Source organism: Pristiophorus japonicus, chromosome 11, assembly GCF_044704955.1.
Source record: "Pristiophorus japonicus isolate sPriJap1 chromosome 11, sPriJap1.hap1, whole genome shotgun sequence".
NCBI lineage: Eukaryota > Metazoa > Chordata > Chondrichthyes > Pristiophoridae > Pristiophorus > Pristiophorus japonicus.
Genome location: NC_091987.1, coordinates 126,403,136 through 126,547,314, shown reverse-complemented (window position 1 = coordinate 126,547,314; position 144,179 = coordinate 126,403,136). Strand labels below are relative to the sequence as shown.

The 144,179-nt window shown below is 46.9% G+C and overlaps 2 protein-coding genes and 1 non-coding gene across 3 annotated transcripts; 2 read left to right on the top strand and 1 right to left on the bottom strand.

Moving 5' to 3' along the window:
* Nucleotides 1-72,475: 72,475 nt before the first annotated feature.
* Nucleotides 72,476-73,294, bottom strand: dleu7 (deleted in lymphocytic leukemia 7). The gene is made up of 2 exons (XM_070893054.1): nucleotides 72,950-73,294; nucleotides 72,476-72,682 (listed from the first exon to the last, which is right to left on the bottom strand). The coding sequence occupies exons 1-2, from the start codon at nucleotides 73,292-73,294 to the stop codon at nucleotides 72,476-72,478; spliced, it is 552 nt and encodes a 183-aa protein (XP_070749155.1).
* A 4,766-nt stretch (nucleotides 73,295-78,060) lies between these two features.
* Nucleotides 78,061-136,844, top strand: rnaseh2b (ribonuclease H2, subunit B). Its single transcript, XM_070894009.1, has 11 exons — nucleotides 78,061-78,241; nucleotides 85,355-85,430; nucleotides 90,189-90,292; nucleotides 92,117-92,193; nucleotides 97,263-97,380; nucleotides 98,670-98,734; nucleotides 100,490-100,589; nucleotides 117,469-117,550; nucleotides 121,087-121,135; nucleotides 125,110-125,187; nucleotides 136,502-136,844. Exons 1-11 carry the CDS (start codon nucleotides 78,178-78,180, stop codon nucleotides 136,613-136,615), a joined length of 927 nt encoding a protein of 308 aa, XP_070750110.1. The 5' UTR covers nucleotides 78,061-78,177; the 3' UTR covers nucleotides 136,616-136,844.
* Nucleotides 99,462-99,658, top strand: LOC139276608 (U2 spliceosomal RNA). The gene has a single exon (XR_011595955.1). It is a non-coding gene; the product is annotated as a U2 spliceosomal RNA (small nuclear RNA).
* Nucleotides 136,845-144,179: the final 7,335 nt, after the last annotated feature.

Below are 144,179 nucleotides of genomic sequence, written 5' to 3'. Positions count from 1 at the left end.
ACAGCACACATCCCAGTATAGTGATGATGAAGGCCGTCGCCAGGTCCCATGTATGGTGGCCAGGAATTGATTCTGAGCTGGAACCATTCGTGAATCAGTCCAACACTTGCATGCAGCTCAGCAAAGCACCAGCAGAATCGCCGCTGAGTCTGTGGTCGTGGCCATCCAAACCTTGGTCCAGGATCCATGTAGATTTTGCAGGTCCCTTCCTGTGCAAGATGTTTTTAGTGGTGGTGGACGCTTATTCGAATTGGATAGAATGCATAATCATGCCATCCAGTACGTCCACGGCAAGCATAGAGAATCTCAATGTCATTTTCGCGACACATGGTCTGCCTGACATAGTGGTGAGCGACAATGGGTCGTGCTTCACCAGTCAGGAGTTTCAGGAGTTTGTGAAACTTGATGGCATAAAACATGTAAGGTCAGCACCGTTCAAGCCTGCGTCCAACGGGCAAGCTGAACGCGCAGCACAAATTATTAAGCAAAGAATCAGGAGAGTAACCCAAGGGTCACTGCAGACCCGCTTGTCCTGCATACTGCTGAGTTACAGGACAGGACCCCATACACTCACATGGGTCTCGCCTGCTGAACTCATGATGAAAAGAGGTCTTAAGACCAAGCTATCTCTGGTACACCCGGATTAAATAATCATATTGAATACAGAAGACAAAGTCAACAAGGGTACCATGATCACGCAACTGTGTCACAAGAGAATTCTGGTAATGATCCTGTATATGTGTTGAACTATGGTCAGGGTCCCAAATGGATCGCTGGTATGGTCATGGCCAAGAAGGGCAACAGAGTATTCGTTATTAAGCTCAAGAATGGGCAAACTTGCAGGAAACACATGGCTCAGACAAAGCTGAGACACACAGACGAGCCAGAACAGTCGGACGAAGAAACCATCGACGACCAACCAACCTACCAGCAGTCTTCAGAGGACTCAAGGGTCATCAGTGAACCTGGAATTTCCATCACGGACCTGTTCATGGACTTGCAATTCCTGACATGGCCACTGCCATCCCCAACAAGTCAGTCATCCAGCCATCAGCCACAACAGACCTCGCACACTCACCCAAGGCTGGAATCGAACTGAGACGGTCAACCCGGAAGTGCAAAGCACCGGACCGTCTCAACCTGTGAAAGACTGTGATAAGATCTCAGAGGGGGGCATTGTCATGTATGTACATTCTGTTTGTAGCCACCAGATGGTGTCATTGCTGGAGGCCACTGAGCAGCACGCACATGTTGCTGCTCAGGTATAAAAGGCCAGCCATTTTGAGAGTCAGGCACTTTGGGCCTAAATAAAGCAGAGCCAAGGTTGTACCTTGCTTCGTTAAACAGTACTCAGTTTGAACCTTTATTACATACTTAACAGGAAGCTTTCATGATTATTTATCTGGTGCCTGTCAACAAATGACCAGATTTATTGAATTCAGTTTTACAACTTAATTGTCTTGAAATCTCCAGGAATTAGATATTAATCTCCTGGACACTACGACAAGCAACCCAGGAGAAAAATCTAAGGGCATTAAAAACAATTGCTTTTTTTTTCATTTTCCTTGAACACTTAGTTATAAAAATATTTAAGAAATCCTGTTTGACCGATAGTCAGGAATCGTCCAATCGAGAAACAAAGAGTCTGTTCGCTTTCCAATTGGCGTGGGAAGGTGGAGCGTCGCGAGAATGGACATGTTGGCCGACCTATGGTGAGACTGGGGGGGGTGGGGTGGTTGCTGGCAGGAGGTCATGCGATGAAACCTCCTGCAATATGTCCAATGAGAGTCAGCAATGCTAGCCCAGTATCATAGTCGCTTGGCTATTGCATCCCCTGCCACATGTTACTGGGCCAGAGGAAGGGGAAGTCATGTTTGACAAATTTGCTGGAGTTCTTCGAGGATGCAACAAACAGGATGGATAAAGGAGAACCAGTGGATGTGGTGTATTTGGACTTCCAGAAGGCATTTGACAAGATGCAACATAAAAGGTTACTGCATAAGATAAAAGTTCACGGAGTTGGAGGTAATATATTAGCTTGGATAGAGGATTGGCTAACTAACAGAAAACAAAGAGTCGGGATAAGTGGTTCATTCTCTGGTTGGCAACCAGTAGCTAGTGGGGTGCCGCGGGGATCAGTGCTGGGACCCCAACTATTTACAATTTATATTAACGACTTGGAAGAAGGGACTGAGTGTAACGTAGCCAAGTTTGCTGACGATACAAAGATGGGAGGAAAAGCAATGTGTGAGGAGGACACAAAAAATCTGCAAAAGGACATAGACAGGCTAAGTGAGTGGGCAAAAATTTGGCAGATGGAGTATAATGTTGGAAAGTGTGAGGTCATGCACTTTGGCAGAAGAAAATCAAAGAGCAAGTTATTATTTAAATGGAGAAAGATTGCAAAGTGCCGCAGTACAGCGGGACCTGGGGGTACTTGTGCATGAAACACAAAAGGATAGTATGCAGGTACAGCAAGTGATCAGGAAGGCCAATGGTATTTTGGCCTTTATTGCAAAGGGGATGGAGTATAAAAGCAGGGAAGTCTTGCTACAGCTGTATACGGTATTGGTGAGGCCACACCTGGGAAACTGCGTGCAGTTTTGGTTTCAATATTTACGAAAGGATATACTTGCTTTGGAGGCAGTTCAGAGAAGGTTCACTAGGTTGATTCCGACGATGAGGGGGTTGACTAATGAGGAAAGTGGAGCTGAGTCCACGGCCAGATCAGCCATGATCTTGTTGAATGGCGGAGCAGGCTCGAGGGGCTAGATGGCCTACTCCTGTTCCTAATTCTTATGTTCTTATGTTTTTATGTTCTTATTAATGTTGGGGAAGTCCAGACCAGGAGTCACAGTCTAAGGATAAGGGGTAAGCCATTTAGGACCGAGATGAGGAGAAACTTCGTCACCCAGAGAGTGGTGAACCTGTGGAATTCTCTACCACAGAAAGTTGTTGAGGCCAATTCACATAATATATTCAAAAAGGAGTTAGATGTAGTCCTTACTACTAGGGGGATCAAGGGGTATGGCGAGAAAGCAGGAAGGGGGTACTGAAGTTGCATGTTCTGCCATGAACTCATTGAATGGCGGTGCAGGCTCGAAGGGCCGAATGGCTTACTCCTGCACATATTTTCTATGTTTCTATGTTTCTATGAAAGGTTGAGTAGGTTGGGCCTCTACTCATTGGAATTCAGAAGAATGAGAGGCGATCTTATCGAAACGTATAAGATTATGAGGGGGCTTGACAAGGTGGATGCAGAGAGGATGTTTCCACTGATGGGGGATACTCAAACTAGAGGGCATGATCTTAGAATAAGGGGCCGCCCATTTAAAACAGAGATGAGGAGAAATTTCTTCTCTCAGAGGGTTGTAAATCTGTGGAATTCGCTGCCTCAGAGAACTGTGGAAGCTGGGATATTGAATAAATTTAAGACAGAAATAGACAGTTTCTTAACTGATAAGGGGATAAGGGGTTATGGGGAGCGGGCGGGGAAGTGGAGCTGAGTCCATGATCAGATCAGCCATGATTTTATTGAATGGCGGAGCAGGCTCAAGGGGCCATGTGGCCTACTCCTGCTCCTATTTCTTATGTTCTTATTGTTATGCATAGAGAAAGAGTCAGACCGAACACTGTGAGCTCAAAGTTAAGTGTGACCTTAGTCTTTTATTGCAGGTTTCCAGAGTGCCTCTCCAACCTGTGAGGCCTCCTTAAATACCTGTGCTCCCAAGGGATTATGGGATCCCTTGGGACTCCATGGGATGAACCCTCTGGTGGCTGTACAGAGTAAATACAAGTTTGCATATGTAACAACACTCCACCCCCCCCCTCCCCCCCCCCCCCCCCCACAAATTCAATAGTGATTCAATCTGGGGCCCTTCTTGCCCTGGTTGATCGTCTCGGTGTGAAAGCTGGTATTGTTGAATCATTTGTTGGTCCCTCGCTGGGCTGCTGTGTAGCTGGCCTTGCTGAGCTGCTTGGTGTGTTGAGTCCTGCTGGGCTGCTGTGGATGATGGGTTCTGCTTCGTGGTCAACCGTGGTGTTGGTTGCCACTGGTGTGTATGTTGGAGGATCAAAAAAGGTAGGGTCTAAGGTGGATTGCTCAGGATAGTCCGTGAATCTGAGTTTGATTTGGTCCAAGTGTTTCCGGTGAATGAGTCCATTTGAAAGTTTGACCCGAAACACCCTGCTCCCCTCTTGGGCCACGACAGTGCCGGGAAGCCACTTGGGACCTTGTCCATAATTCAATACAGATACAGGATAATTGATTTCAATCTCACGTGACAATTTGCACTATCATGGTATGCACTTTGTTGAAGCTGCCTGCTCTCTACCTGTTCATGTAGATCAGGGTAAACTAACAAAAGCCTTGTCTTAAGTGCTTTTTTCATGAGCAGTTCAGCAGGTGGGATCCCAGTGAGCGAATGCGGTAGCTAAGCAGGACTCGGGATAGGTGAGTCTGAAGTGAGCCTTCAGTTATCCTTTTCAAGCCTTGCTTGATGGTTTGCACTGCTCTCTCTGCCTGACCATTGGAAGCTGGTTTAAATGGGGCAGATGTGACATGTTTGATCCCGTTACAGGTCATGACTTCTTTGAACTTAGCACTGGTAAAACATGGCCCGTTGTCGCTCACCAGGACATCGGGTAAGTCGTGAGTGGCAAACATGGCCCGCAGGCTTTCAGTGGTGGCAGCGGACGTGCTAGCCGACATTATCTCACATTCAATCCACTTGGAATACGCGTCTACAACCACAAGGAACATTTTACCCAAGAACGGGCCTTCATAGTCGCATGTACCCTAGACCACGGTTTGGAGGGCCAAGATCATAAACTTAGCGGCGCCTCCCTGGGTACATTGCTTAACTGCGAGCATGTATTACATCTGTGAACACAGGATTCTAAGTCCACATCGATACTGGGCTACCACACGTGGGACCTGGCTATCGCTTTCATCATTAAGATACTGGGTGGGTACTGTGGAGGTCATTGATGAAGGTGTCTCTGCCCTTCTTGTGGAACACTACTCGATTGTCCCACAGAAGGCAGTCTGCTTGTATAGACATTTCATCTTTGCGCCGCTGGAACGGCTTAATCTCTTCCTGCATTTCCACTGGGACACTGGACCAGCTCCCGTGAAGCACACAGCTTTTGACTAGAGATAATAAGGGGTCCTGGCTTGTCCAGGTTTTAATCTGCCGGGCAATGACGGGTGATCGCTCACTCTCAGATGCTTGAATAATCATGGCTAGATCTGTGGGCTGTGCCATTTCCACCCCCATGGCGGGCAATGGCAGCCTGCTGAGAGCATCGGCGCAGTTTTCTGTGCCTGGCCTGTGGCAGATGGCGTAGTTATATGCGGACAATGTGAGCACCAATTTCTGGATGCGGGCCGATGCATTGGTATTTATCCCTTTACTCCCGGAAAACAGGGATATAAGTGGCTTATGGTCAGTTTCCATTTCGAATTTTAGACCAAACAGGTATTGATGCATTTTCTTTACCCCATAGACACACGCTAATGCTTCTTTCTCAATCATGCTGTAGGCTCTGTCAGCCTTAGACAGACTCCTGGATGCATAAGCAACCGATTGCAGTTTCCCGAAATCATTAGCTTGTTGCAATACACACCCGACGCCATATGATGACGCATCACATGCTAGTACCAAACGTTTACATGGATCATACAACACAAGCAATTTGTTTGAGCATAACTATTTTCTCGCTTTTACAAAGGCTTTTTCTTGGCTTTTGCCCCAAATCCATTCGTCCCCTTTTCGTAGTAAGACATGCAATGATTCTAGCAATGTGCTAAGACCCGGTAAGAAGATACCAAAGTAGTTCAGGAGTCCCAGAAACAACCGCAGCTTCGTCACGTTCTGTGGTCTTGATGCATTCTTGATTGCCTCCATCTTCGCGTTGGTGGGCCTGATGCCGTCTGCCGCAATCCTCCTTCCCAAGAACTCCACTTCAGGCGGCAGGAAAATGCACTTTGAGCATTTTAACCTGAGCCTCACGTGGTTGTGTCGACTAAGAACCTCCTGCAGGTTCTGCAGATGCTCAACTGTGTTCCGACCAGTTACCAAGATGTCATCCTCGAAGACCACGGTGTGCTGGACCGACTTCAGTAAGCTTTCCATGTTTCTCTGGAATATCGCCGCCACTGATCGGATTCCAAACGGGCATCTGTTATAAACAAAAAGACCTTTGTGCGTGTTGAAGCAGGTGAGGGCCTTCGATGATTCCTCCAGTTCCTGCGTCATGCAGGTTGAAGTCAGATCCAGCTTCGTGAACGTCTTTCCTCCCGCCAGTGTAGCAAAGAGGTGGTCGGCCTTTGGTAAGTGGGTATTGGTCCTGCAGGGAGAAACGATTGATAGTTACTTTGTAATCGCCACAGATTCTGATGGTGCCGTCTCCCTTGAGGACAGGAACGATCGGACTGGCCCACTCGTTGAACTCGATCAGTGAAATGATGCCCTCTCTTTGTAGCCAGCCAAGCTCGAACTCTACCCTTTCTTTCATCATGTACAGTACTGCTCTCGCCTTGTGATGGATGGATCACACCCCCGGAATTAGGTGGATCTGTACTTTTGCTCCTTGGAATTTCCTGATGCCTGGTTCGAACAGCGAAGGAAATCTGTTTAAGACCTGGGCACACGAAGTGTCGTCAGCAGGCGATAGCGCTCGGACGTCGTTCCAGTTCCAGTGTATCTTTCCCAGCCAGCTCCTGCCGAGCAGCGTGGGACCATCTCCCGGTACCACCCAGAGTGGTAGCTTGTGCAGCGCTCCATCATAGGAGACCTTTACAGTAGCACTGCCGATTACAGGAATCAATTATTTTGTGTAAGTTCTTAGTTTCGTGCAAACTGGAGTTAAGACTGGCCTTGAGGCCTTGTTGCACCACAATCTTTCGAAAATCTTTTTGCCCATAATGGACTGGCTCGCGCCCGTGTCCAGCTCCATTGACACCGGGAGTCCATTTAGTTCAACATTCAGCATTATCAGAGGACAATTCGTGATGAATGTTTGCACCCCATGTACCTCTGCCTCCTCGGTCTGAGGCTCTGGTTCATCGTGATTCGCCGTGGATCTGTCCTCCTCTGCAACATGGTGGTTTGCAGATTTAACAGGATTAGCAGCTCGCCTGCACACTTGATGGAGATGTCCCATTGTTCAACAGCCCTTGCAAACGTGCCCTTTGAATCGGCATGAATGGAAATGATGATCACTCCCACAGCGCTAACAAGATGTTAATGGCCTTGCATTCATCACCCATGATGGTGGATTCTGAGACATCTGCGGACATGCAGTTGCAGGTATATGTGAGGCCTGCCTTGTACGTTATGATTCAAAAACAACATCACTTTGTTCACAGTACCTGTAGCAGCACTTGTGTGCTAAGAGATTTGCTTCGTATTGTCACTGGTGGCAATGAACGCCTGGGCTATCGCTATGGCCTTACTCAAGGTTGGGGTCTCTACAGTCAAAAGTTTGCGAAGTATGGTTTCGTGGCCAATGCCAAGTACTAAAAAGTCTCTGAGCATGTGCTCCAAATGTCCTTCAAATTCGCAATGTCCTCAAGGCGTCTTAGCTCGCCGACATAACTCGCCACTTCCTGGCCTTCAGACCTTTTGTAGGTGTAGAACCGGTACCTCACCATCAGAATGCTTTCCTTCGGGTTCAAATGCTCTCGGACCAGTGTGCACAAATCATCGTATGATTTCTCCGTTGGTTACGCTGGAGTGAGCAGATTCTACATGAGGCCATACATTGGTGCTCCACAGACGGTGAGGAGGGTCGTCCTTCATTTGGCAGCATTCTCTTCTCCATGTAGCTCGTTGGCCACGAAGTATTGGTCGAGTGGCTTCACAAACATTTCCCAATCATCTCCCTCTGAGAATTTCTCCAGGATGCCCACTGTTCGCTGCATCTTTGGGTTCGCTATCTCATTGCCAGTTGTTATGTATGGAGAAAGAGTCAGACTGAACACTGTGAGCTCAAAGTAAAGTGTGAACTTAGTCTTTTATTGCAGGTCTCCAGAGTGCCTCTCCAACCTGTGAAGCTTCCTTAAATACCTGTGCTCCCAAGGGATTATGGGATCCCTTGGGACTCCAAGGGATGAGCCCTCTGGTGGCTGTACAAAGTAAATCCAAGTTTACATATATAACACTTATGTTCTAGGAAAGATGTGCCATGGCTGAACTACAAGCATCTGATGCTGTGGGCCTGCAATTTCCCAACCTATGCTGCCCGCGAGCAATTGCTGGAAGCAGGTGATTGCAGAATCAACTCTAATACACGCTACCAGCATGGGAACCTCTGCACTGGTGTCACGTAAAGACAGAAGTTTACCCCTCCACGATTATCAAAGTGCTCAACACTAAACTTATGTAGAGTAAATCCAGAATGAATGCCCGACCTGGCTCTGATGTGAAGCTTAGAGAGGCCTCGTTCTGCTTCAATCCAGAATCAGGCCTGACTCAGGATTTGGCTTCTACACTATAGGTGTGGTGTGTAAATGCGGACACACATAGCTGAGTGAAGCTCGTAAAATGAGTAGAATATTTCCCTCAAAGAATAAGAAGCCAGACAGTAAACCGAATATCTTATCCAACCTATATTCACAGAATAAATATATCACACGTGTTGAAGTCATTGTGACAGACTTGGAGATTTGGGTCTGCATTTTATGTGGTTTTAAATAGTCATGTTAATACTGAATTTCAAATATAAAATGGCTTTGGCCAGCTGTGCCTGTGGTAGGATCCCTTTGTTCTGTTGCTGAATTACAAACGCATTTCATCTGACTCACTGAGAGAGAACTTCCTTTGATCTAATGGGAACTGTCACTTGTATCCCTCTTGGGGCAATAGGGCAGACGTTAAATATAATCCCCTCTTTGATCAGGTATGGAGAAGCATTACTACTGGGAAAGTGCAAGGACTCATTTCCTGAACCATCGGTGCAGTGTTTGCTGTGACGCGTGTTAGTTTAGGACAGATCTTCAAAGGATCTGCTTTTACATCAAAAACAAATAGCTGTATAATCCAGGGACAGTCCCGTGGCCTCCAGTGATCTAAGCCAACTTGGTCTGGTAGCGTGTTATCTTCTGCCCTCGGTGGTGATGAACATGGTGGGCATCCAACGCATTCTCCGGCGATTCGGGATTCGTTGTTAAACCTGAGCAAGCTAACCCATACATAGCAGTCAGTAAAGATGCAGGCCTCGGCTCAATCTAATTATCCAAACTGCTGCCAAACCATAATAAACAAGCACAAAAGTTGGGAAAAGGCTACATTTGCACAGTCACCTCCATAAAATATAGAATAATGAAGCATTGGCTAGTTGACAATTTACAACACATTGCACTGACTATAATTGACATCTAACTTTGTTACGTTTGTGGGATATAAATGATATTCCATGGTCCCTTTGTCTGTATCTTCTAGAAATATCTTAGCATCTAATGCGCTCATGAGGACGATCTTGATAACATCATTGAGCAATATTCTATATTGGAGTTACCAGCCTACCCAGAGAGGCAGTGCAAGTCAAGGATATTATAAATTGCATGACGATAATAGTTAAGCTTTCTGCCAGACAGGACTATTGAGGGATATGAGAGATAAAGTGGGTGGGAGGTCCGTAACCTTTGAGACTGGCCTGATAGGCTTGTGCAGGCCTATGTTCCTAAGGACATTTGGACATATTAGGAGTGGGGGAAAGGAACATAGGAACAGGAGTAGGCCATTCAGCCCCTCAAGGGTGTTCCATCATTCAATGAGATCATGGCTGATCTGTGACCTAACTCCATATACCCACCTTTGCCCAATATCCCTAATACCTTTCGTTCACAAAAATCTATCAATCTCAGATTTAAAATTAATGCAGTTTCTGGAAGAGAGTTCCAAACGTCTACCACCCTTTGCTTGTAGAAGCATTTCCTAACTTCACTCCTGAAAGGTCTGGCTCTAACTTTAACAGAAGTAGGCTATTCAGGCCTCAAGCCTGCTTTACCATTTAATTAGATCATAACTGGTTTGTACCTCAACTCCATTAACCAGCCTTTGCTCAATATCTAGATACCATTATCCAATAAAAATCTAACTATCTCAGTCTTGAAAGCACTAATTGACCCAGCATACACAGCCTTTTGAAGGAACGAATTCCAGATTAGAGCCACTTAGAAGGGAAATCAGAAGCTTTCAAGACTGAGATCGATAGATTGCTATTGGATAAGGGTATCATAAGAACATAAGAAATGGAGCAGGAGTAGGCCATTTGGCTCCTTGAGCCTGCTCCGCCATTCAAGAAGATTATGGCCGATCTGATCATGGACTTGGCTCCACTTCCCTGCCCGCTCCCATAACCCTTTACTCCCGTATCGCTCAAAAATCTGTCTATCTCCACCTTAAATATATTCAATGATCCAGCCTCCACAGCTCTCTGGGGCAGAGAATTCCACAGATTTATAACCCACTGAGAGAAGAAATTCCTTCTCATCTCAGTTTTAAATGGGCGCCCCTTATTCTGAGACTATGCACCCTAGTTTTAGTTTCCCCTATTAGTGGAAACATCCTCTCTGCATCCACTTTGTGGAGCCCCCTCATTGTCTTGTATGTTTCGATAAGATCAGCTCTCATTCTGCTGAACTCCAATGAGTATATGCCCAACCTACTCAACCTATCTTCATAAGTCAACCCCCTCATCTCCGGAATCAACCTAGTGAACCTTCTCTGAACAGCCTCCAATGCAAGTATGTCCTTCCATAAATACGGAGACCAAAACTGTACGCAGTACTCTAGGTGTGGCCTCACCAATACCCTGTACAGTTGTAGCAGGACTTCTCTGATTTTATACTCTATCCCCCTTGCAATAAAGGCCAACATTCCATTGGCCTTCCTGATTACTTGCTGTACCTGCATACTAACTTTTTGTGCTTCATACACAAGAATCCCCAGGTCCCTCTGTATTGCAGCACTTTGCAATTTATCTACATTTAAATTAGAATTTGCTTTTCTATTTTTTCTGCCAAAGTGGATAACCTCACATTTTCCTACATTCTACTCCATCTGCCAAATTTGTGCCCATTCACTTTGCCTGTCTATATCCCTTTGCAGATTTCTTGTGTCCTCCTCACAATTTGCTCTCCCACCCATCTTTGTATCATCAGCAAACTTGACTACATTACACTCGGTCCCTTCATCCAAATCATTAATATAGATTGTAAACAGTTGAGGCCCCAACACCAATCCCTGAGGCACCCCACTAGTTACTGTTTGCCAACTGGAAAATGACCCGTTTATCGCGACTCTCTGTTGTCTGTTAGTTAGCCAATCCTCTATCCATGCTAATATATTACCCCCAACCCTGTGAACTTTTATCTTGTGCAGCAACCTTTTATGTGGCACCTTATCGAATGCCTTCTGGAAATCCAAATACACCACATCCACTGGTTCCGCCTTTATCCACCTTGCTCGTTACATCCTCAAAGAACTCCAGTAAATTTGTCAAACATGATTTCCCTTTCATAAAGCCATGCTGACTCTACTTGATTGATTAATTGATCCAAATGTCCTGCTACTGCTTCCTTAATAATGGACTTCAGCATTTTCCGAATGACAGATGTTAGGCTAACCGGTCTATAGTTTCCTGCTTTCTTTCTGCCTCCTGTTTAAAATAGGGGTGTTACATTTGCAGTTTTCCAATCCGCTGGGATCTCCCCAGAATCCAGGGAATTTTGGTAGATTACAACCAATGTATCCACTATCTCTGCAGCCACTTCTTTTAGGACCCGACGATGTAAGCCATCAGGTCCAGGGGACTTGTCCACCTTTAGTCCCATTATTTTACTATTTCTTTAGTGATAGTGATGGTATTAAGTTCCTCCTTCCTTATAGCCCCTTTATTATCCACTATTGGGATGTTTTTAGTGCCTTCTACCGTGAAGACCGATACAAAATATTTATTCAAAGTCTCTGCCATTTCCCTGTTCCGCATTATTAATTCCCCAGTCTCAACCTCCAGGAGACCAACATTAACTTTAGCCAATCTTTTCTTTTTTTATGTACCTGTAGAAACTCTTACTATCTGTTTTTATATTTTGTGCTTGTTTACTTTCATAATCTATCTTCCCTCTCTTTATTTTTTTTTTAGTTGTTCTTTGCTGGCTTTTAAAAGTTTCCCAATCCTCTGGCCTCCCACTAGTCTTGGCCACATTGTATAGCCTTGTTTTCAATTTGATACAATCCATTATTTCCTTAGTTAGCCATGGATGGTTATCTCTTCTCTTAGTCTTTCCTTCTCATTGGGATATATTTTTGTTGCGAGTTATGAAATAGCTCCTTAAATGTCTGCCACTGCTCATCAACCATCCCACACGTTAATCTATTCTCCCAGTCCACTTTAGCCAACTCTGCCCTTATACACCCGCACTCTCCTTTATTTAAGGGAGGGATATGGAGCAAAGGCGGGTAAATGGAGTTGAGGTACAGATCAGCCATGATCTAATTGGATGGCAGAACAAGCCCGAATGGCTGATTGGCCTACCCCTGTTCCTAATGTTCCTGTGTTCCTCTGCACACTCACAGCAGGAACAATTTCCTGTCCAGAGCAGGACTCTGGAAAGTGGTAACATTTTTTTTAAGTCCAAAATAGTGTCTTGCATTATAACAACTGAAAGTGCCTTTTTATTGCTCTGCCTCAAAGTATAATGATGCTTTAAATAATAATAATAACTTTTATTTATATCGCGCCTTTAACGTAGTTAAACCTTCGGTACGTGTACACTGCAAAGGAAGGACAGGGGGTATCCCGATTTTACACAGCGGGCCGCTTTCATTGCTCCATTCAATCTATAACATGCTTGAGCCAATTTGTGTTCGCACCATTAAAAGAATACTCATTAATATTTTCATGTGCAGTTTAAGGCAGGGTTCAGATAGGACAATGGTCTCATAGGGGCTGCAGAAGAATGAGGATAGGTGATTGAAACAGCCCAGTTACTGATTGTTTTAAAACAAATTGGGAGCCACCAATGCAAAAAGTCAATGTATAATGTTAATTATGGAAGAACTCCACAAGCCTGAGTACTGTGAGCTAAAACTGATGTGATCTTAGTCTCTTTAATACAACTCCAGAGTGCCGAACCAGCATGGCAGACAACCTTTTATATATACTCCCTTGCACGAGGTGTGCAGGTGACCCTTGGGCCTCCAACAGTTGCGCCCTCTGGTGGCAAGTCTTACACAGTTATAATGTTTACATACATAACATCACTTCCCCCAAAGTCTTTGATACAAATTATTTACAAGTTGAGACGATCCGGGCCCTACGCTCCCTGGTTGATCTTCTGAGTTCAACTCTGGCATGGGTGAGTTGGTCGGACCATTGCTGCACTGGGCGTGGCTGGTCTGACAGGACTGTTGGGAATGGTGGGTCCATCCTCTTGATTGACAGCGAGGTCGATTGCTGGCTGGGTGTGTGTTGGTGGATCGATGATGGTGATATCCTCTTCGGGTTGTTCCTGGCTGTTGGCGAACTGCAGTTTGGTCTAATCCAAATACTTTCTGCACATTTGTCCATTCAATGGTTTGATTATAAACACTCTATTCCCCTCCTTGGCCAAGATAGTGCCTGCGACCCATTTAGGACCATGACCGTACTTAAGGACAAACACAGGGTCATTAACATCAATGTCACGTGATACAGCCGCGCGGTCGTGGTACATGTTTTGCCGGTGACGCCGGGTTTCCACATGATCATTTCGATCCGGGTGGACTAGAGAGAGCCTGGTTTTGAGTGCTCCCTTCATTAACAATTCTGCAGGGGGAACCCCAGTGAGCGAGTGGGGTCACGTCTGGTAGCTGAGCAGAACCCGAGATAAGCGGGTCTGCAAGGAGCCTTCCGTCCCACGTTTCAAGCTCTGCTTGATAGTTTGGACTGCCCGTTCCGCTTGACCATTGGATGCAGCTTAAACAGGGCAGACCTGACATGCTTGATGCCATTGCAGGTCATAAACTCATTGAATTGCGAGCTGGTGAAACACGATCCATTGTCACTGACAAGGACGTCGGGCAAGCCATGGGTGGCGAACATAGCCTGGAGGCTTTCAATGGTGGCAGTGGATGTGCTGAATGACATGATTACGCATCCAATCCATTTAGAATAAGCGTCCACTACAACTAAAAACATCTTTACGAGAAAGGGACCAGCAAAATCTACGTAGGTCCTGGACCACGGTTTGGAGGGCCATGCCCACAGACTCAATGGAGCCTCGAATTGTGAGCACATGTTGCACTGGTGTACATAGAAACATAGAAAATAGGTGCAGGAGTAGGCCATTTGACCCTTCGAGCCTGCACCACCATTCAATATGATCATGGCTGATCATGCACTTCAGTACCGCATTCCTGCTTTCTCTCCATATCCCTTGATCCCTTTAGCCATAAGGGCCACATCTAACCCCCTTTTCAATATATCTAACGAACTGGCCTCAACAACTTTCTGTGGTAGAGAATTCCACATGCTCACAACACTCTGAGTGAAGAAGTTTCTCCTCATCTCGGTCCTAAATGGCTTACCCCTTATCCTTAGACTGTGACCCTTGGTTCTGGACTTCCCCAACATCGGGAACATTCTTCCTGCATCTAACCTGTCCAATCGGTCAGAATTTTATATGTTTCTATGGGATCCCCTCTCATTCTTCTATATTGAATATAAGCCTAGTCGATCCAGTCTTTCTTCATATGTCAGTCCAGTCATCCCGGTGATCAGTCTGGTGAACCTTCGCTGCACTCCCGCAATAGCAAGAATGTCCTTCCTCAGATTAGGAGACCAAAACTGTGCACAATATTCAAGGTGTGACCTCACCAAGGCCCTGTACAACTGTAGTAAGACCTCCCTGCTCCTATACTCAAATCCTCTTGCTATGAAGGCCAACATGCCATTTACCTTCTTCACTGCCTGCTGTACCTGTATACCAACTTTCAATGACTGATGTACCATGACACCCAGGTCTCGTTGCACCTCCCTTTTCCTAATCTGTCACCATTCAGATAATAATCTGCCTTCCTGTTTTTACCACCAAAGTGGATAACCTCACATTTATCTACATTATACCACATTTGCCATGTATTTGCCCACTCACCTAACCTGTCCAAGTCACCCTGCAGCCCCTTAGCATCTTCCTCACAGCTCACACTGCCACCCAGCTTAGTGTCATCTGCAAACTTGGAGATATTGCATTCAATTCCTTCGTCTAAATCATTAATGTATATTGTAAATAGCTGGGGTCCCAGCACTGAACCTTGCGGTACCCCACAAGTCACTGCCTGCCATTTTGAAAAGGACCCGTTTATTCCTATCTTTGCTTCCTGTCTGCCAACCAGTTCTCTATCCACGTCAATACATTACCCCCATACCATGTGCTTTAATTTTGCACAATAATCTCTTGTGTGGGACCTTGTCAAAAGCATTTTGAAAGTCTAAATACACCACATCCACTGGCTCCCCCTTGTCCACTCTACTAGTTACATCCTCAAAAAATTCTAGAAGATTTGTCAAGCATGATTTCCCTTTCATAAATCCATGCTGACTTGGACCGATCCTGTCACTGCTTTCAAAATGTGCTGCTATTACATCTTTAATAATTGATTTCAACAATTTCCCCATCACCAATGTCAGGCTGACCGGTCTATAATTCCCTGTTTTCTCTTTCCCTCCTTTTTTAAAAAGTGGGGTTACATTAGCTACCCTCCAGTCCATAGAAACTGATCCAGAGTCTATGGAATGTTGAAAAATGACCACCAATGCATCCACTATTTCTAGGACCACTTCCTTAAGTACTCTGGGATGCAGACTATCAAGCCCTGGGGATTTATTGGCCTTCAATCCCATCAATTTTCCTAACACAATTTGCTGACTACGAAGGATTTCCTTTCTGATACGTCCTGACTACACAGTATAAATGCACACGAGGCCCATGCTTGAGAGAAGGTCAGTCTGTGACCTGTCCTTTATTCCTTAGCACTCAAGTGATGAAGGTGGGTGGAGCTTCCCCTTTTATACCTGAAGGTCCAGGTTAGGAGTGTCTCCCACGTAGTGGTCAGTGTTCTCACAGTGTACAACTTAGGTCAGTTTATACATGGGTTACAATGCTGGTTGAATACATGACATCACCTCCCCCCCCAAAGTCTTATTGGGATCACAGGTTAAGTCTCTTTGGTGGTTTACGCTCCCTTGTAGAGCGCCTGATTTGGGGCTCCGGTTGTTGGGCGCTGGCCTGAGTGTCTGCTGTTTGCAGTGCCTCAGGCCTGTCCGGACTGCCCACAGTGACTGGACTCTCCTCCCTTCGGTTCCGGTGTTCGGTCACCTGTGGTGGAGTGAACTCTATATCGTGTTCTTTCTCTGCTTCTTCTATGGGGTTGCTGAACCTCCTTTTTGTTTGATCCACATGTTTGCGGAAGATTTGTCCATTGGTAAGTTTAACTACCAGAATCCTATTTCCCTCTTTGGCAACCACAGTGCCTGCGAGCTATTTGGGCCCTGCAGCGTAGTTGAGGACAAAAACAGGATCATTTACATCAATACATCGCGCCCTCGCATTCCTGTCATGGTAGTGATATTGTGACTGGCGCCTGCTCTCGACAATTTCTTTCATGGTGGGGTGTATAAGGGATAATCGGGTTTTGAGTATCCTTTTCATTAGTAGCTCTGCGGGTGGAACCCCTGTGAGCGAGTGTGGTCGGGACCTATAGGACAACAAGAGGCGTGATAAGTGGGTTTGTAGGGAACCCCCTTGGAATCTGAGCATCCCCTGTTTGATTATCTGCACTGCTCGTTCTGCCTGGCCATTTGAGGCCGGCTTGAACGGTGCCGTTCTAACATGGTTAATTCCATTGCCTGCCATGAAGTCCTGGAATTCAGTGCTTGTGAAGCACGGGCCATTGTCGCTGACCAAGATGTCCGGTAGACCGTGGGCGGCGAACATTGCCCGTAGACTTTCTACCGTGGCAGAGGATGTGCTTGAATTTAAAATGTCACACTCGATCCATTTGGAGTAGGCGTCTACTACAACCAAAAACATTTTCCCCATGAAAGGACCTGCGTAGTCCACATGGATGCGTGACCAAGGCTTGGCGGGCCATGGCCAGGGGCTAAGGGGGGCTTCCCTGGGCGCATGGCCCAGCTGGGCACACGTGTTGCACCTGCGAACACAAAGTTCCAGATCTGCTTCTATCCCTGGCTACCAAACGTGTGACCTGGCAATTGCCTTCATCGTGACAATGCCCGGGTGCCCATTGTGGAGTTCTCTGATGAACACCTCTCTGCCCATCTGGGACATGACTACGCGGTTTCCCCACAGTAGGCAATCAGCCTGAATCGAGAGTTCATCCTTGCGCCTGTGAAATGGTTTAAATTTCTCAGGGCATGCCCTGTACGTGGCTGCCCAGTCCCCATTCAGGACACATTTCTTGACTAGAGACAATAGCGGGTCTCTATTTGTCCAGACTTTAATCTGACGGGCTGTCACGGGTGAGCCTTCGCTTCCGAAAGCTTCAACAGCCATGACCATCTCAGCACCATGCTCGGTAGCCCCCTCAGTGGTGGCTAGTGGGAGCCTGCTGAGTGCATCAGCGCAGTTTTCGGTGCCCGATCTGTGCCGAATTGTGTAGTCATAGGCAGCTAACGTGAGTGCCCACCTCTGTATGTGGGCCGATGCGTTTGCATTTATGGCCTTGTTGTCGGCCAAAAGGGATGTTCGGGGTTTGTGATCTGTCTCCAGCACAAATTTCCTGCCAAACAGGTACTGGTGCATCTTCTTTACCGCATATACACATGCGAGCGCCTCCTTTTCTACCATCCCGTAGTCCCTTTCTGCCTGGGACAGACTCCTGGAGGCATAAGCTACCGGCTGTAACTGACCCTTGGCATTGACATGCTGCAACACACACCCGACACCATAGGACGACGCATCGCACGTTAACACAAGTTTCTTACATGGATCGTATAGCGTTAACAGATTGTTGGAACATAACAAATTGCGTGCTCTATTAAAAGCCCTTTCCTGGCTGTCCCCCCAGACCCATTCGCGACCTTTGCGTAGGAGCACGTGTAGCGGCTCTAGCAGCGTGCTCAATTTGGGAAGAAAGTTACCAAAATAGTTCAGGAGCCCCAGGAACGAACGCAGCTCCGTCGTGTTACGGGGTCTGGGTGCTCTCTGGATCGCTTCCGTCTTGGATGCAGCAGGGCTGATCCCATCTGCTGCTACCCTCATCCCCAGGAATTCTACCTCTGGAGCTAGGAAGACACACTTCGCCTTTTTCAGTCGCAGACCTACCCGGTCCAGTCTGTGTAGCACCTCCTCCAGGTTGTGGAGGTGTTCTTCAGTATCGTAACCCGTAATGAGGATGTCGTCCTAAAAAACCACCGTCCCTGGAATCGACTTGAGGAGGCTTTCCATATTTCGTTGGAAGATCGCGGCGGCCGAGCGAATCCCGAACGGACATTTGTTGTACTCAAACAACCCCTTGTGTGTTGTGATGGTGGTCAGCTTCTTCGACTCACTCGCCAGCTCCTGGGTCATGTAAGCTGAGGTCAGGTCCAATTTTGAAAAAAGTTTGCCACCGGATAGTGTCGCAAAGAGGTCCTCCGCTCTCAGTAGCGGGTACTGGTCTTGGAGTGACACCCGATTGATGGTGGCCTTGTAATCGCCACATATCCTGACCAACCCATCCGCCTTGAGCACCGGCACAATCGGGCTCGCCCAGTCGCCCAGTCACTGAATTCGACTGGTGAGATGATGCCTTCCCTCAACAGGCAGTCCAATTCGCCTTCTATCTTTTCCCGCATCACGTACGACACCGCTCTGGCCTTGTGGTGTACTGGTCTGGCGTCCGGGTTTATGTGAATCACTACCTTGGCCCCCATGAAAGTGCCAATGCCGGGTTTGTCCAGTCAAATTTGTCCAGGACCTGTGAGCATGATACTCGCTCCACAGAGGAAATTGCATTGACATCGCCCCATTTCCAGTTCATGACAGCAAGCCAACTCCTCCCCAGTAGTGCGGGACCGTCCCCTGGGACAATCCAGAGTGGCAACCTGTTGTCCGAATCTTTGTGGGTCACGACTACCGTGGCGCTGCCTAGCACCGGAATGATCTGCTTTGTGTAAGTCCGTAGCTGTGCGTCAATCGGCGATAATTTTGGCCTCCTGGCCTTGGATGCCCACAACTTTTCGAACTGTTTGATACCCATCAGGGACTGGCTGGCACCCGTGTCTAACTCCATTGATACTGGGATGCCATTGAGGAGCACTTTCATCATTATCGGTGGCGTCCTGGTGTATGAACTGTATATGTGCTCCACATGAACTCGCTGAACTTCAGCTTCCAGCGATTTCCCCCAGTGTCCATTTCTGCAATTTCTGCAGGTATTTTGCTCATCTCTGCAAACTCCGGCTGAATGAATGCCTCCACGCCTCCAGCATGAGTTGCGGTTTGAAACAAAAGGTCCCTTGCCAGTCGATCGTCCCTGACTGCCCCTGTTATTGCCCTTGAGTGCACCATTAACAGGTGTTGATGGCCCCATTACTGGCCGCATTGTCCCTTGCAATGGCGCGAATCGCTGTTCAGCTTGCCATTGTCTCTGTCGAACTCCCCCTCTGGGTTCGACTACATGTTGGGGCATGCCCGACTGCCCTTGTCTGCCTGGAGAACTGTGTGCTGCTTTAACAATGTTGAATCTCTGTCCCAACCATTCCTTAACACAGTACCTCTCGTCTGTTCTGCTAGTGGCCATGCTCGCGTGGTTTAAATCCCAGTTTCTTGTCGCCATTGATACGTCCTTACTACACAGTATAAATGCACACGAGGCCCATGCTTGAGAGAAGGTCAGTCTGTGACCTGTCCTTTATTCCTTAGCACTCAAGCGATGAAGGTGTGTGGAGCTTCCCCTTTTATACCTGATGTCCAGGTTAGGAGTGTCTCCCACCTAGTGGTCAGTGTTCTCACGGTGTACAACTTAGGTTAGTTTATACATGGGTTACAATGCTGGTTGAATACATGACACTTTCGTTCCTCCTTCTCGCTAGACCCTCGGTCCCCTAGTATTTCCGGAAGGTTATTTGTGTCTTCCTTAGTGAAGACCAAACCAAAGTATTTGTTCAATTGGTCTGCCATTTCTTTGTTCCCGATTATAAATTCGCCTGATTCTGACTGTAAGGGACCCACATTTGTACGCATGACTCTACGTCCGAGTCAATGCTGGGCCACCAAACATGCGACCTGGCTATAGCCTTCATCATGACTATGCTTGGGTGGGTATTGTGTAGGTCGTGTATAAACGTTTCCCTGCCTTTTTTTGGCAAAACCACGCGATTACCCCATACGAGACAATCCGACTGGATGGACATTTCATCATCGGTGAAACGGCTTAATTTCATCTTGCATTTCCCCAGGAAAGTCCGACCAGCTCCCATTGAACACGCAACTTTTTACAAGTGATAGCACAGGATCCTGGCTGGTCCCTCCCGCTTTCAAAAGCATCTATGACCAGAAGCAAGTCTGCGGGCTGCGCCATTTCCACCCCGGTAGTGGGCAATGGTCGCTGACTGAGGGCATCAGAACAGGTCTCCGTGCCTGGTCTATGAAGGATAACATAGTCTTAGGCGGATAATGTTAGTGCCCATCTTTGGATGCGGGACGAAGCATTGGTGTTTATACCTTTGCTTTCTGAAAACAGCGAAATGAGCGATTTGTGGTCGGTTTCAAGCTAAAACCGAAGTCCAAATAGGTATTCGTGCATTTTCTTAACCCCATATACACATGCTAACGCCTCTTTCTCGACAATACTGTAGGCTTTTTCAGCCTTAGACAGACTTCTAGACGCGAATGCAACCGGTTGAAGTTTGCCCGATACATTGGTTTGCTGTAACACACAGCCGACCCCGTACGAAGATACATCACAAGCTAGCACTAATCGTTTACATGGATCATACAGTACAAGTAACTTATTAGAATAAAGTAGGTTTCTGGCCTTCTCAAAGGCTGTCTCTTGAGATTTATCCCAAACCCAGTCGTCATCCTTATATAGCAATATATGCAACAGTTCCAGCAAAGTGCTTAACTCGGGTAGAAAGTTACCAAAATAGTTGAGGAGTCCTAGGAACGAACGCAGCTCCGTCACATTCTGTGGTCTGGGTGCATTCTTGATGGCCTCTGTCTTTGAGTCAGTGGGTCTGATACTGTCAGCCGCAATCTTTCTCCCCAAAAATTCGACCTCTGGCGCCAGGAAAACACACTTGGAGCGTTTCAGCCTGAGTCCCACTCTGTCTAGGCGACTTAGAACCTCTTCCAGGTTGTGCAGGTGTTCGGTGGTGTCATGACTGGTGATCAGGATGTCGTCTTGAAACACAACGGTGCGCGGAACCGATTTCAGCAGACTCTCCATGTTCTTCTGGAAGATGACAGCAGCCGAGCGAATCCCAAAAGGGCACCTGTGGTATATAAACAGTCCTTTGTACGTGTTGATGCATGTCAATCTTTTCGAAGATTCAGCCAGCTCCTGTGTCATATAGGCGGAAGTTAGGTCCAACTTGGTGAACGACATTCCACCACCCCCCCCCCCCCCCCGCTAACATTGCGAACTGGTCATCCGCCTTGGGTAGCGGGTACTGGTCTTGTAACGAGACTCGGTTGATCGTTATCTTGTAGTCTCCGCAGATTCTGACCGTGCCATCGCTTTTCAACACCGGAACAATCGGACTGGCCCACTCGTTGAACTCGAACTCGATATGATTCCCCATCATTGAATTATGTCCAGTTCGATCTCGACTTTCTCCCTCATCATATATGGAACCGCTCGAGCCTTGTGATGAACAGGCTTTGCATCGGGGATTAGATGGATCTGCACCTTGGCGCCTGTGAAGTTGCCGATGCCTGGTTCAAATAGCGACGGAAACTTGCTCAGCACTTGGGTGCATGAGGCATCATCCACTGAAGATAATGCTTTGATGTCGTCCCAGTTCCATCGAATCTTTCCCAGCCAGCTTCTACTGAATAGCGTTGGGCCATTGCCTGGTACAATCCACAGTGATAAATCATGCACAACCTCATCGTACGATACCTTAACTGCCTCACTGCCAATGACTGGTATGAGCTCTTTGGTGTAGGTGCGCACTTTGTCTGAATCAGGCTTAGTTTGGGCCTTTGTGCCTCGTTGCCCCACACTTTCTCAAAAGCCTTCTGGCTCATAATTAACTGACTCACCCTCGTGTCCAACTCCATTGATACCAGAATACCGTTCAATTTGACTTTCAGCATGATAGGAGGGCTCTTGCTGGTGAAGGTTTGTACCCCATACACTTCTTCCTCGGGTTGAGTTGCCTCTCTTGTTTGTTCTGCGTGATCAGCGCCGGATCGATCATCCTCTGCCACATGGTATGTCGCAGCACTCTTGCACATTTGCTGGAGATGCCCCATTATTTTGCAGCCTTTGCACACGTAGTGCTTGATTCGACATTGATGGGCTCGATGATTACCCCCGCAGCGCCAACATGGTGCTAATGGATTTGCATTCACGCCCGATGGCGGACTCTGAGTCATCCTAGGTCTTACAGCTGCAGACCTGTAGGCCCTGCCTTATGCAGTTCTGCCTGCTAGCGACATTATTTTATGCACAGTACTTGCCGGTGAGCTTCGATGCTGGGAAGATATCTGTTTGGTATTATCACTCGTGGATATGAATGCCTGGGCTATCGTGATGGTCTTGCTCAGGTCTAGGGATTCGGCGGACAGCAGCTTGCAAAGAATAACCTCGTGGCCGATGCCAAGCACAAAAATGTCCTTCAGCATTTCCCCCAAAAATCCAGCAAATTCACAAGTTCCCGCAAGTGATATCAGGTCGGCGACATAACTCGCCATGTCCTGGCCCTCGGAGCGGCGGTGCGTGTAAAAGCGATACCTGGCCATTAAGACGCTCTCCTTCGGCTTGAGGTGGTTCCGAACCAGCATACACAACTCTGTAAATGTCTTCTCGGCTGGCTTCTCCGGTGCTAGCAGATTCTTTTTGAGGCCGTATATTGTGGACCCACGTTTGATCGCTTTATCGTCCCCATCCAGCTCATTGGCTACGAAGTACTGGTCGAGACGCTCAACGAAGGCTTCCCAATCATCACCCTCTACAAATCTCTCTAAAATACCAATGGCAGCCATGAGTGCGTGAAAGTTTGTAATCTGTTACTCGTCGCCAATTGTTAAGTATGGAAGAACTCCACAAGGCTGAGTACTGTGAGCTAAAACTGATGTGACCTTAGTCTCTTTAATAAAACTCCAGAGTGCCTTAGCAGCATGGCAGACAACCTTTTATACTCCCTTGCATGAGGTGTGCAGGTGACCCTTGGGCCTCCAACAGTTGCGCCCTCTGGTGGCAAGTCTTACACAGTTATAATGTTTACATACATAACATATAACATTTAAAAATCAGATTTCTCTGCACCATGCACAGGATTTTCCACTTGTATTTGTGGCGCGATTTGTCCAATGCTGTTTATGTTGGCTAATTCTCCATGAATTTTTCAGCATGCAGGAAGTGAGACTCTGAGTTGGCCGTGAGATGGAGGCGTGATGCCGAGGGTCAGATCTTGGGGCAGGATTTTTCCCGCTACACCCCGTTTTCAGTCCAACTAAATTTCTGGTCCTGGTCGGAGGGGCCACCTGGGTGCACATGTATATGAGATGGATGGCTTAGGATGAGGATGTAATCATTTCCAACCCTACAGGACTTCGGAGGCAAAATTGGTCTTGTGTGGTCGAGAATAATGGACAATAGTGAATCAGCTGCCTGTTTTATACCTTGCCAGATTTACCTTTCTATTGAAGCCACTAAAGAAGAAAATTTGGCGGGGTGTAAAATGGCCGCCAATTTGCCATTGCCATTTTGCTCCACCGGCCAAGACAAATTTCACCCGCACAATTTTTGCCAGTGTAACATAGAGCAGATAAAATTGGCATGGCGTTGTTATGAGCTCATGACTGAGCAGAATGTGATCCATCTAAAGGTGCTCACTACCTGGATAACTTTTGCCCTTATCTCAGGTTTGCCCGCATTTCTTTTCTCTTTTGATTTGGTGAGATACTAAACTGCTAGAATGATGGTGCCACCAGCACATGTTTGGCCCCCACCCACAAGAGATAACGCGGAGCAGAGCGGGGTTCCCAATAGGGAAGGAGAAGGAGAAGAGCAGGGAACCAATGAGGTTGAGGCCAATCTTAATATTATACCCACAGTGCGTCTATAGGCCCCAGAGCGCTTATACGGGACTGAGTGAGAAGTTGGGACTATGTCATCTTGGAATCACAATGGAAGCCCTCTAGAAACTATGCCACCTTCTTCATGATGGCCTGCAGCCCAGATCAAGAAACCGACCAACTCTGCCACTGGCTGTTGAAGGGAGCACAGCTCTAAACTTTTAAGCCACCTGCTCATTTCAAACGGCAAGTGAGTACTTCTGGAACATCACCCAAGGTGCCAGCTGGCCCTGCAAATGTCAGGTCACCATGGAGCCCATGCCCAGGGGCCTCAGCCAGGTATGGGGAACACATCTGTGGCCCAGTGTAAAAATGGAGCTCCTGTAAAACACATCATAACACAGAAACGCTGCATGCAGTCTCTCCACCAGAATATTCGAGCAGTTAAAAATTCTATCAGAGGGGAGTAAGGCAGAGTTTGCGTTTTAATGGATCAGGAGGTTTGCAGTGTGTTGTTTATGTATTATATAAGCATCCACCCTGTACACTCAATGTACAGTTACATAACACTACTGGATGTACCACTATGCTTGTACCACCAGAAGGTGCAACTGGTGGAGACTGAGGGGTCACCTGTACACTGCAGGTAACCATGTATAGAAACATAGAAACATAGAAACATAGAAAATAGGTGCAGGAGCAGGACATTCGGCCCTTCTAGCCTGCACCGCCATTCAATGAGTTCATGGCTGAACATGGAACCTCAGTACCCCATTCCCGCTTTCTCGCCATACCCCTTGATCCCCCGAGTAGTAAGGACTACATCCAACTCCTTTTTGAATATATTTAGTGAATTGGCCTCAACAACTTTCTGTGGTAGAGAATTCCACAGGTTCACCACTCTCTGGGTGAAGAAGTTCCTCCTCATCTCCGTCCTAAATGGCTTCCCTCTTATCCTTAGACTGTGACCCTGGATCTGGACTTCCCCAACATTACGAACATTCTTCCTGCATCTAACCTGTCTAAACCCATCAGAATTTTAAACGTTTCTATGAGGTCCCCTCTCATTCTTCTGAACTCCAGTGAATACAAGCCCAGTTGATCCAGTCTTTCTTGATAGGTCAGTCCCGCCATCCCGGGAATCAGTCTGGTGAACCTTCGCTGCACTCCCTCAATAGCAAGAATGTCCTTCCTCAGGTTAGGAGACCAAAACTGTACACAATACTCCAGGTGTGGCCTCACCAAAGCCCTGTACAACTGTAGCAACACCTCCCTGCCCCTGTACTCAAATCCCCTCGCTATGAAGGCCAACATGCCATTTGCTTTCTTAACCGCCTGCTGTACCTGCATGCCAACCTTCAATGACTGATGTACCATGACACCCAGGTCTTGTTGCACCTCCCCTTTTCCTAATCTGTCACCATTCAGATAATAGCCTGTCTCTCTGTTTTTACCACCAAAGTGGATAACCTCACATTTATCCACATTATACTTCATCTGCCATGCATTTGCCCACTCATCTAACCTATCCAAGTCGCTCTGCAGCCTCATAGCATCCTCCTCACAGCTCACACTGCCACCTAACTTAGTGTCATCCGCAAATTTGGAGATACTACATTTAATCCCCTCGTCTAAATCATTAATGTACAGTGTAAACAGCTGGGGCCCCAGCACAGAACCTTGCGGTACCCCACTAGTCACTGCCTGCCATTCTGAAAAGTACCCATTTACTCCTACTCTTTGCTTCCTGTCTGACAACCAGTTCTCAATCCATGTCAGCACACAACCCCCAATCCCATGTGCTTTAACTTTGCACATTAATCTCTTGTGTGGGACCTTGTCGAAAGCCTTCTGAAAGTCCAAATATACCACATCAACTGGTTCTCCCTTGTCCACTCTACTGGAAACATCCTCAAAAAATTCTAGAAGATTTGTCAAGCATGATTTCCCTTTCACAAATCCATGCTGACTTGGACCTATCATGTCACCTCTTTCCAAATGCGCTGCTATGACATCCTTAATAATTGATTCCATCATCTTACCCACTACCGATGTCAGGCTGACCGGTCTATAATTCCCTGTTTTCTCTCTCTCTCCTTTTTTTAAAAGTGGGGTTACATTGGCTACCCTCCACTTGATAGGAACTGATCCAGAGTCAATGGAATGTTGGAAAATGACTGTCAATGCATCCACTATTTCCAAGGCCACCTCCTTAAGTACTCTGGGATGCAGTTCATCAGGCCCTGGGGATTTATCGGCCTTCAATCCCATTAATTTCCCCAACTCAATTTCCCGACTAATAAGGATTTCCCTCAGTTCCTCCTCCTTACTAGACCCTCTGACCCCTCTTATATCCGGAAGGTTGTTTGTGTCCTCCTTAGTGAATACCGAACCAAAGTACTTGTTCAATTGGTCCGCCATTTCTTTGTTCCCAGTTATGACTTCCCCTGATTCTGACTGCAGGGGACCTACGTTTGTTTTTACTTACCTTTTTCTCTTTACATATCTATAGAAACTTTTGCAATCCATCTTAATGTTCGCTGCAAGCTTCTTCTCGTACTCCATTTTCCCTTTGTCCTCCTCTGCTGAGTTCTAAATTTCTCCCAGTCTCCGGGTTCACTGCTATTTCTGGCCAATTTGTATGCCACTTCCTTGGCTTTAATACTATCCCTGATTTCCCTTGATAGCCACGGTTGAGCCACCTTCCCTTTTTTATTTTTACGACAGACAGGAATGTACAATTGTTGTAGTTCATCCATGCGGTCTCTAAATGTCTGCCATTGCCAATCCACAGTCAACCCCTTAAGTATAATTCACCAATCTATCCTAGCCAATTCACACCTCATACCTTCAAAGTTACCCTTCTTTAAGTTCTGGACCTTGGTCTCTGAATTAACTGTTTCATTCTCCATCCTAATGCAGAATTCCACCATATTATGGTCACTCTTCCCCAAGGGGCCTCGCACAACGGGATTGCTAATTAATCCTCTCACATTACACAACACCCAGTCTAAGATGGCCTCCCCCCTAGTTGGTTCCTCGACATATTGGACTAGAAAACCATCCCTTATGCACTCCAGGAAATCCTCCTCCACTGTATTGCTTCCAGCTTGGTTAGCCCAATCTATGTGCATATTAAAGTCACCCATTATAACTGCTGCACCTTTATTGCATGCACCCCTAATTTCCTGTTTGATGCCCTCCCCAACATCACTACTTGTTTGGAGGTCTGTACACAGCTCCCACTAACGTTTTTTGCCCTTTGGTGTTCTGCAGCTCTACCCATATAGATTCCACATCATCCAAGCTAATGTCCATTCTAACTATTGCATTAATCTCCTCTTTAACCAGCAATGCTACCCCACCTCCTTTTACTTTTATTCTATCCTTCCTGAATGTTGAATACCTTTGGATGTTGAGTTCTCAGCCCTGATCATCCTGGAGCCACGTCTCCGTAATCCCAATCACATCATATTTGTTAACATCTATTTGCACAGTTAATTCATCCACCTTATTACGGATACTCCTTGCATTAAGACACAAAGCCTTCAGGCTTGTTTTTTAAACACCCTTTGTCCTTTTAGAATTTTGCTGTAAAGTGGCCCTTTTTGTTTTTTGTCTTGGGTTTCTCTGCCCTCCACTTTTCCTCATCTCCTTTCTGTCTTTTGCTTTTGTCTCCTTTTTGTTTCCCTCTATCTCCCTGCATTGGCTCCCATCCCCCTGCCATATTAGTTTAACTCCTCCCCAACAGCACTAGCAAACACTCCCCCTCGGACATTGGTTCTGGTCCTGCCCAGGTGCAGACCGTCCGGTTTGTACTGGTCCCACCTCCCCCAGAACCGGTTCCAATGCCCCAGGAATTTGAATCCCTCCCTGCTGCACCACTGTTCAAGCCACGTATTCATCTGCGCTATCCTGCGATTCTTACTCTGACTAGCACGTGGCACTGGTAGCAATCCTGAGATTACTACTTTTGAGGTCCTACTTTTTAATTTAGCTCCTAGCTCCTTAAATTCGTTTCGTAGGACCTCATCCCTTTTTTTACCTATGTCGTTGGTACCAACGTGCACCACGACAACTGGCTGTTCTCCTTCCATTTTTAGAATGTCCTGCACCCGCTCCGAGACATCCTTGACCCTTGCACCAGGGAGGCAACATACCATCCTGGAGTCTTGGTTGCACACGCAGAAACGCCTATCTATTCCCCTTACAATCGAATCCCCTATCACTATCGCTCTCCCACTCTTTTTCCCGCCCTCCTGTGCAACAGAGCCAGCCACGGTGCCATGAATCTGGCCGCTGCTGCCCTCCCCTGATGAGTCATCCCCCCCAACACCACTCAAAGCAGTGTATCTGTTTTGCAGGGGGATGACCACAGGGGACCCCTGCGCCACCCCTCTTGCACTATTCCTGCTGGTCTTCCATTCCCTATCTGGCTGTGGACCCTTCACCTGCGGTAAGACCAACTCGCTACACGTGCTACTCACGTCATTCTCAGCATCGTGGATGCTCCAGAGTGAATCCACCCTCAGTTCCAACTCCGCAACGCGGTCCGTCAGGAGCTGGAGGCGGACACACTTCCCGCACACGTAGTCGTCAGGGACACTGGAGTCGTCCCTGAGTTCCCACATGGTACAAGAGGAGCATAACACGTGACCGAGCTGTCCTGTCATGACTTAACCCTTAGATAGGCAACAACACTGCTAAAGTTTACTCACTGTTATAGAAGAGAAAAAAGATAAACTACTCACCAATCACCAGCCAATCACCCACCCCCTTGGCTGTGACGTCACCCTTCTGTTTCTTTCCACTTCTTTTTTGTCTTCTCCCTGTAGCTGCACAAGCCTCGCCTCACCAACCCCGGACTCGCGCTGCTCCAACTGCCGCCGCCTCACTTTCCCGCTGGGCCTTTTATAGGCCTCACCAACCCCGGACTCGCGCTGCTCCAACTGCCGCCGCCTCACTCTCCCGCTGGGCCTTTTATAGGCCTCACCAACCCCGGACTCGCGCTGCTCCAACTGCCGCCGCCTCACTTTCCCGCTGGGCCTTTTATAGGCCTCACCAACCCCGGACTCGCGCTGCTCCAACTGCCGCCGCCTCACTCTCCCGCTGGGCCTTTTATAGGCCTCACCAACCCCGGACTCGCGTTGCTCCAACTCCAACTCCAACTGTATAAAAGGGAGCTCACCTTACTGTACCCTCACTCAGGAGCTGCAATAAATGGACAAAGGTCACAACAGTTCAAGTACGATACCTTACCTCGTGGAGTCATTACTAGCGTGCTTATAGACACAATAACTGCCGACGAGATGACAAATTTCCACGTGAAAAATGGCTAATCCTTGGCATCTTTCAACAATTCGCCGATGGGGAAGATTGGGATGCCTTTGTGGAAAGGCTCGAACACTTTTTCATGCGAACGACCTGGCGGGAGACACACCGCCCTCGCTGGCTGATAAACGCAGAGCCGATAAACGTGGCTGGCTCTGCTGCACAGGAGGGCAGGAAAAAGAGTGGGAGAGCGACAGTGATAGGGGATTCAATTGTAAGGGGAATAGATAGGCATTTCTGCGGCCGCAACCGAGACTCCAGGATGGTATGTTGCCTCCCTGGTGCAAGGGTCAAGGTTGTCTCAGAGCGGGTGCAGGACATTCTGAAAAGGGAGGGTGAACAGCCAGTTGTCGTGGTGCACATTGGTACCAACGATATAGGTAAAAAAAAGGATGAGGTCCTACGAGATGAATTTAAGGAGCTAGGAGCTAAATGAAAACGTAGGACCTCAAAAGTAGTAATCTCAGGATTGCTACCAGTGCCACGTGCTAGTCAGAGTAGGAATCGCAGGATAGCTCAGATGAACACGTGGCTTGAGCAGTGGTGCAGCAGGGAGGGATTCAAATTCCTGGGGCATTGGAACCGGTTCTGGGAGAAGTGGGACCAGTACAAAGCAGACGGTCTGCACCTAGGCAGGACCGGAACCAATGTCCTAGGGGGAGTGTTTGCTAGTGCTGTTGGGGAGGAGTTAAACTAATGTGGCAGGGGGATGGGAACCAATGCAGGGAGACAGAGGGAAACAAAAAGGAGACAAAAGCAAAAGACAGAAAGGAGATGAGTAAAAGTGGAGGGCAGAGAAACCCAAGACAGAAAACAAAAAGGGCCATTGAATGTAAAGGGGCTGCAGGAGGGGTCAAAACTAAAAATCATGGATTAAAAACTAGTATTAAAACACTCTACCTAAACGCACGCAGCATTTGAAATAAAGTAAATGAGTTGACGGCACAAATCATTACAAATGGGTATGATTTGGTGGCCATTACAGAAACGTGGTTGCAGGGTGGCCAAGACTGGGAATTAAACATACAGGGGTATCTGACGATTCGGAAAGATAGACAAGAAGGGAAAGGAGGTGGGGTAGCTCTGTTAATAAAGGATGATATCAGGGCAGTTGTGAGAGACGATATTGGCTCTAATGAACAAAATGTTGAATCATTGTGGGTGGAGATTAGAGATAGTAAGGGGAAAAAGTCACTGGTGGGCATAGTTTATAGGCCCCCAAATAATAACTTCACGGTGGGGCGGGCAATAATCAAGGAAATAATGGAGGCAAGTGAAAAAGGAACGGCAGTAATCATGGGGGATTTTAACCTACATATCGATTGGTCAAATCAAATCGCACGGGGTAGCCTGGAGGACGAATTCATAGAATGCATACGGGATTGTTTCTTAGAACAGTATGTTACAGAACCTACAAGGGAGCAAGCTATCTTAGATCTGGTCCTCTGTAATGAGACAGGAATAATAAACGATCTCCTAGTAAAAGATCCTCTCGGAATGAGTGATCACAGTATGGTTGAATTTGTAATACAGATTGAGGGTGAGGAAGTAGTGTCTCAAATGAGCATACTATGCTTAAACAAAGGAGACTACAGTGGGATGAGGGCAGAGTTGGCTAAAGTAGACTGGAAACACAGACTAAATGGTGGCACAATTGAGGAACAGTGGAGGACTTTTAAGGAGCTCTTTCATAGTGCTCAACAAAAATATATTCCAATGAAAAAGAAGGGCGGTAAGAGAAGGGATAACCAGCCGTGGATAACCAGGGAAATTAAGGAGAGTATCAAATTAAAAACCAATGCGTATAAGGTGGCCAAGGTTAGTGGGAAAATAGAAGATTGGGAAAATTTTAAACGACAGCAAAGAATGACTAAGAAAGCAATAAAGAAAGGAAAGATAGATTACAAAGGTAAACTTGCGCAAAACATAAAAACGGATAGTAAAAGCTTTTTCAGATATATAAAACGGAAAAGAGTGACTAAAGTAAATGTTGGTCCCTTAGAAGATGAGAAGAGGGATTTAATAATGGGAAATGTGGAAATGGCTGAGACCCTAAACAATTATTTTGCTTCGGTCTTCACAGTGGAAGACACAGAAACCATGCCAGAAATTGCTGGTCACAGGAATGTGGGAAGGGAGGACCTTGAGACAATCACTATCACTAGGGGGGTAGTGCTGGACAGGCTAATGAGACTCAAGGTAGACAAGTCCCCTGGTCCTGATGAAATGCATCCCAGGGTATTAAAAGAGATGGCGGAAGTTATAGCAGATGCATTCATTATAATCTACCAAAATTCTCTGGACTCTGAGGGGGTACCAGCAGATTGGAAAGCAGCTAATGTAACGCCTCTGTTTAAAAAAGGGGGCAGACAAAAGGCCGGTTAGTTTAACATCTGTAGTGGGGAAAATGCTTGAAACTATCATTAAGGAAGAAATAGCGGGACATCGAGATAGGAATAGTGCAATCAAGCAGACGCAGCATGGATTCATGAAGGGGAAATCATGTTTAACTAATTTACTGGAATTCTTTGAGGATATAACGAGCATGGTGGATAGAGGTGTACCGATGGATGTGGTGTATTTAGATTTTCAAAAGGCATTCGATAAGGTGCCACACAAAAGGTTACTGCAAAAGATAAAGGTACGCGGGGTCAGTGGAAATGTATTAGCATGGATAGAGAATTGGCTGGCTAACAGAAAGTAGAGAGTCGGGATAAATGGGTCCTTTTCGGGTTGGAAATCGGTGGTTAGTGGTGTGCCACAGGGATCGGTGCTGGGACCACAACTGTTTACAATATACATAGATGACCTGGAAGAGGAGACAGAGTGTAGTGTAACAAAATTTGCAGATGACACACAGATTAGTGGGAAAGCGGGTGGTGTAGAGGACACAGAGAGGCTGCAAAGAGATTTAGATAGGTTAAGCGAATGGGCTAAGGTTTGGCAGATGGAATACAATGTCGGAAAGTGTGAGGTCTTCCACCTTGGGGAAAAAAAACAAAAAAAGGGAATACTATTTGAATGGGGAGAAATTACAACATGCTGCGGTGCAGAGGGACCTGGGGGTCCTTGTGCATGAAACTCTTTTAGAGTCTACCTGCAAAACATAAACATTAAACTGTGCCACCCGACCTGGGTGACACACCAGACATTTACAAGGCCCTTTTTTTCTTTTTTTTTTTTTTTTTGTGTTTTTCTTTTTTTTTTTTGGGCACTAAAATCACAATTTTTTCCGGTGCCCCCTATAAAAGGGAAGGGGACACTAAAAACACCGGCAATTAAAACAAATGAAACTTTAAAACGTAAAATCAAATTAAAATTTGGTTGCCGGGCGTGATGATGCACTCCAGTCCCTCCGGTGCCCACCTCTCGCGGAAGGCCGCGAGCGTACCGGTGGACACTGCGTGCTCCATCTCCAAGGACACCCTGGACCGGATGTAAGAGCGGAAGAGAGGCAGGCAGTCAGGTTGAACGACCCCCTCGACCGCCCGCTGCCTGGACCGGCTGATGACACCCTTGGCCGTGCCCAGGAGCAGTCCTACGAGGAGGCCTTCGGACCTACCCGCTCCCCTCCACACAGGATGTCCAAAGATCAGGAGAGTGGGACTGAAGTGCAGCCAGAATTTCAGGAGCAGCCCCTTCAAATAATAAAACAGGGGCTGCAACCTTGTGCATTCCATAAAAACATGGAACACGGACTCTTCCAGACCGCAGAAATTGCAGGCGGCCTGGGAGTCCGTGAACCGGCTTAAAAATTTGTTGCACGGCACTGCTCCGTGCACCACCCTCCAGGCCAAGTCCCCGATGAATAGTGGGAGGACCCCTGCGTAGAGTGCCCTCCATCGGGGACCCCCGCCTCCTCCGGACGGCAAGATGGTACGCCATGGCGTGTCCGGACGGCCGGCGAGGATGGCAAAGTTGAGGGTGTGCAGGAGCAGCCCGTACAGGAAACCCCTCCGCGCGGAACTGAAAGGCACGGAGGGGATTTCCCCGAGGCGGCTCAAGTTGTGAGGCGCCGGCCCCCGAGGGAGGTTCCGGGGTTTGGCGCTGATGAGGAATTCCATCCGGACGGGGGTCAATTCGGACGGGATCTCCCCACGTGCTTGAGCCTCCTCGATGCACCTAACGGAGTCAGGGCCCAGAACTGTTTTTAGCGACTCGATGGCATCGGCCGCGTGGCGGAAGTTGGCAGAATTTAGGTGCCGCGCCAGCGTGTCTGGCGCCATCCAGCCCGCTCCTCCGCCATCGAGCAGGTCCCTGACCCTGGTCACCTCACCAGCCACAGCCCTCTCTTCCGACCGCCACATAAAACCTCGGCCGTGGAGGTACGGATTCCCGAGCAGCGGTTCCTGCAGGATGGCCGCCACTCCAGCCGGTGGAGAGCTGCGCTTGGTGGAGACTTTGTTCCAGACCCTGATGAGTTCCCTGTAAAAGACAGGCAGCTCCCGGAGGACGGTCCTGGCACCCCCCAAGTTCACAAACAGGAGCTGCGTGTCATAATTGAGGTCGCGCTGCTGGCGGAAGAAATACCTCGCCAGAGCGCACCACCTAGGAGGGGGCTCGACGTAAAGGTATCTCTGCAGGGTCTGAAGACGGAAAGTCGCGAGCTGGGCGCTGACGCACACCAACGACTGACCGCCCTCCTCAAGCGGGAGACTCAAGACCGCGGCAGAGAGTCAGTGCTTCCTGTTGTTCCAGAAGAAGTCCACCAGCTTCTTCTGTATCTTGGCGACAAACGCAGGGGGAGGGGTCAAAGTGACCAGCCGGTACCACAACATTGCGGCCACCAGCTGGTTTATGACTAGCGCTCGACCCCTGTAGGACAGCACTCGGAGCAGTCCTGTCCAGCGCCCTAGGCGAGCGGCGACCTTGGCCTCCAGCTCCTGCCAGTTCGCCGGCCAGGCTCCCTCGTCGGGGCTAAGGTAGACTCCCAGATAGAGGAGATGGGTCGTGCTCCAGGCAAAAGGCCTGAGCTCCTCCGGCAGGGAGTCCACCCGCCACTGACCCACCAGGAGTCCGGAACATTTCTCCCAGTTGATCCTGGCGGAGGACGCGGCCGAGTAAATCTCCTGGCACTCACGCATCCTCCGCAGGTCAGCGGGATCCTCTACCGCGAGGAGCACGTCATCGGCGTAAGCCGAGAGGACGACCTCCACGCCCGGCCCTTGCAGAGCCAGTCCCGTCAACCTCGTCCGCAAGAGGCGCAGGAAAGGCTCCACGCAAACGGCGTATAACTGGCCGGACATGGGGCATCCCTGGCGCACCCCTCTCCTAAAGCGAAGGGGCGCCGTCAAGGACCCGTTAACCTTAATCAGACACTCTGCGGCGGCGTACAAAAGTCGGATCCGGGCGACGAAATGCGTCCCGAACCCGAAAGCGCGCAGAGTTCCGAGCAGATAGTCGTGATCCACCCTGTCGAACGCCTTCTCTTGGTCGAGGGATAGGAAGGCGACCGACAGACCAGCCTCCTGGGAACAATGGATGAGGTCCCGGACCAGATGGATGTTATCGTGGATTGTCCGGCCCGGGACCGTGTAGGACTGGTCGGGGTGGATCATGTGGTCCAGCACGGCACCAAGGCGAGCAGACATCGCCCTGGCGAAGATTTTGTAGTCCGTGCTGAGGAGGGAGACCGGGCGCCAGTTCTTAAGGAGGCGGAGATCGCCCTTCTTAGGCAGCAGGACGATGACTGCCCTGCGCCAAGAGAGGGGCATCTCCCCGGTCGCCAGACTTTCCCCCAGAACCCGCGCGTAGTCGCTCCCCAGGACGTCCCAGAACGCCCTGTGGAACTCCACGGTCAGCCCGTCCAGCCCCGGGGATTTTCCCCTCGAGAGCCGGGCGAGGGCACCGGTCAGCTCCGCCAGGCTTAGCGGAGCTTCCAGATTTTCGGCGCCCTCCGGGCTGACCTTCGGCAGGTCCTCCCACAAAACTCTACACGCTTCCTCGCTGGACGGATCCGGAGAGAACAGAGCCCCGTAATATTCACGGGCCCTGTTGTTGACGCCCTCCGGATCCGAGACGAGAGAGCCGTCGTCGGCCAGCAGCGTCAAGAGCTGCTTACGGACACTCTGCCTTTTTTCCAGCGAGTAGAAGAAGGGGGAGCCGCGGTCCAGATCCCGCAGGAACCGGATCCGCGACCTCACGAACGCGCCTCGGGACCCGACGAGCTGCAGGTCCTTCAGCGCGGCCTTCTTCTCCTTGTGCATGAATCCCCAAAAGTTAGTTTGCAGGTGAAGCAGGTAATCAGGAAGGCAAATGGAATGTTGGCCTTCATTGCAAGAGGGATGGAGTACAAAAGCAGGGAGGTCCTTCTGCAACTGTATAGGGTATTGGTGAGACCGCACCTGGAGTACTGCATGCAGTTTTGGTCGCCTTACTTAAGGAAGGATATACTGGCTTTGGAGGGGGTACAGAGACGATTCACTAGGCTGATTCCGGAGATGAGGGGGTTACCTTATGATGATAGATTGATTAGACTGGGTCTTTACTCGTTGGAGTTCAGAAGGATGAGGGGTGATCTTATAGAAACATTTAAAATAATGAAAGGGATAGACAAGATAGAGGCAGAGAGGTTGTTTCCACTGGTCGGGGAGACTAGAACTAGGGGGCATAGCCTCAAAATACAGGGGAGACAATTTAAAAACCAAGTTGAGAAGGAATTTCTTCTCCCAGAGGGTTGTGAATCTGTGGAATTCTCTGCCCAAGGAAGCAGTTGAGGCTAGCTCATTGAATGTTTTCAAGTCACAGATAGATAGATTTTTAACCAATAAGGGAATTAAGGGTTACGGGGAGCGGGCGGGTAAGTGGAGCTGAGTCCACGGCTAGATCAGCCATGATCTTGTTGAATGGCGGAGCAGGCTCGAGGGGCTAGATGGCCTACTCCTGTTCCTAATTCTTATGTTCTTATGTTCATCCTGCTCAGCAGTTGTGGACCCACTGTCTATGGCCTCGTCAGGGACTTGCTAGCCCCAGAGAAGACAACAACCAAAATGTATGCGGAGCTCGAAACGATGATACAGGAACAGCTCAAATCTAAAGAGAGCATCCTCACAGCCAGACATCGGTTCTACACCCACCGGCGGCCCGAAGGCCAAGAAATCGCAAAAATATGCTGCAGACCTCAGGCGATTGGCTGCACTGTGTGATTTTGGTGACCACCTCACCAAAGTGCTGCAGGACATCTTCGTTATTGGAATCGGCCACGAGGGCCTTCTCCACAGGCTGCTGTCTGCGGATACCACAGTCACCCTGCAGAAGGCAATTAACATGAGCCAGGCGTTCATGGTCTCGCTCTGCGATTCCAAGCAGATGACCCACCCCAGGACTCTAACCCGGCAAATACTGTGAACCGACTGCCGCCTTTTAGAAGCAAGGCTGCTGCAAGCAGTCTCTCTCGGGATAGAGAGAACAGAACCTCGAGTTCCGCAACCCTTAGTCCGCCACATGGGGCCAACCAGCCAGCCCCATGCTGGCGCTGTGGAGGAAATCACAGGGCCCACCAGTGCCGCTATAAAGACTATACTTGCAAAGGCTGTAACACGAAGGGCCACCTACAGCGAATGTGCAAGAGAAATTGTACTCACCGAGTCGATGAAGAATTGGCTGATCATCCGGACTCCAGCGACAATGAAAAGAGAGTCCATGAGGCAGCTAGCCCCACGATGAGATGTACAGAGTGTTTACCTGCACCACCGAGAGCTCTCCATTGAAAATGGAAGTCGAAATCAACGATGTTCCAGTCACGATGGAGGTGGGCACAGGAGCGAGCCAATTGCTGATGAATCCGGCGTCCTTTGAGAAACTCTGGGACAATCTAATCGAACGACCTAAAATGATTCTGATCCAAGTAAAGCTGCTCACCTATACAAACGACCATCCCAGTTATTGGCAGCATGGATGTCCATGTGTTCCATGACGGCACGCTGCACAAGTTACCGTTGTGGATCGTTGCTGGTGATGGTCCAACGCTGCTAGGAAGAAGATGGATGAAGCAAATCTGTTGGAGCTGGGAAAACCTCCAGCCTCCGGCGATCAACGTCCTATGCGGCCCCGAATTTGGATCCAGCACAACACCTGAGAAACCAGCCACTCAACTCGACTGCGAGGAGATGTCACAGACCGCTCAACCCAACGGCGAGATGATCCAGCCCAAACAACCCGACCTCACCTTCCAGGCTCCAGTGGCAGGACTCTGGAGGAAGAAAATCAGCGTAGAAGGCAACTTCCCTGCTTCCATGGCAGAACCTGGGGAAAAAAGTATCACCGCAGCCTACCTCGTGGAGAAAAAGAAGATGGCGCCCGAACCATGAGGTGAAGCGCCTGAAGTAAAGATGGCGGCAGCTAGACCACGGGGCGCAGCGTTGAGGGAACAACACGTGATGCCGAGCAGCAAACCGGATTGGGGTAAAGATTGCATGGCCCTCTTAAAGGAGACCGGCAACCCATCACAATTAAAGGAACAGTTCCACTCTTCATACAGCGATGCTGGTGATACTCATGTAACCGATGTAATTGACAAATGCAGGTATGTAAATGTAACTAACCATGTTAAGTCGAGTGATCATGGTCGGAACCAATGTATTATGACAGTAAATGAAGTAATGTTGTGCAATGCCAGGTTCTACATGTACACTGACAAAAACAAGTGCAACCTCCCATCGGAAGCACTCAGGTCCAGCGAGCTACCCGATCATGTAGCCTCTGGGACCAATGTGATGCCCCAGGGAGCATGGCCACACACAGAGGGAGCATACCCACTGCAGGACCAGCGATCAGCGGACGGCAAAGGCACCACTACTGGTACCCTGCCCCTGATCGGCTCTACCTCTCTGGCCACCAGTGGTCAGTACCGGGAGCAAGAGGCTAGCACCATCCAGCTTTCCCAACGGGACCAGGGATAACCAGGCTCCCACTATCGCTGAAGGGTAGCAGGAGACACTGCAGCCCTCAAAGGAGGACAGGGAGGCCACACACTCCTGTGGCTCTGCCCACCACTAGGCAATGGCAAAGGACCTGAGACTCAGCCAGAAGAGCGATCTAAGCCCATCCAGCTGGCAGGGGGCACAGCAGCCCCATCAAACAACCCGGACACAGTCCGGTCACTCTGAAACTAGCATCCTCACCCATCTGCACCTACACAACCCAGGGGCAAGACTGTGATACCATGTATGTACCTTACCTGAAAAATTTACTTGTTCCACTACTGCTAAGCCCAAACAGTGATGTAATTAATCCTATGTTTTTTTTGTTCTTTCTTTCTGTACATGTATACACATGCAGGTGTTGAGCCACACACATGGTCGATGTATGGGAGGGGGGGGCGGTGGGGGGAATGGATGTATGAAGCCATGGACACACATGGATCACATCCAGAACCCACTCAACCCCTACTGCAACCTCAAACCGTCCACTGCTGACCATTTCCCAATGTTGTGGCAATAAGGACTTGGGGGTCAACAGGGAGAGAGCCAAGCCAAAGCATAAACAAGGTGCAAAGGCTTTGAGCACTCAAGTCTAGGGCCAGAGCACATAGTGCAAAGGCCAATGGCACAAGACATAGAAACATAGAAACATAGAAAATAGGTACAGGAGTAGACCATTCGGCCCTTTGAGCCTGCACCACCATTCAATAAGATCATGGCTGATCATTCACCTCAGTACCCCTTTCCTGCTTTCTCTCCATACCCCTTGATCCCTTTAGCCATAAGGGCCATGTCTAACTCCCTCTTGAATATATCCAATGAACTGGCATCAACAACTCTCTGAGGTAGGGAATTCCACAGGTTTACAACTCTCTGAGTGAAGAAGTTTCTCCTCATCTCAGTCCTAAATGGCTTATCCCTTAACCTTAGACTGTATCCTCTGGTTCTGGACTGCCCCAACATCAGGAAAATTCTTCCTGCATCTAATCTGTCCAGTCCCGTCAGAATTTTATATGTTTCTATGAGATCCCCTCTCATCCTTCTAAACTCCAGTGAATACAGGCCCAGTCGATCCAGTCTCTCCTCATATGTCAGTTCTGCCATCCCAGGAATCAGTCTGGTGAACCTTCGCTGCACTCCCTCAATAGCAAGAATGTCCTTCCTCAGATTAGGAGACCAAAACTGAACGCAATATTCCAGGTGAGGCCTCACTAAGACCCTGTGCAACTGCAATAAGACCTCCCTGCTAATGTACTCAAATTCCCTAGCTATGAAAGCCAACATACCATTTGCCTTCTTCACTGCCTGCTGTACCTGCATGCCAACTTTCAATGACTGATGTACCATGACACCCAGGGCTCGTTGCACCTCCCCTTTTCCTAATCTGCCGCCATTCTGATAATATTTTGCCTTCGTGTTTTTGCCCCCAAAGTGGATGACCTCACATTTATCCACATTATACTGCATCTGCCATGCGTTTGCCCACTCACCTAACCTGTCCAAATCATCCTGCAGCCCCTTAGCGTCCTCCTCACAGTTCACACCGCCACACAGCTTAGTAACATCTGCAAACTTGGAGATATTACACATAATTCCTTCATCTAAATCATTAATGTATATTTTAAATAGCTGGGGTCCCAGCACTGAGCCCTGCAGCACCCCACTAGTCACTGCCTGCAATTCTGAAAAGGACCCACTTATCCCGACTCTCTGCTTCCTGTCTGCCAACCAGTTCTCTATCCACATCAGTACATTACCCCCAAAAACATGTGCTTTAATTTTACACATCAATCTCTTGTGTGGGACCTTGTCAAAAGCCTTTTGAAAGTCCAAATACACCACATCCACTGGTTCTCCCTTATCAACTCTACCAGTTACATCCTCAAAAAATTCTAGGTTTGTCAAGCATGATTTCCCTTTCATAAATCCATTCTGACTTGGACCGATCCTGTCACTGTTTTCCAAATGTGCTGCGATTTCATCTTTAATAATTGATTCCAACATTTTCCCCACTACTGATGTCAGGCTAACCGGTCTATTATTACGGTTTTCTCTCTCGCTCCTTTCTTTAAAAGTGCTGTTACATTAGCTACCCTCCAGTCCATAGGAACTGATCCAGAGTTGATAAACTGTTGGAAAATGATCACCAATGCATCCACTATTTCTAGGACTACTTCATTAAGTACTCTGGGATGCAGACTATCTGGCCCCCCGGGGATTTATTGGCCTTCAATCCCATCAGTTTCCCTAACACAATTTCCCGCCTAATAAGGATTTCCTTCAGTTCCTCCTTCTCACTAGACCCTCGGATTCCTAGTATTTCCGGAAGATTATTTGTGTCTTCCTTCGTGAAGACAGAACCAAAGTATTTGTTTAACTGGTCTGCCATTTCTTTGTTCCCCATTATAAATTCACCTGAATCCGACTGCAAGGGACCTACGTTTGTCTTTACTAATCTTTTTCTCTTCACATATCTATAGAAGCTTTTGCAGTCAGTTTTTATGTTCCCGGCAAGCTTCTTCTCGTACTCTATTTCCCCCCGCTTAATTAAACCCTTTGTCCTCCTCTGCTGAATTCTAAATTTCTCCCAGTCCTCAGGTTTGTTGCTTTTTCTGGCCAATTTATATGCCTCTTCCTTGGATTTCACACTATCCTTAACTTCCCTTGTTAGCCTTGGTTGAGCCACCTTCTCCGTTTTATTTTTACGCCAGACAGGGATGTACAATTGTTGAAGTTCATCCACGTGATTCATCCATGGGGAGTTCATGAGGTGGAGACATAGGGGAGAGTGATGTTGTGTATGTATAATATAATTATACACCCTGTACACTCAATGTACAGTTACATAAGACTACTGGATGTACCTTTACACTGTATGCATTACGCTTGTACCACCAGAGGGTGCAACTGGTGGAGACCTAGGGGTCACCTGTACACGACAGGTGTAAAAGGGAGCTCACCATGCTATACCTTCACTCAGAAGTTGTAATAAATGGACTAAGGTCACAATAGTTCAAGTACAATACTTTGCCCCGTGGAGTCATTACTGGAGTGTTTACAGACACAATACACTTGGTCCAAAAATTTTAATCCTGCTGTGTTTGCAGTGACTCCTGGGCTATTCAATACAATCATTTGCTCATTTCACCAAAGTTTGAGGGCAGTAGATGGCCTCACATTGCACTGCAGGCTCCCACTGTGAACCAATTGCGTACAATGCAAAGCAAACTGTTAAATAGTTCCCAAGCAGACCGTTGAACTTCCCAAGAGTTTCAATGACATCCTTTCAAAGTTCCTTAATGTGAGTAGAATGTCAGCTCCTTGCTAAAATTAAGTATGTAACTCACGTTGGAATGTCAGTGAAATATTGTTTTTATTTGGTTACAAGATGTGGGCCACATGGGCAAAGCCAACATTTAAAACCCATCCCTAATTGCCCTCAGAAAGTGGTGGTTAGTTTCCGCTTGAACCTCAGCGGTCCTTGTGGTGATGGTGCTCCCACAATGGAAATGGGCCTCCATATTACCTGATTGTGTTGGCTCCATGTTGCTGTCAGTGGATGTTTTTCTTCGTAGTGCAACAGCTTCATGAGACTGTGCTATCGCTTAGAGTTTAGAAATTTAAATTCAGTTTAAAAGAAATCAGGAAATAAAAAGCTTGACCATGAAGCTGTCGGAATAAACCCAACTGATTGACTAATGTCCTTTAGGGAAGGAAATCTGCCTTCCTTACCCGGTCAGGACTATATGTGACTCCAGTCCCACACCAATGACCTCTGAATTGCCCTCGAGAGTCACTCAGTTGTATCAACACCACTACAAAGAATAACAAGAAGTGGACTGCAGCGGCTCAAGAAGGCCCACCCCCACCTTCTCAGGGCAACAAGGGATGGGCAATAAATGTCGGCCTTGCCAGCAACGCCCACATCCCAAGAATTATTTTTTTTTAATATAAATATATGAATTTACATCACTAGTTTTAATTCGACATAGTGGGGGTAATTTTAACTTTGGCAGATGGTGTAAAACAGGTGATATGGAATTAGCTCCCTTGTCATACATCAGGGCTGATCTTCATTCCATTGAAGGTATGGTGTATAATGGGTGAACAAATCGCCCGTAGTTAAAATTACCCCCGGAGAGCAGAACATGCTTGTCTAGACTTGGGAAGGTTCTTTCCCATGTTGCAAGCAGCAACAAATAGATATCTTTAATGATCAGATTCTACAAACTTGAAAGGATATTGCTTTTCATGATATTCAGAAGGCTGTGGGGGGCACCTACTGGCCTGTTTTAGTAATGCTCCAAACTTGCCAAGACCAGACAACAAAAACTGCAGCAAAACCCAGTTTCCTGTCTCCGCCTCTACCTCAGAGCATCTACTCCTCAAACCCTCATTCATGCCTTTGTTATCTCCAGACTCGACTGTTCTTATGCTCCCTTGACCAGCCTTTCATCTTCCACCCTCCGTAAACTTCAGCTCATTCAAAACTCTGCTGCTCGTGTCCTAACTCGCACCAAGTTCACCCATCACCCCTGTGCTCGCTGACCGACAGCAATACCTCGATTTAAAAATTCTCATCCTTATGCTCAAATCCATCTGTGGCTTTTCCACGCCTCATCTCTATACCCTCCTCCAGCCCTACAAACCTCCGAGATCTCTGCGTTCCTCCAATTCTGGCCTCTTGTGCATCCCCAACTTCCTTCACTCCACCATTGGTGGCCATGCCTTCTGCTGCCAAGGTCCTAAGCTATGGTATTTGTAATGTCATTACACACTACTATAAATTCACGCGAGGCACATTCTGCAGACAAGGTCACTCTGTGACCTGAATCTTTATTCACAGGACCAAGAAGTGATGACCCTGCGTGGGACCTCCCTTTATATACCTGGATGACCAGGTGAGGAGTGTCTCCCACAAGTTCACCCCCTGTGGTCAAGGTGTGCATTTGCAGTGTTGTTATAAAGGTTACAGTTACATGAAGGTTACATACATGACATCACCTCCCCCACCACCCCCCCCCCCACACAACGTCTTTGGGTCAAAGATTAAGTCTTTCAGGCGGTCGACGCTCTCTCATGGAACGCCGCAGTTGGGGCTCTGGTTGTTGAGCCTTGGCATGCGTCTCTGTCACCTGTGGTGATTCCGGCTTGTCTGGGCTGGCCACAGGGACTGTGCATGCTGCTGAATGTTTTTGTTGCTCCTTCACTGGTGGTGGTGTGGGCAGCATCTCATGATTTTCCTCAGGTTCCTCAGTGTCCATGCTGAATCTTTTTTTACTTGGTCCAGATGCATATCTGTCCATTGTTAAGTCTGACCACTATGACCCTATTCCCCTCTTTGCCAATTACAGCACCCTCAAGCCACTTGGGCCCCAAAGCGTGATTAAGAACACATACAGGGTCATCGATTTCTATACATCTCCCCTTTAAGTTACGGTCATGGCACTCATTTTGGGACTGGCGCTTGCCCTCAACAATGTCTGACAGGACAGGATGAATGAGGGGCAGCCGAGTTTTAAGGGTACGTTTCATGAGTAGTTCCGCGGGCGGGACTCCCGTGAGCGAATGCAGTCGGGAACTGTAGGCCAGCAGGAGGCGCGATAGGCGGCATTGAAGGGAGGGTCCTTGAATTTGGAGCATGCCCTGTTTTATGATTTGGATCGCACGTTCCGCCCGGCCATTGGAAGCCGGCTTGAACGGTGTCGTCCTGACATGTTTGATGCCATTACCCGACATGAACTCCTGGAATTCATAGCTAGTGAAACACGGGCCGTTGTCGCTAACCAGGATGTCCGGCAAGCCGTGGTTCGCAAAGACTGCACGCAGACTCTCCACAGTGGTGGATCTCGTGCACGAATTCAATATGATGCACTCGATCCATTTCGAGTACACATCAACAACAATGATGAACATTTTTCCCATGAACGGGCCCACGTAGTCTACGTGAATACGTGACCATGGCCTGGTGGGCCAGGGCCACGGGCTGAATGGGGCCTCCCTGGGGGCATTGCCCAGCTGGGCACACGTTATGCACCTGCGAACACAGTGTTCCAGGTCTGAGTCAATTCCCGGCCACCATACATGTGACCGGGCAATGGCCCTTCATTAGCACGATGCCTGGGTGCTTGCTGTGGAGTTCCCTGATGAATGCTTCCCTTCCCTTCTGGGGCATGACCACCTGGCTGCCCCATAGTAGGCAGTCGGCTTGGAAGGAGAGTTCATCCATCCGTCTGTGAAATGGTCTGATCTCCTCGGGGCATGCTCCGTGTGCGGGCGTCCAATCCCCAGTCAGGACACATTTCTTAGTCAAGGATAGGAGGGGATCTCTGTTGGTCCAGATTTTGATTTGGTGGGCTGTGATGGGGGAGCCTGTGCTGTCAAAGGCTTCAATGGCCATGGCCCTCTCAGCGCTTTGCTCCGCTGCCCCCTTAGTGGTGGCTAGTGGAGGCCTGCTGAGCGCGTCAGCGCAATTTTCGGTGCCTGGCCGGTGCCGTATGGTGTAGTCATACGCAGCCAGCGTGAGAGCCCATTGCTGTATGCGAGCTGACGCATTGGCATTGACAGTTTTGCTGTCTGACAACAGGAATGTTAACGGCTTGTGGTCCATTTCTAACTCGAACCTTCTGCCAAAAAGGTACTGGTGCATCTTTTTCACCCCATAGACACATGCGAGTGCTTCCTTTTCAATCATCCCATATCCCCTGCTTGGGAGAGCAACCTGGAGGCATAAGCCACAGGTTGGAGTTGGCCCTCATCATTACTCTGCTACAACACGCACCCAACCTCATAGGATGATGCATCACATGTCAAAACCAATTTCTTACAAGGGTTGTACAGGGTCAACAGCTTATTAGAACAAAGCAGGTTCCGCGCCCGATTGAAAGCCCATTCCTGACAGTCCCCTCAAAACCAATCGCAACCTTTATGCAGGAGCACGTGTAGCGGCTCCAACAATGTGCTTAAGTTCGTCAGAAAGTTCCCGAAATAGTTCAAGAGTCCCAGAAAATGAACGCAACTCCGATGTGTTGCCAGGCCTGGGCGCACGATGGATCGCCTCCGTTTTGGATTCGGTAGGCCGGATCCCGTATGCGGCAACCCTCCTGCCCAAAAACTCGATCTCTGGGGCCAAAAACACACACTTGGACTTCTTTAGTCGCAAGCCTACCCGGTCCAGTCGGCGTAGCACCTCCTCCAGGTTGTGGAGGTGTTCCTCGGTGTCTCGACCCGTGATTACGATGTCATCTTGGAATACAATTGTTCCAGGGATGGATTTGAGCAAGTTTTCCATGTTCCTTTGAAAGAAAGTGGCCGCTGATCGAATGCCAAACGGACACCTGTTGTAGACAAACAGCCCCTTGTGCGTGGTGATGGTGGTCAGTAGCTTGGATTCTTCGGCCAGTTCCTGGGTCATATAGGCTGAAGTGAGGTCCAACTTGGTGAACAGCTTGCCACCTGTCAGCGTGTCAAAAAGATCCTCCGCTCTCGGAAGCGGGTATTGTTCTTGTAGTGACACTTGGTTGATGATGGCCTTGTAGTCACCACAGATCCTGACCGAGCCATCCGTTTTTAGGACAGGGACAATGGGGCTTGCCCAGTCGCTGAATTCAACGGGTGAAATTATGCCCTCTCTTAGCAACCTGTCCAACTCACTCTCAATTTTCTCCAGCATCACGTACGGCACAGGTCTGGCTTTGTGGTGCACTGGTCTGGCGTCCGGGGTGATGCGTATCACGACTTTGGTACCTTTGAAAGTCCCGACACTAGGTTGAAATAGTGATTCAAATTTCTGTAGGACCTGTGAGCATGAACTTCGCTCCACAGATGAAATGGCGTGCACACCCCCCATTTCCAGTTCATCTCGGCTAGCCAGCTCCTCCCCAAAAGCGCGGGACCATTTCCCAGGACAATCCAGAGTGGCAGCCGGTTCTCTGATCCATTATGTGTAACCACCAACATTGCACTGCCTAGCATTGGGATGATCTCTTTGGTGTACGTCCGTAATTGCGTGTCAATGCATTCTAGTTTGCGTCTGCTAACTCTGAGTGGCCATAGTTTCTTGAATTGTTGGACACTCATAAGTGACTGGCTGGCCCCTGTGTCCAGCTCCATGCATACCGGGATGCCGTTTAATAGGACTTCCATCATCATAGGTGGTGTTTTGGTATATGAGCTGTGGATTTGCCACATGAACCCGCTGAACTTCAGCGTCCATTGCTTTGTCCCAAGCATCAACCTGCCTTGCAGACCCCTCTTCTGGTTCATCTGCCTTGTAAATTAGCCTCGCTGCGGGCTTCCTGCACATTCTGGCTAAATGTCCACTGAAGTTACAATTTCTACAGATAAATTGTTGAAACCTACAGGTTTTTGCAGCATGTCTGCCCCCGCACCTCCAGCATGAGCCGAGATCGTTGTGAACAAAAGGGCTGTTACCAGGCATTCCTCTCTGATTGTCTCTTTGATTACTCTTGAGCACTCTGTTAATGGGTGTCAATGGCCCCATCCCGGGACGCATTGTTCACCGTGATGCCGTAAATGTCCATTCAATCTGCCATTGTCTCTGTTGAGGACCCACTCTAGAGTCTGTTGCTGCCTGGGTGGTGTCGAATTGCCCTTGCCTGCCTGCAGGGTTCTGAGTCACGTTTACAGTGTTAACTTCCTGATCCATCACCATGTTGGAAGCAGAGTTTGCGCGCGTATATTATCTAGGTTTCCTCCTCCCCCGTCATGAAGGTCTGAGCCATCAACGTCGCCGCTTCCAAGGTCAAGTCCTTGGTCTCAATTAGCTTTCTGAAAATCCCGGCATGACCAATGCCCTCAATAAAGAAATCCCTTAACATCTCCTCCCTGCAGGCATCTGTGAACTTACAGAGCCTGGCCAAGTGCCGAAGGTCCGCAACGAAGTCCAGTATGCTCTGCCCTTCCCGATGTTGGTGTATATAGAATTAGTGTTGGGCCATGTGTATACTGCTTGCCGGTTTGAGGTGCTCACCAATCAGTTTGCTGCGCTCTTCAAAGGTTTTGTCCATAGGCTTCTCGGGTGCGAGCAGGTCTTTCATGAGCGCGTACGTCTTAGGTCCACAGCTGGTCAGTAGATGCGCCCTTCGCTTGTCAGCCGCTGCATCTCTCAACTAGTCCTTCGTGACAAAGCTCTGCTGGAGTCTCTCAACGAAATCGTCCCAGTCCTCACCAACACAGTACTGTTCCTCTGTGCTACCGTTGGCCATTCTCGTCAGTCGTTGATTCCCGCTTCTCGTCGCCAAATGTAATGTCCTTACACTCTACTGTAAATTCACACGAGGCACATTCTGCAGACAAGGTCACTCTGTGACCTGAACCTTTATTCACAGGACCAAGAAGTGATGACCCTGCGTGTCTCCCACAAGTTCACCCCCTGTGGTCAAGGTGTGCATTTCTTAGGTGTATACAATATGCAGTGTTGTTATGAAGGTTACAGTTACATGAAGGTTACATACATGACAGTATTCCCTCCATAAACCTCTCTACCTCTCTACCTCTCTTTCCTCTTTTAAGACGCACCTTTAAACCCTCTTTGACCAACCTTTTGGGCATCTGTCTCAATATCTCCTTATGTGGCTCAATGTCAGATTTTGTCTGATAATGCTACTGTGAAGCATCTTGGGACATTTTACTACGTTAAAGGCTCTATATAAATGCAAGTTGTTGTTTACTAGTGTAAATGGGGTGTCTGCCACACGCCCGGTGAAGAAACGACAACGACAGCGGGAACGTCGTCAAGGAATTTCTCGGTCCAAAGTCACAGATATTGCAAGACTCGCCTCCTGTTATGGAGGCTTGCTCAACGTGAATGCAGACTGGAGAGAAACGGTCATGAATTTGGTTATCTATTCAACTGCAAAGGGCATCAGAGCTGATCTCAATCCTTTTTTGTCAACACGCTGCACTTTTTAAGCAATTGGATAGTGACCAAGATAGAAAGCCTGGTAGATATAATTCTAGACTTGCTACCCCCACCCTGACTGAGACCACCTAATTCAAACCCTGGGCCTTCCTGCTCACACACTTAGTACCACACTGTTTTTACCGACTGAAGGACTCGGTCTGCTTTTCCTTTTAAAAGCAAAGACAGTTTCTTGTGAAAGGGGACAGAAAGTATCCACCAATAGGTGTCAACCTTGACTCAGTTAGTAGCACTCTCACCTCTGGGTCAGAAGATCTTGGGTTCAATTCCCACTCCATAGACTTGAGCACAGAATCCAGGCTGACAGTCCAGTACAGTGCTGAGGGAGTGCTGCACTGTCCAATGTTAAACCGAGGCCCCGTCTGCCCTCTCAAGTGGATATAAAAGATGCCATGACACTATTTCAAAGAAGAGCAGGGGAGTTCTCCCCGGTGTCCTGGCCAATATTTATCCCTTAACCAGAAAACAGATTATCTGCCCATTATCACATTGCTGTGTGCTAGTTAGTTGCTGTATTTCCTATATTAATACAGTGACGAAACTTCAAATATGCTTAATTGGCTGCAAGGTACTTTCGGATGTCCCGAGGTTGTTATATAAATAAATACAAGTTCTTTCTATTCATAGATCGCCCGGGGTGGGGGCGGTTCCTGAATGTTCATCACCAACTCTGATTACCCCAGCACAGATACAGCAACTCTAACGCCGTGCTCACCTTTTACCTCTAACCTCTAACCTCTTGATACATGGTAAATGTAACGCTATTGAATTTCCGGATCTCCTGCTGTAACTTCAGCGGGAAACTTGGAGAAATGGCACAACTGCCCATTCACACAGTTTCCACCAATCTTCCAGCACATTTACATGTAAGGGACACTCTTCATCGACACTGTTCAGTAGCAGGCGTTTCACTGTTTTGGTGACGACACATTTAAAGGGGCGCCATCTCCATAAAGTACTGAGCAAATCTTTGTTTTGTTTGGGGATGCCAATCGTAAACAGTGTGACAACACATTTCAATGTGGTGCACACCATCTTAGTTGTTTACATATGACTGTAAAAAGATTTGAGAAAACCAACTTTACAATGGAGCTATTCCTTTTAAAGTATAGGATCATTTGGTATTGCTTTGAGTTCGATAAATAACATTTCATAACCTGACAATTTATAAATTTGATATATTTAATAATGAGCCTGGTCACAGGATTTTGTAAGTGAAATGTTTTTTTTAAATACAGGTTGTGTATCTGTCGTTATTTGTCATAGGAGCTGTTACAGTCTACTCCTGACAGTTCAAAGTCACTATTTGTCTTAAAAATATAAGCTCCACCTAGTGGAACAATTGAGGATTACTTCCAAAAGGCCTTGGGGCAGAAATTGTCCTGCGTTGGATTTGCAACGCATAATTCGAATTAGTGATTTGTTTTGTGCCAGTGTAGGAAACACCGGAGCCGGCACAGTATTTGCCCTATTTTAGGAAAAAAACTGGTGGGGATGGTAACCATGCATTCTTGCGGTGCTCCTGGGACGCTCAGCGCTGCGCTACTCACATCCCCTTCTCTTAAAGGGAGGCCAGCTGCCACCTGAGTAGCTCCATCAGTGCCACCCACTGGACCACCAGGGAGGGAGTCTGCCGGGCCCGCCGACCCCCGGCAATTCTGGGAGGAGCACTCTGTACACAGTGCCCGGGCGAAAACTCTTTAGTGCATCCTTATCGTCGGCCATTGGCACTAACTGGCGCTGTGCAAAGGGTTAATTTCAGCCCCCCTTGCTTTTATATATAGTGCCTTTCAATATCTTCAGATGTCCCGAATCGCTTCATAGCCAATGAGTTTGAAATATAGTCACTGTTGTTAGGTAGACAAATGTGGCAGTGAATTTAAAGACAGCGAGGGAGAAATTGGGCTCTTTGGTTCCCATTGTTTAGGTGTCAATTGGCCTGCTAAAGGGCGAAAATCGGGACCTAGATGCGCATGCACTCTTCCACCAGGAGCTGCAATGGACGCCATCTTGGTAAAGGGATTTGCGTGCATGCACCTAACGACCAGCAGCAGCATGCAGAGCAGGAAGCTTATGACGTCACTCAGTATGCAACGCTGATTTTATGCCAGTGCTGCCATTTTCGAATGCCACACTCCATTCAACGCACTCTCTTAATCTCCCACTGCTGAACAATCGTTCAATGGAAGAGTGCGGACCATAGCGGGAGCGAAGGCAGCGGCAGCAGCATAAAGAGAGAGGTGGAGAAGGCCCAGGAAAGAGCACGGACCTGAGTGGGAGTGGCAGCAGCATAAAGGGAGCTGAGCAGCAAATCGAAAAATAACACAAGGAGTGACGTCACAGGATAGCTGGCAACTGATTGGTTACTAAAGGTCACACCGGTTTTTGTTACTTCAAGTTAAGGGCCAGGGTTAAATAACTGGTTAGTAATAAAGCAGAAGCTTGGAGATTATAACTTTTAATACTATATTAAATTAGTAACTGTTAAACTATCTTATATTAATAACTTGAATTAGATACATCGTAATCTTAAGTTTCTGTAAAGTTAATTATTAGTCGAATAAATAAAGGCATGGCAGGACAGCTGAGTCCAGTGGAGTGCACGTCCTGTGCCATGTGGGAAATCCAGGAAGCATCCCATGTCCTGGACAACCACGTGTACAAGAAGTGTCGTCGGCTGGAGGAGCTCGAGCTCCGGGTTTTGGAGCTTGTGCAGCTGCTGGCATCACTGCGGTGCACCCACAATGGAGAGAGCTTCATGGATAGCATGTTTCAGGAGGTGGTCACCCCGCAGATAAGGAGATTGCCAGCAGAGAGGGAATGGGTGACCACCAGACAGAAAAGGAGGACCAGGCAGATAGTGCAGGAGTCCCCTGAGTGCACTTTGCTCTGCAACCAGTATTCTGTTCTGAGAACTGGTGAGGGCGATGGTTCCTCTGGGGGGTTACAGCCAGAGCCAAGTCTGCGGCACCACGGGTGGCTTCAGCTGTACGGGGGGGGGGGGGGCAGGAAAAAGAGTGGAAAACCAATAGTGGTCAGGGATTCGACAATTAAGGGAGCAGACAGCCATTTCTGTGGCCACAAATATGACTCCAGGATGGTATGTTGCCTCCCTGGTGCCAAGGTCAAGGATGTCACTGAGCGGCTGCAGCACATTCTGAGGGGGGCGGGTGAACAGCCAGAGGTCAAGGTCCATATTGGCACCAATGGCATAGGTAGAAAGAGGGATGAGGTCCTGCAGGCAGATTTTATGGAGCTAGGAAAGAGATTAAAAAGCAAGACCTCAAAGTAGTAATCTCCGGATTACTCCTAGTGCCAGGAGGATAGAGCAGATGAATACGTGGCTGGAGAGATGATGCAGGAGGGAGGGCTTCAGATTCCTGGGGCGTTGGGACCGGTTCTGGGGGAGGTCGGACCTGTACAGGCCGGGCGGGTTGCACCTCAACAGGGCCGGATCCAATATCCTTGTGTGGAGGTTTGCTAGTGCTGTTGGAGAGGGTTTAAACAAATTTGGCAGAAGGATGGGCACCAGGATGTAACATTAGAAAGCAGAAATAAAGTGCTCAAAGGATTGGGAGAGGCAGAGAGCACTAAAGTATGAAATAGTAATGTATTAGGTGAGGTCCAGCTAAGAGAGAATACAGGATGGTCTAAGATGAGTTCACAGTGCATGTGTGTGAACGCAAGAAACGTAGTAAACAAGGTAAGTGAGCTACAGGCACAAGTAGCCACATGGGAATATGATGTTGTGGTAATAACTGAGGCCTGGTTCCAAAAAGAGCAGGATTGGGTATTAAATATTCCTAGTTATGAGGTGTTCAGTAAAGATAGGGAAGGAAAGATAGAAGGTGGTGTGGCAGTATTGGTTAAGGAGAGTGTTACAGTGCTGGAGAGGGAGGATGTCCTGAAGGGGTCAAGGACAGAATCTATATGGCTCGAGTTAAGAAATAATAGAGATGCCATTAAACTACTCGGTGTATTCTATAGACCACCAAATAGTGGGAAAGATATGGAAGAGAAAATTTGCAGGGAAATTACAGAGCGGTGCAAGAGCTATAGAGTAGTAATAATGGGAGACTTCAACTATCCTAATATAGATTGGGATCGTAATAGTGTAAAGGGCAGAGAAGGGTAAGAATTTTTAACATGTGTTCAGGAGAACTTTTTTGATCAGTATGTTTCCGGCCTGACGAGGAAGGAGGCATTGCTGGATCTGGTTCTAGGGAATGAGGTGGGTCAAATGGAGCAAGTGTCAGTAGGGGAACATTTAGGGAACAGTGATCATAGTATCATAAGGTTTAGATTAGCTATGGAAAAGGACAGGGAGCAATCTAGAGTAAAAATGTTTAACTGGGGGAAGGCCAATTTCAGTGGAATGAGAACGGATCTGGCCCAGGTAAACTGGAATCAAAGATTGACAGGCAAAACTGTAGAGGAACAATGGGTTGCCATTAAAGAGGAAATAATTTACATACAGTCGAGGTACATTCCCACGAGGGGGAAAGGTAGGGCAACTAAAGTCAGAGCTCCCTGGATGACAGAACAGATAGAGAATATAATGAAGCACAAAAAGAGCGCATATGATAGATGTCAGGTTGCAAATACATCTGAGAATCAGGCTATATATAGAAAGGTCAGAGGAGAAGTGAAAAAGATAATGAGGGACAAAGAGAGGGTCTGAGAATAGAATGGCAGCCAACATAAAAGGTAATCCAAAAGTCTTTTATAGGCCTATAAATAGTAAAAGGGTAGTAAGAGGAGGGGTGGGTCAGGTTAGGGACCAAAAAGGAGACCTATGCATGGAGGCACAGGGTATGGCTGAGGTACTAAATGAGTACTTTGGATCTTACTTCACCAAGGAAGAATATGCTGCCATAGGCAGTGAAGGAGAAGGTAGTGGAGACACTTGATAGGATAAAAATTGATAAAGAAGAGGTATTAGAAAGGCTGGCTGTACTTAAAGTAAGACTACAGGCACGAGCTTGATGGGCCGAATGGCCTCCTTCCGTACTGTAACCATTCTATGATTCTAATGGCATTTAGGATCCTCCGAGTATCGCTACATAAAGGATCATGAATTACTTACAGGCAACTTCCTCCATAAACTGCACTGCCTCCTGAGCGCCTGCCTCCCCCATTGTGCAGCCCATTCACATTTTTGCTCATGCACGGTATCTACAATGGAAAAGCCAGTGAGCCGCCTGCACAGAACCTTGCAGGTGACTGCGTGGCCGCGCAGCTTAGCGGGAACATTGCTTAACAGGTTAGTTGCAGGATTATTTCTTCTGGCTGCTGGTGCAATTCTATGCACTTTTGAAGCTTTCCTACACGTGCATGAAGTTTGAATAGTCTACAGGGTATGGTCTGGTTGGTGCTGAAGTACTTTTCTGCTGACTTAAAAGCTTGTGACTGAAATTACTCAACTACTGCAGCCACAACTGCAACCTCAAAGCAGGGCGAGGTCCGCATTGCCTGTGACTGTCAAGGTGACCGTGGCTCTTAGCTTTTATGCATCTGACTCTTTCCAGGCTGCTGCATAAGGGAAGTTACTGAGGCTCACTGTACACAGAGAGACAGCTTTGTCTCATTCCCTCTATTGTGTCTGTAAGTACTCTAGTAATGACTCCACGAGGTAAGATATTGTACTTGAACTGTTGTGACCTTAGTCCATTTATTACAGCTCCTGAGTGAAGGTACAGCATGGTGAGCTCCCTTTTATACCTGGTTACCTGCAATGCACAGGTGACCCCTAGATCTCCACCAGTTGCGCCCTTTGGTGGTACAAGCATAGTGCTTACAGTGTGAAGATACATCCAGTAGTCTTATGTAACTGTACATTGAATGTACAGGGAGTATACTTATGTTATACATACACAACACCCTCTTGCAAGAGACAAGCAGGCTGAGCAAGCACAAGGGTTTGCAAGGATTGCAGGGTTCCCCAATGGTGCAGCGTGCCATTGACTGCACACACATTGCCTTGCGACGCCTCATATGAACTTGGTCATTTTCCTGAACTGAAAGGGATTCCAATCGCTCAATGACACTGGTGCGTGACCATAGACAGTGCAACATGCAGCTGTATGCCCGGTATCCTGGCAGTAATCACAATGCCTTCATTCTGCGGCAGTCCTCTGTGGCAGCTACATTTGATCTACCATGGCAAATGAAAGGGTTATCCGCTGGTGCTATGGCTCATGACTCCAGTCTAGAACCCACGCACACGGCCTATGAGAGCCAAGCTGCCGCAAGGAACATTACAGAGCACACCATCGGCATCCTCCAGCAACGCTCTCACTGCCTGGACCGCTCTGGAGGAGCCCTGCAGTACTCAGCTGAGCGGGTATCAAGATTTGTGGTAGTATGCTGCATGCTGCACAACCTGGCCATTATGAGGGAACAGCCCATCTATCTGGGGAGAAGCTGAGAAGCAAGATCATGAGGACGAGGAGGAGGGGGAAGTGGAGGAAGTGCAGCTAGAATGCAGATAGCCCCTTTCTGCCCAGTATCTATGTGAGCAAATAATTCATGAGGGATACCAGTAGCCTCAACCACACCTCCGCATTCACCAACAGTCCCACACTCCTTACCTTTCCTCGATCGCTGACCATCACATCGTGTTATTTCCCACAATGCAAAAACAAATGCCAACAGAAAAAGTATATTCCAATCCCATTTTATAAATTCAATCATGACATAATGCATACAAAAATAGACTAATCACCCTTGTATATTCCCTTAGTGCCTGTCTTCCATGTGCCTTTGCCGATCCTAGTGTTTCCCCAGTGGCTGCAGCAAGGGTGGTAGAAAGCTGCTGACCTTCAATTGTGAAGGCTGCAGACAGCCTTGGAGGGCAACCTCAAGCACTTCTGGGCCTAGAGGGCCTGGCTTCAGACTACACCATCTGGCCCTGGGTTGCAGCAGTCTGGGCTGGCTGGCTGACAGGCAACAGCAAGGGCACTGGCAGAGCAGCAGGGGTAGGAGCAGCAATGCTGTCATCCTGAGAGAGGGCAGCAAGTTTGTGTTTCACAGAGTCACTGCCACTCCCCCGGGGCGGTGCCTCAGCAATCCTAGTGATCTGTTGGAGAACAGATTGATAGGTTGCTTTGTTGCCCCAGAAGCCCCTTTGAAAAGTAGTACCCAGAGCCATGATGGCAGCAGTCTGAGCTTCCACTACAGCACTCAAATGTTCGGTGGAAGCTGCTTGTGCTCCAATGGAAGCTGAGACATCAGCCATCATGGTGGGTTCCACATGTGTGCCGATGGAGCTGACCACCCATTCCATGTTGGAAAGGGTGTGTTCCAAGCTCTGCTCAAAGCCCTGCGCCAAGTTGGCGCTGAACCCCCTCCATGCTACTTGGCATTGAACGGCAGCTTTCCCATACACCAAGCATTTGGGTGTGTATACCTATGAGTCTTCTTCTGTAGCCTGGCCCATCAAAGTCCTCATCTGAGTCCTCTGCAGCAGAACTAGTGCACGACCTTGCCCTCCAGCAAGCTGGCACCTATGCTAACCTTTGCCCCCACCCTGGCTCCTGCACACTTGTGCCCAGGATCCCCACATGCAGATCCCACCTCTGTCCTAGCCTCTAAAATCCCCACAGTGTCAGTCTCTGTGCTGCTGGTTGCGATTCTGAGTTCTAGTGACCGTGTATCTTCATCTTCACTTTCTTTTTACCTGTCCTCCACTAACTGGGCAAATTGCAGTTCTTGGGTATCTGAAATTAAAAAGGGACGATAATTGGGTTTTGGTGAGGGGAGAGGAGAAAGTAAGAAGGACATGCTTACAGCTTGTCAGTCAAAAGAGATTGAGGGATGAGAAAGAAGTGAGATTAGAGAAGGGGGATTAGGTATGCTGATATCCCCATCATTGATCCTTCCAGCTTCACCAGTGGCCACGGCCTCAGCGATGGCCCTTCCCATGATGGTCAGCACTGTCTTCTCCATGGTTGTTCAAACATATCCTCCTCCAGTTCATTGCTGCCGCCTGCTGTTATGCACCACTGTTATGTGTCAGTGAGTGTCGTGCAATGTTTGTGTGATCTGGTTGCCATGATTGAATAGCTGCCTGTGAGTGTGAGATGTGAGTTGTGGGTGCTAGGCTTGCAACAGTGCTAAGTGTGTGAGGTAAAGCTTATAAATGTTAGGCTTGAATCCTGATTGACAGGAATTGTTGGTAGGTGAGTGACGGGGGTGGTGACTTGAGCAGTGGCTGAGGCTAGTGGTGCAGTTGGTAGGACATGCCATTTCAAGATGAACTCACTCACCTTGACACCTCGTGTCAGATCATTAAACATCTTCCACATCTTCCCTCATTAAACACTGCATCCACAGCAAGCATTTAAAAGAGCAGCACAATTTTTCTGTGCTGCCTGCAACACTGTGAACGGGCGTGGGTTAATCGTGCACCACGATCCCTATGCCCAGTTAAGGTCTTATCCAAGTCCTTCCCTAATGTAGTTCCCACAAACAGTACATGACATGACTGACTAGATAATCTGCTTTTGCTGGTGTTGGTTTTATATAGAAATTGCAACATTGAAAGATGCCATTTTTCATCCCAGTCCGTGTTGCAGTAATTCTAATCCCATGTGCCCACTCTGTTCCCATAGCCCTTTGTTCCCCTTTCTTTCAACCACCTATCTAACTTGTCCTAGGCAACATTTATCCCTCAACCAACATCATTAAAACAGATTATTTTGTCATTATCTCATTGCTGTGTGTGGGAGCTGGCTATTGGCTGCTGCATTTCCTACATTGCAACAGTGACCACACTTCAAAAGCAGTCTCCTACAAGGCTACAGACTGTTATGTACAAACTGACCACTGTTTAATTGACCAAAGTACAACCTTGGCTCTGCTTTATTACAGCCCAAAGTGCCTGACTTACAAAATGGCTGGCCTTTTAAACCAGAGCAGCACCATGTGCGTGCTGCTCAGTGGCCTCCAGCAATGACACCATCTGGTGGCTACACACAGCATCTAAGATCTTATCACAGTCTTTCACAGGTTGAGATGGTCCGGTGCTTTACGCTCCCGGGTTGACCGTCTCAGTTCGATTCCAGCCTTGGGTGAATGTGCGGAGTCTGTTGTGGCTGGTGGCTGGGTGGCTGACTTGTTGGGGGTGGCAGTGGCCATGTCAGGAATTGTAAGTCCATTTTTATTGAACAAGTCCGTGATGGAAATTCCAGGTTCACTGATGACCCTTGAGTCCACTAAGGCTGCTGGTAGGTTGGTTGATCGGCGACGGTTTCTTTGTCCGACCGCTCTGGCTCGTCTGTGTGCCTCAGCTTTGTCTGATCCATGTGTTTCCTGCAAGTTTGCCCATTCTTGAGCTTAATAACAAATACTCTGTTGCCCTCCTTGGCCATGACCATACCAGCGATCCATTTGAGGCCCTGACGATAATTCAACACATATACAGGATCATTAACAGAAATCTCGCGTGACACAGTTGCACGATCGTGGTACCCTTGTTGACTCTGTCTTCTACATTCAACATGATTACTTAAATCCGGGTGTACAAGAGATAACTTGGTCTTAAGACCTTTTTTCATCATGAGTTCAACAGGCGAGACCCCTGTGAGTGTGTGGGGTCCTGTCCTGTAACTCAGCAGCATGCAAGACAAGCAGGTCTGCAGTGACCCTTGGGTTACTCTCCTCATGCTTTGCTTGATAATTTGTACTGCACATTCTGCTTGCACGTTGGACGCAGGCTTGAACGGTGCTGACCTTACATGTTTTATGCCGTTAAGTTTTACAAACTCCTGAAACTCCTGACTGGTGAAGCACGACCCATTGTCGCGCACCACTATGTCAGGCAAACCATGTGTCGCGAACATGACATTGAGATTCTCTATGGTACTGGATGACATGATTATGCATTCTATTCATTTCGAAAAAGCGTCCACCACCACTAAAAAGATCTTGCCCAGGAAGGGCCCTGAAAAATCTACATGGATCTGCTGGTGCTTTGCTGAGCTGCATGCAGGTGTTGCACTGATGCACGCATGCTTCCAGCTCAGAATCAATTCCTGGCTACTATACGTGGGACCTGGCGATGGCCTTCATCATCACTATGTCAGGATGTGTGCTGTGTAACTCACGCACAAACTTCTCTCACTCTTTCTTAGGCATTACAACTCGATTGCCCCACAATATGCAATCTGCTTGAATAGACAGTTCGCCCTTGCGACGAATGTACGGTTTGGCCTCCTCGCACATTTGCTTAGGTATGGCAGACTAATTCCCTTTAAGGATGCAACCCTTTACCACTAATAAAATCGGGTCCTGGCTAGTCCAGGTCTTAACTTGTTGAGCCGTGACAGGGATACCTTCACTCTCAAAAGCATCCATTATTAACATTAAATCTGCTGGTTGTGGCGTTTCCATCTCCGGTGTGGGCAACGGCAACCGGCTCAAAGCATCGGCACAATTCTCTGTGCCAGGTTTGTGGCGAATGACATAATCACAGGCAGATAATGTCAGTGCCCACCTTTGGATGCAGGATGAAGCATTGGTATTGATATCTTTGCTCTCGGAAAACAACAAAATGAATGGCTTGTGATCAGTCTCTAATTCGAACCTCAGACCGAACAGGTATTGATGCATTTTCTTAACACCATACACACACGCTAAAGCTTCTTTTTCTACCATACTGTAGGCTCTTTCTGCTTTAGACAAACTTTTCGATGCATACGCGACAGGTTGAAGTTTCCCCGACTCAATGGCTTGTTGCAACCAATTCCATATGACGATGCGTCACAGGCTAAAACTAAACGTTTACATGGATACCAGCAGCTTGTTCGAGCAAAGCAGACTGGTGGCTTATTCGAAAGCTCTATCTTGCAATGCGCCCCACACCCAGTTGTTGCCTTTCCTCAATAACATGTGCAGTGGTTCAAGTAAGGTGCTCAATTTAGGTAGGAAGTTACTGTTATGTATTTAACCCTTTGTAACTTGCATTACACCTGACCACCAGACGGCCCACCTGTCCCAAGGGATCCCAGCATACCTTGGGAGCACAGCATATAAGCAGGCCACCCACCTGCATTCTGAAACCTTAATAAAAGAGCTAATGTCACACTTGCTCATTACACACAGTACTCAGTCTCACCGTTTATTATGAGTGTAACAATTGGCGATGAGGTAATGAACAACCACGCGAAAATGCAAAGAACAGTCGACATCCTGGAGAAGTTATCAGAAGGGGACGATTGGGGGGCCTTCGTGAAGAAACTCGACCAATACTTTGTGGCCAACGAGCTGGAAGGGGACAAGAATGCCACCAAACGAAGAGCGATCCTCCTAACTATCTGTGGGGCATGAAGAATCTCCTAGCCCCGGCAAAACCAACAGAGAAAGCCTACGAAGTATTGTGTACGCTGGTCCGGGAGCACCTAGATCCTAAGGAAAACGTTTTGATGGTGAGATATCGGTTCTACACGTGTCAACAATCGGAGGGCCAGGAAGTGGCGAGCTGCGTCGCCAAACTAAGGTGCCTCGCAGGACATTGTGAGTTTGAGGGATTCCTAGATCAAATGCTCAGAGACTTTTTTGTACTGGGCATCGGACATGAGACGATCCTTCGCAAATTGTTGACTGTAGAAACTCCGAATCTGAGTAAAGCCATAACGATAGCCCAGGCATTTATGTCCACCAGCGACAACACCAAGCAGATTTCGCAGAACAAAGAAGTTTCAGCCAGTACTGTGCATAAAATAACGTCAGTTTTGAGCAGAAATGTACATCGCAGAACGTACACACCGGCTGCTGTGGCCCGACCTCAATTGACCCAGAGTCTGCCATCATCTGTTAATGCGAGGCAGTTAATACCCTGTTGGCGCTGCGGAGGTGATCATCGGCCCCATCAATGCCACTTTAAGCACTCTGCGTGCAATGGTTTTAGAACAATGGGACACCTCCAATGAATGTGCAGGTGAGCTGCAAACCCTGCAAACCCTGCAAACCACCACGTTGCAGAGGAAGATCGATCCATTGTGGATCAGACTAAGTTGGAAACTCGTACGGAGGAAGTAGAAGTGTACGGGGTACACACGTTCACGACGAAATGCCCACCAATAATGTTGAAATTTGAACTGAACAGCATTCCAGTATCTATGGAGCTGGGCACAGGGACAAGTCAGTCCATAATGAGTAAAAAGGCCTTCGACAGGCTGTAGGGAAAGAAGGCACACAGGCCCAAGCTCAGCCCCATTCACACTAAACTAAAGACTTACACCAAGGAACTAATCCCTGTAATTGGCAGTGCAGAAGTCAAAGTCTCCTATGATGGAGCAGTACATGAACTCCCGCTGTGGATTGTGCCAGGGGATGGCAGAAGCTGGCTGGAGAAAATCCGCTGGAACTGGGACGACATCCGAGCACTTTCGTCTGTCGACGACGCCTCATGTACCCAGGTTCTAAGCAAGTTCCCATTGTTATTCGAGCCAGGCATTGGAAGCTTCTAGGGGGCGAAAGTGCAGATCCATTTGGTTCCCGGTACGCGACCCATCCACCACAAGGCTCGGACAGTACCATACATGCTGCATGAAAAAGTGGAAATTGAGCTGGACAGGCTGCATCGTGAAGGCATCATCGCACCGATGGCATTCAACGCCTGGGCCAGTCCGATTGTCCCGGTACTCAAGAAGGATGGTACGGTTAGAATTTGCGGGGACTATAAAGTAACAATTAACCGTTTTTCGCTGAAGTCCAGTACCCGCTAACCAAGGCAGATGACCTATTTGCGACCCTGGCTGGAGGGAAGACATTCACCAAGCTGGACCGGACCTCGGCCTGCATGACGTAGGAGCTGGAGGAGTCTTCGAAAGGCCTCACATATATCAACACGCACAAAGGTCTGTTTATCTATAACCGGTGCCCGTTCGGGATTCGGTCGGCCGCGGCTATCTTCCAGCGGAACATGGAGAGCCTGCTAAAGTCGGTTCCTTGCACAGTGGTCTTCCAGGATGACATAATGGTTACAGGTCGGGACACCATGGAGCACCTGAAGAATCTGGAGCAGGGTCTTAGTCGGTTGGATCGCATGGGGCTCAGGTTGTAACGCTCGAAGTGTGTTTTCCTGGCACAGGACGTCGAATTCTTAGGAAGGAGAATCGCAGCAGACGGCATCAGACATACTGACGCCGAGACGGAGGCCATCAAGAACACACCGCGACCACAGAACGTGACAGAACTGGGACTCCTTAACTATTTCGGTAATTTCCTACCTGGGTTAAGCACCCTGCTCGAACCCCTACATGCGCTACTGCGCAAGGGAGACGACTGGATATGGGGGAATTCACAAGAGGCTGCTTTTAAGAAAGCCAGAAATTTATTGTGTTCTAACAAACTGCTTGTCCTGTATAATCCATGCAAATAATTAGTGTTAGCTTGTGATGCGTCGTCATATGGGGTCGGGTGTGTGTTACAACAGGCTAATGATTCGGGGATTTTGCAACCGGTTGCGTATGCATCCAGGAGTTTGTCCAAGGCCGAAAGGGCCTACAGCATGGTTGAAAAACAGGCTATGGCGTGCGTTTATGGGGTTAAAAAAAATGGGGCAGTACTTATTTGGCCTCAAGTTCGAGCTAGAAACTGACCACAAGCCGCTCATATCGCTATTCTCGGAGAGCGAAGAGATTAATACCAATGCCTGTGCCGCATCCAAAGATGGCCGCCCACGCTGTCGGCATACAACTATGTAATCCGCCACAGACTGGGCACAGAGAACTGCGCAGATGCTCTCAGTCGGCTGCTATTGCACACCACCAGCGTGGAAATGGCACAGCCAGCGGACTTGCTCATGGTCATGGAGGCATTTGAGAATGAGAAGTCCCCCTTTACAGCCCGCCAGATCAGGATCTGGACCAGCCAGGATCCTTTACTGTCCTTGGTAAAAAACTGTGTCCTCCATGGGAGCTGGTCCAGTGTCCCAGTGGAGATTCCATAGACGCAAAGAAGAGTTGTCCCTGCAGGTGGACTGTCTTTTGTGGGGCAATTGCGTGGTCTTGCCCAAGAAAGGCAGAGACACATTTATTTGCGAATTGCACAACACCCAGGCATCGTAATGATGAAAGCCATAGCCAGATCTCACGTGTGGTGGCCTGGCATCGACTCACATTTAGAGTCATGCGTGCACCAGTGCAACACTTGCTCTCAGTTGAGCAATGCACCCAGAGAGGCACCTCTAGGTTTGTGGTCATGGCCATCCAAACCGTGGTCGAGGATCCATGTAGACTATGCGGGCCCATTCCTAGTCAAAATGTTTTTGGCTGTCGTGGACGCTTACTCAAAATGTATTGAATGTGCAATAATGTCTGTAAGCACATCCATCATCATAGGCAGTCCCTCGGGATCAAGGAAGACTTGCTTCCACTCTTAGCATGAGTTCTTAGGTGGCTGTATAGTTCAATACGAGAACCAGTTTCTGGCACAGGTGAAACAGATAGTCGTTGAGGGAAAGGATGGGCAGGGAGCCTAGTTTGCCGCACGCTCCTCCACGGCCATCATTGAAAGTCTACGAGTCATGTTTGCCAAGCACGGCTTGCCTGATGTCCTAGTCAGCAACAATGGGCTGTGCTTCACCAGTGCTGAATTCAAGGAATTCATGACCAGCAACGGGATCAAACATGTTACATCTGCCCCGTTCAAGCCCGCATCCAATGGCCAGGCAAAACGGGCAGTTCAGACCATCAAGCAAAGCTTGAAACATGTTGGAAGGCTCCCTGTAGACCCGGTTGTCCCGAGTGCTGCTCAGCTACCGCACCAGACCCCACTCACTCATGGGATTGCCCCAGCAGAGCTGCTCATGAAAAAGGCGCTTAAATCAAGGCTCTCTCTTGTCCACCCTGATTTTCATGATCATGTGGAGGGCAAGCGGCATCAACAAAGTATGTACCATGACCGTGCAAATTTGTCACGCGATATTGAAATCAATGATTCTGTGTTTGTGCTCAATTATGGACATGGTCCCAAATGGCTCGCGAGCATGGTCACAGCCAAAGAGGGGAGTAGGGTGTTTCAGATCAAACTGACCAATGGACAAATGCACAGAAAACATTTGGACCAAATCAAATTGCAGTTCACCAACAAACTACAAACAACCCGAAGAGGACACCACCAACTTTGACCTTCCAACACACATATAAGTGGCAACTGACATCATAGTTGACCACGAAAACAAACTCATCATCCCCAGAAGCCCAGCAAGGCGGCTGCCAACAGCCCAGTGAAGAACTGACCAACCCACCCACACCAGTATTTGTACCGAGACGATCGACAAGGGAGCGCAAAGCCCCAGATCATCTCACCTTGTAAATAAGTGTACTGTTGACTTCACGGGGGAGTGATGTTATGTATTTAACCCTTTGTAACTTGCATTACACCTGACCACCAGAGGGCCCAGCTGTTGGAGTCCCAAGCGATCCCAGCATCCCTTGGGAGCACAGTATTTAAGCAGGCCACCCACGAGGTACCTGCACACTGGAACCTTAATAAAGGAGCTAAGGTCACACTTGCTCATTACACACAGTACTCAGTCTCACCGTTTATTATGAGTGTAACAATTACCAAAGTAGTTGAGTAAACCCAGGAACGAATGCAGGTCTGTCACATTCTGCGGCTTGGGTGCATTCTTGATGGCTTTGGTTTTCACGTCAGTAGGTCTGATGCCATCAGCGGCGATTTTCCTCCCGAGGAATTCGATCTCTGGTGCCATGAAGATGCACTTCGGGCGTTTAAGTCTGAGTCCTATTCTGTCCAAACGCAGTAGAATCTCTTCGAGGATGTTCAGATGTTCCTTGGAGTCACAATCGGTGATCAGGATGTCATCTTGGAACACAACGGTTCTGGGAACGGACTTCAGTAGACTTTTCATATTCCTCTGGAATATTGCTGCAGCCGAGCGAATTCCAAACGGGCACCTGTGGTAAATAAAAAGTCCTTTGTGCGTGTTAATGCACATAAGTCTCTTTGACGTCTCGACCAACTCCTGCGTCATACAGGCCGACGTCAAGTTTGGCAGATGGAGTATAACGTGGGAAAATGTGAGGTTATCCACTGTGGTAGGAAGAATAGAAAAGCAAAATATTATTTAAATAGAGACTACAGAATGCTGCGGTACAGAGGGATCTGGGGGTCCTCAAACATGAAACACAAGAAGTTAGAATGCAGGTACAGCAAGTAATTCAGAAGGCAAATGAAATATTGGACTTTATTGAAAAGGGAATGGAGTATAAAAGTAGGGAAATCTTGCTACAACTGTACAAGGCATTGGTGAGACCATACCTACTGTATTGGGTACAGTTTTGGTCCACTTATTTAAAGAGGGACATACTTGCATTGGAGGCAGTTCAGAGAAGGTTCACTAGGTTGATTCCTGGGATAAAGGGGTTGTCTTATGAAGAAAGGTTAAGCAGGTTGGGCCAGTACTCATTGGAGTTTAGAAGAATGAGGGGGTGATCTTATTGAAACATATACGATTCTGAGGGGGCTTGACAGGGTAGATATATGTGTAATGTATGGATCTTGGTTAGTGGAACAAGCCCGAGAAACCTGCAGCATATTGCAGAGGGAAAGCTCCCCTCATGGATAACTGATCGAGACCTGAGGGTAACATCCACTTACCAACTTATTAAGACACTGTGCCAAGTCAGAAGGTTGGTACAGGTGTACCCGGTGAAGCACAAGTGTCATCTACGGGAGCAGAATACCATCACCATGTTGGGGATTGTATTGTATGACTTCCCATCTCTACCAGAACACTTGATAGAGTTAATGAAACATGTTAAACAGTCTCAAAACCATTTTTATACCCTGGCCCAGAAGAACCATGAACTACGTAAAGAAGTGTCTAAGATTGGGGACGCTGCGTCCTGTTGGTATGGATATCGAAGTTCCTCGTTGGATACGGATTGTCTCACATGTGTTGGTTGTTGTGCAGCTAGTGATTGTGTTGTATCTTCTGATAATAATCTGCCGTGTTAATAGGAGACCCCAACTGCAGGAATAGCTCAAGCTGATACAGGAAACACCGACGAAAGGAAAGGATTACAAAGTGAACTGAAAGTGATTGAGAATCAAAAGGTTCGAGTCCAGTCACTTAAGGGTGGATCAGCATTTTTTCATCTCATTTTCTGCTAATAATTGTCCTTGCAAACTGCTCCAAAATGGCTGAATCTGGCTTGACCATTGTTTAGTGACCCACAAGGCTGTGCGAATTCAAAAGACTTTCTCATGAGTTTTAACACCTCACAACTGCACAAGACTTGTCTGGGAATTGTCCAGGCAATTTTAACTATTATAAGGTATTTTAATGGGATAGGTTGTGCGGGATAATAATTAGAAATTATTGTGCATTTAATGCTATCGGAAATTGTTTGTATTTCTTTTGATTATTCTCAGTAAAAATAATTCCTGGATAGGGGTGAGTGAAGAAATATCCTGTGTCTGTGTTGTTCTGTCTCACAAGTTTGAATTCTGAACATGTAGAGTCAAGACATTCTTCTTACAAGCTAAAACCTGTTCTTATAAAAGGGATCATCAAATGAGGCCATATGGGTCGAATTGAAAAATAAAAAAGGGGCGATCACACTGCTGGGTGTGTATTATAGACCCCCAAACAGTGGGAGGGAGATAGAGGAGCAAATATGTAGACAAATTACTGTGAAGTCCAGAAACCATAGGGCAGTAATAGTAGGGGATTTTAACTGTCCTAATATTGATTGGGACAAATATAGTGTGAAGGGTATAGAGGGTGCGGAATTCTTAAAATGCATTCAAGAGAACATTTTTAGTCAGTATGTAACAAGCCCAACACGATGGGGCGGTTTTGGATTTAGTTTGGGGGAATGAAGCTGGGCAGGTTGAAGGGGCATTAGTGGAAGAGCAATTGGGTGCCAGTGACCATAATTCAGTCAGATTCAAGTTAGTTATGGATAAGGACTAGGATAGACCTGGAATAAAAGTCCCAAATTGGGGAAAAGCTAACTTTGCTAAATTGAGGAGTGATTTGACCACAGTGGACTGGAAACTGCTACTTGTGGGTAAATCAATGTCAAAATAGCGGGAGGCATTCAAGGAGATCCGGAAGGCTCAGGCCAAACATGTGTCCTTAAAGAAAAAGGGTGGGGATAACAATTCTAGAGCCCCCTGGATGTCTAGGGACTTACAGGGTAGGATAAAGACAAAAAGGGAAGCTTATGTCATATACCGACAGCGAAATACTATAGAATCTTTGGAGAAAAAAGAAAGTTAAGAGACAAAATTAAAAAGGATATTAGGAATGCTAAGAAAGAGCATGAAAAATTCTAGGCTAGTAAAATTAAGGAAAACCCAAAGATGTTCTATAAATATGTTAAGAGCAAGAGGGTAACTAAAGAAAGGGTAGGGCCTATTAGCGACCATGAGGGTAATCTTTGTATGGAGGCGAAAGATGTGGGTATGGTTCTGAATGAATAATTTGTGTCTGTTTTCAAGAAGGAAAGGGCCAATGTAGATACTGCTTTCAAGGAAGAGTGTGAAATTCTGGATGAAATAAACATAGTGAGAGAGGAGATATTAAGGGGTTTAGCAGTTTTGAAAGTAGATAAGTCCCCAGGCCCGGATGAAATGCATCCCAGGCTGTTGAGCGAAGTAAAAGAGGAAATAGTAGAGACCTTGACCATCATTTTCCAGACCTCTTTGGATTTGGGCATGGTGCTGAAGGACTGCTAATGTGGTACCCTTGTTTAAGAAGGGAGAAAGGGATAGGCCGAGTAATTACAGGCTCGTCAGCCTAACCTCAGTGGTGGGAAAATTATTGGAAAAAATCCTGAAAGACAGGATAAATCTGCATTTGGAAAGGCAAGGATTAGTCAGGGACAATCAACATGGATTTGTTAACCTGATTGAATTTTTTGAGGAGGTAACCAGGAGGGTCAATGAGGGTAGTGCGTACGATGTAGTGTATATGGACTTTAGCAAAGTTTTTGATAAGGTCACACAGCTTGGACTGGTCATGAAGGTTAAAGCCCATGGGATCCAGGGTAAAGTGGCAAGTTGGATCCAAAATTGGCTTAGAGATAGGAAGCAAAGGGTAATGATGTTTTTGTGACTGGAAGAATGTTTCCAGTGGGGTTCCACAGGGCTCAGTACTAGGTCCCTTGCTTTTTGTGGTATATATCAATGATCTAGCTTTGAATATAGGGAGTATGATTAAGAAGTTTGCAGATGACACTAAAATTGGTTGTGTCATTGAAAATGAAGTGGAAAGTCATGGTCTGCAGGAGGATATCAATCTACTGGTCAGGTTGGCAGAGCAGCGGCAAATGGAATTTAATTCGGAGAAGTGTGAGGTAATGCACTTTTGGAGGGCTAATAAGGAAAGGGTATACACATTAAGCTATAGGCCACTTAAAAGTGTAGATGAACAAAGGGACCTTGGAGTGCTTGTCCACAGATCCCTGAAAGTAGTAGGCCAGGTGGATAAGGTGGTTAAGAAGGCATACGGAATGCTTGCCTTTATTGGCTGAGGCATAGAATACAAGAGCAGGGAGGTTATGCTTAAATATTATAATACTCTGGTTAGGCCACAGCTGGAGTACTGTGTGCAGTTCTGGTCGCAATATTATAGGAAGGACATGATTTCACTAGAGAGGGTGCAGAGGAGATTTACTAGGATGCTGCCTAGAATGAAGAATCTTAACTATAAGGACAGATTGGATAGGCTAGGTTTATTCTCATTGGAACAGAAGAGGTTGAGAGGAGACCTCATTAAGGTGTACACAATTTTGAGGGGCCTGGATATAGTGGATAGCAAGAGCCTATTTCCCTTCTGGAGGGGTCAATTATGAGGGGGCATAGTTTTAAGGTGGTTGGTGGAAAGTTCAGACGGGATTTGAGGGGGTGCTGTAATAGCTCCCAGCTATTTACAATATACATTAATGATTTGGACAAAGGAATTGAATGTAATATCTCCAAGTTTGCAGATGACATTAAACTGGGTGACAGTGTGAGCTGCAAGGAGGCTGCAGGGTGACTTGGACAGGTTAGGTGAGTGGGGAAATGCATGGCAGATGCAGTATAATGTAGATACATGTGAGGTTATCCACTTTGGTGGCAAAAACAGGGAGGCAGACTATTATCTGAATGGTGACAGATTAGGAAAAGGGGAGGTGCAACGAGACGTGGATGTCATGGTACATCAGTCATTGAAATTTGGCATGCAGGTACAGCAGACGGTGAAGAAGACAAATGGCATGTTGGTCTTCATAGCGAGAGGATTTGAATATAGGAGCAGGGAGGTTTTACTGCAGTTGTACAGGGCCTTGGTGAGGCCACACCTTGAATATCGTGTACAGTTTTGGTCTCCTAATCTGAGGAAGGACATTCTTGCTATTGAGGGAGTGCAATGAAGGTTCACCAGACTGATGCCCAGGATGGCAGGACTGACATATGAAGATCGACTAGACTTATATTCACTGGAATTTAGAAGAATGAGAGGGGATCTCATAGAAACATATAAAATTCTGACTGGATTGGACAGGTTAGATGCAGGAAGAATGTTCCTGATGTTGGGGCAGTCCAGAACCAGGGTTTACAGTCTAAGGATAAGGGGTAAGCCATTTAGGACCGAGATGAGGAGGAACTTCTTCACTCAGAGAATTGTGAACCTGTGGAATTCTCTAGCACAGAAAGTTGTTAAGGCCAGTTCGTTAGAAATATTCAAAAGGGCATCAAATGTGGCCCTTACGGCTAAAGGGATCAAGGTATGGAGAGAAAGCAGGAATGAGGTACTGAAATTGCATGATCAGCCATGATCATATTGAATGGTGGTGCAGGTTTGAATGGCCGAATGGCCTACTCCTGTACTATTTTATATGTTTCTATGTTTCTTCACGCAGAGGGTTGTGGGGGTCTGGAACTCACTGCCTGGAAGGGTGGTGGATGCAGAAACCTTCACCACATTTAAAAGGTGCTTGGATGGGCACTCAAAGTGTCGTAGCCTGCAGGGTTACGGACTTAGAGCTGGTAAGTGGAATTAGACTGGATAATCTCTTGTTGGCTGGAGCAGATACGATGATAAGTACTTCAGGGAATCGAATACGGCCAAGGTGCTCTCCTGGACTAGTTTCAATACCCTGGATGAGTCGGAGAGGAATTTTCCCAGATATTTTCCTCCCCAATTGGCTGGCTTTTTATGTTTTTTGCCTCTCCCAGGAAATCATATGGCTCCGGTTGGGGTGGAATGTAGAATGTTTCAGTGCAAGAGGTGTCGCAGTTGTGTGGGGTGGACTGGTTGGGCTGGGTGCTCTTTACCTTTCCGCCATTGTTCATTGTTCATTGGTTTATATGTAATCTTCAGGGCTGCTGACCGAGGGCCGTGTGGCTCTTTGTCGGCCGGTGCGAACACGATGGGCCGAAATGGCCTCCTTCTGTGCTGTAAATTTCTATGTTCTATGTTTCTATAAGTCTTGACTCTGTTTAATGGGAAAAAATCTTACAGGTTAAAACTTGTTCTTCTAAAAGAAAAGTTCTGACGAAGGATCATGGATCTGAAATGTTAACTCCATTTCACTCCACAGATGCTGCCTGACCCGCTGAGATTTCTAGCATTTTCTGTTTTTATTACTTATAAAAGGTAAGTCTTACAAAGGAGATTACAGAGATAGGGACTAGTGAGGCCATGGAGGGATTTGAAAACAAGGATGAGAATTTTGAAATCGAGGTGTTGTTTAACCGGGAGCCAATGTAGGTCAGCGAGCACAGGGATGATGGGTGAGCGGGATTTGGTGCGAGTTAGGACACAGGCTGCCGAGTTTTGAGTAGGGTAGAATGTGGGAGGCCAGCCAGGAGTGCTTTGGAACAGTCAAGTCTAGAGGTAACAAAAGCCTGGATGGGGGTTTCAGCAGCGGGTGAGCTAAGGCAAGGGCGGAGACGGGCGATGTTATGGAGGTGGAAATAGGCAATCTTCATTATGTTGCGGATATGTGGTCGAAAGCTACTTTCAAGGTCAAATATGACACCAAGGTTGCGAAGGGTCTGTTTCAGCCTCAGACAGAAGTTGGGGAGGGGGATGGAGTCAGTGGCTGGGGAACTGATTTTGTGGCGGGGACCGAAAACAATGGCTTCGGTATTCAATTGGAGAAAATTTCTGCTCATCCAGAACTAGATGTCGGATCAGCCAGGAATTGAATGGTGGAGCAGGCTTGAGAGGCTGAATGGCCTACTCCTGCTCCTAATATTCCTGTATTAGGAATGCAAAACACAGGCCAGATGTGAGCTGTGTAAAATGGGACAAGTTCTACTTAAACGCCTCAGCTTTAATGAGAACAAGCTCAAAGGCAATGGTGATGAGCCAGTTCCTTCCAACAGTAATTTAGCAATATGCCAGGGATTAAATGTGTGCAATTCCAACCTTCTGATGTTCCTGATGTCCGCCCCCTGAATATCGCGGGCATTCACTGTGACATCAACAGTACCTTCTAGAATAAGAGGTTGCCTGATCTCAAGATTCACTGTATAAAAATGGCCATTGATACGTACCAACATGTACTGCAATTTGTTCCATTCTAAAATCCAGAGGCCCTGGAGTTCTCAAATTTCTCCATATTGAGATGCACTGTGCTGATTGTTTATATAATTCTTACAATTATTAGCGGGAAGATTTGAATTAAGATATTTAAACACAGAATTTATTTTTAAATCATCTCAATTCATGTAAAAATTAAATCATTTGATACAAGTACACAATTTACAATAGCACTTCATAAGTATATCTCTTTGATTTGGATTTTCAAAATACAAACTAAAGCACAATTCTGTATGTTGCTATGGCAGCTGAGCTCTCCAGATGATTGCCTGAAAGACCTCTACAGAAGCATTTAGATGATCATTGTCAACTGGAGATTAGAATCATGTGAATCCTGAGATTGAATTACATTCTTAGTCATTCTTATTTCTTTTTAAATGTGTTTTTTAAAAACATTTTTATCTTGTGATTTTTTTTTAAATACTGAAGCCCAAGCAAACACAAAACTACAGAAGACATTTGCCACAAGCAAGCCTTGCTGGGCTCCAGTGTACAGACAGCTTGCTTCATCATTCAGATGTGATTGCCAGTAGAGGTAGCCCCTGGAGTTTTTTATTTTAAAGTGCATAGATTGCTTTTACACTGCAGCCGACACACACATTCAGCTAGTCTCAGTGCACCGTCAGATCGGTTTGTGGTGTCAGGTCAGTGATTAACAACAGCTTGTATTTACATAGCGCTTTTAACGTCGTAAAAACGACTTGCGGTGTTTCACAAGAGCGTAATCAGACACAATTTGAGACCGAGCCACATAAGGTGCTAATACAACAGGTGCTCAAAAGCTTGGTCAAAGATGTAGGTTTTAAGGAGCAACTTAAAGAAGGGTAGAGAGGTTCAGGGAGGGATTTGCAGAGCTTAGAGTCAAGGCAGCTGAAGGCACTGCCGCCAATGGGGGAGCGAAGAAAAGTGACCAAGAGGACCGTGTGCCAATGCCAACATGTGGTGCATGGGCTGCACTACAGTGACACGCGTGTGGTCAGTCTGAAAGTGGTACATGTGCATGTGTAAAATACAGGCAAGGCAGCTCCATTATGACGCATGTGAAGAGCTATAGATTTTGATGAACTGAACCATCCATCTCTGTTTTAAGGCTCTGTAGATCTCAATATCCCTAGCATGATCCAATAATACATTGTGCTTGCACTGATAATGGTCTCAGATAAATGGCGTCTCCAAAAAGACGTGTTTTTGTAGCGCCCTTCACGGCCTCAGGACGCGCTGAAGCGCTTTACAGCCAATAAAGGACTGTTGTAATGTGGGGCAGCCAAGTTGTGCGCAGCTAACTCCCACAAACAGCAATGTGATCATGACCGGGTCATTTGTTTTTAGTGATGTTGGTTGAGGTTTAAATATTGGCCAGGACACCTGGGAGAACCCGTGCTCTTCTTCAATGTAACGCCATGGGATTTTTTTTATTGTCGGGAGCAAGTTCCCTGAAAGACCAGATCATGTTTTCCGTGATTTCAGATATCGGGGAATTTTCGGAAGAGACTTTTCAGCACGCCGGTGGCCTGCAGGTGTGATCCTGAATTGTTGGAGGACAATGAAAGTAACAACTGGTTCACAATGTCTCCCAAACATTGCTCGATCGCTTTCAGATCTCCATCTATTCGGAGGCAATCTTCTCTGGTTGCCATGCGACTGCAGATATTTCTGAGTTCCACGCTGAGCTGGAAGGAACAGAGCAAATAGAGCATGTTTGCAAAATGCAACGCTACTTCTGGCATGAAACTCACTGGCAGCGAAATGGATTTGCATATCTATCAAATAACACAATGGCTTACTTTCAACGCTGCTGTACTCCAATTAAAGTGTTAAACGGTTATCTCCAAATAGTACAGAGTCAGATGGTGGATACATTCGATTAAAGATTATTGATGAGTTAAAAAAAAATTCCAAAATGTATGGGATTTTCACTGATCAACATTGCCCCTTACCTTAGACTCCACGTGGAAGTGTGTCTCTTGCAATTGATACAAGGAATTTTGCTCTATGTTTAATAAATCCGAAGTTACACCTATTAAACGGGTTAATCTGCTCTCCCTGGCGACCTGCAAGATTGTTCTCCGTTTACTGGAAGGAGCTGAGGACGGGGCTCGCTGTTGGCTGCTGGGTCCGGGCTGGCTGACGTTGGGTCGGTTCCCAGCTGGACCAGGCACTGCCTGGCCGGTGCGGGGCTGGCCTGAGCTAAGGTGCCGCTGATCCTGGAGGTATTGCTGCAGGATAGTCAGAGCCGCTTGCTGGTGGGCGATGCAAGCTTGCAGAGCGGCTGGTCTCTGCATTCTCCAGATCCTCGCTGCTCACCACTGAATGGAGAGAACCTGCTTTAAAGGCAGGGCATTCTGCAGAGCGTACCAGTCTTGGATCTGTTTGCTCCGCCCCTCTTGCTCTCGAAATCTTTGGTACCCAATGAATGCAAATAGTCAGCAGCAGGGTGATAAACGTTTTATGGAGAGTTCCTTATTGAATTTACATAGGTTTATTAAAATTACATTCCAGGTATTTGGACAATCCGACAATACTCCCATTAGAATCAGGGCGAATTAAGGAGAGCGGAGCAGATGGGGTCGCCCGGGGCCCAAGCCTAGAGTGGGCCCATACAGGGTCAGATTAAGGGTAAGGGTAAACAGTATTGACATAGGTGATGTAGCAAGAACGAGGCGAAGCCGCAAGAGCTCAGGGGCATGTTACTCTCGACTTGATGTAAACAGACTCTAGGCACCTGCAGTACCTGGCAGGGTGGCGCCAGACAACACTTCTGGCCCAGCGAGTTCTACTGAAATGACATGGTCTAATCCAACACTAATATTTGTAGTATTATCTAATAAAGTTTTTGTCATTATTATGTATTGTTATTATCACTGCTTCAGACGCCATTTGTTTACCTATTGGTGCCTTCAGCTGTTTGGGCCCTAAGCTCTGGAACTCCCTCCCTAAACCTCTCCGCTTCTCTACCTGTCTTTCCTCCTTTAAGACACTCCTTAAAATCTACCTCTTTAAACAAACTTTTGGTCTTCTGCCTTAATTTCTTCTTTTGTGGCTCGGTGTCAAATTTATCTGTTTTGCCTTGTAACACTGCTGTGAAGTGCATTGTGACGTTTTACTACATTAAAGGCGCTATATAAATAAATAAAAGTTATAAGAGTTTACAGGGTATATAAGAGGTACTAGCTTAAAGGTCTGGTCCCAGTTCTTATAGTTAGCATGCGATCTGAGCACCAGAACAGGCGCTGGACTTTCAAGACGAGTAAATTAAAATTTATATTAATGTTTTTTCTTATTATTATTTAGTTTATTGTTATTTATTTGGCTTTATAATTAGATGTGTTTTGATAAATATTTATACGTACGTGTGTATTTATACTAAATAAACAATGATGAGCAAGGCATTTATCCCCAGTGTTTTGTAAAATAACATGACACCATGTGCGTTATAAACTTGTGCTATGCAGGATGCTATCACTGCTATGTTCCACTGGCAAGGCATTTTGAGCCATTCACCTGGTGTTTCATTTTGATATGTTATTGCGGGCCAAGGAGTAATGTAGAGGCAAATAAAAGAACATTAGACAGGATACTTACCATCGTGGTAGGCCTACGGTCAGTGGGGCTACTGTAGTCTGTACCTGGCTAGACTAGGCCTCGACTAGCCTACGTTGTTGAATAGCGGAAATTCAAGTTCGATGAATTGTTATTTTGGTTTATGATTACCCTTAATGTTAGATATAGTTGGGTTATATTGGACTTTGAAAGTTATTATTTCTTGATTTTTAGTATTATGTTTTAAGGTTTATGTGCTGCCTTGTTCTAAATTGTTGTAATTGTCGATTTAGTTTCAAAATGTAAGGATTTTTTTAATTAAAGAGTTTTTGTTTACTATTTATACAGGGTTTCATCGAGGTATCGGTTTGATTATTTGGAAACATAATAAAATATTAAATGAGTGTCGTCATAGTATCAATGAGAACGTAACCTGAGATGAAGACCTAACCTGACCTTGACCTGATGCATACTCAGTATAGTGCCCTGTGACTTAGCTCACTAATGTAATTTACTGCAGGATGTGAATGGGAGTAGGGGGCCCATGGCCGGGATACCACCCGGGGCCCAAGACACCCTTAATCCGTCCCTGCTTAGAGTATAAGTGGACATTGTTGTACAGGTACAATATCTGAAATCCGTAATCCTCGGGACTGAGTCTGTGCCAGTTTTTGTGTTTTGCCGGATTTCAGACAAGAAAATCAATAGTCTGAAATCTAGAATCCTCGGGACTGAATCCGTGCCGGATTTTGAGTTTTGCCGGATTTTGGACCTCGCCGCTCGCCGAAATATCTGGTTTTCAGACAATTCCGGTTTTCGAAATTCCGGATTCAGGACGTTGCACCTGTACTGTTAATGTGCTTGAAAGCTGATGTGTCAGCCTTGGCAAAGTGGTAGCACCCTTACCTTTAGAAGGTTGTGGGTTCAAGTCCCACTCCAGAGATTTGAGCACATAATCTAGACTGACACTCTAGTGCAATAAAGAGGGAGCGCTTCACTGTCGAAGGTGCGACTTTCGGATGAGTTGTTAAACCGAGGCCCTGAGGTCAAATGTAAAACACCCCATGTTACTATTCCAATAAGAGATTGGGAGTTTTCCTAAGTGTCCTGGCAACATTTATCCCTCATTTCCTATGTTACAACAGTGACTACATTTCAAAAATACTGTAAACGCCTTGGGCCAACCTGAGGTAATGAAAGGCGCTATAGAAATGTAGGGTCCATCTTTCTTAAATGCATGTTGGAAGTATTTGGTTTGTGTTGCATTGGTTGGATGCAGAGTATTTGTTTTGAAAGAAATTAAAAGCAAATATGCTTCTAATTTACATTCATCCCTTACCTTTACATTGTCCATTTCTGACTCTTTTCCTCAACTTCTCGCTATCTCCAGAATGGGGTTTCCACGAACTCCCACTGACTCCCAAGGCTACCTGGATTATACTTCTTTCCACCCTGCTCCCTGTAAGGACTTCATTCCTTTCTTCTCGTTTCTCTGACTCTGTCGCCTCTGCTCTTCCACACAATAGCCTCCGAAATGTGCCCTCTCTCTATCCCAGGGTTACTGGATAGTGATCAGGAGCAAGAATCTTGGCTGAAGTTCTGTCTATCTATCCCTGGGTTAGTGGGTAGTGATCATGAGCAGAAATACGGAGTTAGGGCGCAGGTCAGCCGTGATCTCATTGAATGGTGGAACAGGCTCAAGGGACTCAATGGCCTACTCCTGTTCCTATGTTCTTAGAATCCTGGTTGATGTTCCCACTATCTATCCCTGGGCCACTGGACAGCGATCAGGAGCAGGAACCCTGGCTGCTGTTCCCTCTTGTATATCCCTAGTCTGTGGATAGAGATCAGGATTAGTGTCAGGTTGAGAACCCTCCCAAAATGTATGGAAGTCTCCAGGAATGGAAGATTAATCTCGAGTCACTGTTGCTAGTAACCCTGGAGAAAAGTAGAGTTTGCATTCGCAGTCCACTCCTGTGGTTTGCACCTGTGTACTTGCTTTGCCTCAGAACCTCTCGCACCGACAGCTGCTGGAACAAAACCGCAAGCAAAAATACTCAATTACAAGGGACTCAGCCCATATAAGGTAAATACAATAATATTTGCAAACTGTGAGCAAGTGTCACGTGATTCGAAGTAGAAAAGGGGAATTATCCCCGGTGTCCTGGCCAATATTTCATCATCATAGGTAGTCCCTCGGAATTGAGGAAGACTTGATTCCACTCTTAACATGAGTTCTTAGGTGGCTGTACAGTCCAATACGAGAACCACAGTCTCTGTCACAGGTGGGACAAATAGTCATTGAGGGAAAGGGTGGGTGGGACAGATTTGCTGCACGCTCTTTCCACTGCCTGCACTTGATTTCTGCATGCTCTTGGCAACGAGACTCGAGGTGCTCAGCGCCCTTCCGCATACACTTCCTCCACTTAGGGTGGTCTTTGGCCAGGGACTCCCAGGTGTCAGTGGGGATGTTGCACTTTATCAGGGAGGCTTTGAGGGTGTCCAATATTTATCCCTCAATCAACATAACAAAAACCAGATTATCTGCTCATTATCACATTGCTGTTTGTGGGAGCTTGCTGTGCGCAAATTGCTGCCACATTTCCCACATTACAGCAGTGACTACACTCCAAAAGTATTTCATTGGCTGTAAAGCACTTTGAGACATCAGGTGGTCGTGAAAGGCGCTATATAAATATAAGATTCTTTCAAGCCTCCAGGAATAACTCCAATCAGAGTTGGCAACCCTAGTAGTTTGTGAACTGGAGTGGGATAGGGGTGCGGTGAGGTTTGGATGTAGAAGAGCGACCGTTGAGGTAACTTTTTGAGATGTGATGGCCTGTTAAAAATCAAAATCTATCAATTGCAAAGTATAAAAGTGCGTCAAATGACCCTGGAGGCATCATGTGTAATGCAAAAATTCAAAACTTTCTGAGGGAGCATGCTCCTTCCCCCTCCCCCAGGAACTCTTAGAAATGCATCACCAATGTTTTGCCTTCGTTATTTGTATTAGGCATTCATACATGTAGGTGTTTTATTTTTATTTATCTCCAGTACAAGTGAAGGATTGCTTGAAAAAACCTAAAGCTTAAAGTACGAAACTTATGTTACTACTGACTTTCACATTCCATAGATTGATAATCAGGGCCCTTCTTTAATTGTCATCTTTAACTATTTGTCAGCTTTTTGCTAGTTTCTTGGCTTGCTATGCATGCTCCTCAATAACCCAATAGCTTGCTTTAACGATGCAGTGTGTTTTGGACACAGTGCTGCTTTAAGTAGGACCATACCAACCCGCGCAAAGAAGGAGGGGATCTTCGTCCATTCATCATCACAGTAAACAAAGCGGGCGGGCTGTTTGCTGGTTCAATTACACCGATACGATTAGAATATTACAGAATATATTTTTGCTGGCCTCCCTCCGCCTCTGCTGGGCAGATTTTCGGTTGTGTTAAGTGAATATGCTGGTCATGCACCCCCCCCCCCGCCCTCAATGTGATGAGCTGGGGGCACAGGTTGGCGCCATTCTCAGTGAGGAAAGTTGTAGCAATTTCAAGCTGCAACATTGTAGCACTGAACAGACACAACCCTCCCTCTCCTTGGCCCAGAGCTTGGGGGCAGGAAAATGCCCAGCAGGAGGAAAGGAGTGGAGGACTCGCACTGTGACCAGTGGGTGCTGCTTGCACAAGGTAATGAGAAAATGGCGTAGGATGAACAGGAAGGTTTGCTGTTACTCTGATCTCCGAGTTCTAACCCCACTCCAGAGACTTGAGCATAAAATCCACCCCAGTGCAGTACTGAGGGAGCGCTGCACTGTCAGAGGGGCTGTCTTTCGTTAAACCGATGCCCCATCTGCCCTCTCAGGTGGACGTAAAAGATCCCATGGCACTATTTTGAAGAAGAGCAGGGGAGTTGTCCCCGGTATCCTGGCCAATATTTATCCCACAATCAACATAACAAAAACAGATTATCTGGTCATTATCACATTGCTGTTTGTGGGAGCTTGCTGTGCGCAAATTGGCTGCTGCGTTTCCTACACTACAACAGTGACTACACTTCAAAAGTACTTCATTGGCTGTAAAGTGCTTTGAGACGTCTGGTGGTCATGAAAGAATGCAAGTCTTTCTCTGCCAGTGCCTCTGATAAATTTAATCCTGAACTTATAGCAACAGATCCAGCCCTCCAGAACAGCCTCTAAATTATCAGCAGGCTGCATCTGGGCAGGACTTGGGAACTCATAAGCAATGTTCCCCCCCCCTAAGGTGCACTGCCGCTGGAAGAGATCCCGCATATGCGCAGCCATGCTGCAAATTTAAAGGGCCCTACACGGGGAATAAAGGCAACATTGCTCACAAGTATTTACTTTCACATCATCATAGGCAGTCCCTCGAAATCGAGGAAGACTTGCTTCCACTCTAAAAGTGAGTTCTCAGGTGACTGTACAGTGCAATACGGGAATGACAGTCTCTGTCACAGGTGGGACAGACAGTGGTTGAAAGAAAGGGTAAGTGGGGAGTCTGGTTTGCCGCACGCTCCTTCCGCTGTCTGCGTTTGTTTTCTGCATGCTCTAGGCGACGAGATTCGAGGTGCTCAACGCCCTCCCGGATGCTCTTCCTCCACTTAAGGTGGTCTTGGCCCAGGGACTCCCAGGTGCCGGTGGGGATGTTGCACTTTATCAAGGAGGCTTTGAGGGTTTCCTTGAAATGATTCTTCTGCCCACCTGGGGCTCGTTTGCCATGTAGGAGTTCCAAGTAGAGCGCTTGCTTTGGGTGCCTCGTGTCGAGCATGCAGACGATGTGGCCCGCATATTAACTTTCTGTATACACTTAAAACTTCCTTATATATATTTTCCTAAATAAAGATTTTTTATATATAATATAGTCACTAAATATAGATTTTAGATGTTATACTACCTAAGTATTGATTTTATATATATGTAATACAGTTCCTAAGTATAGATTTGTTTATATTTTTTAATCTATTTCAGTAATTTTAAAATAAATGATAGTTGCAACATTGCACAATATATAGAAAGAAGTCAACATGTACAGCAGATCGGCAATATTTAACCAATGACAAGTTTAAGTGCAATTGTGAGACCTGAGGCAAAGTTAAGTTGATTGCAGTAATGTCAAAGGATTGCACAACTAAGAGGTTTGTGGTGAGAGAGTTGACGAGGACTAAAATGAGGAAAACCATAAAGGGGCTCGTCAGCCCCTATTCAGACACAGATGGCTTGGACCGGGATAACAAGTTGTTGAATTTACACTAGAAAAGGTCTTGAACGGGATTTTCAGAGGGAATGAGTTTTTAAAAAAAAATTCATTTGCATCCGTTTTAATATATTTTTTTTATGCATATTTTATACCTGGGTGTAAAACCAGTGATTGTGAAGCCTCCGTCCATTGTCGAATCTGCCCAATTTTTATTTCAATTGAAATCAGTTAAACGTTTGTGTGGCAAGTAGAAGGTCTACCCTCTCGCTGGTCCAAGTGATGTATTGTCAAGCTGTGATGATTCACTGTCCTCTGGTAATGCTGCAAATTGTACTTTGATTTGATCACTCATGACTTGTTCTATAGGAAACGACTGACATTGTACCTGAATTTGTGGTCAGAAGCTTCTGATCAGCAAAAGATCTACGAACTTACCTGATGGTCCTGGATCTACAGAGACTCGTGCTCCTGGGCCTCTACGCGTCGGCCTATGTAGAGGCCCACGTATCCCAGAGGCGCAGGCAGTTCGCAAGCACCCCTGGGACCATGTAGGCCGGCTCAACCAATGAAAGAAGGGGGATCCCCATTCATGTTTATGAGGATTCGATAAGTACAGAATCCTCGTAAGCATGAATGGGAATATCCACAAAAATACAGGTACATTTTCAATTAAATAAATAAATACATCCATTAAAATTAATTTAAAAATGGCATTTAATTAAATATTTAAAACAAATTTTATTTTAAAAAAATTGACATATTTTAAAGGAGATAAAATAAACTTACCTTATTTCACAGATTTTTAAATGTATAAATTATTTTTTTAAATTATTTTTCTGTTCTTTAAAGTCTTACGCTGGTAAAAGCAGGCACTTCTTACCAGGCATAAGAATTTCACGGGCATTCGCTGGGCAGATAGCTCAACCCTCCGCCCGCGGAGGCCCTTTTCCCGGGGATGTGTGCGATCTGTCAAGAGAATTATTGACAGATCGCAAGTTCCCTGTTTTAGCGCATGCGCATTGCGTGCCTAAACCCGGAACCTGCGCGGCCCTCTGGGCGCGTACACACCCGTAGGGGCCGCACATTACGCCCCTTGGTTTCAATTTCAAAACTGGCCATCCACACCAGAAGAAGAGGGCAACACAACCAGCACGAAGCTGGAGCTGGCGTATTTCCAGTTTGGACGTCTCTTGATCCTGGGTTAACCCACAAACCGATCTGTGGGATTCTCCGAACAACAGCTTGCAGCTGTTCCTTTACTTGACCACGCCAATTGGAGCAATTCCCGATGAGACAGTCAATCCAAAATAATCATACAATCATAGAAAAATTCTGACATGGAAGGAGGCCATTTGGCCCATCGTGTCTGTGCCAGTCAAAAAAGAGCTACCCGGCCTAATCCCACCTTCCAGCAGTAGGTCTGTAGGTTAAGGCTCTTTAAGTGCACAACCACGTACTTTTTAAATGTGATGAGGGTTTCTGCCTCTACCACCCTTTCAGGCAGTGAGGCCTGGACTCCCACCACCCTCTGAGTGAAGAAATGTTTCCTCATCTCCCCTCTAATCCTTCTACCAACTACTTTAAACTATGCTCCCTGGTTATTGACTCCTCTGTTAAGGGGAATACGTCCTTCCTATCCACTCTTATCTAAGCCCCTCATAATTTTATACACCTCAATTAAATCTCCCCTCAGCCTCCTGTGTTCCAAGGAAAACAAATCCACCCTATTCAATCTTTCCTCATAGCTAAAGTTTTCCAGTCCTGGCAACATCCTCGTTAATCTCCTCTGCACCCTTTTCAAGTGCAATCACATACTTCCTGTAATGTGGTGACCAGAACTGCACGCAGTACACTAGCTGTGGCCTAACTAGTGTTGTACACAGTTCTAGCATAACTTCCTTGCTCTTGTCTTCTATGCCTCGGCTAATAAATAGGTCTCCACAGGCTGTAAAAATACACTAAAATTGGCACTGTCTCCCGTAAAGAGACCTGCAACGTCCCACTCTAGGAGATCTCCTAATGGCTCAGTCAGTTTGTCCAGAGTGTAGGTGAGCCGTACACACCAGCAAGGTTCCAGGTTTGATGCCTCATCTCTGCTGAGTGAGCTGATCTCTATTTGAGTGCCGATTTGAGGTGATCCAATTGGCCGTGGATTGTCCCTAGCTCCTTGACAGTGTCTCGCTTCGAACCATTGTGCGGGTGTCCAGTGAGGATGGGATTGGCCTTGGCTGCGATGGCCATTGTGGTCAGATTGCCTGTCAACACTCACCATTAAGACTCGCACATGAATACTGACTACTGGGGCCTGGTAGTGGATGGAGCCCGAGGAACTGTGCCCCCATATCCCGACATGCCTGGGGAACTGTGCCCCCCCCATATCCCGACATGCCTGGGAAACTGTGCCCTCCATATCCCAACATGCCTGGGGAACTGTGCCCTCCATATCCCGACATGCCTGGGGAACTGTGCCCTCCATATCCCAACATGCCTGGGGAACTGTGCCCTCCATATCCCGACATGCCTGGGAAACTGTGCCCTCCATATCCCAACATGCCTGGGGAACTGTGCCCTCCATATCCCGACATGCCTGGGGAACTGTGCCCCCCCCATATCCCAACATGCCTGGGAAACTGTGCCCTCCATATCCCGACATGCCTGGGGAACTGTGCCCCCCCCATATCCCGACATGCCTGGGGAACTGTGCCCCCCCCATATCCCGACATGCCTGGGGAACTGTGCCCTCCATATCCCAACATGCCTGGGAAACTGTGCCCTCCATATCCCGACATGCCTGGGGAACTGTGCCCCCCCCATATCCCAACATGCCTGGGAAACTGTGCCCCCCATATCCCAACATGCCTGGGAAACTGGGCCCTCCATATCCCAACATGCCTGGGGAACTGTGCCCCCCATATCCCGACATGCCTGGGGAACTGTGCCCCCCCATATCCCGACATGCCTGGGGAACTGTGCCCTCCATATCCCAACATGCTTGGGGAAGTGTGCCCCCCATATCCCGACATGCCTGGGGAACTGTGCCCCCCATATCCCGACATGCCTGGGGAACTGTGCCCCCCATATCCCGACATGCCTGGGGAACTGTGCCCCTCATATCCCGACAAGCCTGGGGAACTGTGCCCCTCATATCCCGACAAGCCTGGGGAACTGTGCCCCTCATATCCCGACAAGCCTGGGGAACTGTGCCCCTCATATCCCGACAAGCCTGGGGAACTGTGCCCCCCATATCCCGACAAGCCTGGGGAACTGTGCCCCCCATATCCCGACATGCCTGGGGAACTGTGCCCCCCATATCCCGACATGCCTGGGGAACTGTGCCCCTCATATCCCGACAAGCCTGGGGAACTGTGCCCCTCATATCCCGACAAGCCTGGGGAACTGTGCCCCTCATATCCCGACAAGCCTGGGGAACTGTGCCCCCCCCCATATCCCGACATGCCTGGGAAACTGTGCCCCCCCATATCCCAACATGCCTGGGAAACTGTGCCCTCCATATCCCAACATGCCTGGGGAACTGTGCCCCCCCATATCCCGACATGCCTGGGGAACTGTGCCCTACATATCCCGACATGCCTGGGGAACTGTGCCCCCCATATCCCGACATGCCTGGGGAACTGTGCCCCTCATATCCCGACATGCCTGGGGAACTGTGCCCCTCATATCCCGACATGCCTGGGGAACTGTGCCCCCCATATCCCGACATGCCTGGGGAACTGTGCCCCTCATATCCCGACAAGCCTGGGGAACTGTGCCCCCCCATATCCCGACATGCCTGGGGAACTGTGCCCTACATATCCCGACATGCCTGGGGAACTGCGCCCTCCATATCCCAAAATGCCTGGGGAATTATGTCCCTCCATAATCCCGACATGCCTGGGGAACTGTGCCCTCCATTTCACGACATGCCCGGAGAACAGTGCTCTCCATATCCCGACATGCCTGGGGAATTATGCCCCTCCATATCCCGACATTCCTTTGTGATCTGTGTCGCTCACGCCGATCATAAATCTCATTTCTGCCATTTAGTCTGGATGAGGATAGCTCTCTATAAATTGAGATTTTAAATTACCTTCTGACCACAGGAGGCACAGAAGGAGGCCTGTGTCTTGATTCGATTAAATTTGTGCTTTCCCGTGCTGCACTTCACAATGCTGATATGGCCAGGTAATGTACACTAGGCCTGTCCTCACCACAAACCACCCACTGCTGATACAGAATGTGAGCTGGGTTCTGGAAAAAAGCATGGGGGTGGGTGGGTGGGGGTGTGGGAGAAGAGGGAAGGCGAAAAAAAGAAATCATCATTGTGTCTGTGTGGCTCTTTGAAGAAGCTATCCAATTAGTCCCACTCCCCTGCTCTTTCCTCATAGCCCTGCAATGTTTTTTCTTTTTCCACTATATATCTAATTCCCTTTTGAAAGTTAGCGTTGAATCTGCTTCTACCGCCCTTTCAGGCAGTGCATCCAGATTTTAACAAGTTGCTGCGTAAAAACAGTTGCCTCTCATCTCCCCTCTGGATCTTTTGCCAATTACCTTAAATCTGTGCCCCCTGGGTACTCACCCAGCAGCCACTGGAAACCGTTTCTCCTTATTTACTCAATCCAACCACCTCATCATTTTGAACACCGCTATTAAATCTTCCCTTAACCTTCTCTGCTCCAAGGAGAACAACCCCAGCTTCTCCAGTCTCTCCGCGTAACTGAAGTCCCTCATCCCTGGTACCATTCTAGTAAATCTCCTCTGCACCCTTTCCTTGTCCATGCCGAACAGAACTTGGGATCAGAACTTGTAAAACTAACAGCAATGCTTTCTTCTAAAGGTGGCATTCACTGTCCAGAGGTTTCTGTGACACCCTTTTGATCATTTTTGGAGATCTCGTATATCAATGTTCTGTTTCCTTTGCTTCAGTCTTGGCGGCCGTGCCTTCAGCTGCCTCAGTCCTAAGCTCTGGAATTCTCTCCCTAAACCTCCCCACCTCTCTTTCCTCCTTTAAGTTGCTCCTTAAAATCTACCTCTTTGATCAAGCTTTTGGTCACCTGTACTAATGTCTCTTTAATGTGGCTTGGTGTCAAATTTTGCCGATTATGCTCCTATGAAGCACTTTGGGACATTTTACTGCACTAAAGATGCTATATAAATGCAAGTTGTTGTTGTGCTGGATTTATATGTAATTTTGGGAACTCCAATGATGGCGAGGTGCCCTGTAGGAGGGGTCTCGCACCTGTGGGGGTGGGGGTGGGGGGGGGAGCTTTCATGCTACAAATAGTTTCTTGAGTTGCAGCACTGCCTTTATATTGAGGTACGCCCCAAACTGCTTTGCATTAATACAAACGCAGCAATATAAATCCAGCCTCCGACAAGGCCATGTAGTTGGTCAGTTTGACACGTGCAGAAAAGGCAGTTTGAGCATGCTGACCGGTTTAATCATCACCAGTCTGGCCACCGTTCTCAGGAGAAAGAGACCACAGCATAAAGAGGGTGTTCTGTATGGAAAGCTTTTGACACTTATCCTGTTAGAACTGATTGATTGATGTTTGTTTTTTTCTCCCTCCGCCAACTTTCGTGTTTCAGAGTCTGCCATTGATGCACCAAAGAAGACCGACTCCGGACCTGTTTTTACCAAACTACGTAATCCCAAAACAGGCAAGTGGATAATCGGAGTATGATCAGACTTCACATACAATACACTACGAGTGTACTGGTAATGGTTTATTAGTATGAAAAACACTGAGTTCATGATTGAGGTAGGTGCAGATGAATGGTAAGTTATGAATGAAGAAACCTAGCAATACAGTACGTGTAGTGTGGCCCTGGTGGTGTGACGCAGTGCCGGGTTGGCATAGTGCTGTAGTAAGAATACTGCAGTACCAACAGTGACCTACATTTCAATAGTGACCACACTTGGAAAGTACTTGGAAATACCTTGTTCCCCCAAAAGTCTGTGGATACCAGGGGATAATTGGAACTTTCAAATCTGAAATCAGTAGAATTTTGTTAGGTAACGGTATTGAGGGATAAACTAATGTGGATAAATGGAGTTGAGTTGCAGATCACTTATGATCTAAATGATTGGTGGAGCAGGCACAAGGGTCTGAATAGCCTACTCCTGTTCCTATTAGACCATCATTTATTACATAGAATGTACAGCACAGAAACAGGCCATTTGGCATAACTGGTCCATGCCGGTGTTTATGCTCTTCACAAGCCTCCTCCCGTCTTAATTCATCTAACCCTATCAGAATATCCTTCCATTCCTTTCTCCCTCATGTGTTTATCTAGCCTTCCCTTAAATGTACCTATAACGTATATGTAGTATAAACAGCACCACATTGTTATGTTGGCATTAACAGGGGAACTGACACTTCAGAGGTAAAACTTTAAAATTGAAATTCAAATGGAATAAGGATGTCTTCAGACTTTGCTGGAAGCTGGATATTTATTTGATTGGTCTCGTATTGTGACAGTACAGTCTGACGGCTTGTGTGACATTGGGAGGGATGAGAGATTCAACTTTTTGTATTTAGAATAGGTCTTCTATAATTTTTAATTCGTACTTCTTTTACACAATTGAATCTCTTCCATTAGCCCATTTCTGTTCTGTTCTGTTGGATTTGTGCATTTTGTCCAGACTTGCTCTTGCTTCTTTCACATGTTGAGTTTGTGGATGTATTGCTGGTCTGAGAGAGGGGGAAGGTCTATTTAAACCAACGGTAGCACCAGCACATAGCTGCCCTGTACAAGCAGCCTGAGAGGTAAGCCCACTGCCGGACAGACACAAAACGGCGACTCGATGCCAATTCCTGCTGGTATGAGCCGGTTATATTTGGCATATGAGGCAGGGAGTGATATTCCCATTCCAGGGGGATTTCACTGGTGCCAATGGCAAGAGCATCAGGTCTGTTATATACTCTTGTCGTCAGGGACTGTAAATAGACATAAGACTATATTTACAATATGCTGAAGTAGTGAATCTTAAAAGCAAAGCCTGTTCCCAACTTGTGTTAATATAGGACAGTTGGAAGAATTCAGACGTGGTCTTTATGTTGGCTAAATGTGTGGTAATCATTTAATGAGGTGTTAAACTAACCCACTTAACCAATAAAGATGGCATCATTAAATGTTTAAAGAACAGAATAGCTTGCAGTTTGTTGCATTTACAGGTGCAGTTTGGTGGTTTGGATTGCGAATTGAATGCAGATAGTCACCTAGCATCTTTACAGGAACAGGCCATTCAGCTCCTCGAGCCTGCTCTGCCATTCAATGTGATGATGGCTGATCTGTATGCTAACTCCGGCCACCCGCCTTGGTTCCTTATCCCTTAACACCATTGGCTAGCCGTGGCTCAGTTGGTAGCACTCTCGCCTCTGAATCAAAAGATTGTGGGTTCAAATCCCATTCCAAAGACATGAGCACAAAAATCTAGGCTGACACTCCAGTGCAATGCTGAGGGATTGCTGCACTATCGGAGGTGCCGTCTTTCAGATGAGATAAACCGAGTCTGCTCTCGGGTAGACGTAAAAGATCCCATGGCACTCTTTCGAAGAAGAGCTGGGGAGTTATCTCTGGGGACCTGGCCAGTATTTATCCCTCAATCAACATCATCAAAAACAGATTATCTGGTCATTGCTGTTTGTGGGAGCTTGCTGTGGCACATTGGCTGGTGTTTTTCCTACTTTACAACAGTGACTGCACTTCAAAAGAAGTACTTAATTGGCTGTAAAATGCTTTGGGATGTTCTGAGGTCATGAAAGCCGTTATATAAATGCAAGTCTTTCTAGCAAAAATCTATCGATCTCCGATTTAAAAGTATTAATTAAGCTAGCATCAACTGCTTTTTGTAGGAGAGTTCCACACTTCTACCACCCTTTGCATGGAAAAGTGTTTCCTAACTTCTCTCCTGAATGACCTGGCTCTGATTTTAAGGTTGCATTACAAAGGTTGCTCAAAGAAAGAATGAACTTTCATATATACATAGCGCTTTTCATGACCTTAGCTAATGACGCACAGTGAAGTGTAGTCACCACTGTTGTCATCATCATCGGCAGTCCCTCGGAGTCGAGGATGACTTGCTTCCACACTAAAAATGAGTTCTCAGGTGACTGATGAGTCCAATGTGAGACCTACGGTCTCCGTCACAGGTGGGGCAAACGGTGGTTAAAGGAACAGGTGGGTGGGGAGCCTGGATTGCCACGTGCTCCTTCCGCTGTCGACACTTGGCTTCAGCTTGCTCCCGGCGAAGAGACTCGAGGTGTTCAGCGCCTTCCCGGATGCTTTTCCTCCACTTTGGGCGGTCTTGGGCCAGGGATTCCCAGGTGTCGGTGGGGATGTTACAGTTTTTCAAGGAGGCATTGAGGTTGTCCTTGAAGCGTTTCCACTGCCCACCTGGGGCTCGCTTGCCGTGTCGAAGCTCCGAGCAGAGTGCTTGCTTTGGGAGTCTCGTGTCGGGCATGCGGACGATGTGGCCCGTCCAACGGAGCTGATCAAACGTGGTTTGTGCTTCGATGCTGGGGATGTGGGTCTGAGCGAGAACACTGACGTTGGTGCGTCTATCCTCCCAATGGATTTACAGGATCTTGCGAAAGCAGCATTGGTGATACTTCTCCAGTGTTTTGAGGTGCCTGCTGGCCCATGTCTCTGAACCATATAGGATGGCTGGTATCACCACAGCTTTGTAGACCATGAGCTTGGTGCCGGGTTTGAGATCCTAGTTTTCATACACACACTTCCTCAGGCGACCGAAGGCTGCACTGGCACACTGAAGCGGTGTTGGATCGTGTCGTCGATGTCTGCCTTTGTTGACAGTAGGCTCCCAAGGTATGGAAAATGGTTCTCTTTGTCCAAGGCATCGTCATGGATTTTGATAACTGGGGGGCAGTGCTGTGTGGCGGGAGCAGGTTGGTAGAGGACATTTGTCTTACGGATGTTTAGTGTAAGGCCCATGCGCTCGTATGCCTTGGTGAAGGTGTTGACGATGGCTTGGAGTTCGTCCTCTGAGTATGCACAGACGCAAGCGTTGTCTGCGTACTGTAGTTCGATGATGGAGGATGGGACGACCTTGGATCTGACCTGGAGGCGGCGGAGGTTGAACACATTCCTGTTGTCCTGTAATTTAGCTCCACTCCAGCGGGGAGCTTGCTGAGGGTCTGCCCTCCAGTCTCGGATCGCCTTACCACTGGACCAAGACCTTGCTCTGTCAAGCCCGTGTGGTGGCTGGTGTGCAACGGCCACCCCACGTTAAAGGAATTCATGTACAGGCATCTTCCACACTTTAAGATGAAGTTTGGGACCTGGAACGTCAGGACCCTCCTGGACAACCCGAACAGCAACAGACCGGAATGGCGCACCTCTATCGTTGCCCAGGAGTAACTGTTGTAATGTAGGTCACATTAACTGCAATGAGATAATGACCAGACCATCTGTTTTAGTGACATGGTTGAGGGATAAATATTAGCCAGGAACAGGGGAGAAGTCCCCTGCTCTTCTTCAAATAGTGCCGTGGGATCTTTTACATCCCCTTAGAGGACAGATAGAACCTTGGTTTAACATCTCATCCGAAAGACGGCACCTCCGACAGTGCAGCTCTCCCTCAGTACTGCACTGGAGTGTCAGCATAGATTATGTGCTCAAATCTCTGGAGTGGGACATAAACCCACAACCTTCTGACTCGAGGGCTGCCACTGTCACATTGCTCCGGCGGGGTGCTTGTGTCGCCAGTTCCTGAAGTACGGGAGTTGTGACAACGCCAGTGTAAAACTTGAAACAAAGCGATGCTAGAAAAGCGAAACAAGAACATGCACAGGTCACCTGGCCTGCAATGCTAACCTGTCTGTTCGCTCTACAGACCTGCTTTGTGTTTCAATGACAATCTTCAAGAGTACGGATGAACACGAGAATCATAGAATCTCTCCCTTTCCCCCTCCCTCTTCTTCCCACCCCCGCCCCCCCCCTCCCCCCCCCCATCGCCGCCCCTCGTCTGTCCCTTCCTCTCCTTCCTCCCACCGAATCCAACCTACAGTCCAAATGATGGAATCTTGCAGCACAGAAGGAGGCCAAAGAACCAAGCTGGCTCTTTGAAAGAGCAATCCAATTAGTCCTGCTCCCCCATTCTTTCCTCATAAGCCGTGCAAAACTTTCCTTTTCAAGTGTGTGTGTAACTCCCTTTTAAAAGTTACTATTGAATCTGCTTCCACCACCCTTTCAGCCAGTGCGTTCCAGATCACAACAGCTCTCTGCGTGACAACAATTTCTCCTCATCTCCCGTCTTGTTCTTTTGACAGTTATCTTAAATTTGTATGTGGGTTGAGTGACAGTAAAATTGATTGGTGTTTCCAATCTCACATGACATTGAGTAAGATTACAAAATAGATTTATACAAAATTAATTTCTCTCTCTCTCTCTTAGGCAGCGTTGCCTTGTACCTGTTTAACAGTGGTGCCAGTCAGGTATATGAAGTGAAGGCTTTTGACGAAGAACATCGTTCGTGGTTTATCGGTCAGTCTGTTCAGCGTGGTGAGTATTCCTTTCTCCCTGGCAATGAACTCAAGTGTTTTTGACAGCACTTCTTTACTGGTTTGTGATTCTGATTAAACAGTGGCATGAGGTACTTGTTGGAAGAATTGTTACACTAATGCGCGCAGACTAAATTTTCCTTTTGCAATGCAGCATTAAGACTAACCCGACACTGAAATCCTTGTGGCGCACAGAAGTCCCGCCACTCCAAAGGTGTGCCCTGGATCCACAATAACACCAATTCTAGGCCAGATGGTGTACTTTTCCCCTTGTAACAGCCAACATTGGCTTGCCGTAACTGTGCAGTGTACACTTTACCAAAACATCTATGAAAACCCTGGCAATGAGTGTTCACAGCTTTTGTGATAATGATCTGCTTGGGTTAATGGATTTCGGTGTCAAGTTCCGCACGCATTACTGGCTCCCCGATGTATTTGCGGCTTTGAATGTTTTCCACTTTTGTGTTTCATATTTTCCACAAGACAACCTAGTTGTCTGCACATTTTGATATTCTCTTCAGAGTGGAATCAGCAGTGGCAGGCATCCAGTGTTGATCTGATTCTGGGACAAGCTGAAGCCCAGTGGGGTGAAATTTTCCTCCCTCCCTCAGTGCAGGAGAATCTGACAGCAGCAGCTTCTTGCAATTATATAGCGCCTTTAACATAGTAAAATGTCCCAAGGCGCTTCACTGAAGCGTCATCAGGAAAAATCTGACACCGAGCCACATAAGGAGATATTCGAACAGTTGGTCATAGCGGTAGGTTTTAAGGAGCGTCGTAATGGAGTAGAGAGAGGTGGTGAGGCAGAGAGGTTCTGGTAGGGAATTCCAAAGCTTAGGGCCTTGTAAGCACTTTTTGAAACTTTTTGCATGATCTTTTTGAATATTTTGTGAAAGTACACACTTCTCATCTGCGCTCTTAAAACACAAGAAAGAAATTGCAATTATTTCAAATCATCAGGACATCCCAAAGTGCTTTACAGCCATTCAGTTGGTTTTGAAGCATAGTCACTGTGGTAATGTAGCAGGCATTTTGCACATAGCAAGGTCAGGAAATGAAAAACTGGTATCAGTAAAAATGACCGTGAAATTATCATAAAAATGTACTCGAGTAGAGAGGTGGTTGGGCAAAGAGGTTCAGGTAGGGAACTAATGCCCTTTAGGGAAGGAAACCTGCTGTCGTTACCTGATCTGGCCTATATGTGACCAATCCCACATCACCACGGTTGACCCTTAACTGCCTTCTGAAGTGTCCAAGCAACTGCTCAGTTGCCAGGGCAACTAGGGATGGGCAGTAAATGCTGGCTTAGCCAGCGATGCCCACATCCCGAGAATTTCTTTTGTTTAAAAAAGCTCATCAAACAGCAATGAGATAAATAACAAGATAATCTGCTTTAGGTGGTGTTGGTCAAGGGATAAATGATAGCTGGAATACCTCCCCTGTCCCGGAATCTTTTATATCCATCTGAAAGGGCAGATGGCGCCCCAGTTTATAATCCCATCCAAAAGACGGAACCTCCGACAGTGCAGCGCTCCCTCCGTGCTGCACTGGAGTGTCAGCTTGGGTTATAAGTTCATGTCTCTGGAATAGGACCACTGTTGGTTTTATATGGCACCATGGGGCAGCGGAGTGCTGTGCTGTTCTTACAGGCAGGGTGAGGTCTTTAGTGGGCGATGTAAAGTCGTGCAGTATAACCTCGGCCATCCTATATTTCAACAAGGTCTGGCATTTTTTGTTAAACTTTTATCTTGCTACAGATAGGAGTATTTGATCGACAAGTACTCCTTAGAAAACATGTCTTAATTCCTATTCTCTGTTTTATAAGATGGAAGGCTTCTGTTTGTTACACCCCTGGACCCACTGTTTCTGGTACTGCCTTATCTTCTACAGGCCAGTGAAAAGGTGAGGCCCATGTTTTTCTGTAGTAGATGCTTACTTTTCAGGCGATTGAACATGAAGTGCTGAAGTGACCGAATTAACTTGGGCTTAGTATTGCGTTCATACCTTACACCCAGGCTGACTCCAGCCCAGCTTACTGTAGAAACATAGAAACATAGAAAATAGGTGCAGGAGTAGGCCATTCGGCCCTTCTAGCCTGCACCGCCATTCAATGAGTTCATGGCTGAACATGCAACTTCAGTACCCCATTCCTGCTTTCTCACCATACCCCTTGATTCCCCTAGAAGTAAGGACTTCATCTAACTCCTTTTTGAATATATTTAGTGAATTGGCCTCAACAACTTTCTGTGGTAGAGAATTCCACAGGTTCACCACTCTCTGGGTGAAGAAATTCCTCCTCATCTCGGTCCTAAATGGCTTCCCCCTTATCCTTAGACTGTGTCCCCTGGTTCTGGACTTCACCAACATTGGGAACATTCTTCCTGCATCTAACCTTTCTAACCCCGTCAGAATTTTAAACGTTTCTATGAGGTCCCCTCTCATTCTTCTGAACTCCAGTGAATACAAGCCCAGTTGATCCAGTCTTTCTTGATAGGTCAGTCCCGCCATCCCGGGAATCAGTCTGGTGAACCTTCGCTGCACGCCCTCAATAGCAAGAATGTCCTTCCTCAGGTTAGGAGACCAAAACTGTACACAGTACTCCAGGTGTGGCCTCACCAAGGCCCTGTACAACTGTAGCAACACCTCCCTGCCCCTGTACTCAAATCCCCTCGCTATGAAGGCCAACATGACATTTGCTTTCTTAACCGCCTGCTGTACCTGCATGCCAACCTTCAATGACTGATGTACCATGACACCCAGGTCTCTTTGCACCTCCCCTTTTCCTAATCTGTCACCATTCAGATAATAGTCTGTCTCTCTGTTTTTACCACCAAAGTGGATAACCTCACATTTATCCACATTATACTTCATCTGCCATGCATTTGCCCACTCACCTAACCTATCCAAGTCGCTCTGCAGCCTCATAGCATCCTCCTCGCAGCTCACACTACCACCCAACTTAGTGTCATCCGCAAATTTGGAGATACTACATTTAATCCCCTCGTCTAAATCATTAATGTACAGTGTAAACAGCTGGGGCCCCAGCACAGAACCTTGCGGTACCCCACTAGTCACTGCCTGCCATTCTGAAAAGTCCCCATTTACTCCTACTCTTTGCTTCCTGTCTGACAACCAGTTCTCAATCCATGTCAGCACACTACCCCCAATCCCATGTGCTTTAACTTTGCACATTAATCTCTTGTGTGGGACCTTGTCGAAAGCCTTCTGAAAGTCCAAATATACCACATCAACTGGTTCTCCCTTGTCCACTCTACTGGAAACATCCTCAAAAAATTCCAGAAGATTTGTCAAGCATGATTTCCCTTTCACAAATCCATGCTGACTTGGACCTATCATGTCACCTCTTTCCAAATGCACTGCTATGACATCCTTAATAATTGATTCCATCATTTTACCCACTACCGATGTCAGGCTGACCGGTCTATAATTCCCTGTTTTCTCTCTCCCTCCTTTTTTAAAAAGTGGGGTTACATTGGCTACCCTCCACTCCATAGGAACTGATCCAGAGTCAATGGAATGTTGGAAAATGACTGTCAATGCATCCACTATTTCCAAGGCCACCTCCTTAAGTACTCTGGGATGCAGTCCATCAGGCCCTGGGGATTTATCGGCCTTCAATCCCATCAATTTCCCCAACACAATTTCCCGACTAATAAGGATTTCCCTCAGTTCCTCCTCCTTACTAGACCCTCTGACCCCTTTTATATCCGGAAGGTTGTTTGTGTCCTCCTCAGTGAATACCGAACCAAAGTACTTGTTCAATTGGTCCGCCATTTCTTTGTTCCCCGTTATGACTTCCCCTGATTCTGACTGCAGGGGACCTACGTTTGTCTTTACTAACCTTTTTCTCTTTACATACCTATAGAAACTTTTGCAATCCGCCTTAATGTTCCCTGCAAGCTTCTTCTCGTACTCCATTTTCCCTGCCCTAATCAAACCCTTTGTCCTCCTCTGCTGAGTTCTAAATTTCTCCCAGTCCTTGGGTTCGCTGCTATTTCTGGCCAATTTGTATGCCACTTCCTTGGCTTTAATACTATCCCTGATTTCCCTTGATAGCCACGGTTGAGCCACCTTCCCTTTTTTATTTTTACGCCAGACAGGAATGTACAATTGTTGTAGTTCATCCATGCGGTCTCTAAATGTCTGCCATTGCCCATCCACAGTCAACCCCTTCAGTATCATTCGCCAATCTATCCTAGCCAATTCACGCCTCATACCTTCAAAGTTACCCTTCTTTAAGTTCTGGACCGTGGTCTCTGAATTAACTGTTTCATTCTCCATCCTAATGCAGAATTCCACCATATTATGGTCACTCTTCCCCAAGGGGCCTCGCACAACGAGATTGCTAATTAATCCTCTCTCATTACACAACACCCAGTCTAAGATGGCCTCCCCCCTAGTTGGTTCCTCGACATATTGGTCTAAAAAAACATCCCTTATGCACTCCAGGAAATCCTCCTCCACCGTATTGCTTCCAGTTTGGTTAACCCAATCTATGTGCATATTAAAGTCACCCATTATAACTGCTGCACCTTTATTGCACGCACCCCTAATTTCATGTTTTATGCCCTCCCCAACATCACTACTACCGTTTGGAGGTCTGTACACAACTCCCACTAACGTTTTTTGCCCTTTGGTATTCTGCAGCTCTACCCATATAGATTCCACATCATCCAAGCTAATGTCCTTCTGAACTATTGCCTTAATTTGCTCCTTAACCAGCAATGCTACCCCACCTCCTTTTCCTTTTATTCTATCTTTCCTGAATGTTGAATACCCCTGGATGTTGAGTTCCCAGCCCTGATCATCCTGGAGCCACGTCTCCGTAATCCCAATCACATCATATTTGCACAGTTAATTCATCCACCTTATTGCGGATACTCCTTGCATTAAGACACAAAGCCTTCAGGCTTGTTTTTTTAACACCCTTTGTCCTTTTAGAATTTTGCTGTACAGTGGCCCTTTTTGTTCTTTGCCTTGGGTTTCTCTGCCCTCCACTTTTCCTCATCTCCTTTCTGTCTTTTGCTTTTGCCTCCTTTTTGTTTCCCTCTGTCTCTCTGCATTGTTTCCCATCCCCCTGCCATATTAGTTTAAATCCTCCCCAACAGCACTAGCAAACACTCCCCCTAGGACATTGGTTCCGGTCCTGCCCAGGTGCAGACCGTCCGGTTTGTACTGGTCCCACCTCCCCCAGAACCGGTTCCAATGCCCCAGGAATTTGAATCCCTCCCTGCTGCACCACTGCTCAAGCCACGTATTCATCTGCGCTATCCTGGCATCGTGAGTCCCCGTTTTATTACCAAAGGTTTGCCACCGACTGCAAGACTGCAGTAAAAAGGCAGCCCAGCTATGTCAAGGCCTCAGCAGCGGTATCAGTTCACTCCTCTTGTCAGGTTTTCACCAGGTGCCCCTGACCAAAGACACCGGTGGCAGAAAACCTGCTGCAGCACAGCAACAACCGAGACCCAGAGAGTGACAAGTGAGTTCTAATGGCAGGGCTGGCAGGTCTGAGGGAGAGGTTGTGGGAAACTATCAGGGATGGGCTCTCCGAGCTCGGAAATGCCACCCCAAGATTAGTGGTGTTGGCCACCTGAATGTTTCATTGTGCCTATCGTAGCCAGTCACATAACAAACGGTGGTAGAATGGGCAGGATGATAATAGCCAGCTTTGGTCTCGTCTGAGTCTTAATATATTTTAATGGAGATACATTATGTAATGGTGAGGCCTCCATTTTATCGGGATGGACCAATAACAACAACTACTTGCATTTTACATAGTACCTTTTAATGTAGTAACATGTCCCAAGGCGCTTCACAGGAGTGTAATCAGTCAAAAATTGACACTGAGGCAAAGAAAGAGATGTTCGGACCATTGACCAAGAACTTGATCAGAGATGGGTTTTAAGGAGCATCTTAAAGGAAGAGAGAGAGGCGGAGAGGTTTAGGCAGGGAATTGCAGAGTTTGGGGCTGTGAAGGCTGAAGGCATGGCCACCAATGGCAGTACAAAGGAAATGGGGGATGCGCAAGAGGCCAGAATTGGAGGAATCCAGAGTTCTTGGAGGATTATAAGGCAGGAGACATGAATAGAGAGGAACAAGGCCTTGGAGGGTTTTGAACACTAGGAACAGGAGTAGACCATTCAGCCACTTGAGTCCGTTCTGCCATTCATTTAGATCATAGCTGATCTGTACCGTAACTTAATTTACCCACCTTGATTCCCTATCCCTTGCGTAACAAAAATCTTATCAATCTCAGATTTGAAATTTTCAATTGACCCCACCCGCCCAGCCTCAACAGGGGGAGAGAGCTCCAGATTTCCACTACCCTTTGTGTGAAAAAGTGCTTCTTGCCATTACTCCTGAACAGCCTGGCTCTAATTTTAAGGTGATGCCCCCTTGTTCTGGACTCCCCAAAGAGAGGAAATCGTTTCTCTCTATCTATCCTTTTGGCTCCATTAATCATCGTGGACACTCAATTAGATCACCCCTTAATCTTCTATACTCGAGGGAATATTCAAGTGTAAAGGCAGGAGGGGCTGAATGACCTACTCCTGTTCCTATGCTTCATTGTTGGATAAACCCTAGATCAGAACAGCAAGACCTGTTATTATCAACAACTTGAAATATGTACAATTCAATGGGAAAGGATATATATAGTTAAAATGTGCCCCCTCCCCCACAGCTCCATGGTACTTACCTATGCAGCTCAGAAAGACAGAAGGCTGGTAGGCCCCCTGTCCTAGGTTATTCCACCATCTGCTACAAATTACACAGATCTAAAATAATGCTGAAAATGAAATCTCCGATGCCAAAAAGTACTTGTAGAGCACGTGTACCGTCCCACAATTGATGGAAGTTCAGAGTTCGCATCAATTAATTTCTTGCCACAATTGTTGATTTGCTTAGTAATTTTGTCATCTATAGCATTTTAAAATGTTTCCTTTTCCCAGCAAGGAAAGTTTCAGCCAGTGGATCAAGTAATAAAGGACGAAGATTTTCCCGAGTGCGTCAGCATACTGAATTGTCCGAGGACTTTGCGATCACTCCATCACGTCACTGATGAAAAAGGTACCACGTCGGAAACCAAGAGCTGCTTGTGAATTCCTAAGCCGCTCTCTCGCTTTGTACACTCGCACCGTCAGAACTTTATTTGTAGTGGGAGGCATGTCCGCTCTTTCTCCGGTCTAATGCTGCACTCGTTAAACTTTGCTTCAAGATCAGTGACTGGTATATCTCTGGGACTTGGTTGCCTGGTAGATTACAACTGATGCAATTTGGGTTTGAATCCAGTTCCCTTTGATCAGGAGTTGAAAGTCTCTTGGTTGTGAGGATTGTAAAATTCAGTGCTGCGGCCCCTCAAAGCATGACTGGGTTCAGCTGTAGTGTTTGTGATTCAAGTCCAGGTGGTCATGCAGTTGGGATGTGTGGTGTGATGGTGTAACAGGAAGCCATGTTTGAGGTGTCAGCCGTGGCTCAGTGGTTGGGGCTCTCTGAGTCAGAAGGTTGTGGGTTCAAGCCCCACACCAGAGACTTGAGCACATAACCTAAGTTGACACTTCAATGCAGTACTGAGGGTGCACTGCATTGTTGGAGGTACCATCTTTTAGATGAGACATTAAACCTCTCAGGTTGATGTAAAATATCCCCTGGCACTATTATGAAGAAGGCCAGGGGAGCTCTCCTCAGTGTCCAGGCCAATATTCATCCCTCGACCAACATCATTAAAAAACAGATTGTATGGTCATTATCACATTGCTGTTTGTGGGAGCTTGCTGTGCACAAATTGGCTGCTGCATTTCCTACATTACAACAGTGACTACTCTTCATTGGCTGTAAAGCGCTTTGGAGCATCCTGAGGTCATGAAAGGTGCTATACAAATGCAAGTTCTTCTAATTGTATTGGCAATGTAGACAGCGATGTGGAACCATTTTCTTATACCAACGTCTACCTGACTGTTCACTCTAGCTTATGGAACCCTTTCACTTTCATTATGGACACTGGGACAACCCAGCCTCCTGTTAATGTCTCTGGTACTGTGGGCGGGAGGGAAAATCTGAATGCTGACATCAAACAGTAAGGCAGAGACATGGAGAGAGTAACACGTGGGAAGGAACTATCTTTTGATGGCCAGTTACTCCATGTGGCCACAAGCACTATATGAGTGCTGGACACAAGCAGGTACCTGCTAATGTTGAGCCCTGGACTGAGTGGAACAAGCTTTACCCTGAACCTGCCTGATTTTAGTCAGTGGGAACGGCTTCTACTTCCAGAACTGATCTCCATTTCAAGTGTCTTCTACTGGTCCTGATACTTGGTTATCGTTTCACTTATGACCTTGTTTTCTTTATTTCCCCAGAAATTGGTGATCGGAAGTTTTATAAATATAATGAAGAAAAAACCCTCGTGTGGCTAAAGAAGAAGGTAATTATAAATTTTGATTGTCTATAAAAGTGGTCACAATGCAGCACTTTTGACAGACTTGACACCAATACTTTTGATGGAGCCGATCGCGCCCCCCCCCCCCCCACCCCGTTAGTGCTCTGACAGATTTTGCTTTCTGTTGCCTTCAATGGAGAGGAAAAATCGGGCGATGTGTGTAACGGGCGGCCGATCCGATGTCACCCCCGCACCGCCACAGTTAAAATTCATGGCAAGTATTTGAGGCAATTTTCCAAGGATATGGCAAGCGGTGAGCAATCTCGCTGGTCGGCAGCACATATCGCAGGCATCGTGCACGCTGCAAATCACCGACTTTAGGAATTCGTTTTTAACAAAGATTTTGTTTTAATATTAATGTCCTATATGGTTTGTGATTGCCCTAAGATTCATGGTGCAGTTGGTCGAGTTTGTTGGAAATGTATTGATGCTATCCTGTCCTCTGGGTTTACATAACAGCAGACAAAGTAGGAGCTGGAGTAGGCCATTTGGCCCTTCAAGCCTACTCTGTCATTCAATTAGATCATCGCTGACCTTCTACTTCAGCTCCATCTTCTCACACTATCCCCATCTCCCTTGATTCCCTTAATATCCATTAGAGAATAGAGACCTGATTGAACGAAATGGGGGAATGATTTTGGTATATTCTGACACGGTGTTGGACTGAGTCTGCTGAGATTAGTTTTAATTGTAATGTTTGCCTATATGAATTACTGTTTTCATTGGCCTTTTGGCTAAGATCTGCATAACTAACCTGACCAGCCACCATGACCTCCGGGTGGTTTCTCCCTGGTCAGGAAGGTATATGCTTACATTTTTGTAAACAGGAGGTGGGTGGGATGGCTTGACCCATCCACCTCCATGGCATGAACCTGGTATTGCAGTACTTCCAGGAACGGTGCAGTGGCTCTAGGCCTTTTGGCTAAGAGCATTGGTGCAGAGTGATCCTTGACTGGTGCAGGGTCACCTCTGGCGTTTGACAAAGAATTGTAACGATTGGAACGATTGGACACGAATAAAAAAAAAAAAAAAAAAATTACTGTTTTCATTGTGTAAAAAGTGCTGTGAATCATTTTGAAGTAATATATATTCAGTTAGTGGTGGGAGATTGGAAGAGTTTAAATGCTAGGAATCATTTTATGTACTAGTAAGACTTTCAGCTCACTGACTATAATTTTAATGAAGATGATTTTTATGTAATCAGCCGTGGTTCTGTGGTAGCACGATCGTCTGTGAGTCAATCAGTTGTGGATTCAAGTCACTCGAGGGACTGGAGCACATAATCTAGGCTGGCACTCCAGTGCAGTACTGAGAGAGTGCTGCACTGTTGAAGGTGCTGTCTTCCTTTTGAGATGTTCAGCTGAGGCTCCGTCTGCCCTCTCGGGTGATTGTCAGAGATCCCATGGCACTTTTTTGAAGAAGAGCTGGCGAATTCTCCCCAGTGTCCTGGGTGACATTTATTCCTCAACCAACATCTTTTTAAAACAAAACAGATCATCTGGTCATTTAACTCATTGCCGCAACAGCGACTACATTTCAAAAGTTGGTTGTAAAAAGCTTTGGGATGTCCTGAGGTCGTGAAAGGTGCTATATAAATGCAAGTCATTTCTTTTTAATTGAACCAGTGACCATGGAGCGTTTAATTGAGCAGTCTCACCTCTGTTGTTCTCTGGGTCAGCCTGCGCTGTGTTTGGTGGAGCGACACATGTTTTCACTGCTCGTGTCTCTTGCTCTGAATAGGCCGAGCAGACTGTCAAAGCGCTGAAGAGTACCGATCTCTCTGTGGGTGGAGGTGTGCAGTCCAGTACCTTGATTAGAAATAAACAAGAAGCAACTGAAGGTTAGTACCACTTCCACAATTATTTCTTTACATTCAGATTGTTCCCTTGGGTTGGAATAAGTTATAAAGCAGTGCATTAGTCATTTGGGAATCCAGATGTGGCTAATTGCAGTTCAGATCAGTAAATAAACAATGAGTAATGGGCACTGTGTTTGGGCCTGTGATCGCAGCACTTATATTACCATGGCGTGTGCATGTGAGCTTTGACCATTTTATGTGTTTGTTGATGAAACAGTAAAACAAAAGACAGTGTGTGAGTTCTCTTTGATTGTGTGCTTTACTTCCTTGGTTATTGAGTATTGGTGATCTGCTAAAATGATATGAAAACACTGGATTTCACCGTGGAAACATCAGCAACATTGCATAGAGAGGGAACTGTCATCGTCAGCAACATTGGTTGAGCTGACCATGATGACACCTCCCCTCTCTATACAATCAGAATAACCACTCCAAGCCAGCCCAACCAATAATGAGCAGCCCCAACAGGACAAAGGGTAAGCAGCATCCAAGCATATTGTGGAGGGAGAGCAGGAGCAGGTCGGGGTGGTCCGTGGGATGTTCTGGGTGGAGAGCAGGGGTTGGTCCGTGGGATGTTCTGGGTGGAGAGCAGCAGTGAGTCGGGGTGGTCCGTGGGATGTTCTGGGTGGAGAGCAGGGGGTGGTCCGTGGGATGTTCTGGGTGGAGAGCAGGGGGTGGTCCGTGGGATGTTCTGGGTGGAGAGCAGGGGGTGGTCCGTGGGATGTTCTGGGTGGAGAGCAGGGGTTGGTCCGTGGGGTGAGCGAGGGCAGGTCTGCATGTAGAGCAACAACATTCTCGGCAGTCACTCTGAAGTTGAAGTACCCTCTGCAACTGCTGGACACAAACCGAGAAGCTGCACTGAGATGTGCTGTCTGATAAAGTCATGACAGATTTCCAAACTTTGGTGAAAGGGAAAGACTGCATGGTGGTAGATGTTTGTGAAGTAAATATGCATGTGAAGTACACTTACATGTATTGGGTTAAAGGCATTTTCTACTAACATAAGTGCATGTAGCGGAAATGCCTGTGGCTAGTTAACGGTTTCTGTTGGACAGTACTGGTATAAAGGGTCATATACTGTGAAGGTCCTGCTAGCATAGTGCCACAGTGGATGTGAATGTGGGTGAAAGATAGGGCGATAATATCATAGGCCCAATTCCCTGACCCTCACTTGCTACAACTTAATGACAAGTTCTGGAATTTTAAGTATCAGCTTAGCTCAATGGCAGTACTCGCACTGAGTATGAAGGGCGAGGGTTCAAACCCGACTCCATTGTCTTGGCTGACGATCAAGTGTAGTACGGAGGGAATACTGTACTGTCAGAGGTGTCGCCCTTCAACTGAGACGTTAAACCGAAGCCCCGCCTGCATGCTCGGGAGGATGTAAAAGATTGCACTATTGATAGAAGATCAAGAGAGTTCTCCCTGGTGTCCTGGCCCCTATTTATCCCTGAACCAACATCATTAAAATGGACTATATGGTCATTTATCTCAATGCTGATCGTTGGGACCTTGCTGTGTGAAAATTGGCTGCCTGCAACATAACAATGATCACACAGTGAAGTGGGAGTCCTGAGAGGTGAGGGTTGTCAATTTGTAGACCATGATCATAAACAAACAATGGCAGAGATATTTAATAAGATTTTTGCATTGGCCTTTACTTAAGAGAAGGATATCTGACCATGGTTGAGAGTGAGATGAGCAATATCAGGATGGATTGGGTCTAGATGTGTGCCAGAGGACTGGAGAGTGGCCAATGTAGTACCCATTTTTAAAAAGGGAGACCGAGCTGATTCTGGGTCATTACAGGCCAGTTAGTTTAACATCTGCGGTTAGGGAATATTTTACAGTCTTTTAAGGATGAAATTACCAGGTGTCTAGATAATTAGAAGTAGCCAGCATTGCTCAAGGAGAAAACAGACATGGGAGATGGAGGAAATGGGAGTGGATAGCGTGTACTTGTGGTCAGGCTAATTCAGAACGGACAACAATTCATTCTGTTCATCTTTGCTGCTGAGCGGACAGATTGGAGTTTAGTACTGATGTTTAAGAGAGCCTTTGATAAGGTGCCACGCGAGGAATTATTAGAGAAGATTAAGGAATGGGCAATTAGAGGGAGCACCGCAAACTGGATTAAAAATTGGTTAGAAGGATAGAAAGAGACTAGGAGTTAAGGGCAGTTTTTCAGAGTGGTTGCAGTAAGTAGTATTGATGAGATGGGGGAATGGGCTAAAGAATAGCAGATGGAATTCAATGTCAGTAAGTGCGAAGTGATGCATTTTGGTAAAACAAAAGTAGTTATGGTTTGAAGCAGGCTCAGTACTGTGGAAGAGCATTGGGATTTGGGAGTACAGGTTCACAGGCCGTTAAAGGCAGCACCTCCGGTAGATAAGGCCATGGAGGGTAAACGCTGACCTAGACTGGTTGTGCCAAATGGCCTTTTTCCGTATTATAACTGCTGTGTAATTCATTGGCTATAATGTGCTTTGGGACGTCCTGAGGTGCTGAAAGGCTTTATATAAATTCAAATTGGTCCCTTCTTTAAAGGAGTGTAATTCAAAACATCAAAGCCACCAAACACCCATCTGTTTCTCATCCTTCCACACACTCTTCTTACATCCATTCTTGCCATACCAAAGTTAATTTATCGTGCAAAAACGTTCCTGTACCTGAGCCAGTCCAATGCTTGCTGTGCATTTATATGCATAGTGAACCTTTCCGTTTTGCTTTACATCACGCCAGACTATGCCCGAATAGACTTCCAAGCACTGCTAGCTTGTGTTGTGAATAGGGTGGTATATATATATATATATACCGCATTGTCAGCAACCGTATTTCGACCCCTCAGTGTCAGCAGGCCAGTCAACCACAGAGTGTGTCTGAGTCACGGCCGATCCTATTCTCTCTCAATAGCCCACCCGAGTGTGCACTCGCGAGCAGGCACCATTGGGCAGGGCGATTGGAGCCCTTGCCACTGTATAAAGGCCTAGCTCCATCAAGCCCGTGTGGTGGCTGATGTGCAACGGTCACCACACATTAAAAAGATCCACGCACAGGCATCTTCCACCCCCTCAATTGGAGTTCAGGACTGAAACATCAGGTCTTTCATTGAAATATCTGTGAACTCGTGGAAGCAAGTCATCCTCGTTCGAGGGACTACCTATGATGATGTTGATCACTGGGCAGCAGTCGGGAGCGGGAATCCTGGGTGACATTGGCACCCCTTAGCCCAGTGATGGTGAGGTCAATTGTAATGCCCCAGCTGTTGCCTAAGATCAGCTGGCTCGGCAACAATCAAACCTACACTGACAGTTGCCTGAATCCACTCGATCACGGGAGGAGCTGACAACGCAGCCTTTTTGCTTAACTGCATCGTGGTCCCTTTGGGCAATTGACTCCATCCCTTATGCACATGCATTCCTGCGTTAGAGGTGGAATCGACCTGTCCACGGGTCCTCAGCCTGGCTGCACCTACAAGAAGTGCTATTGAGCAGTCTGAGAGGAGTCCATCCTCTTCATAACAACATAAGAAATAGGAGCAGGAGTGGGCCATTCAATAAAATCCTGGCTGATCATCGACCTCAACTCCACTTTCCCGCCCGATCTCCATATTGATTTCCCCTAGACTCCAAAAATCTATCTATCTCAGCCTTGAATATATTCAGAGACTCAGCATCCACAGCCCTCTGGGGCAGAAAATTCCAAAGATTCACAACCTTCTGAAGAAATTCCTCCTCATCTCTATTTTAAATGGCCTGCCCCTTATCCTGAGACTGTGCCCCCTAGCTCTAGACACACCAGTCAGGGGAAACAACCTCTCAGCATTTACTCTGTCAATCCCTTTCAGAATCTTGCATGTTTCAAAGAGATCAGCTCTCAATCTTCTAAACTCCAGAGAGTACAGGCCCATTCTACACAGTTCTCATCATAAGACAACTCTCTCATCCCAGGGATCAATGTAGTGAACCTCCGTTGCACCACTTCCAAGGCAAGTATATCCTTCCTTAGATAAGGAGACCAAAACTGTGCACAGTACTCCAGGTATGGTCTCACCAGCTTCACTTCCTCTTCCAAGACCAGCCCCTCGAAATCAGCTGAACAGGTCCATGTTTGAAGTAAGCATCGAGCGTGCGGTACAAAAATACCCAAAACCGCAACCCTGTACTTTCAGGACTCGCCCTTCCTTTTAATGTAAAGTATCGTCCAATTTATAAAATATAATTTTTGCCAATATCATTTGTAAACGAGAAGTCTGGAGTTTTCATTCCTTCCAGTATGTCTGCCAACAGCAATTCTGTTTGTCCTTAATTGGATCAAAACGGTCTTTTCGAAAGACTAGGGCATTAAACAGAAAACTTTACTCGAGAGGCATGGACTAACTGGTCAAGACCATGGAAACATGGGTTCAGAATTATCTGCAAGCAGCTTTTGTAGAGCTCGTCTTCAGTTCGGTACCAGCAGCCTGTGGCCTGACACACTGAGGAGGTTCAGTTCCTTTGGGTTCTTTAGCTCACTGAATGCAGTTCTGCAGCTTTTCCCCTTTAGACTGTTATCATCCCAGCCCCTGTTGCTGAAATGATTCTCTCCCACTGCCCCCTCATGCCTCGGTGAGAAAGTGCAGCTCCCAGTGTAATGCTGAACCATTCAAATTGGGAAGGTCCCACGTTCCCACGCTCATCACCCGTGGCTCAGTTGGTAGTGCTCTTGCTCTATTTGTAGCCCTGACCTGCGGTGGTGCCCTGGAACATCATGGATCGCCCCGACCTGTGTGAGAACTCCACCGCAGGTCGGGGCTATGAATAGAGCTGGAGCGCCAGGCCCTGGAACATCGTGGGCGAAAGTGTGGCAAATGAGGGTACGGGGCCCAGAAGAGCCGAGGGCCCAGGGGCAGCACGGGCCTGCCCGGACTGTGATACATGTGCGCACTAGGTCCGTGCAGTAGAGCAGGTCTCCAGTCGTCCTGGTTCAACCCTTGCCACTGAAAAAAGGCCTAGCTCTGTCAAGCCCGTGTGGTGGCTGGTGTGCAATGGTCACCACATGTTTAAAAAATCCACGCACAGGCATCTTCCACCCTCTCAATTGGAGTTCAGGACTGGAACATCAGGTCTTTCATTGAAACATCTGTGATCTCATGTGGAAGCAAGTCATCCCCGTTCGAGGGACTGCCTATGATGATGATATATATATACACAAATTTTTGTCCTGACAGATCTCTAGATAACTTGAGAGTCCTCCAACTTTCTTTATGTCAATGCCAAATGTCTACTTTCAAATCCCGATGAAGCCTTCAATCCCACAGTGCCTTTGAATGTATTGTGGGAAACGGCATAAATTAAACCGTGTTTAGTTACTTTCTATTTGTCTATTTTGGACTTGCTTGAGAGACATTTTATATAAGAGCCTCATTTATTGATGACTTACAGTAAAATCAGGTTGGGTTGCATTAGAGAATGACTAATTGTTGTGACTTATGGATATTGGGCGGCTTCAAGCCTTCATTTGAGTTTGAAAGTAGGCATTGACGCACACAGTTTATTTTTTTTTAAACCTGGAAGAGTCTCAAGTTATCCAGTGACCTAGGCACGGACGACAGGAATGCAGAAGTCAGGATCTTGTTGAGAGACCAGCAGAAATGGTTTAGTATCTTTAGCAGCAAGTTAAAAATAGAGCAGCATGAGAGTAATGCTATTAAAAGTTTTCAACATTTTCTCACGGGTAGCTTTCTGCTTCTCTCTTTCCCCCCCAGTCGCCCTCCATTGTGTTTCCATATCATGCTCCGACCCTCTTAATTTCAGATGCTCTGAATTTCTCACATTGAGCTTCCTCGTTCTCTCTGCTGTGGCATGTCACCAAATTGGAACAGTGGGAATGACTGGCCGACTTACTGTCCCCTGTCCTCTACCTTTTGGAAAATGTGGCATGGCGGGTGAGGGCATATATCCAGATGTCCAAAGGTCTCTGCTTACTGGGTACCTGTCTGGAGTGGAGCCCAAACTCAACCCTTCTGGGAATACTATCACTGAGCCAGTGGTCACACCGTCCAGTTACGAGGGCCTCACTGGATGTCAACTCAGTATTTAGAGACCATATTCTAGTCTCCACCCGCCAGGACTGTCTGGAATGGGGCTTGACTCTTGTGGGAATACCACCATTAAGTCAAAGGCTTACTCCAGTGTATCTGTAGCTGGCAAGTAAGTGTTACAACTTTTTGCTTGTTGATAGACCCAAGATTCAGAGAATGAATAAACATATATAGGACATAACTCCTCCTCAGCGTGCACTTAAGAAAATATTGGTCATTTTGAATAGTAACTGCAGCTGGTTTGTTTTCTGCTTCGAGAATGCAACATATTCAGAATCAAATAATGGAAATGAAGTTGGGACGTTGTAAAGCCACAATAGAATTCATTATACTAACTCCTGCACTGAGTTTATCTTGCTATCTCTTGGCCTCCCATTGTGCCAATTACAGATAACGACATCTCTAACCACTCTCTACCCACATCCCCTGACCCCCAACCTCCCCAGACCCTACCTCTGTACCCACCCCTGGAAAAAAAACTCTATCCTGACTCTCCTACAACACACTCTTATAACTGCATAACGAAATCCCAACCGTCCAGCCTTTGGCCCTCCATCCACCATGATATTTCTGCAGCTACCGACCTGCCCAACCACACCCTCACCACCACCTTTGATGTCCTAGTAGCTGTTAAAACAATTACTTTCTCTCACCCTGGCCATTCCCCCGGAACAGCTCTCATCTTCACCCCCTTAAACCCGGGGATGGATGTGGCAGACAACTGATTTAGCCATTCACCGCCAGATCTGGCTGGACAACATAAAGTATTATAGGGTCCTGCTCTCGTCTGCCAAAACTGTTCACTATTCTAGAATCATTCTGGTTTCAAAGATAAACCCCGGCTCCTAATCTCTACTGCTAACCATCTTAAACCCCTCTTCCCAGTCTCCTCCACCCTCGCCTCCAACAACAAGTGCGAGGAGCTCCTGGACATCTTTGCCTCTGAGACCATCCGATCAGCTGCCTCTGCCCCTTTCCTCCCTTCCCCTAGCTCACCAGGCCACAGTTCCCCTTGCTCGCATCTTTCTCCAGTTTCTCTCCGATCTCCCCTCATGACCTCTCCGATCTCATCCTGTCCATGAGATCCACTTCCTGCTCCCTTGACTCTATTCCCACCAAACTGCTGACCGCCCAACTTCCCATGTTGTCTGACGTTAACAGTTCTCTCTCCTCAGGTACTGTCTCCCTCTCCTTCAAATCTGCCGTCATCACCCCTCTCCTCAAAAAATTAACCCTTAATCTTTCCGTCCTTGCAAACTACCGCCCCATCTCCAACCTCCCTTTCATCTCCAAAGTCCTTGAACATGTTTTCGCCTCCCAAATCCGTGCCCATCTTTCCCAGAACTCCTGATCCATGCCCATCTTTCCCGGAACTCCAAATCCGTGCCCATCTTTCCCGGAACTCCATGTTCGAATCCCTTCAATCTGGATTTCACCTCTGCCACAGTACCGAAATAGCTCTCATCAAAGTCACAAATCACATCCTTTGTGACCGTGACAAAGATAAACTATCCCTCCTCATCCTCCTCGACCTGTCTGCAGCCTTTGACACGGTTGACCACTCCATCCTCCCCCAATGCCTGTCCACCATTGTCCAGCTGGATGGGACTGCACTCGTCTGGTTCCATTCTTATCTATCTAATCGTAGCCAGAAAATCACCTGCAATGGCTTCTCTTCCCACTCCCGCATCGTTACTTCTGGTGTCTCCCAACGATCTATCCTTGGCCCCCTCCTATTTATATGTTGCCCCTTGGCAACATCATCTGAAAACACAGCGTCAGTTTCCACATGTACGCCGACGACACCCAGCTCTACCTCACCACTACTTTTCTCGACCCCTCCACGGCCTCTAAATTGTCAGACTGCTTGTCCAACCTCCAATACTGGATGAGCAGAAATTTTCTCCAATTAAAAATTGGGAAGACCGAAGCCATTGTTTTCAGTCCCCGCCACAAACTGCGTTCCCTAGCCACTGACTCCATCCCTCTCCCTAACATCTGTCTGAGGCTGAACCACACTTTTTGCAACCTTGGTGTCATATTTGACCCTGAAATGAGTTTCCAACCACATATCCGCAGCATAACAAAAACCGCCTATTTCCACTTTCGCAACATCGCCTGTTTCCGCCCCTGTCTCAGCTTATCCGCTGCTGAAGCCCTCAGCCATGCCTTTGTTACCTCTAGACTGGACTATTCGAGCGCACTCCTGGCTGGCCTCCCACGTTCCACCCTACGTAAACTTGAGGTCATCCAAAACTCAGCTGCCTGGGCCCTAAACTCTGGAACTCCCTCCCTAAACCTCTCCGCCTCGCCCACCTCTCTTTCCTCCTTTAAGGTGCTCCTTAAAACCTACCTCTTTGACCAAGCTTTTGATCATCTGCCCTAATTTCTGCTTGAGTGTTTCGGAGTCAAATTCTTGTCTCGTAACACTGCTCCAAAGTGCCTTGGGATGTTTTGCTGTGTTAAAAGCACTATATAAATACAAGTTGCTGTTGTTGAGAAGTGTGAATAATCGTCATCTTTGTAGTATCTTTATAGCTGAAGGTAAATCCCAGTGCACCAGTACACTGATTCAGGATTTGAAAACCAAGTGAACTATCACCGATTAATTGTTCATTTGAGGACAACTCAGCAGACATTGTTATCAAGGAGAAAGATAATGATAATCTGGATCTTAAAAATGAACAATGGGTGTATTAAGATTAACAATGCGGGTGTCAATTACCTTGGTCTTTTAAATCAGCCATGGGGGCTTTGCAATTTAGAGTCTTGGATATTTTACACTGTTTTATCACAGCAAGACTAAGTTCACTGTGATGCACCTTTTTAATAGTAGTACACAGAAGCTGAATAATCATAAACGTTGGATGATTCAGCTCCATTTATAAACTATTGAAGCAAGGAAAATTGAACTGAACAAATCCTGCTTTTCTGCAGGCTTTATAACTGCAATAGGAGAACATTTATTGTGGCAGAGTCTGAACAAACTTGTGATGGCCAAAGATTACAACCAACCCCAAGTATCGAGTGCAAAATTCCAAGCCTATTTATCCCCATTTCTTTCTCTTGTTGCGGAGTTGTGCCAGAATTTACGCATATTCTCTGGGTCTGGTACAATGCAGGCTACACGCTGCTTTGTAGGTTACACAATACTTGCAGTTACACTTCGTCAGGCTGAGGCTAATGGGGAGACTTGGGGTCTCATGGGCACGCGGTCACAACAGTGCCTCGAATCTGGCAACGGTGAGGGATTAAGTGGGGCAATACTCACGTCAGACTAGGCTGTGCGAAGGTTGGAGTTGGTGGAGAGAGTGCCTGCAAAACAACAACAACAACTTGTATTTATATAGCGCCTATAACGTAATGAAAGGTCCCTAGGCACTTCACAGGAGTATAATGAGATTTTAAAAATTTGACACCGAGCCACCGAAGTAGAAATTACCGTGGGTGACCAAAAGCTTGCTCAAAGAGGTAGGTTTTAAGGAGCATCTTGAAGGAAAGAGAGGCGGAGAGGTTTAGGCAGGGAGTTCCAGAGCTTGGGGCCCAAGCAACAGAAGGCACGGCCACCAATGGTTGAGCGATTACAATCAAGGATGCTCAGGAAGGCAGAATTGGAGGAGCGCACGTAATTTTGTACTACTTGGTAATTTTCCCACTGTAGCTACAGTCTGTGCATCACATGCTCTGCTTGCTGGATGATGCACAGGCTCCATCTGCTTACTGGGGGAGGGTCCACAGGCTCCATCTGATTACTGGGGGAGGGTCCACACGCTCCATCTGATTACTGGGGGAGGGTCCACACGCTCCATCTGATTATGGCGAAGCGTCCATAGGTTCTTTGTCCAAGTGATTGCCGGGAGAGTGTCAGGTTGTGATAGAAGTGAAGGCTGCACTTTTTTGCTGCCAGATGTAAGACATGGGTGGGCCTGCCAATGGAAGGTGTTCCTTGTTCTGTACGCACAATTCAGGTAAATGTATTTCACACGTGTATATTTACTTTGCCAACATCTAGCACTGTTCAGTAACCAAGGAAGTAAAGCACACGCCACAAACAAAAAAACCACCACTTGCACACTCTGCTTTTTGTTTTACCATTTTACCAACAAATGTGCAAAAAGGTAAGGTTCACATGTAAACACCACGCGAATATGAGTATTGAGACCACATGCCCAACAACGGGAATGTAAGTGTAATTATCTACATCTGGATTCCCAATAAGCCACAAGCGGCTAACGTGTTGGACAGTGCTGCCTTACGACTGCAATCCCATGAGCACACATCTAACAGAGTTGGGTGGAATTTATGGAGGTTGACTGGGGTGAGATAGAGCACTTTGAGCTGTCTCGTTCTCTACCTGCTGCAGGTGGGGAGTATGAAGGTCAAGCTCTGAACTGTGAACCTGGCTGACCCAGGCAATGTCAGGATAAACATCGGATTCCAGTGCCACCCAATGACGGGGAGGCTGGAATAGAAATGGAAGGTGTTTCTCGCAGAACGATTCTGCGTTTCAGAGAGAAGGTTGCAGTGGAGACTGTGCTCAATCCTAGGTTATGCTATGTCGCAGAGGAAGTGTAGAATCTGATGACTTGTGAAGAAATTCTTTTGGGGGACGTGGAATTCAGCACCAAGCTGCTGAAGGAGATGGTTTGGTTCTCCTGGAAACCACTTGCTTATTATCGCAGTGATACTCTCCTCGTTGCATGTTTTGTAGCTGCTTGCAGCAAGAAGGGTTGTGGGGCTGAGCCATAGTGAGGACAAGGCTGACCGAAACTGGGGCAACTTGTGTGCCATCCATGTGGAAGAAATGTCATTTGTGCACTTTGAGGATGAAGGCTTATAGTACAGGATTCTCTGAATGCTTTCGCAAAGGCCTTTCCATCGAGCGGGGGGTGGGGGGGTGTGTGACTTTCCACTCTACCCGGCTGAATACCTTCTCTGCCCTGGGACAACACTAGGCAAAATGTATTTGAGCTGTTGCAGTGATGTACAACATTAAGTAGTCATCTTAAACAAGCTTGATGTGGGTGGATCAGGCCCGGGACCATTGAAACCAGCTTGGCGGACAGAATTTAATCATTGCAGTTGAGGAGGAATTCTGAGCTTTTTTCTTTTAATGTGACCTGCCTTGGGATGTGACTCCTTTTTACTTAAGTAAGATGGAGAAGAAATCAAATGAGATAGTTTGTGTTTGTGATTTCCTTGTTCTATAGGTTGCTGGTCCTAGTTGTACAATTTCGAAGCTCGCAGATGATACAGGATAGCAGCAGACCTCAGGAGGACATTAATTAGTGAAATGGGCAGATACAAAACAGATGCAACTTAATGCAGATAAGTGAGAAGTGATGCATTTTCGGAGGAACAATATAGAGAGGCAGTAAAGTTAGGGTATGCGACTCGCCACTTTCTACTTCCACCTCATCTGAGCGCGAGTCTGATTGGCTGTAGATGTGGCATGTACGTTGAAGAGCAATTCCTAATTGTATGTACGTTGAAGAGCATTTGATTCCTAAGATCAGAAGAGTTGCACGTCGTTGGTCTAGTGCCTGTCTAGCTGCTCAGCACTTCACTCTTCAATACAAAGACTCTTCGGGTCTTCAAAGAGGAAAACTGGTCTCAGTCCAGCTGTGAACAGATCATCCAAAAGGTTTGTTCCGGGTTTACAATAATCATAGAATCTTACAGCGCAGGAGGCCATTTAGCTCATCGTGTCTGTGCCAGCTCTTTGAAAGAGCTATCCAGTTTAGTCTCACACACCAGTTTTTTCATCATAAACCTGCAAATTAGTCCTCTTCAGGTACATGTCCAATTGCCTTTTGAAAGTTACGATGGAAGCTGATTCCACTTCCCTTTCGAGCAGTGCATTCCAGATCTTAATAACCCTCTGTGTGAAAAAATATCTCCTCAATTCTTCTCTCTCGTTCTTTTGCAAATTATTTTAAATCTGTGACCTCTGGTCCCTGACCCACTTTCTCCGGCGGAGGAAACTGTTTCTCCCCACTTGCTCTATCAAAACCCCTCATAATTTTGAATACCTCTATTAGGTCTCCCCTTAACCTTCATTGCCCTAATTTGAACAATACCAGCTTCTCTAATCTCTCCAGATAACTGAAGTCCCTCATCCCTGGTATCACCCTGGTAAACCTCCTCTGTACCCACTCTGGGGCCTTCATATCCTTCCTAAAGCGTGGAGCCCAGAATTGTACACAATACTCCAGCTGAGGCCTAACCTGTGATTTGTAAAGGTTTAGCATAACTTTCTTGTTTTTATTTTCAATGCCTCTATTTGCAAAGCTAAGTAATCTTCACACTATCTTAACCACCTTTTATTTTTTGTTTCAAAAATATACTTTATTCCTATAAAGTTTTCACAATACATTGGAAAATGGTTCAGTACCTTGCGGTCAGCAATTCCATACAATTCATTTGGATGCTGACAGCCGTTCCATACAACGCACTAGCGTGCATTTCATTTCAAGGTACAGTTTAGTACAATCTGTAAATCACGTTACATATAGTACTGTGCAAATAAGGGTATTACATGGATCAGATGAGAACAGGTTTACATTACATTCCAGGATACATTTCAATACCGATCACGAATCACGTTACATGTAGCACTATGCAGATGAAAGCAGTACACGGAACGGATGAGAATACATTTGCATTTTTTTACAAGTTACTAAACAGTGCAGAGACTTTCATTATACATGGCACAACACAGGTGTTTTTCAGTACATGGTGCTCTATGTATACAAGCAGATTAACAAGTACAGCCTGAGGAGGATCTGATTCCAACCCCTGGGTTTACTGTGGCAGAAGGGCCTTAAACTGTGGCTCTTCCCCATCGTGCCTTTGCGGCGACTGCACCAACCTTTAGTGCGTCCCTCAGCACGTACTCTGGACCTTGGATTGCGCCAGTCTGCAACACTCGGCCATGGACATCTCCTTGCTCTGGAAGATCAGCAAGTTTCCGGAAGATCAAAGTGCGTCTTTCACCAAGTTGATGGCTTTCCAGCAGCAGATGGTGCCTGTCTCGGTGTGCATCCCTGAGAACAGCCCGTAGAGCCCAGAGTCCTGTGTTACGGAGCTGCTTGGGATGAACCTCGACAGCAACCACTGCATCTCCTTCCAGACCTGCCTTGCAAAGGGGCAATCCCGAAGAAGACGAATGATAGTCTCGTCCGCACCAACTTGGGGGCAGAATGCCGTGTCTCTGAAACCCCGGCTGTGCATGAAGGATCTGATGGGTAGGGCCCTTCTCACCGCCAACCAAGCTACGTCTTGGTGCTTGTGTGAAAGCTCTGGCGATGAGACATTCTGCCAAACGAGTTTGACAGTCTGCTCGGGAAACCGTCCAACAGGATCCACCATCTCCTTCTTTCGTATGGCGTCCAGGACCTTGCGTGCCGACCACTGCTTTATGGCTTTGTGGTCAAAGGTGTATCTTAACCACCTTATCAACTTGCCCTGCCACCTTCAAAGATGTGTGAATATGCATCCCCAAGTCCTTCTGATTGTGTAACCCCCACTACTTGTACCTACCATTTCGATGATATTGCCTCTCCATGTTGCTCTTCCCAAAATGCATCACTTCACACTTATCTGCATGAAGTTGTATCTGCCATGTATCTGCTCATTTCCCCCAATCAATATCCTCCTGAGGTCTGCTGCTATCCTATTCACTACTTGCTACATTGCCAAGTTTTGTATCATCTGCGAATTTTGAAATTGTATTCCTTATACCCAAGTCCAAGTCATTTATATATAACAAGAAAAGCAGTAGTCCTAATATTGACCAGTGGGCGACCCCACCTTGAGCTTCTCTCCAGTCAGAAATGTAGAAATTCTTCACCCTCCTTGCCTTCACTCTCCCCCACCAACCCCCCCCCCTCCCCCCTGCCTGTCTATAGTGGAGTAGTTCAAGTCCTGTACGATTACTGCTCTATTATTTTTTACTTGCTGTGAAATTTGCTGACAGATTTGCTCCTCTATTTCCTTCTCACTATTTGGGGGTCTACAATAAACACCCAGCACTGTAACAGCTCCTTTTCTGTTCCTTAACTCTAACCAAATAGATTCAGTTTTTGAACCCTCTAGTATATCGTTTCTCAGTAGAACTGTAATGTTATCCTTGGTCAATACCGCCACCGCCTCCTGACTTCTTTCCTCCCCTATTCCTCCTGAATACATTGTAGCCAGGAATGTTTAGTTCCATTCCTGCCCATGTTTAAGTCAGGTCACCGTTATAGCCACTATATCGTAACCCCATGTGGCAACTTGCACCTGTAGCTGCCTTCCTGTTTATGTACTCAGTAGCACGTGACACTCAGAGTACCAGAGATTTCTACCTTTCAGGTCCTATTCTTTCATTTTTTCCTAGCTCCTGAAATTCTGCTTGTATGACCTCAACCCTTTCCCTACCTACGGTCATTGGTTCCAACATGGAGCACAACCTCTGGCTGTTCCCTTTCCCCTCGCAGAATGTCCTGCACCCGGGAGGCAACACACCATTCGGGACAGTCTGCGGTGGCAGAACCAACTATCGAATACCCTGTAACAGCTGCATTTCTACACTTCCCTGTGCAGCCGAGTCTCCCACTGAACATCGGTTTGTGAATGCTGTACTCTCGGGGGAATTCCTGCACTGCCTCACTGTTCGGCCTGGTGGCTACCCATTCCCTTTCCTCCTGAACTCACTGGGTGACCACCTCCTGAAATGTGCTACCCATGAAACTCTCAGCTTCCCGTATAGACTGTAGTGACCCCACAAACACTGAGCTCGAGTTCGAGTACTTGGCAGCACTTTCTATATACGTAGCTTTGTTCTGGAGTTCCCACATGGCACAGGATGTGCATGAGATGGGCCCCAGCTGTCCTGCCATGTTAGCCAACAGTTATTTAAAATTATTTTTTTTAACTTTAAGGCTTTTTAACTGTTTATCATAACACTGAAAATCTAACCACTATTAAATTAAAAAGTACTAACCACTACTAAAAACACTAACCAATAAACCAAATACTTCCACTAACATAGAAACATAGAAAATAGGTGCAGGAGTAGGCCATTCGGCCCTTCGAGCCTGCACCACCATTCAATAAGATCATGGCTGATCATTCACCTCAGTACCCCTTTCCTGCTTTCTCTCCATTCCCCTTGATCCCTTTAGCCGTAAGGGCCACATCTAACTCCCTCTTGAATACATCCAGTGAATTGGCATCAACAGCTCTCTGCAGCAGGGAATTCCACAGGTTAACAACTCTTTGAGTGAAGAAGTTTCTCCTCATCTCAGTCCTAAATGGCCTACCCCTTATCCTAAGACTGTGTCCCCTGGTTCTGGACTTCCCCAACATCGGGAACATTCTTCCCGCATCTAACCTGGCCCGTCCCGTCAGAATCTTATACGTTTCTATGAGATCCCCTCTCATCCTTCTAAACTGCAGTGAATAAAGGCTCAGTTGATCCAGTCTCTCCTTATATGTCAGTCCAGCCATCCCTGGAATCAGTCTGGTGAACCTTCGCTGCACTCCCTCAATAGAAGAACGTCCTTCCTCAGATTAGGAGACCAAAACTGAACACAATATTCCAGGTGGGGCCTCACCAAGGACCTGTACAATTGCAGCAAGACCTCCCTGCTCCTATACTCAAATCCCCTAGCTATGAAGGCCAACATGCCATTTGCCTTCTTCACCGTCTGCTGTACCTGCATGCCAACTTTCAATGACTAATGAACCATGACACCCAGGTCTTGTTGCACCTCCCCTTTTCCTAATCTGCCACCATTCAGATAATATTCTGCCTTTGTGTTTTTGCCACCAAAATGGATAACCTCACATTTATCCACATTATACTGCATCTGCCATGCATTTGCCACTCACCTAAACTGTCCAAGTCACCCTGTAGCCTCTTAGCATCCTCCTCACAGCTCACACCGCCACCCAGTTGGTGTCATCCGCAAACTTGGAGATATTACCACTCAATTCCTTCATCCAAATCATTGATGTATATTGTAAAGAGCTGGGGTCCCAGCACTGAGCCCTGCGGCACTCCACTAGTCACTGCCTCCCATTCCGAAAATAACCCGTTTATCCCGACTCTCTGCTTCCTGTCTGCCAACCAATTCGCTATCCACGCCAGTACATTACCCCCAATACCATATGCTTTGATTTTGCACACCAATCTCTTATGTGGGACCTTGTCAAAGGCCTTTTGAAAGTCCAAATGCACCACATCCACTGGTTCTCCCTTGTCCACTCTACTAGTTCCAGAAGATATGTCAAGCATGATTTCCCTTTCATAAATCCATGCTGACTTGGACCGTTCCTGTCACTGCTTTCCAAATGCGCTGCGATTTCATCCTTAATGATTGATTCCAACATTTTCCCCACTACTGATGTCAGGCTAACCGGTCAATAATTACCCGTTTTCTCTCTCCCTCCTTTTTTAAAAAGTGGCGTTACACTAGCTACCCTCCAGTCCATAGGAACTGATCCAGAGTCGATAGACTGTTGGAAAATGATCACCAATGCATCCACTATTTCTAGGGCCACTTCCTTAAGTACTCTGAGATGCAGACTATCAGGCCCCAGGGATTTATTGGCCTTCAATCCCATCATTTTTCCCCAACAAAATTTCCCGCCTAACTTAACACTTATCACCAAAAACACTAACCAATAAAACAAATACGTATCTGTAACATACCACCGCTGCTGCTCCTTCTGCTGTGACATCACTTTTTGATTTTTCTGTCTGAATATTGGATGTTGTTTTGTTTTCTTCAGAGGATTACCTACGCTATGCTCATGGTTTGCTGTCGGATTATATTCCTGCGGATCTAAGTGTTGAATTCTTTAAATTCTTGAAGTAAGTATCTAAGTGTAAAGAATTGATTATAGTTTAAAAAAAAATTATTCACTGCAAATCTTTAACTATTCTTCACTTTACAAAACGCAGCTGCTCGTTGAATTAGTGTACTAATATACAGGTGTGACGTCCAAAATCTGGGACCGAGGCCGTTCCGGATTTCGAAACGTCTTTGCCTCGGTCAAGGTATGGAGGGGAGGGGGGGTGGGGGGTGGGTCGGGCAGCCGAGGTAAGGGGGGGTTGGAGAGGTCAGGAGGTCGGGCGGCCGAGGTGGAGGGAGATCGGGCAGCCAGGGTGAAGGTAGGTCAGGCGGCCGAGGTCGGCGAGTCCCGATTTCGGAACATTTTCCGGTTTCCGGATGACTCCACCACAGATCGGTCCGAATTTCGGAACTCCGGATTTCGGAAGCTCAACCGGTTGTACAGTCCCCACCACTGACACCATCTAGGTTTATCATCATCATCATAGGCAGTCCCTCGGGGTCGAGGATGACTTGCTTCCACACTAAAAATGTGTTCTCAGGTGACTGATGAACTCATTTTAGACGGTGGAAGATGCCTGTGGGTGAATTCTTTTAATGTGGGGTGGCCGATGCACACCAATCACCACATGGGCTTGACGGAGCAAGGTCTTGGTCCAGTGGCAAGGGGATCCAAGACGACAGGACACCAGGCTCCACCATGTGCCATTACATGCACACAAACTCAAACATACTCCTATTGTCATCCCTCCTTCCCACAGGACCTCTCTCTACGTGGAATTCATAGTACGCAATGTGAGCCTCACGACCTCACAGCCTCGTTATTGGCCCGTGCTGCACCTTCCCCAGGTCTTGTCCACACTGCACCACCCTCTGCGCTGCGAGCTATCTGCTCCTCCGTGCCTCGTCCGTCCTCTCCCCTCCGCTTTTGATTTTCTCGCCCGTCCCAACCTCCGGACCTCGCCCGTCCCGACCTCCACTCCCCACCGCTTCCGACCTCTGCTTCTCCCGCTCCTGCTCCTGGGTCCCGACCCCTCCACTAGGCTCCACCATTTTGATGATGTCTAATTTTGTCGCCCACTTTGGTTTTGCCGCCCTCTCGACACCGTTGTTGATTCTGCTGCTGCGGTGGCCAGCTTTTTTTGATTTGCCCACAGCTCTCGCCTCGCGCTCCAAACTGCTCCTCTCACGAAGTCGGGCTTATATCAGTAAAACATTTGCAGTTACCAGAGGAATCAATTGCAATGGCCCCACTTATAACGTGTTTAATTCGCCGACTATTTTGGGAAGTTCAATGTGCTTACAGCAACAACAACTTCCATTTATATAGCGCCTTTAAGGTAGTAAAGCATCCCAAGGCGCTTCACAGAAGCATTATCAAACAAAATTTGACAGCGGCACATAAGGAGATATTGGAGCAGATGACCAAAAAGCTTGGTTAAAGAGGTAGGTTTTAAGGAGTGTCTTAAAGGAGGAGAGAGAGGTAGAGAGGCGCAGAGGTTTAGGGAGGGAATTCCGCATCTTAGGGCCTTGGCAACAGAAGGCATGGCCACCAATGGTGGAGCGATTATAATCGGAGATGCGCAGGAGGCCAGAATTGGAGGAGTGCAGAGATCGCGGAGGGTTGTAAGGTTGGCGGAGGTTACAGAGATAGGGAGGGGTGAGATCACGGAAGGAATTTGAAAACTAGAATGAGATTTTTAAAACTGAGGCATTGCCAGATCGGGAGCCAATGTAGGTCAGTGAGCACAGGGGTGATGGGTGAACGGGACTTGGTGAGAGTTAGGATACGGGCAGTAGAGTTTTGGATGATCTCAAGTTTATGGAGAGTGTTGCAATCATTGTCTAGAGGTAACAAAGGCATGGATGAGGGAGCTGAGACAAGGGTGGAGACGGGCGATGTTACGGAGGTGGTAGTCGGTGGTCTTGGTGATGTCGTGGATATGTGGTCGGAAGCTCATCTCGGGGTCAAATACAACAGAAAGGATGCAAACGATCTGGTTCAGCTTCAGACAGTTGCCAGGGAGAGGGATGGAGTCAGTGGCTCGGGAAAGGAGTTTGTGGCGGGAACAGAGTTTGCGGCGGGGACTGAAAACGATGGCTTTGGTTTTCCCAATGTTTAGTTAGAGGAAACTTCTGCTTATTCAGTACTGAATCTCAGACAAGCAGTGTGACGTTAGAGACAGTGGAGGGATCGAGAGAGGTGGTAATGAGGTAGAGCTGGTTATCGTCAGCGACCTGCAAACTGATGTGTTTCCGGATGATGTTGCCAAGGGGCAGTATGTAGATGAGGAATATGAGGGGGCCACCAGGTCCCAGGTTTGATCCAAGGTCTGCTGAACTAGCTAATTCAATTCAGGCAGCAATAAAAAAACACTTCTTTATGCAACAAGTGGTTAGGATTTGGAATGCGCTGCCCGATAGGAAACAGATTCAATAGTAGCCTTTCAAAAGGGAATTGAATAAAGAGAAAATATTCCAGGGACATGGGGAAAGAGCCAATAAGTGGGACTAACTGGATTGCCCTTTGAAAGAACTGGCGCAAACTCGATGGGCCAATAAGCCTCCTATTGTGCTGTATTTTTCTATGATTCTAAGGGTGTGGCAATTAGCCTCAGTTCCCCTCAGCTAGCAAACAACAACAACTTGTATTTATATAGCGCCTTTAACGTAGTGAAACGCCCCAAGGAGCTTCGCGGGAGTATTATGAGATAAAAGATTTGACACCGAGCCGTATAAGTAGAAATTAGCGTGGGTGACCAAAAGCTTAATCAAAGAGGTAGGTTTTAAGGAGCGACTTTAAGGAGGAAAGAGAGGCGGAGAGGTTTAGGCAGGGAGTTCCAGAGCTTGGGGCTTAGGCAACAGAAGGCACGCTGACCAATGGTTGAGCGATTATAATCAGGGATGCTCAAGAGGGCAGAATTAGAGGAGTGTAGACATCTCGCGCTGGGGGGGTGGTTTGTGGGGCTGGAGGAGATTACAGAGCCTTTGTTACATCTAGACTTGACTATTCCAACGCACTCCTCGCAGGCCTCCCACATTCTACCCTACTTGGCAACACTGTCGTCTCTAAACCAGAACGTTGTCAGTTCAAGTCCCAACAGACTTGAGCACATAATCCAGGCTGATACTCCAGCGCAGTACTGAGGGAGTGCTGCACTGTCGGAGGTTCGGTTTTTCGGATGAGGTGTTAAACGACTGCCCTCTCAGGTGCACGTAAAAGTTCCCATGATACTGTTGGAAGAAGAGCAGGAGAGTTCTCCTGGTGTCCGGGCCAATATTTACCCTCAACCAACATTGGTAAAACTGATAATTTGGTCATTTATTCATTGCTGTTTTTGGGAGCTTGCTGTGCGCAACTTGGTTGCTGCATCACCGTTACAACAGTAACTGCAGTTAAAAAGTATTTAATTGACCATAAAGCACTTTAGGACATCGAGGTTGTGAAAGGGCTATCAAAATGCAAATTATTTCTGTCTTTAATAAAACTATTCAGTCACCTTAAAACCACTTCCCCACTCGAGGCATTGTTAATATTTATATTTCTGTTTGTTAGGTTACCAGCTGTTTCAACAAAACTAGCAGTAAGCGAACCACCATCAAAGGTATGTTTCTGTCACATTGGTGATTGTGTTTGCTGCTAAAGGCATTTTATAGAAAACTAAAAAAAAATAGTAAACATTTTACTGACTTGTGCACATCTACAATTTAAAACGAAACACTTTGAGTGAAGGAGATGCAATGCATCATTTTGTTTTCCTATTAAATATGTTTGGCAAAAAATGTAGAATATTGCAATCTTTTAAAACTTTCCAGCGAAGCCATTTTTAGAAAGAATGAACCAGCACTGCAGTAATTCGGGAAATCTGTGCTTTCTGGTCGGTATAATTGTGCACTGCTCAGTAGTTTCACTCTCACTTCTGAGTCAGAAGACTGAGACTTCAACCCCAGTCCAGGAGTCCAGGCTGCACTGTCGGAGGCTCAGTACTGAGCGGGTGCTGCACTGTTGGAGGGCTACACTGAGGGGGTGCTGAATCATCATCATCATCATAGGCAGTCCCCCAGAATCGAGGAAGCCTTGCTTCCACTCCTGAAGTGAGTTCTTTGGTGGCTGACCAGTCCAATACGAGAGCCACAGACTCTGTCACAGGTGGGACTGGTTTGCCGCACGCTCTTTCCGTGCCTGCGCTTGATTTCTGCATGCTCTCGGTGTTGAGACTCGAGGTGCTCAGCGCCCTCTTGGATGCACTTCCTCCACTTAGGGCACTCTTGAGCCAGGGACTTCCAGGTGTCAGTGGGGATGTCACACTTTATCAGGGGGGCTTTGAGGGTGTCGTTGTAGAATTTTCGTTGCCCACCTTTGGCTCGTTTGCCGTGAAGGAGCTCCGAGTAGAGCACTTGCTTTGGGAGTCTCATGTCTGGCATACGAACTATGTGGCCTGCCCAGCGGAGCTGATCGAGTGTGGTCAGTGCTTCAATGCTGGGATGTTAGCCTGGACGAGGACACGCCTGTCCTCCCAGGGGATTTGTAAGATCTTGCGGAGACATTGTTGGTGATATTTCTCCAGCAACTTGAGGTGTCTGCTGTACATGGTCCATGTCTTTGAGCCATACAGGAAGGCGGGTATTACTACAGCCCTGTAGACCATGAGCTTGGTGGCAGTTTTGAGGGACTGATCTTCAAATACTCTTCCGAAGGCTGCACTGGTGCACTGGCGGCGGTGTTGGATCTCGTCGTCGATGTCTGTTCTTGTTGATAGGAGGCTCCTGAGATATGGGAAGTGGTTCACGGCGTCCAGGGTCGTGGCGTGGATCTTGATGACTGGGGGGGCAGTGCTGTGCTGTAAGGACAGACGGGTGGAGGACCTTTGTCTTACGGATGTTTAGCATAAGGCCCATGCTTTCATACGTCTCAGTAAATACGTCGACTATGTCCTGGAGTTCAGCCTCTGTATGTGCACAGACGCAGGCATCGTCCGCGTACTGTAGCTCGATGACCGGTTGGGGTGGTCTTGGACCTGGCCTGGAGTTGGCGCAGGCTGAACAGGTTCCCACTGGTTCTGTAGTTTAGTTCCACTCCAGCGGGGAGCTTGTTGACTGTGAGGTGGGTACTGAGAGGGTGCTGCACTGTCGGAGGGTCAGTACTGAGGGAACGCCGCACCGTCGGAGGGTCAATACTGAGGGAACGCTGCACTGTCGGAGGGTCAGTACTGAGGGATTGGGCAGCCCCTCGTGTTGAGGATAACCCGCTTCCACACCAAAAAAAGGGATGAGTTCACAGGTGTTTCCCGAACTACATCCTGAAGATGGAAGATGTCTGAGCATGAATTCTTTTAACGTGGAGTGGCTGTTGAACACCAGCCACCACACGGGCTTGACAGAGCAAGGTCTTGGTCCAGTGGCAAGGGTTAACCAAGACGACTGGAGACCAAGCTCTGCTGCACGGACCCAGTATGCACACATACTCCTACTGTCCGTAGATCGCAATGTGGGCTGGCCCATGCTGCACCTTCCCTGGGCCACGACCCCGCTGTTGTTATATGCTCCTGGGCCTCTACCTCGCTGCTGGGCTCCTGGGTCACGACCTCGCCGCTCCTGGGTCATGATCTTGCCACTCCTGGGCCACAATCCTGCCACTCCTCGATTCTGCCGCTCCTGGGCCACGACCCCACATCTCCTTGACTCAGACCTCGCCACTCCTGGGCCACGACCCCGCCACTCTACTGAGGGTCAGTACTGAGGGGGTGCTGCACTGTCGGAGGGTCAGTACTGAGAGGGTGCTGCACTGTCAGAGGGTCAGTACTGAGGGAGTGCTGCACTGTCGGAGGGTCAGTACTGAGGGAGTGCTGCACTGTCGGAAGGTCAGTACTGAGGGTGTGCTGCACTGTCGGAGGGTCAGTACTGAGGGAGTGCTGCACTGTCGGAAGGTCAGTACTGAGGGTGTGCTGCACTGTCGGAGGGTCAGTACTGAGGGAGTGCTGCACTGTCGGAGGGTCAGTACTGAGGGAGTGCTGCACTGTCGAAGGGTCAGTACTGAGGGAGTGCTGCACTGTCGGAGGGTCAGTACTGAGGGAGTGCTGCACTGTCGGAGGGTCAGTACTGAGGGAGCGCTGCACTGTCGGGCTCAGAACTGGGGGACTGCTGCACTGTCGGAGGTGCCGTCTTTTGGCTGAAACATTAAGCCGATCTGTTGACCTGGTGTCCTGGCTAATATTCTTCCCTCAGCCAACACCACCAAAACAGATTAGTTGATCATTTAATATGTATGCGACTCCCATACGCAATTTTTATTTACAATTACAATTTTGTGCCCATTATACCTCTGGGTATAAATCATGCCATTGGAGCAAGTGAATTTAATAAATCTGATCATTTGTGGGCTGGCACCAGGAATGTGACCACGGAAGCTGCTGACTGTGGTCAAAACACAACTGGATTATTTGATGACCTCCAGGGATGGAAATTTGCCAAACCTGCTGAGTCTCCAGTTCTTTCTACATGGTTGAGTCTTAATGCGTTCTGGGCAGTGAGGGATAGGCAAGAGATGCCTCGTCAGCATTGCCCACATCCTGAGAGAACAAGTGATGCACAAGACACCTTGTAACATAAAGCTCCTGGTGATGGTGCACCCTCCCCCTCCCCGCGATGAGGACTGTGACTGAGGAGTGTCCATGGCAGCAAGGCTGATGGCTGCAGTCAGCATATGGGAGGTCTACTGTCTCCATTCACCCGTACAGACTGACCATGAGTTTTCACTGTCGCTGGCACATGCATTTCTTGCTCAACACTAGGGAATCCCCTGACTACTGCACTCACACACATGCGGTTTAAGGTTACCGTCACGACTATTGAACAAGTAAACACACACTTTTCCCATTGTTGCTGAATCTACCGCACAATGCAAATGGAGCCAAACTGATGGTCAGCTAACGTGTAACAGAAGAGGGCCATAAAGTGGATGGTTCTGTTTTTATTGGAGCGCAATAAACAATAAACAATTGTCGTCTCCCCCCCCCCCTCTCCCTTCCACATTAGTGGAAAACATGCCTAGATGTATTTTCATTGGGAATCTCTGATGGTTATCACAAGCAATAATACAGCGGCCCAGCTAATATATGTTCCTCTGGAATACTGATGTAAACATTGCTTAAATGCTTGGTGATCTTGTATGAAAATAGTACTTAATACTTAGTGCTGAATATACAAGAGTTAAAGAATTTCTTCAAGTACTTGAAGAATACAGGCTCAAGGGCTTGCATGGCCCACTTCTGTCCCCGTGTTCTTGTACAAAACCATCTGAGTTGTTTGGAGGGAAAAAGTAGAAAAGCTGGCACTTTATGATGAGTTATTGCTGGTTCTGTGTACAAGACTCTGTTCGGTGAAACCTTTGCATGAAGATCGGCACGAGATCGGTTACGTGTTTGAATTGTTGGAAAGCAACACTTGATTGCGACCCGCCACCGTGTATTTTAGAGGATTTTTTTTTGGCAAATAGTTTTTCTTTTCCTGCAATGAAGCATGCAGCCTGTCTGCATCGCACAACTTTATTCAACAAAAACCTCATAAACTGCCATTACAGAAAAGGAAGCTGTCTGACAAACAGGTGGAGGCTGAAGAGGACTATACCAAGTTCAACTCTGATTCAAAAGAGAAAAAGGTAAGAAGCTTAGTCGCTTGACTCTCTCACCTGCATTATTATTATTCTGTACTTAACACCGGGATCTGTGGAAGAGTGCAATCTCAAGTGTTGCCTGGTGTTTGAGAAGCTGGTGTGCAGCACTGAGCCTCAAAGACCAGAAGATGCAGCTTCCATTTCCAGTCTATGATCTCAGTCGGGACACAATTGGCCTGAGTGCGCCTGAACTAAGGAGACAATTGGCCAGTGACCAGTTTGAATATCGAATTTCCACTCAAACGTTTTGTAGCCTCTTAAAGAATTTGTAAGCTGATTTTGTAAACTCCTATTCTTAAATATTAACACAGGAAAACCACAGGCGTTTGGAAGCACAGTGCAGTTCTTTGCAATGTTCTCTGCAAACTAAATTGTAGCCATGTTTTACTGTGATTAAAAAGTGATCTCCATAATCGCAGCTCTTGGACAATGGTTTGTGATCAGGGTCATAACGTGCAACCTTCTGGTTGCCTGAACATTTGTTAAGGGGACAATCAGAGCTGAATTGGCATATCTACCTGAAATGTTCTAAATTTGACGCCAGCTAATTATTTCCTTTAATGTGTCAGAGGTTTTCTGTTAACATTGTCCAAAGTCACAAGGGATGAGATAAGTTGTAGAAGAATTCGATAGCTTACGGAATGAGTTGGGCAGTTGAGTGGTGATATTTAAAGTTATAAGATAATAAAGAAGGTGACATCAGCCAAATGGTGATTTTCCACGGGACATGACGCAGGAGAGGTTTTTGGAAGTATTGTAATGTTGGTCACTAAAGCCATCAGCACAATATGTGGCAACAAATAGGATGTTAGGCTGCACAGATAGAGAATTAGAGCTCACATCTCTGGCAGTGATAGTGTTTGTATAGAACCCCACCTGGAGTGCTGGGTACAGTTCTGGGCGCTGTATTATGAGAAAGACAGCTAAGTATTGGAGAGGGTGCAGTGAAGGGCAACTAAATTAATGAGGAGAGCTCTAGGTGTTAGGAATGTTTACACCAGAGAAGAGAAGGCTTACGGGTGGCCTAGAATTATAGAATCATACAGCGCAGAGGGAGGCCATTCAGCCCATTGTGCCTGTTCTGGCTCTTTGAAAGAGCTGTCCAATTAGTCCTACTCCCCTGTTCTTTCCTCATAGCGCTGCAAATTTTTCCTTTTGGTGTATATATCCAGTTCCCTTTGAAAATTACTAGTGCAAGTACTTCCAACACCCTGCCAGGTAGAAATATTTAAGATCCTAGAAACAACATAAACATGATTATCATAGTCACAGCTTCTACAAGAGGGCACAGCCTTAAACTTAGGAGAGTGAAAAGACAGTTTAGATTTGATTGCCTTATGTAGAAGATAAGTGGCACGCTTGGGAGGAACAAGTGACTTTGGACCGATGGTTCCCAAAGCTCTCCACCACTGGGATTTTCCTGGTGTCATGTCTGTTGTAGACTAACTGATAGAGATTGATTGCCATGATTAGTCAACAACAACAACATGGTTTTTCCCTATGCTCCTAATCAACAATGTTTGAGTAGAAGTGACAGCTTGTACAAAACAAGGGAACTGCTGATAGCAAGTCTTGCCTTTTCTCAGGTATTTAGTACTATACCGAACTGTGGAGGTATTGTAGAAATTACACACACGTACGTTGTAGATCAGTGCACATTTGCATTATCAATGTGATGAGACTGGTGAGTAAAGTATTACAGGGTATTTGTATAATTGTTTTGCTTGCCTGCGACACGAATAAATAATCCTTAACTCACTCCCGTATCTCTTGATCTCAAAGGGGAGGATTGGGAATTTGTTCGGTCGAAAATTCTGGGTGCGCACGGACCCGGTGAGGTCTCGCAAAGGCCGGTTTTCGGGGCGCGATGCACATGTGCCGAGAGCCAGCTTTTCCGATCTGTCAAAATTTCTTTAGACAGATCCTCTGCATCCCCGGGAGAAGCACATCCACGCGGGAGAGATTGCGCTATTTGCCCAACTCTTGCCCAGCTAATGTCCTTCAAACTTTTACGTCTGGTAAAAGCAAGCACGTAGCCTACTTTTACCAGCGTAAAAGTTTTAAAACATAGAAACCTTAAATTTAATCACTCATTTTTACATTAAAAACCTTGTCCATTAAGGTAAGTTTATTTTTAACCCTATTAAAACACATTTTTTTTTTAAAGTTTTTAATTAAAAATGTTCTAAAACATTTAATTATATTCAATTTCAATTAATTTTAAAGGTTAGTTTTTTTTACATTTTGTGCTGTGTTTCTTGTTTTAGAGGGGTTTTCTTACTGATAGTAATGGGAGCTTGTACAAACATAGTTCCTATTATCAATGAGAATACTACCTAGTGATTGGAGGTGCATTTGTACGTAAAAGACATCGTTCTGTGTGCTGCGCAGCGAATGAAGGCCTCCGACCGGAATCCTACGTTCCTCCGGGACCTACAGGTATTTTCGTAGATATTTTGCGGGTCCAAGGCGTTCATCCAAAGGAAGCCTCCGACCGCAATTTTCGGCCCGTTATTCCTGGCTACAAGGTATTCAGGAAAGATAGAACACCAAAGCTAGAGCTTCCTGGATGACTAAATATATCGATATTAAAAGGGAAAGAAGGAGGGGCATGGGTGGCAGTATTGATCAAAGAAACTTATAGCACTGGAAAGGAATGATGTAGTTGAGGGATCAAAGACAGAATCTATTTGGTTAGAATTAAGGAACAATAAAAGAGCTATTATGCTGTTGGGTGTATACTATATGCCATCAAATCGTGGGAAGGAGATAGAGGAACAAATTTGCAGGCAAATTACAGAAAGATGCAAGAACTATATAGGGCAGTGATAATGGGGAACTTCAATTATCCTAATATAGACTGGGATAATAACAGTGCAAAGGGCAAAGAGGCAAGGAGTTCCTGTGTGTACAAGATAACTTGCTTGCTCAGTGTGTTTCCAGCACAATGAGGAAGGAAGCAGTGCTGGGTCTAGTTCTGGGGAATGAAGTGGTGCAGCATTTCAGAATATCATCAGCTTTATAATAGTTATGGAAAAGGACAAGGAGCAATCAAGCATAAAAATACTTGGAGGAGGGCTAATTTCAGTGAGGTGATCTGGCCCAGGTAGATTGGAATGATAAATTGGTAGGCAATCTCCTTTATAGAGGAAATAGTTTGGGTACAGAATAAAAACATTCCTATGAGGGGAAAGGAAGGGCATCCAAAGTGAGGACTCCCTTTGTAGGCATTAAAATGAGACAGAAAAGGAGGCTACGACAATTGGAAGGTTCTTACTACAATAGAGAACCATGCTGAATATAGAAAGTACAGAGATCTCAAAAAGGGAATGAGAGGGTCAAAGAGAGAGTATGAGAATAGATTAATAAAAGGGAACCCAAAAGTCTTTTATAAACATATTAAAAGGACATTGAAAGGAAGGGTGGGGCTGATTAGTGACCAAAAGGAGATCTACTTGTGGAGGCAGAGGGCATGGCTGAGATACTAAATGAGTACTTTGCATCTGTCTTCACTAGAGAAGATGCTGCCAATGTAGCAATAAAGGAGGAAGTTAGTAGTGATATTGGATAGGATAAAAAAAAATAAAGAGGGATGTACTTAAAAGGTTGCCGGTACTCAAAGTAGAAAAGTAACTTGGTCCAGTTGGGATGTATTCCTGGTTACTGAGGGAAGTAAGGGTGGAAATTGTGGAAGCTCTGACCACAATCTTCCAATCCTCTTTGGATATGGGTGCGGTGTCAGAGGACTGGAGGATAGCAAATATTACACCCCTGTTCAAAAAGGGGGAGATGGATAAACTCGCCAACTACAGGCCAGTTAGCCCAATGTCAGTGGTGGGAAATCTTTTAGAGACATTAATCCGGTGCAAAATTAATTGGAATTTGGAAAAGTATGGGCGAATAAATTAAAGTCAGTACAGGTTTGTGAAAGGAAAATTGTGTTTGACTAACTTGATTAAGTTCTTGGATGAAGTAACGGAAAGGGTTGATCAGGGTAGTGTGGTTGATGTTTTGAAGATGGACTTTCAAAAGGCATTTGACAAAGTACCAAATAATAGACTTGTAAACAAAATTAAAGGGACAATGGCAGTGTGGATAACAAGTTGGCTATGGGACAGAAAGAGAGTAGTGGTGAACAGTTGTTTTTCAGACTGCAGGGAGGTATACAGTAATGTTCCCCAGGAGTTGGTATTTTTTGATATATACTAATGACCTGGATTTGGGTATACAAGGCATAAGTTCAAAGTTTGCAGATGGCACAGAACTCGGAAATGTAGTAAACAATGAGGAGGATAGTGACAGACTTCAGGAGGACATAGCCAGACTGGTAAAACAGGCAGACGCACAGCAGATGCAATTTAATGTAGAGAATTGGGAAGTGATGCATTTTGGTAGGAAGTATGAACAGCAATGGCCCGAAAATTGCGGTAGAGACTTCACAAAGGTGGATGCCTCCGACGGAAATGTTTCTATGAAAATACCTGGTGGTCCTGGAGGAATGTAGATTTGCACTCCAAGGCCTAGCTGCACAGTCCAACGTAAGGGTCCACGTATTCCAAGAACGTATGCGTATCCTGGGATCACGTGGGCCTGGACCACCAATCACAATCACATTCATAGTAATGGGAGCTCAATGAGAATACCCCGAAAATCAAATAAAACACCAACATCAATTTTTTTTAAACATTTAAATTAATATTGCATTAAATTAAATGTTGTAGAGAAACATTTTTTTTTTTGAAATTTAAAAAAAATCTTTTAATAGTGTTAAAAATAAACTTGCCTTCATGGACAAGGTTTTTACTATAAAAATAAGTAATAACATTTAATTTTTCTATCTTTTAAAACTTTTACACTGATAAAAAGCTTTTACCAGGCGTAAGAGTTTGAAGGACACTCGTTGGGCAAATAGCACAATCTCTGCCATTTTGACAGATCACAAAACACGGGTTCTTGGCACATGCACGTTGCATGCCGAGAACTGACATTTGTGAGGCCTCTTCGGGTGCGCACACACATCGTACATACCTGGAGAAGCCGCAATCTTTGGGCCAATATAACCAAATGGTACAGTTTTAAAGGGGGTGTAGAAACAAAGAGAGTTTTTGGTGTATGTGCAGAAATCTTTGAAGTTAACAGGACAAATTTCGAAGGCTGTTTTTTTTTATTAAAAGAAAAAGCATATGGGATCCTTAGCTTAGTTAATAGAGTATAAAATCAAGGAAGTTATGCTAAACCTTTTTTAAAAAAAAACCACACTGGTTAGTCCTCAGCTGGATTTATGGCGTCAAGTTTCGGGCCGCGCCTAGAACGGCGCAGCCCCGCGAGCCACGCCTGATTTCCGTGCTCAAAACCGCGCCGAAAACTTACCTCGGTATTCTCCCCTCCCTCAGGATGATCCAGGCCCTCGGCGCGACGCAGCACGAGCTGTGGGGGGTGGAGCCAGTTCCTGGCGCTGAAAACAGTGCCGGGACCGCTGCACATGCGTGCTACAGTGTGTGTACATGTGCGGTAACTCTAGGCACCCGAGGCTGTGTGGGAGGGGCCCGAAGCACGCCGCCCCTAGCCCTGGCCGAATGAGCTCACTGGGGCGGCGAAGATTCACCCCCCGCGTTCAGCTACCACCCCCTCTAGCTCTCTCCCGCGCGCCCCCCCAGCTCCTGCTCTGCTGCCTGCCGTGCCCCAGCCTCCCCCCACATCCCCCTTCTCCGCTGCCTGCCGCTCCCCCCCAGCTCTTGCCCCGCTCCGGCTCTTCCCCCTCTCTTCAGGTCCGCTCCGCTCACTCTTCACGTCTTTGGCGGGGCCCGCCCGCCCGGCATCTTGCTGGGGACGGGCCCTGCCCAAAGTCTTCGGCCTGGCTTCTTCTCATTGGCCAGGCTCGTTCAGTCTCCTCCCTCTCCCTCCCTCCCTCTCCTCCCCCCCCCCTCCTCTCCTCCTCCCCCCACTCCCTCCCTCTCCTCTTCCCCCCTCCTCTCCTCTCTCCCCTCCGTCCCTCACCTCTTCCCCCTCCCTCCCTCTCCTCTCCCCTCTCCCTCCTTCCCTCCCTTTCCTCTCCCCCCTCTCCTCTCTCCCTCCCTCTCCTCTCCGCCCTTTCCTCTCTCCCTCCTCTCTCCCTCCTTCCCTCCCTCTTCCCACTCCTCCCCCTGCTCTTCCCTCCCCCCTGCTCTTCCCTCCCCCCTCCTTTCCCCTCCCTCCCACTCCTCTCCCCCCCCCTCTCCTCTCCCCTCTCCTCTCCTCTCTCCTCTCCTCTCCTCTCCCTCCCTCTCCTCTTCTCCCCCTCTCCTCTCCTCCCTCCTCTCCTCCCTCCTCTCCTCTCCTCCCTCTCCTCTCTCCCCTCCCTCACTCTCCTCTTCCCCCTCCCCCCTCTCCTATCCTCCCTCTCCTCTTCCCCCTCCCTCCTCTTCCCCCTCCCTCCTCTTCCCCCTCCCTCCTCTCCCCCCTCCCTCCTCTCTCCCCTCCCTCCTCTCTCCCCTCCCTCCTCTCTCCCCTCCCTCCTCTCTCCCCTCCCTCCTCTCTCCCCTCCCTCCCTCTCCTCTCTTCCCCCCTCTCCTCTCCCCCCCTCTCCTCTCCCCCCCTCTCCTCTCCCCCCCCCCTCTCCTCTCCCCCCCCCCTCTCCTCTCCCCCCCCCCTCTCCTCTCCCCCCCCTCTCCTCTCCTCTCCCCCCCTCCCTCCCTCTCCTCTCCCCCCTCTCCTCTCTCCCCTTCCTCCCTCTCCTCTCTCCCCTCCATCCCTCTCCTCTCCCCCCTCCCTCCCCTCTCCCCACCCCTCTCCTCTTCCCCCCCTCCCTCTCCTCGCCCCCTCCCTCTCCTCTCCTCCCTCTCCTCTCCTCTCTCCCTCCTTCCCTCTCCTCTCTCCCTCCTTCCCTCTCCTCTCTCCCTCCTTCCCTCCCTCTCCTCACCCTCCCTCCCTCTCCTCTCTCCCTCCTTCCCTCCCTTTTCCCCCTCCTCTCCCCTCCTCCTCTTCCCCCCACTCCTCTCTCCTCCCTCCCTCCCCTCTCCTCTCCTCTCCCCCCTCTCCTCTCTCTCTCCTTCCTTCCCCCCCTCTCCTCTCCCTCCCTCCCTCTCCTCTCTCCCTCCTTCCCTCTCCTCTCTCCCTCCTTCCCTCCCTCACCTCACCCTCCCTCCCTCTCCTCTCCCCCCCTCTCCTCTCCTCTCCCCCCCCCTCCTCTCCTCTCCCCCCCCCTCCTCTCCTCTCCTCTCCTCTTCCCCCCCCTCTCCTCTCCTCTCCCCCCCTCCCTCCCTCTCCTCTCCCCTTCCTCCCTCTCCTCTCCCCCCTCCCTCCCTCCCTCCACTCTCCGCCCCCTCCTCTTCCCCCACCCCTCCCTCTCCTCCCACCCCTCCCTCTCCTCTCCCCCACCCCTCCCTCTCCTCTCCCCCCTCTCCTCTCTCTCCTTCCTTCCCTCCCTCTCCTCTCCCTCCCTCCCTCTCCTCTCTCCCTCCTTCCCTCCATTTTCCCCCTCCTCTCCCCCCCTCCTCTTCCCCCCCTACTCCACTCCCCTCCCTCCCTCTCCTCTTCCCCCCTCCCCCCTCCTCTCTCCCCCTCCCCACCTCTCCTCTCTCCCCTCCCTCTCCTCTCCCACCCCCCCACCTCTTCTCTCTCCCCTCCCTCTCCTCTTCCCCCCCCCTCCTCTCTCCCCCCTCCCTTGCCTTGTTAGACCCCCCCAAATGCATTACTCCACACTTATCGGGATTGAATTCCATTTGCCACTTTTCTGCCCACCTGACCCGTTCATTGATATCTTCCTGCAGTCCACAGCTTGCTTCTTCATTATCAACCACACAGCCGATTTTAGTGTCATCTGCAAACTTCTTAATCATACCTCCAACATTCAAGTCCAAGTCATTGATATATACTACAAAAAGCAAGCGAAACTGTGGTTATTTTCCTTAGAGCAGAGAAAGTTTAGAGGAGATTTGATAGAGGTGTTCAAAACCATGCATGATTTTGACAGAGTAAATAAGAAGAAATTGTTTCCAGTGGCAGAAAAATCAGTAACCAGAGGACATAGGTTTAAGATGATGGGCGAAAGAACGGGAAGTGACATGAGGAAAACAACATTTTACACAGCAAGTTGTTGTGATCTGGAATGCACTGCCTGAAAGGAGCAGGTGTGAGGTGGAACAGATTCTACAGTAACTTTCAAAAGAGAAGTGCTTAAATACTTGAGAGGGGAAAAAATTGCAGGGCTGTGGGGAAAGAGCGGGCGAGTGGGACCAACTGGATAACTCAACAATCCGGCACAGGCATGATGGGCTGAATGGCCTCCTTCTGTGCTTTATGCTCTATGATTCTATGATTTCTCCTTCATCCACCAGTCCAAGATAATCTTGAATGTTGACATGGGGGTATATTTCTTCAGGTCTTCTCTCCTTCAGCTCATCATCATAGGCAGTCCCTCGAAATTGAGGAAGACTTGCAAAACTCTTTTTTTTTTTAAAGTTCTTAGGTGACTGAACAGTCCAATACGGGAATTACAGTCTCTGTCGCAGGTGGGACAGACAGTGGTTGAAGGAAAGGGTGGATGGGACTGGTTTGCCGCACGCTCCTTCCACTGCCTGCACTTGATTTCTGCATGCTCTCGGCGATGAGACTCGAGGTGCTCAGCGCCCTCCCGGATGCACTTCCTCCACTTAAGGCGGTCTTTGGCCAGGAATTCCCAGGTGTCGGTGGGGATGTTGCATTTTATCAAGGAGGCTTTGAGGGTGACCTTGAAACGTTTCCTCTTTCCACCTGGGGCTCACTTGCCGTGTAGGAGTTCCAAGTAGAGCGCATGCTTTGGGAGTCTTGTGTCAGGCATGCGAACAGTGTGGCCTGCCCAGTGGAGCTGGTCGAGTGTGGTCAGTTCTTCAATGTGTGGAATGTTGAGGACGCTAACGTTGGTGCACCTGTCCTCTCGGGATTTGCAGGATCTTGCGGAGACATCGTTGGCGGCATTTCTCCAGCAATTTGAGGTGTCTGCTGTATATGGTCCATGTCTCTGAGCCATACAGGGGGGCAGGTATCACAACAGCCCTGTAGACCATGAGCTTGGTGGCAGATTTGAGGGCCTGATCTTCAAACGTTCTTTTCCTCAGCTGCCGAAGGCTGCACTGGTGCAGTGGAGGCGGTGTTGAATCTCGTCGTCAATGTCTGCCCTTGTTGATAATAGGCTCCCGAGGTATGGAAAGTGGTCCACATTGTCCAGGGCCGCGCCGTGAATCTTGATGACTGTGGGCAGTGCTGTGTGGCGGGGTCAGGCTGGTGGGAGGACCTTTGTCTTACGGATGTTTAGTCTAAGGCCCATGTTTTCGCATCCTCGGTGAAGATGTTGACGATGGCTTTGAGTTCAGACAATGTGCGCAGATGCATGCGTCGTCCACGTACTGCAGTTCAACGACAGAGATTGGGACGGTCTTGGATCTGGCCTGGAGGCAATGAAGGTTTGAACAGGTTCCCACTGGTTCTGTAGTTTAGTTCCACTCCAGCGGGGAGCTTGTTGAGTGTGAGGTGGAGCATTGCAGCAAGGAAGGTCGAGAAGAGGTTTGGCGCGATGACACAGCCCTGCTTGACCCCGGTCGGACATGGATTGGGTCTGTGATTGATCCATTGGTCAGGATCATGGCTTGCATGTTGTCGTGGAGCAAGCAGAGGATGGTGACAAACTTTTGAGGGTACCAAAATGGAGGAGGATGCTCCATAGCCCCTCGCGGTTGACAGTGTCAAAGGCCTTCAGGTAGCCTGACTTCAAATACCCTTATTGATTTCTTTCAAACCACATTAGAATTGGATAACGTCCCAATAGGTTGGAAAGTAGTGACTGTAACCCCTTTGTTTAGCTAGGGACAAATCTTCAAATTACAGACCTTTTGAGTCTTGCCTTGGTTGTGGGGAACCAGTTGAAACTGTGATGTGTGGTAGCATAAGGGAAGGGAAGGGAAGAGATATATGAGAAAAGGTTCAGAAGAGTCAGGTCATGTTTGGCCAATTTCCTGGATTTTTCTGAGAATATAACAGATGTGGTCGATAGGGGTGAAGTGCACCACACCTCAACAAGGATATATTGGCCTTGGTGTGGCTACAGCGCAGATACAACAGCGTGATAAATTATGATGACAAGTTGCACAAACTAGGCTTATATTACTATGAGTTTAGAAGATTGAGGGATGATCTAATCAAGTTGTTTGAAATGATGAAGGGTTCTGATAGGGTAGTTACAGAGAAACTATTTCCTCTGGTGGGGAAAGCCAGAACAGCAGGGGCATAATCCCAAAATTAGAGCTAGGCCATTTAAGAATAAAATCGGGAAGCACTTTTTCACACAAAGGGTAGTGGAAATCTGGAACTCTCTCTTACCACCCCCAGCGCACCAACCCCAATGGCTGTAGATGCTAGGTTTTCAAGACTGAGATCGACTGATATTTGTTAGGTAGGGGTATCAAGGGATATGGAGCCAAGGCGGGTTAATGGAGTTGAAGTATAGATCATCCATGATCGAATTGAATGGCGGAACATGCTTGAGTGGTTAATAGTCTACTCCTGTTTCTATGTTCTGATTTATATATAGGGCCAATAAATACAAAAGCAAGAAAGTGAATTTGTACAGGACATTGGTTAGGCCAAAGATGGAATGTTCTGGACATCCCATTAAATGAAGAATATGAGCCCCATGGAAAGGGTTCAGTGGGGTGAAAGGTTATAGTGAATGAATAACATTTGGGGCTATTTTCACTGTGACAGAAGGTTGAAGAGGGATCTAATACTGATTTTCAAAACTGTGAAAGGTTTGGAGGGGCTAAATGACAACTGATGTTTTTTCCATTGGTTGGCAAAGCAGTAACAAGAGGGCACAGGTTAGGATTATCTGGAAGAATTTTCCTTTCACAAACAGGGTTGTTAGAACATTGAATACTTTACCCACAAGTGACTATTGAGGCAGAGATCATGACTTTATTTGGAAGGGAGTTGTAAGTATTTGAAAAGGAAGATTATACGATGATCTGGAGAACATACCTTATCAAATCCCTTTATCATTTTAACAGCCTGATTCGATCATCCCTCAATCTTCTTTATTAACCTGATAATAGAATGGTCAACTCTGCTGTCAATTATATAACTTGTATTTCCAAGAGTTGCATTATACCGAACACTTCAATTGATACAGTAAATAGATACTCCACAGCAATTGATTAAATTGATTGATTTAATTAATTTAATCAACATGAAACTCTGGACTGGTACTATACTTTGAGAGCTTTAAACAATGTAATTTAAGTTCTGACATTTTTTTACAGTAATGTTGACTGTTGCTTTTTCCCTTTAGCCCTCCAAGATGACAGCTGCACAGAAATCCTTGGCAAAGGTTGACAAGAGTGGAATGAAAAATATATCTGCTTTTTTCACGGCAAAGAACAAAGGGACAACTAAGACACCGTAACTTTTTGATGGATTCTTTCTGGATTTTTTTTAAAACAAAATTATATTGTTTTTGTTTTTGTCGGGTTGCATGTTTTTGCACTTCCCTGTATTATTGTAATCGTAAGTAACAAACTGGTTTATTATTTACTATTGCTAAATTACACTATACCCCAGGACAGGCAGATTGTAGGCACGGCGACAATTTTTACTGTTTGAATATATCTACAATTAAAGATTTTGTTACTTTATGACGCGTCTCGGACTGTACTATATGATTTTAAATTGGGTCGCAATCCCACCACCATCATTTTAAGGTCGGCCAACATGGCTTTGAACCGCTCACCCATTCTCAGCCTCCTGCTTCAACTTGTGAGTCTCTGTGGTTCCTGGCTCAGCCCCCAGTTTTACTGTCATTTCCAAGGAAATCCCGGACGTGGCAAATGGGCTCCCTGACCGATTTTTCCAATTTCAGAGATACACCGAGGAACAAGGGGAACTTCAATGTGAAATCCCATTCCTTGTGTCTATGTTGAACTGTTGGTCAGTTTCCTTCTTATTGATTAAATATTTGCCTATTTTTAGTCATTCTGAGAGACGCTTGCATAAGAATAACTTTAACCACAGAACAAGTGCATTTTAAAACAAGTCACAAACCTATTGACAAACTTGGCTCTAAGAAGTGCCCCTGCTCCCCACAGCAGCATGACCCACTCTCCTAAAGCTCCTTCAGCCCTGGATCAAAGTCCTTCCCCACTTTTCTACTCTCCTTGAATTCCAGTCCAAATGTTCAGGATTGTGCAGTAGAAAAAAAGTATTGCCAAAACAAACGTGGAAAGGAAAGGGACTCTACTCTGAGTTAAGGATGAGAGAGAGGGAGACTCTTGAGTTAAGGGAAGAGGAATCAGGAGCAAATACCTAGTGAGGTGGAGCGCGAGGATTTGACAAGAGAAAGAAAGGGTGGAGGAAGACTTGAGTGGGAAGATGTAGAAAGAAATCATTTGCATTCATATAGCTCCTTCCATCACCTCCGGACATCCCAAAGCACTTTACAGCCAATGAAGTGTACTTTTGAAGTGGAGTCACTGTAGGAAGAGAGAGGGGAATGCCGTGTTGTGGAGGCAGGAGAGTATTCAGCATCTTTGACTATTGAGAGTGAGAAGGAAGGTTTCTTTTGGGGTTTAGCAACGCAAGTCCCAGTTCACCATGGGTTCACAGGGAGGCTCACTCCGACTGCCTGCCTGTGTTTCGCAGCCTCAGGCGTGCCTGGGCAGCCCTGGAGAGAGATCACACGGTCTCCACCGAAACACTCGAGCCATTCCACGATCGGTGAGCACCTCAATGACCATCATCGATGACCAGGACAAGATCATAATTTAGTTCATTTTAACTTTCAGCATCTTTTCCTTGGAACGCACCATCTGTGGTAACTTTGTATTTGCGGTTCCCTCCTCTTGGATGGGCACTTGCAGTGATGTTGCTATTGGTCTATTTCAAAATAGTCCCATGAGCGACACCAGTTGAGTTCTGCCAATATTGTAAAAGGACTGTAAAACGAACAACGCCTATGACCAAATAAATGACCTCCAAAATAGAATTGACCTTAAGTGTAAGAAAAAAAAAATTGGGGGGTGGGTTGGGGGGGGCAAATTCTCCCCATCTCTGTGTGAAAGGAATGTATAAATAAAGATGCATGTTGCCAGTACTGAAGGGCTCTGCAAATTTTTTGCCTCATGAATCCCTGTACCTTTTTTTCTTTCAGAGCTGCTCTGGTCATGGGATCATCAGTCTGGGAATCACCAATAGTGTCTCAGCACAACTATATTCATTTTATGAGGAGTCCAGAACTTTGAATGAGCCTGAGGCGCCCATTCAGGGATTCTTGTGCCCGTAAGAGAACTCGGACAGATAGACAGATTTGCATCTATATAGTGTCTTTCACAACCTCTGGACGTCCCAAAGCACTTTACAGCCAATGAAGTATTTTTGGACTGTAGTCACTCTTGAAATGTAAGAAACACAGCAGCCAATTTGCCAGCAAGTTCCCACAAAAAAAATAATGTGATAATGTCCAGATGGGTTTTTATCTGGTTTTTGCCTCTCCCAGGAGATCACATGGCTCAGGTTGAGGTGGAATGTAGAATGTTTCAGTAACCTTCAGGGCTGCTGACCGAGGGCCGTGTGGCTCTTTGTTGGCCGGCACGGACACGATGGACCAAAATGGCCTCCTTCTGCGCTGTAAATTTCTATGTTTCTATAATTTGATTTAGCGATCTTGGTTGAGGGATAAATATTGGCCAGTACACCAGGGTGAACTCCCTGCTCTTGGAATCATAGAAATTTACAGCACGGAAGGAGGCCATTTCAACTGGCCAACAAAGAGCTATCCAGCCTAATCCCACTTTCCAACTCTTGGTCTGTAGCCCTTTAGGGTTATGACACTTCAAGTGCATATCCAAGCACTTTTTAAATATAGTGAGGGTTTCTGGCCTCAATCACCCTTTCAGGCAATGAGCTCCAGATCCCAACATCCTCCGGGTGAAGAAATTTCCTCTCTAAACTTCCTACCAATTACTTTAAATCTATGCCTCCTGGTTCTTGACCCCTCTGCTAAGGGAAATAGGTCTGTCTTATCCACTCTATCTAGGCCCCTCATAATTTTATCCACCTCAGCCTCCTCTGTTCCAAAGAAAACAAACCCAGCCGATCCAATCTTTCCTCATCGCTAAAATTCTCCAGTCCAGGCAACATCCTCATAAATCTCCTCTGTACCCTTTCTAGTGCAATCACATCTTTCCTGTAATGTGGTGACCAGAACTGTGTGCAGTACTCTAGCTATGGCCTAACTAGTGTTTTATACAGTTCAAGCATAACTTATTCTATGCCTCAGCTAATAAAGGCAAATATTATGTATGCCTTCTTAATTATATATTCTTCGAATCTTCTTCGAATAGTGCTGTGGGATCTCTTACATCCACATGAGAGGGCAGCCGGGACCTCTGACAGTGCATCACTCCCTCAGTGCTGCACTGGAGTGGGAGTCTGGATTTTGAGCTTTAGTCTCTGGAATGGGACTTGAATCCACGATCTTATTGGTCAGGTGCTGCTATATACTCAGCAATTTGAGAACTGTGGGGCTGGTCTGAAGTTATAAAGAATGGAGCAGCAGCAGGGTACACCTCTCCGCGATGCCACTGGAGCAGTTCCAGAGAGGAGGCAGCCCGAAAGGATGGGTCGCTTTAAGGGGAAAAACTGATTCTCCTCCCCTATGAGCAAATATAAAATTATCCAAACTACAGTAAAAGATAGTGAATGGGGTAGAGAAAATAAACCTTAAACCATGCTTCTATAGCGGGAATATGGTGTTGAAATAAAGGATCACCGTGATCATATTGCATGGCGGCGCAGACTCGAAGGGCTGAACGGTCTACTACTGCTCCTATTTTCTATGTTTCTGGATATGCCAGGGTAGCTGGTGAAGATGGCATCGGCTCAGGGTGGTAAACCGCGTGTTGAAGACTCATGTCCAGAAGTATTGAGGGTGATTGACAGCTGAAGTGTGTTGCCCAGAAGATTGATTGAGCCTAGGACACTGAAGACTGCCAACTCAATGCTGTAATGGGAAGATTGTAGATTTGGTCATTTGGAAGGTTTCTTTGGGAGCACACGTGACTTCCACCACCTAGAAGGATGAGTGCAATAGGCAAATGGGAACATCACCTCCACATTCCACTCCAAGTCACACATCTTCCCGACTCAGAGATATATCAACATTCCTTCATCGTCGCTGGGTTAAAATCATGGAACTGCCTACCTTACAGCATGTTGGCATATCTTCACCACACGGACTGCAGTGATTCAAGAAGTCCCACCACCACCTTCTCAAGGACAACCTGGGATGGGTAATAAATGCCAACCTTGCCAGCGAATCGATGTGTGACCTATACTCTTGTCTCATTTTAATTACTTTTTCGGTGATGAATAAAATGCAGAACTGCGAGTGCTTAAAGCGGTGTTAACATGCTTTGCCGGCTATACGTGATGGATGGTCAAACCACAATGTCCAGAATGAAGACAGTGTCAGTTACACTATAGTGTCTGCCCCAAAATTGCATCGTTACACAATTTCCCGCAACATCATCAGTCAGTAGCATCCTAAAGAGAGTCAGAACAATAAAACTGCCACCTCAACACTCGGTCACTATTTCACCACACCTCCGATGCAAACAGTGGCCGTGGTACAATTTTAAAGGGGGTGCAGGATCAGAGCAACCTGGGGGTGTATGTACACAAATCATTGAAGGTGGCAGGACAAGTAGAGAAGGCTGTTAAAAAAGCATATGGGTTCTTTGGCTTTATTAATATAGGGATAGAGGACACAAGCAAGGAAGCTATGCTAAAACTTTACAAATCACTGGTCAGGCCTCAGCTGGAGTATTGTGTCCAATTCTGGGCACCACACTTTAGGAAGGATGTCAAGGCCCTGGAGAGGGTACAGGGGAGATTTACTAGAATGATGTCAGGAATGAGGGACTTTAGTTGTGTGGAGAGACTAGAGAAGCTGGGATTGTTCTCCTTATAGCAAAGGACGTTAAATGGAGATTTGATAGAGGTGTTCAAAATTATGAAGTATTTTGATATAGATAAGGAGAAACTGTTTCCATTGCGGGGGAGGGGGGATTGATTACCAGAAGGCACAGGTTTACAATAATTGGCAAAAAAACTCGGGATGGGGGGGTAGTGGGTTGTTATGATCTGGAATGCACTGCGTGAAATGATAGTGGAAGCAGATTCAACAATAACTTTCAAAGGGAAAATATATATATACTTGAAAAGGAAAGATTTGTAGGGCTACAGGGAAAGAGCAGGGATGTGAGACTAATTGGATAACTCTTTCAAAGAGCCAGCATAGGAACGATGGGTTGAATGGCTTCCTTCTCTAAGCTGCTATGCTTTCTATGATTATATGTCTGATTGCATTGCAGTACTGGGACACTCAACTCCTATAAATTTAACAAACAAACTTAAAGGCACTATGTCTAAATGCACGTAACATTTGTAACAAAATAGATGAGTTGACGGCACAAATTGAGACAAATGGGTATGATCTGATAGCCATTACAGAGACGTGGTTGCAAGGTGATCAGCACTGGGAATTAAATATTCAGGGGTATTTGACAATCCGGAAGGACAGACAGAAAGGAAAAGGAGGTGGGGTAGCTCTATTGATAAAGGATGGAATCACTGCAATAGTGAGAAATGATATTGGCACAAATGATAAGGATGATGAAACAGTTTGGGTGGAGATAAGGAATAATAAGGGGAAAAAGTCACTGGTGGGCGTAGTCTATAGGCCCTAACAGTAGCAACTTTGCTGGTTGGAGCATAAACCAGGAAATAGTGGGGGCTTGTAAAAAGGGAACAGCAATAATCATGGGTGATTTTAACCTCCATATTGATAGGACAAATCAAATTGGTCAGGGTAGCCTTGAGGAGGAGTTCATACAGTGCATAAGGGACGGGTTCCTTGAGCAGTATGTAACGGAACCAACCAGGGGGCAGGCTACCTTGGATCTGATCCTGTGTAATGAGACAGGATTAATAAACAATCTCCTAGTAAAGGATCCCCTTGGAATGAGTGATCATAGCATGGTTGAATTTCAAATTCAGATGGAGGGTGAGAAAGTTGGATCCCTAACCAGCTTACTAAGTTTAAATAAAGGAGACTATGAAAGTATGAGGGCAGAGTTGGCTAAAGTGGACTGGGAAAATAGATCACATTGTAGGACGGTTGATGAACTGTGGTGTACATTTAAGGAGCTATTTCACAACTCTCAAGAAAAATATATTCCAGTGAGGAGGAAAGGGTGTAAGAGAAAAGATAGCCATCCGTGGGTAACTAAAGAAATAAAGGAGGGTATCCAATTAAAAACAAGGGCATACAAAGTGGTCAAAACTAATGGGAGGATAAAAGACTGGGAAGCTTTTAAAAGCCAGTAAAGAGTGACTAAAAAAATGATTAAGAAAGGGAAGATAGACTATTAAAGTAAACTAGCACAAAATATAAAAACAGATAGCAAGAGTTTCTATAGCTATATAAAAAGGAAAAGAGTGGCTAAAGTAAATGTTGGTCCCTTAGAGGTCAAGACCGGGGAATTAGTAATGGGGAACATGGAGATGGCAGAAACTCTGAACAAATATTTTGTATCAGTCTTTCATCATCATAGGCAGTCCCTCGAAACGAGGATGACTTGCTTCCACGCCAAAAAAAGATGAGTTCACAGGTGTTTCAATGAAGGACCTAATATTCCAGGTCCTGAACTACATCCTGAAGGATGGAAGATGCCTGTGCGTGGATTTTTTTAACGTGGGGTGGCCGTTGCACACCAGCCACCACACGGGCTTCACCGAGCTAGGTCTTAGTCCAGTGGCAAGGGTAAACCAAGACGACTGGAGACTTGCTGTGCTGTACGGACCTTGTGCGCACACATATCGCAGTGTGGGCTGGCCCGTGCTGCCCCTGGGCCCTTGCTGCCCCTGGGCCCTTGCCTCTCCTGGCCCCGAACTCACGCCGCTCCTGGGCCCTGATCATGTCCTTCAACAATCTCTCGCCGCTCCTTTGCCCCGATCATCGGGACGAAGGAACAAATTTACACTTCTACATTGACAGGTAAAAAAAAAGTATGCACATACCTTCAGTTCGAATGCACTGGCTACACAAGAAATAAAGTAGCTCTCCTGGCTTGGTGTGGGCAGAACAACAGAAACAATCTGCTGACCCTTGAAGAATGTAAGCCTTTACAGTAGAGGACACTAACAATATTCCAACAATGGATAGTCAAGGGGCTATAGGGGGGGGGAAAGAACCTAACACAATCGCAATCACTACTCAGTAAGATAATGGGACTAAAGGCAGATAAATCCCTGATGGCTTGCATTCTAGGGTCTTAAGAGAAGTAACGGCAGGGATTGTGGATGCATTGGTTGTAATTTTCAAAATTCCCTGGATTCTGGGGTGGTCCCAGCAGATTGGAAAACTGCAAATGTAACACCCCAATTAAAAAAGGAGGCAGACAAAAAGCAGGAAACTATTGACCAGTTGCCTAACATCTGTGGTTGGGAAAGTGTTGGAGTCCATTATTAAAGAAGTAGTAGCAGGACATTTGAAAAAGCAAAATTCGGTCAGGCAGAGTCAGCATGGATTTATGAAGGGGAAGTCATGTTTGTCAAATTTGCTGGAATTCTTTGAGGATGTAACGAAAAGGGTGGATAAAGGGGAACCAGTGGATGTGGTGTATTTGAACTTCCCGCTTTGGGATGTTTCACTACATTAAAGGCGGATATAAATAAAAGTTTTCAAGGCTGCTACAAAAATTCCATCGCACAATAATTTGTCTGAGTTTAAGTAAGTGAATGTTTTAAACCATGATCTCCAGTTGATTCCTGTCATACTTGTTACCTTTCTCTCTCTAGGTGGCAGCCCAGAGACGTCCTCGAAGGAAAACCAGTGTGCAACAGTGACCTGTGCCTCTGATTTTAATATGATCCAGTGAGTGATAGTGTGGAGCCTGCATTGACGGACTTAA

What these genes read in the sequence shown, in the direction of transcription:
- dleu7 (XM_070893054.1), bottom strand. Translation starts at nt 73,294, where the DNA reads ATGCAGAGACCAGCCGCTCTGCAAGCTTGCATCGCCCACCAGCAAGCG. An exon ending in ACTTCCACGTGGAGTCTAAG is followed by an intron (nt 72,683 to 72,949) that starts GTAAGGGGCAAT and finishes TGTTCCTTCCAG; the next exon opens with CTCAGCGTGGAACTCAGAAA.
- rnaseh2b (XM_070894009.1), top strand. Translation starts at nt 78,178, where the DNA reads ATGCCCAGCAGGAGGAAAGGAGTGGAGGACTCGCACTGTGACCAGTGG. An exon ending in CGTAATCCCAAAACAGGCAA is followed by an intron (nt 85,431 to 90,188) that starts GTGGATAATCGG and finishes TCTCTTAGGCAG; the next exon opens with CGTTGCCTTGTACCTGTTTA. An exon ending in TCGTGTGGCTAAAGAAGAAG is followed by an intron (nt 98,735 to 100,489) that starts GTAATTATAAAT and finishes TGCTCTGAATAG; the next exon opens with GCCGAGCAGACTGTCAAAGC.